At 42.6% G+C, this 107,293-nt stretch overlaps 1 protein-coding gene and 1 long non-coding RNA gene across 5 annotated transcripts; one reads left to right on the forward strand and one right to left on the reverse strand.

The window, feature by feature from the left end:
• Window positions 1-13,455: 13,455 nt before the first annotated feature.
• EVA1C (eva-1 homolog C) lies at window positions 13,456-95,571 on the forward strand. 4 transcript variants are annotated; one of them, XM_006126095.5, is made up of 8 exons: window positions 13,471-14,475; window positions 47,337-47,533; window positions 53,773-53,896; window positions 57,191-57,343; window positions 77,129-77,272; window positions 89,872-89,943; window positions 91,160-91,249; window positions 95,094-95,571. In XM_006126095.5, exons 1-8 carry the CDS (start codon window positions 14,349-14,351, stop codon window positions 95,495-95,497), a joined length of 1,311 nt encoding a protein of 436 aa, XP_006126157.2. In that variant the 5' UTR covers window positions 13,471-14,348; the 3' UTR covers window positions 95,498-95,571. The 4 variants fall into 4 exon arrangements, with proteins under 4 accessions (XP_025041905.2, XP_006126157.2, XP_025041904.2 ...); XM_014575040.4 differs by having other exon boundaries at window positions 13,472-14,475; window positions 89,872-89,952; XM_025186119.3 differs by lacking the exon at window positions 89,872-89,943.
• On the reverse strand, window positions 58,435-84,908 carry LOC112546272 (uncharacterized). The gene is made up of 3 exons (XR_012897952.2): window positions 84,771-84,908; window positions 58,974-59,123; window positions 58,435-58,571 (listed from the first exon to the last, which is right to left on the reverse strand). It is a non-coding gene; the product is annotated as an uncharacterized LOC112546272 (long non-coding RNA).
• Window positions 95,572-107,293: the final 11,722 nt, after the last annotated feature.

The following is a 107,293-nucleotide window of genomic DNA, read 5'->3' on the forward strand; positions in this document are numbered from 1 at the left end:
AAGGCAGGGCTGATAGTACTGCCTTACTCCTCAAGAAATCCTACTAATGTCAATTGGAAAACAAAGCAAGAGTAACAGCAGCAAAAATGGGCCCTAAATCAGGGAGTTGAAACTCCATACTCCCATATGAGAATGAGGAGACATATACCATCAATCATAACTTTACTGACCTGTCCATATCTATTGGTTCCAACAACCCTCATCACAGTAGTATATGAACTGCTGAAGAAACCCAAAGGAGTCAGGCACTTCCACTCCATATTCCTCCCATCACTATTATTGCACATGGCTGCATTTTTACTAGTCTTACTCCCCTAGGAATTTCCCTCTTTTATAATGCTGTTTCCCTGGGACTCCTCTTCCCCAACCTTTGGGTTTCTCCACCTTTATTATCCCTCTTCTATAGGTTCTCTCAAACCAGTAGTTATCTCAACTTTTCCAGACCATTACATTCTTTTAAGACAGGGGTGGGGAACCTAAAGCCTGTGCTGGTACTGCAGGCCCCCACTGCCCACCCCCATGGGGGTGGAGCACACAAAATCGACTAGCCTGGGCCCCACTAGGCTCTGGTGTACGAGGGGAATGTGGGGAGTGCCTTTCTTCTCAGTTGGGGGCCACGTCAATGAGGATTTGAGTGAGGATTATTTGTTTCTGACTTGAGTGTGGCCCCAGACTGTTTTTTCTGTGGGTTAGCAGCCCCTGACCCAAAAAAAGGTTCCTCACCCCTGTTTTAAGGAATCTGATTTATTTTGTGGCCCCCAAGTTTCACTCATTTAAAAACTACTTGCTTACAAAATCAGACCTAAAAAGAGTGCCATAGCCTACTATTACTGAAAAATTGCTTAATTTCTAATTTTTATCATAAAATTATAAAATACATCAGTTGGCATATAAGTATTGTACTTACATTTCAGTACGCATGTTTTCATTTAGAGTAGTATAAACAAGTCATTGTATGAAATTTTAACTTGTACTGACTTCACCAGTGCTGTCTATGTAGCCTGTTGTAAAACCTGGCAAATATCTAGATAAGTGTTTCTCAACCTTTTTTTTTATAAAGTACCCCTGGCATTCAGTTCGAAACATCAACCATGTAAGTGCCACTTGCACTGATCTCTTTGCATAGTATGCATATCAGTAACCATTATAAAAATGCAAGTGATTACAAATATAAGATCAACGAGTAGTCCTTCTGTGCCTTAAAGACTAACAAAAATATATAGAATCATGAGCTTTCGTGGGTAAAACCCACTTCATCAGATGAATTGTACTGTTGTCTGTTATGAAGGAATACAGGTAAGGATGCACCTTAGGACTTTGTTGCAATTTGCAGGATGTGTTCTAGATTCAGCTATCACTGTTGATCGTGTTGACAAATAATGTCTCATTGTTTCCTTGTACTTCCCTATCTAACTGTCTGTATCAAGCTATTATCTACGGTCTTGTACTGAGACTGTAAACTCTTTGGGACTGGTGGATCACCTTTTTGCTCTGTATTTGTACACCACCAAATATAATGGGTGCTGGCCCATGACTGGGAGTCCTTGTCACTAAGGTAATAATATAGGATGATGTAGGTATAATAGTTAACCATAAATTTAATGTTAATTTAAAAAAATAATCCAGATCCAGTAAAAACACAAAGAAACATTTTTACAGCATGTGTCCTAGATATTTTATAAAAGCAGACACTGTGGCAGAACTACACTGTTCTCAGAATATAACACGACAAGTGCTTGTTGCTTAAGAATAGCCACCATACCACATTAAAAGCTTGGATATTGCATCCAACTTTAGAAACTTGTGCTAAAAAGTATGATTTATAGTCCTGAAAAGTCTGTAAAGGACTATTTGGTTCGTTCACACTGTGACTCAATTAGCAATACCCCTTTTGACATTCCTTCTACATTTAATCTAAAACAATAGGTAATATGTGTTGAAATGCTCTTATAAACTTTATTCTATAAATTATGCTATAAGTATTCCTGTATTCTATTAAGAATCTTAATGCATGTAAAGAACACGTTGTCATATATACAATATATGCCCTTATAGTTTCCTCCACAGTATATCTGCAGGACTAAAATATAATTAAAAGCAATGGATTACTCTAAAAATATATGTAGGAGAGCTTTTTGGCATTTTGGAACAAATTTTTATCTTTTTAATGGCAAACCTGTTTCCTTGAAATTTATTAAGGTTGAAAAGGTTAAATTATCATGCATGCATGCATGGTGTTCAGAACACAAAATTACTTCAAAGGGAGGCTTTGTGAATTCCTACTATGGTCACAGTATTTTAGAATGTAGAAATATAGACTATGGATTTATCTATAAATAAGAGTCACCTCACTTTTTGATTCTCTACTCTGTTTTCCTCACCCTTCTGACTTCGCTATCCATGTATATTTGTTTCAGAAATATCTCAAGAAAAATGACAACATTTTTATTCATTTGTTTCAGACAGATCCCAACCTTGCTCCAACTGAGGTTGATTGAAGTCCCGTTGACTTCAGAGGGCACAGGACTTCAATGGAGATCTTCAGTGGGTGTAAATTACATTGGCTTCAACAAAGCAACAATATTGTGCACTAATCTCTACACATGACTGTTTGAGATGCCAGGATTATGACTAAAGTAACAGTTACCTTTCTTCTTTGGTATAGTTATTGAGAGATGATTAAGAGCCAGATCTTGTTGTGCTAAGGTAGTCAAAACTCCTGTTTAAGGTCCCAACCCTGCAAACCCTTAGGCTTGTGGTTAGCTCCAGTCATGTCAGTGAATCCCACTCATTTTAGTGTGTAAAATTAAGCATATGTTTGTTTGAAGGTTCTGGGGCTTAGTCAATAGGCATAATGAGTATGACCGTGCAAGTAGTAGGAGTAGACCCAAAGAGTGTATTATAGATGCTGGGATGCAGTGTAGTAGGGAAATTTGGGTGACACCTGGGGCACCTGGCATTGGCTACTGTCAGAAAACAGGGATACTGGTCTAGATGGACCTCTGGTCTGACTAAGTATGGCCATTCTTATGTTCTTCTTATTCCTGCATAAAAACAATACAAAAATGTAAGACAGAGCTTCCTATTTCTTCAGCCTTATAGAAGGTGGAAATCATGAGAGTCTGGTGCCTGGAACAAATGGTCTAATTCATGCTTATCTCCTTAGTAACTTAACATAGAGTAGAGATATAGCCAAATGTTGCTTACCTTGTTCAGTCATAGATTTCAGGCGAACTACTTATGCTAGTAAAGCGAGCAAGGTTTATGACTCTATAAAATGGTTGTCAATTAAATATAGTATTGTTTTGTATACGCCATTTGTTTCTGGTCATATCACCTGTAAAGATATATTTCTGTTTCTCTTACATTGACACTCCCTCTTAGTTGCTCTTGCTTCTGCTACGGGAAATATTTTGCTCTCCCATTTTACAAAAAGGTCTGGATAATATACTGTCAATACAAAAAAAAAGAGAGAGCTAACTAAGGGTGAGCTACATAGAAGGCGTGATGTTGCATTATGATTGTACTGAAAACAAAAATTAAGTTACATTTCTGTCCAAATTTGTTTAATACTTAAAAATAACAAATAAAACCCTGAAGTATTAATATTCTTCCATTTCTGTGCCAGTCATGCCATGCATAGATATCCCATAAGAATGAATATTTGGTCATGAAGAGTGCAACATCAACAGCTATTTTAGTGAAATTTAATTTTAGGATGGAGACATGGGTTACTTCCAATAGAAGACAATCTAAAGTAACATTCTGAAAAATTATTGGTAGGGCAAAATACAAAGGGACGAAGAGGAATGATAAAAGAAGAAAAGAAGAGAGAAGGAAAATGGAAAGGTTTGGGAAAGGAAAAGAAAAGGAAATCTGAAGGGTGATGATAAATTAAAACATATTAGTTCTATGTATTTTTAAAAGGAATTTTGAACAAAAAGACTAAGTTGGCATCCTGTAGCTTATAATTACCTTCATTCTCCATTCAAACTGTATTGTCATCAGCAATAATGTCACCAGAAACCCCCCAGTTGCAGCTCTGGAGCTCTTGGGTGCCTTTCTGTCTGTTAATTTTTATAAAATACTAGCGTTATCCGTCCCATTGTGACTGTAAATGTACACGTGGTCTCCTCCCTCCCCACTGCTCCCAGGGCGAGGGAGGCTCGGGCTGGCTCGGGCTACGGGGCCTCCTCCCTCTCTGCTGCTCCCTGGGGGTGGGAGAGGTTGGGGCCATGCGTCCACTTCCTCTCCATTGCTCCGGGGATGCTGGGGCACGCACGTGTTCTTCCCCTCCCCGTGATGGTGGTGGGGGAGGCGCACGTGGCCGGGGAGGCTTGAGCTGGCTCAGGGTATGGGGCCTCCTCCCTCCCCGCTGCTTCTGGAGGCATAGAGGCTGAGGCCATGCAGCCTCTTCCCTCCCTGCTGCTCTGGAGATCCTTGGGGGCGCATGTGTGCGCCCTTCCCCTCCCCATGATAGGGTATGTGTGCGCACACTCTCTTCTGCTCCCCATGAGGAGGAGGTATGCTGCTCCTCCTCCCCTCCCCGTGGCGGGGGCAGGGCTGTAATTGGGGTTGGGGGCCTGCCTCCCCCTAGAAACTTCTCAAGTCTTCTAAAATATTCTCTGTGACAGACGGAATGATGGACACCTCTCCTTTCATAATAGTATAGATTTAGTAGATTTGAAGCAGCAGAGCAAATATTTACTCAAAGGTATATTATTCAGTCCCTCATTAAAACAGCTGGTGCCAATGCTGTCTTTTGGGTGACAACAATCTTCATGTCACCTTCAAGTTTTGTTATAAGTGAATTGAAATTATATTTAAAAAAAATTGAAACTCAAAAAGTTTTAGTGGTATCTAAAGTGAAAAATTATTTAATATTCTTTTAAGGTGGTTTGGATGAGATGAGAGGTACTTTCAACTTTAAGAGAACAGTTTTCTTAGGAGGGCTCAAACCCCACATAATTTCCAAAGGGAAACTCAGCTTATGTCACAGCTATAAACCCTCAACGCCTACCTGCTGGATCACTGCACTATTCTACAAAATTTCTGCTACTAAAAGTGCCATTTTATAAAATTTCTTAATCAACATAGTTTTAAATTCAGCTTATCTTTTCCCTGAGCAGCTGCTGCAGTCATTGACCAAGGGAGCAAGGCAGATCCTATGAACAGTAAAAGTAGTTTTCAGCCCCAACCTCCCCTTCCTTTATTGCTCTTGTTTCTCGATCATAGTCTTTTTCCATTCAAGCCTACACTATCCTCTTTTCCATCATTCCCATCTGTACTTTTGAGTAAGCTCTCTAGTTCTTCTATCTTTGTGGTGAAAATCACTGCTATGAAGAAGCCCTACACAAGCACCAGTTAAGCTCTATGTTAAAGCTGACATTTTAAAAAGTGCCCACTAACCAGTCACGTAGGTGCAGATTTTCAGAGATACTGAGTATCTTCAATTCCAGGAAGAGCTGTGGGTGGTCAGCACTTCTAAGTATAATGCTTGAGATGATTTTAGCCCTGCTTTGCACCCAGTTAAAAATCATTTTTGAAAATATTGGCCTTAACAGTAGGATTAAGTAGTGATACTGGGATAAATGTCACCCTTTGATAGTGCCGGTTTGTGATTACACCTTTAATGTGTCTTCACTGCTGAGCCAGGCTTTTGTGATCTAGGGGTTAGCAGCTGAAACAATTTAAGTATACCACTTCTTGGTTTTTTTTTTAAATAGTCTTTTAGCTGTTTCAAATGGAGCAGCACTTTTCTAAGGAGTTAAAAACCTGCATTTTAAAATATGACTTATGGAGATTTATTTGCCTTGCTGTCACACTTGAGCCAGATCAATATCAAAGCAACCAACCTGACTGTGATGTCAGCAGCAGTGGACATGCATTAATACTATGATTTCAAGCCAGGACTCAGAATGGTTTGAAAATTGGGCTTGCCCAGAAAACACAAACTGGGAAAGAACAGGACAAGAGAGGAAGAGGACAAGGGACCAGCAAACAAAGTGAACAAACATGAAAGAGCAGGGAGAAAATGTAATCACTTATAATTCATACAATAAGCCCCTCTACCTACTGGCATCTTCAGCATAGTACTTGAGTTACAAAGGAAGAGGTGAAAGAGTAGCTTAAACAAATACAGAAATATCACCCATTGTATTTTAACAGAATAATATTAAACCATTAAGCCTTAGCTACTTCGACTTTATCAACTGATTATCTCCTCAAAAATTACCATTGAATTACTGCATTTCAGAGACAAAGAGCATCAATGCATGTCCCAGTAATGACAGTATGAGCCGACTGATTTTCAAATGTGCTGGGTACCAGCAGCTCCTATTGATGTCCTTCCAGAGCTAGTCTGCCAGGCACTCTCCCTGCACTCTGATCCCTCCTGAATACCCACCGCTACTGTGGCAAAAAAAATGTTTTTATTATTATTATTAATAATAATAATAATTAATAATGAATAATGCTTAGACTGAGGAGTAATTGGGGATGGTCCACACCATCAGTACACTGAGTTATCAAGATGTGGACCATCAAAACTTTGGAATAGCTATGTTTTACCCCTTATTTCTATTTTGCTTTTAAGAGTGTAAGGTCTTTGGGACAGTGCATGTGCTTTTTGTGTTTGTATAGTGCTTTGCATGTTATGGGTGCTGTCAGAAAAAAAATCCAATTACAGGAAAGCTGCCAATGACACTGACAGCATGCCATGGGGTAGAGAGGTGAATTTTCTGCCCCCTACAATGAGGAAGTAAAGATGGAATTTAGAGGGGAACCAAAGAGAAGATGGTTGATTTAAATGACTGACATGATGCACATCCTGTTCTGTCTTACTGCTTTCTTACAGAGTGGGCATTGACATTAGGAAGTTATGATTAGCTGTGCAAGAAGCTGATGATGCAGGGAACTGTTTTAACCACAAAGTACAGAACTTTTTATATCAGAGGTTTTCTACCTGTTTTATTTTTCAGACCCCTAAAAGCTTTTGAACAGAGGAGCAGATCCCTTTGAAATTTTAAGAAATACTCTGCAGACTTCCAGCGAGCTGTGGACCACAGGTTGAAAACCAATGTGTTAGATAACTTTGTCTTTTCTCACATCTGATTATTAGTCCTGGGAAGGAGTGGGAGTTGCTAAAATGTTCTCCCTGCTTTTAAATACACTGGGCCAAGATCCACTGAAGTCAATAAGAATTTTTCTTGTGTAGAATATACAGGATTTGGCATGTTGTTTTCACAGTCAAACTATTACAGACTTGAAGGCCTTGTTAGATCTTGCAGTCTTTAGCACTAAATGACAAATAGAACTTGTAGTATTCAAAAGAACAGCTGCAACTGAAATACACAAGAGAGAGTCTCTGTTATTGGTTACCTTTTTATTCTTGTTTCCATAGGAATGAAGGTTGAATCAGCAAAAATGGGGCAAGTTATTTTAAATATAGTAATTATTTTAAAGCATTTACTTTGTTTCAACAAGTCTGACATTCATTGCCATTGAAACCCAACTGAAGATGACAGACCACTTGTTAGAACTCTCTTGTACATTTCATCTGTGTCAGAGTGCAAGAAAATAAAGGGTACGTCTAGACTGCAAAGCTTCTGTCGACAAAGAGTGTCTAGACTACATCCAGTTCTGTTGAAAAGCAAGCTGCTTTGTCGACATGAGAGTGTAGACGCAAAGGACAGTGTAGATGCAATAACGCCTTCTGTCGACATAACTGTGTCGACAAAAGGCATTATTCCTCGTAGAATGAGGTTTATAGCCGTCGACAAAACTGCTGAGTTCTGTCGATGTTATGTTGACAGAACTCAATGGCAGTAGATGCAGGTATAGTTTTGTTGACAAAAGTTCACTTTTATCAACAATACCCTCTAGTCTAGATATACCCAATGGCTACGTCTACACTGGCCCCTTTTCCGGAAGGGGCATGTAAATTTCACTAGTCGTCGTAGGGAAATCGGCGGGGGATTTAAATATCCCCCGCGGCATTTAAATAAAAATGTCCGCCGCTTTTTTCCGGCTTTTAAAAAAGCCGGAAAAGAGCGTCTAGACTGGCCCCGGTCCTCCGGAAAAAGTGCCCTTTTCCGGAGGCTCTTATTCTTACTTTGAAGTAAGAATAAGAGCCTCCGGAAAAGGGCACTTTTTCCGGAGGACCGGGGCCAGTCTAGACGCTCTTTTCCGGCTTTTTTAAAAGCCGGAAAAAAGCGGCGGACATTTTTATTTAAATGCCGCGGGGGATATTTAAATCCCCCGCGGATTTCCCTACGACGACTAGTGAAATTTACATGCCCCTTCCGGAAGAGGGGCCAGTGTAGACGTAGCCAATGTGTTTAAAAATGTCTGAAGTGGTGGCAAAACCTTGGGATTTTTCTTGTTCAGGATTTTCTAAACTAACCAAACATAATTTTACTAACCATTTCAACAATTTCATTTTTGCTGCTGAGAACAAGCACGAAAAGATTCAGCTCCATGAGAATTTTTTGGAGGGGATAAGTGTTGTATGTGTCTGAAAGCAGGGACTTTAGAATTAAGGCAGTGGTTCTCAACTCGTTTCAGTCCATGGATCACCAGGCCAATCAAAAAATGTTCGTGGACCACCTCCAGCATATGTAGCACAGGACGAACGACACAGCAACCACTCAGCATGACAGCGGCAGCTACACTGATGCTCAGAGCCTCAGACGGAAGTTACTGGCAACACAACGCAGTTACGTCCTAGGTGACGCTATGGATGATGTGCCGTGTGCTTTTGAACACAGCGTAAAACAGCCTAATGGTGGCGCCTGCTCATGCCATTTGACTTTGGACAATGTTCCTGTGGACCACCAGTTGAGAACCACAGAATTAAGGTATCACCAGTGCAGTAAGTGTGGTGAAGATTTATGATCCGGAGTTCAATTTAGTGGGTCTAGTATAGACCTGTAAATCAAATGCTGAGGACAGCTTCAGCAGGCATCTGTACTCCTCACATCACAAGGAGTAAGGGAAACCAATAAGAGTATTTGCTCCCATCTGCCTCCTGCAATGGGGATAGCACCAGATCTAGTGTAGACCCAGCCTAACAAACTACAGCCTTGTTTCAGGAAAGACACTTAAATACATGCTTAACTGTAATCATGAATTTAAGTCCCATTGACTTCAAGGTCTTTAAATGTTTTCCAGAATAAGGATTCTTTCCTGAAGAAGGGCTTATGTATGTATCTTAGGGATGTTAAAGACTAGTCGACTATCCGATAAGCATTTGCTTATCGGATAGTCTGTGGACTAATTGACTAGTTGATTCCCTCCCCCCCTTGCTGCCTCTTTGAGATAGAGGCAGCAAAGGGGAGGAGAAAGGGGTACTTCAAAGCGGCAGCACCGCACAGCGGAGCCAGGGATTAGCTGTGTGGCACTGCTGCTTTGAAATCCCAAGGCAGCATTTCAAAGGGGCAGCCGCCACCACTGCACAGCAGATCCCCGCCTCAGCTGTGTGGCACTGCCCCTTTGAAATGCCACTTCCGCGCATTTCAAAGGGGCAGCTGGAGCCCAAAGTCAGTGGGGGACTGTGAGTGGTTTTGAAATGAGGGTCTCCATGGCTTTGAAATGCACAAGAGCCCTCGCTGGGGACTTCCCGCTGGCCCCAGGCTATACAGCAAGTTCCGCATTCCTCCTGGGGCTCTTGTACATTTCAAGGGAGGAATGCGGAAATGCCTATTGAGTAGTTGATGGAAATTCCATCAACTATTTAACTTGTCAATTAATCGCATTTTAACATCCCTAATGTATATGTATATCTGTCTGTCTGTCCAGATAGGTCAATTCCCTCAAATACGTCAAGTGATGAAATCCACATGTTAAATTGCACTGTCATATAACATAGATATGAAATTATACATCTTTAACTACTTCATCTTGCCTTCTGCTACTTGTCCATCTTCCCTGAGGTCACTTATAATATTCCAAACCTCTAAGCAGCTTCAAACAGCTGTCATATTTAAAGTGCAATCTTCCAGAGAAGTGTTTCCTTCTCCCCTCATACATGTGGATTTTCTCCTCAAAATTTCTGCTGCCTGAAGGCTAGGGTTTACCAGATTCACCCTGAAACATTGATGGATTTAAGGTCCTTTTTCTCATAACCTTGTAGGCAGGGCTTAAATTCTCATTGAATATTTCCCAGGCCTTCCTGCACCTCTACCCACAATGTGCTATAAAAACTCCAGAGGGGTTGAAAATATTGACTCGAGCTCCACTCCAGACAGCTCCCACTAACTTTAAGCCCTTCTCCCAGGACTAGAAATTTGAGTTTCAGCTCATAGGAAAGGGAAGATTCACAGCTTCCCAATTGGGCATTTAGCCCTGATAGGCTCCTACATATTAAACCATCAAAAGATGAATTTTAGATGTAGAAGCACTATTTTAGGTCATTTTTGGAGGTTTTTATGTTTCTTTCAGAATCCAGTGTATAGGACTCATGGTCACTGAATCACCTGAACAGGCAGGGGGATAAAAATATATGGTACTTAAAACATGAGTGTCCCCTGGTACCTTGCTTATATTATCACTCATTTCAGTGCTATCACCAACTGTGCTGAACCAGTGCTATCCACTATGTAAAATTTTAGGGGTAAAATCCCAGCATAGACAAGGCTATTGAGTAAGTCAGTCAATAGAGAGAAAAGTAGGGAATCAACCAAATTTCACAATACACTATAACAGGGCTACTCAACTTTGGATGCCCTGGGGGCCACAGTGATACAGCACATGCCGAGGGTGGTTGCATATACATGCAAATATATATGCAAATGGATTTTCACACTGATGGGCATGAATACAAAGATTAAAGCAAGACTACACAACACACAGGCTCCATTTAAGTCAGTTCTGCTGATCCTAATAAAATTTCCACCCATATGGCAGCACTTTTAATGAGCAATGACAGTCCAGGAATGTAACTATTAAAGTGCATATCAACAGAAGACCATTATACTGACTACTTTTTTGTTTTGGCTCCCACCTGTAGGCCACATGTTGAGCCCCGCATAAATCCAAACCACACTATGGACCACCTGCAGTCCACGGTCCACATGTTGAGGAGCCCTGCACTATAAGGAATAGCTAAGTTACGTGTCGTTGCTTCAGAACTAACCATCATTGATGGCTGTCATGCACTGCCAGAGTAGCAGTAACATTTTTATCTATTTATCTGAATTCAATAAAAATTAATGGAGTGTTCACAACCTTAGGCAGGCTAGTGTGAAATTTTATTTTATCTGCCCAAGACCAGGGAAGCATGATTATAATGTATATCATAAATCAACTGTACTCTGTATAAGAAAGAAAGAATTTGTTTGTCAGTGATGGGCCTGCAGTGTGAAATTAGGATATGTACAGGCAGTCCCCAGGTTACGTACAAGATAGGGACTGTAGGTTTGTTCTTAAGTTGAATCTGTATGTAAGTCAGAACTGGCGTCCAGATTCAGCCACTGCTGAAACTGATCAGTTTCAACAGCGGCTGAATCTGGACGCCAGTTCTGACTTACATACAGATTCAACTTAAGAACCCCAGGCATCCCCAAGTCAGCTGCTGCTGAAACTGATCAGCGGCTGATTCCAGGAAGCCCGGGGCAGGGGCTTCCTGTAGTCAGCCACTGGTCAGTTTCAGCAGCGGCTGACTTGGGGACGCCTGGGGCAGAGCAGCTGGGGTGCTGCTGGGTTGGTCCAGTAGCGCCGCCGCTCCTCGGCGCTACTGGACCAACCCAGCAGCACCCAAGCTGCTCTGCCCCAGGCGTCCTGATTCAGCCGCTGCTGAAACTGACAAGCAGTGGCTGAATCAGGACGCCTGGGGCAGAGCAGCTGGGGTGCTGCCGGGTTGGTCCAGTAGCGCCCAGAGCGGCGCTACGGGACCAACCGGCAGCGCCCCAGCTGCTGTACCACAGGAGTCCGGAGCAAAGCCGTGGAGCATGGGGGCAGCGGGACAGCCCAGACGTGCCTGGTCTGCAGACCAGAGGGACGGGGAGCAAAGCAGAGCAAAGCCGTGGAGCACGCGGGCAGCGGACAGCCCTGTCCGCTGCCCGCGTGTTCCGCCGCTTTGCTTCCTCTTCCTGGTCTGCTGGAGACCAGGGAGAGGGAGGGCCCCGTTCGTAACTGCGGATCCGACATAAGTCGGATCCGCGTAACTCGGGGACTGCCTGTATTCAAAGCCAAATACAAACTCTTACCAGCTTGACCCACTTTAGAGGTATGTAAGAGGTAGGAAATTCAGATCTGGATTTGATCCAAACTCCTCCAGGTATAGCATTGGAACATAATCTACAACATCTGTTTGGTCCTATCTCCTATTTCTGTTGCCCTAGATTTGAGGGGTATATATACCCCAGAATATGATCAAGCTAATTGCAAACATATTATGAATTAATGAAATAGCCAATATGAATTAATGGAACAGAACACCACAAAGTCCAGTGTTACTTTGGAGACAGGCTTTCAGAAGCAAGGTCATAACATATTGGCAGTTTTGCTAATCAGAATGGGAAGAGGGGAGGAAAGAGTAAAGAACTGAGAATGAAAGAAGATATGTGGATGGATATCCTTGAGTTTAGACACCTCTGATATTAAAAGTTTATTGAAAATTAGGAAAAGTAATGATCCAGTAGGGATCATTATGATCTATGGGTTTTGTGGAGATTGTTATAAAAGGTTAATTAATAGCGTGTACTTGGGAGCAGTCCTTGGGAACTATCCTGGGAGAGACATTTTTCCTCCCATCTTTACTCCTTCGCAGGGTTGCATTTGGCCAACACTGGCCTGTCATTGATTACTCAAAACTACCTCAGAATACTAGGTAAATATTTGGGATGTTCTAACTGTATGGCTTATGTCTGTGTATGCTTAAATCTATTAAAGTCTAGTGATAGACAAAGGTATGCTGACTTGCATCTAATCCTTAATCAGACAGAATCGCTAAATTCCTATCGATTTATTCCTAACACCTCCTGGAGTGAAATAGTTAAGTTGCCCTGTTGGAAATTTTGAAAACTCCCAGTTTACATTACATACTCACCAGAGCCATCTAACGAATAAGGTGTAAAGTATGACTGTGCCTAACAAGCTACAAACTATTAGAAGCTCATGTCTTCCCACTTCCACATTTATCTCTGAACAAAACTGCAGTGCAGAGAATTGTAGATGCTTCCTGGCCATATTTCCAATATTGCTTTTATTTTCCTTCGTGGTTGCAATTCTTAAAGTGGCTGGGAAATTAGTGCCTAACTTAATTCTTACTTAATTAGTCCCAGTAATGTCAGGAGAAGATCAGAAAGGTCAAGCGATTTTCAGCAATTTCTTATTGATGAGCTTAAAAGAACTGGAAAGAAACATTTGAAGGTAGGCTAGAACCTTGCAAGGGCAGTTTTTGGATCCCTGACTTTCCACTAGTTTTTTATTCTTGCAAAAGAGTCTGCAGTCCCTAATATTTCCCCAAGGGGCTTTTAAGACTTTAACAGGACAAAATGGAGGGTGGGGAATAAAACTCTACTTGAGAAACTGGCCGTTAAATGAAACTATACGATATTTGGGAAGAGAACATGTTTGGGGACCTAAATTCGGAGAGAAAGCAGGGAAACACCATGACTTTATTACAATTGCTTCTTCAAACAGGTGCACTTCGGCTGAAACCCTCCCATCCCGAATTTTGATCCCGGGAGGCAACCTGAAGGTTTGGTTGGGATTTCCTCGGAAGACCCATTGCACAGGTTAAAAAAACAAGGCAGCGAGCAGCAGGCTCCGGGCAAGGGACTTGCTTTGCTCGCTGTCCTGTCCCGAATTCTGGCGCAGGGAAGCGCGGGGCTCGCCTGGGTGCCACGGGGCGGCTGTGGGAAGGCGGAGTGAAGGCGCAAGGGGCACACGCACCACCCGAGGGCGCGCGGGGGCGTGTGAGGGAAGGGGCTCGCCTCGCAGAAAGCCGGGGCGCCGGGAAGACGCGGCGTGTGCCCGTCCGGAGGGAGGCGCCGGGCTCTAGAAATGCGCGGCCGGGGGTGGAGAGCGGGAGGGGAGGCCCTTGGGGACTGACTCCCGCTGGCGCTCCGGTGCCCGCAGCCGAGCCTGGGGAAAGGCGCGCACAAGCGCAGGCAAAGCTCGGTCCGCGCCAGGCACCAGCAATTGCTGGGACTTCCTCTTGGGGGAAGCTGCGCCGAGGCGCGGGCTCGGTCACGGCGGCTGCCTCCTCCCCGCGGGCGCTGTAGGCAGCGCGCTCCAGTCCCGGGGAGGACGGGGCGCTTGGTGGGGAGGATGCGCTGCCCGCTGCGGGCCGGATTCATCATGTGACTCGCCCGGGCTGCGAAGACCCCTCCTCTCCCCGCACCATGAGTGAAGTGGATGCTGGGCAGCCTCCCAGCCGGAGACAGGTAGAGCCCGGGCTGCTTCTCAACCTCCTCTACTGCGTGTTCCTAGTGGGGACCAAGGAAATCGAGGCTCTGACAGACTTCTCAGGTAAGGCAGCATGGCCATGCCCTGCCCCGGCGCGGGCAGAGCCCCCCTGGCGCTGGGAGGAGGCAGGGACGCGCAGCAACAGGTGGGCACCTTTTAGAAGGGTGGAGGTGGGGGGGAGTTTAGCTTCCCGCCTGCCCAGCAAGCAGGGTGCATGGCCAGGATCAGGGTGCGTACCTAGGAGGGACTCTTCAATACAGGGTGTGCCCAGCACTGGCTCATCAGCAGGGTGCATGGCCAGGATTAGGGTGCCCAGTTTTCAGCAGGGTGTGTGCCCAGGGGGCTAGGGCAGGGTGTGTGCCCAGCAAGGGTTCCTCTTGCGGGAGGGGAGTGTGCCTAGGATTAGGGTAGGTGCCTAGGAGGATGTAGGTGAATGTCAGGGAGGGGCCTCGCCAGTAGAACATGTGCCCAGGGTGATGGTGCCTCCTGGAGTAGTTCCTCACTAGGGTGCATGCTGGGGGTTAGGGTGCCCGCTTTGGTATAAAGGTAGATACATAGATGAAAAGACTAGGACACTTTATTTTGGCTAAATTGTCTGGTTTACATTTTCAATTTTGGCTAATGAGGACTTTGGAATCAGTGAAACTTCGAACTGTTACAGTTGCTTTGGAAATCACTTTTCAAGAGTCAGTTTTAGCCTTTGGGCCTGAATTGGGCACAGAGATTAGCTGTGCAAAGCCCAAATTTAGATAAAGGGCAAAGATTAGTCAAAGGGAGAGCACTGGCTAGCTACATCTCTACCATAGATGAGATAATAGGAAAGACCCATAACGCTGTAGAATAGAGCAAGATCATGCCCATCCTGACAGGCTGTTAGGCCTACACCACAAAAGTTAATACAAACACAATTCAGACCTCCTAGTGCTGTAGAACTAAAGAAGAGGACATAGAAAGAGAGTGTTGGCACGGATGTGATATGGGAAGCAGTGTGGTGACTTTAGCCATTCAGAACCATCAATCTCTTTTCAAATAAAACTCTGAGAACACAATTTGCTAGTGAGCAAGGACCTATGCCAAAGTCCATGGGAGTCAATTAAAAACTCCCACTGATTTCTATGCATATTGGAGCAGGCCCTGAGCCACCAGAGCATTCAAGGCCAGTTCTGAGACCAGTGGACACATCAAAATAACGTGTCTGACAATGCAAGGGAACTATTTCATAATGTAAAATTTAAATAGCTTTGGAAAATGTACTGATGCTGCTGCCTATTTTATGCAGAAAGAAGGGACATTTCTGTTAAAAATTACAATTTCTGTTCCATGACATAGAACATTTCATTGTTGTTATGAAAATACTTAGATCAGCTGCTTGCCTTGCCATACTAATAATATGCTTAGTATTTGCCTTATAGTTGCAACCCTAGCAAACTGTAAGCCAGTGCTTTCCCCTCTGGCAAGGCAAAAGATAAACCTCACAATTAAGAAGCAGAGTGTAACTTTCTGAAAGCTAATCAGATGCACATGGATAAAGTTAATACATCATAAATAATATTAATATATTATTATACAGATTAATATAGTTAATGCTAACACTGTTTAAAATGCTGATGGATGGTTGTGCAGAGGCTGGTCGTGTTTATTTTCTCAAATGTAGGAAAAATAGTTTATACTATTGTTTCAAATTGAATAAATGTGAAAATCCTATTCCTAAACTGTAGAGAATAAAAATACAGATGTATATGTTATATTACTACCCTTTGCTGCCTTTCGCATGTAAAATATTTTTAAAATACTTGTTATCTTACTCTTAAGTGTTTTGTGGCTTGACTCCCAGTTGTTGGTAGTTGTACGGAAGTTATTATGTAACTGTCTATAATGAGGAAGAAAAGTAATAGAGGTCACACTATAGCAACTAAATTAAAAAATATCCCTAGATCCTCTCACGAAAAGACTATTCATACTTGAAAGTTATTTTGACAAGGAAAACCGAGGTGCATTTTAAAAGTACTTATGTGTTCAGTATTTCATTGTTCTTAGAACAATCTAAATAAATAAAATGAACAAAGGCAATTCCCAACCTAAACCCAGAATCTAACATTAAAAATATGCCTTACATAGAAGTATGTAAGTAAAAGGTAGAAGAATCTCTTAAATTCCAACCTATGGCAGCAGAACTGGTAAAATGTCTAGGCATTGATATCTGCCCACATTTTTTCTAATGTAGAGATGTAATCCTCAGTGACAAAGAAAAAAATAAAAATGTTACTGATCCTTTTAAGGGAAAAAATAATGCTTCCCAGAACAATCCAAGCAGATTTTTCACCAGTTCTGAATTAATGAAATTTATAACAGGTAGTGCAGGCCAAAAGCTGTCAGAAAATCCTCAAGAAGTAAGACGAAACTTTTAAATGGCATCCTGAGTCTGCTTAAAACTAATATACCTGTTAAGAAGTTTAGGCTATGCAACAAAATACAAAAGCACTGAGCTTCTAAAGTTGCTGACTTTCCTTATACTTTCCCTTCCTTCCTCAACAAAAGCACACGGTTGATTTTCATAAGCCTTGTTGAGTTTATGTGAAAACAAGTCTGTCTCTTTTAAAGAGACAGAAAACTATTGCCACAAAGGCTCCTAATAAAACAATCTCTCTCAGGGACAGCTGTTAAAAGAAGTTGTGCTGATTTATATCAGATGAGGACCTGGCTGAATGTTTATAATCCACATGCATGTTCACTTTTTGGAGAAGGGACAATTCCCAATGTGAATCTAACAGCAAAATCTCTGTGCGGCCCAGTGAGGATTTCCTTTTGAAATCCATGTCACAGCAAAAGAAACTGAAAGAGTCAAGGAGTCATTTAAGTGTTCTGTACAGTAGGATCCAGTAGTGAGAGATTAGTGATGCTCACAGAGTTGGAAGGAAAGTAGCTTAAGCTTTTTCTCCTCATCACAGATCTTAAGCTTTTCTACTAAGATTATCAGGTGACATACTTTCTTGGTTCACTGATTTTTTCGCTCTATGATTCTAGAATCAGATCTTTAACTCAGCAGCCCTAAACTGGCCTGCCTCTCTCCTCCTTCTCCTGGCATTCTGATGGCTTCCTCTAATCACTTCCCAGCCTGCTGTGAGAGCCTGCATGAAACAACAGTACATTTACCCTTTCTTGTTCCCTTTTTAAATACATTAAATTGTCCTGTCAGTACTAACCTGGAAATTGTTCAGTCATTTGTTAGTCACAGGACCTAATTCTCCCCTAATTTGCAAACATTTAGAGCATATACAATAAAAAGATATTCCAAAGAACAATGACATTTTAAGCAAAATGAGGGTAGGGGTTTACTTAAAAAAAAAGTCCACATGTTTGACTTTTAATCAGCTTTCCCTTATGACAAGGTATATAACTCCCTCACTGAACAGCAAAGGGTTAAAGAGCTGTTATGGACTCAGGAGGCCAGACTCCTCTTACCTAGCTAAGCGTGCTCCACTTGGGAGGTAGTATTTACAAAGAACTGGTCAGCTCCCTGGGAAGTGGACAAGGCAAAGAGAAGGTCTTACTTGGATAGCTCCAAAAGAGTACACAACCAGATCCAGACTGGGAGAAGGCATGGTGGTGAGTGGCAGCTCTTATGGGTCAAAGACAGGTAGGCACCTTGAAGGGACAAACTTGCAACATCCTGAGAAAGAGGGAAGTAGGAAGTGGCCAAGGAAGGCTGACCTGAAGCACCCAAGATGAAAGATGCTGGACAGGCCTTATAGGGCCCTGGGTTACCTCCCCCTCCTGCTGCAACCACTATAAGGTGGTAGACAGCATTCCTGTTGACACCTGGTGGAGAATGTGGGCAACGTGACAGAGGTCTGCATTAAGACCAAAATAGAGAGAGGAAAAGTAAAATGGAGATTGACAAACTGCCAAAATGGCTGGTGGACAACAAGCAAAAGAGGCAACTCCACAGGATCTGCAGCAGCAGACCAAGCTAGTCCACCAATACCAAAAAGTAGCCTAACAACAACTATAGCTTATCCAGGAACTGGCGACCCAACAACAAGAGCAGCAGGTTGTCCAGAAAGTTGTTACCTCTTGCCACCCAAAGGGGCCAGCGGGAACCCTAGGGGGCAGGGACCCCAAATCTTGTGATAACTGCCTCCCAGTGAAGCTCTCAAAGATGTACCAAGGTATGACCCAGAAGCATTCCTGTTCACTTTCAAGAGGGTCACTTCAGTAGTTCAATGTCCCTCAGGACACTGAGCTACCCTGATAGCTCCATACCTGACAGGGCTAGCCCAAGCTGCTTACCACATCCTTGATGTGACGAGGGCCTAAGGTCAAGGCAGTCATCTCAGAAGTTTCTGATATCACCACGGAAATCCACTGGTAACGTTTATACCAGGAAGGATTTCCACAGACTGCCTGGCTAGAGCAATGGCCCAGGACCTTAAGTGATGCTGCTGGAGATAGCTTCAAACCAAAAAGCAAACTGGGGAATAGACAAGTCTCAAAGGGCTAGCTGTGTTAGTCTGTAACTGAAAAAAACTTTAAAAAAACCCCAAACAACCTGAATGGTCTTGCAGCACCTTAGAGACTAACAAAAATATAGATTGTGTCATGAGTTTTCTTGGGCACAACCCACTTCTTCAGATGAAAGCTCATGAACAAGAAGAGTTGGAGCAACTTACACAGATTGTCCCCACTGCCAGCTGACCTGCAACCCAGTCACATCTAGGATGAGACCCTCAGGGTCTGGGCCCATGGTGATGAGCACCCCAAGGAGAAACTTAGCCCTGAAGGGGGAACTCATGGGGACACCATGCTGTCAGTGCAGAAAAGGAATAGAAGAGCTGCTTCTCCTGCGAGTGGCCAGGCCATTTATGTCAGGAGTGCACCTACACAGTCTGTTCCTATGGGCAGGTCTGGATGGCAGATAGCTAGGTCAGAAAGAAAATACCAGGCAAAATGGTAATTCCTGTGCAGGCTAATGGGGTGACTGTGCTGGGGTTGATAGATTCTGGGTACAGCCATACAATGGGTAGAGCCAGACATCTAGCCAAGCAGGGAGACAATGTAGATACCATCTATCTGCTGTATGTTCATGGATATATATGCCCATATCCCTCCAGGGAGACGCAGTTCATGATAAGTGAACACTCAAGAAAAGTGTAGGTCAGGGTAGCCTCTGCGTTGGCTTACCTAGTGATTCTGGGTCAAAACCTTGAGGATTTCAAGGAGATTATAAAATCCTGGGGTAATGAATTGCTAAGGAAAAAATACTTCCAGAGATGGACCCCCCCAAGTCCTTGACGGCAAGAAGCGTAGCCTGAGTCACGGATGAAGAGAACCCCAAAGAGTGCCTGTCCCAAAAGAAACTGCTACTAAGGAAGCAGAAGCCTATCCCCCTCCCCCCCAGCCTCAACTCCAGGATTTGCTGATGCCAAGAGATATTTTGTAAGTGTGTAGAGGAAGACCCAACTCTTAGCCAGGCATATGAAGACCTCACAGAAGTGAACAGGGAAGTGGCAGACCCACACACAGTTGCTGCATCTATGGCCCCACTTTGAGCTATGGAGGAGAGGCTGTACTGGATGGCCAACAATGTCCAAACAAGAGAAACTTGTGCCCAACTCCTGGTCCCAGAGAAGTTCCAACAGCAGGTGCTGCAGCTGGCACATATGTGGGAGGCACATTGGATCAGAGAAAATCCTCAGCCAGGTAGCTCTTAGGTTTTACTGTCTGGGGATACATGGAGAAAACAAGGATTATGTGTCATGCCCTGTGGCACCTGCCCAGGTTCACAATAACCCTGAAAATCCTATTTATCTTGCTCCCCGAGGGGCCACTCAAAAAGATGACAACTCGGTACCAGTTCATTCTAGCAATAGTAGACTATGCCATCCAGTATCCGAAGGCCATCCCCCTTCGATCCAGCATAGCCACTTACATCATCCCTGAGCTGCTGAAGCTATAGACCCGGTTTGGGGTACCAAAGGAGAGAGCTTAACCAGTTAGGGGACCAACATGATGTCAAAATTGATGAAGGAACTGTGTGATCTTTTAAAGATTAAAATTGTAAAGATGTGAGTCTGTCACCCTCAGACAGACAGTCTAGTGGAGAGCTTTAATAAAGCCCTTAAAGAGATATTGAGGAAGTTCATTGCCCAGTACCCACGGCACTAGGATCGATTGCTCCCACCCCTTCTTTTTATTATACATGAAATGCTTCAAATTCCATCATTTGAGCTTCTGTGAGAGACAACCCCATGGGGTGCTTGACCTGCTTCAGGAGAAGTGGGAAGAGCAGCCACCACTTAAACTCAATGTGGTCCACTCCATAAACTACCTGCCAAAGGATTTGGAGAGGTTAATGACATGTTCCCTGGGAAAACTTGCTGCAGGCCCACAAATAAATCTACAACAGAGGGGCTCAGATGAGAGAGGTCAGGCTTATGGATAGGACCCTTCTGCTTCTTCTGATCGCAGAATCAAAACTGCTGGCTGGATGGCAAGGCCCATTTGAGACACTAAGGAAGGTAGGGGCAGTTAATTATGACATACGTCTGCCCAGCAAATGATGGAAGACGCAAATGTATCGTGTCAACCTGCTAAAGCCTGTTGTGAGTGGGAGGCCTTCTCATAACACCATCTCTGCCTGAGCTGGAACTCCGCTCACACATGCCCCCTGGACAAGACCCCGGGCTGATTCCACTGGTTGAAGACTTTCAACTGGAACAAGAGCACCCACTGCAACATTTGTGAAAGCCTTCCCCTAGGTCAGGGTGGCAACCTATGTGACTCAAGCCAAATATGGCTCAGTACGGAGCCAAATATAGCTCACAGCTCAAGCTCAGTCCCTCCCTCCCCTGCAATGGGAAGCCGGTGCTGGTGCTCCAGCCTCATACCTACCTCCCGCCCCCGGCAAGATTGGAGCACCAGTGCCGGCTTTCTGTGAGAGGGGGAAGAAAGCTTCAAGACTTGTGCGATTGGGGAAGAAGTGGAGCCAAAAGCGGCTCTGCATACTGTCACTCCCCCTCCCCCAGCTAAAGGAACAGCAGTGTACAAACACTGACGGAATCTGGTTGTTAGAAGCAGCAGGAGGCCATGCCTGGGAGCAGCATGGGGTGCAAAAGCAAGTAAGTGCCCCCATCAAGCCCAGACCCTGTACCCTCACCCCTCCTGTACTTATCCCCTTCATCAAGACCACACACTCCCAGTCTGCTCCTGCACCCTTTCCCCTGGCCACATACGTACCCCCACCCTGCTCCTGCACCCTACTTCCCACCCAGACCTCACCACCTCAGCCCCCCCTGCACCCACTTCCCGCCCAGATCCTGTACCCTCATCCCTCTCACTGGCAGCTCTGTCCAGCACACTGAACCACTCATTTTTGGCCCCACAAAATCCACTAACCCTGGAACCCCAGAAGAGTAAATCTGATCTGAAGCCTTGAACCTCAGTCCTCCCTGCCCCTCTTGTCCCTATGGGGCTGGAGCACCAGAAGAATGAGGTGTTTCAGTTGGGGGCCAGTAGGGGTTGGGGTTTTTTTGGAGTTTTTTTGTTTGTTTGTTTGCTTCTCGACCCAAAGAAGTTCCTCACACCTGCCATAAATAAAGACAATCTTGAAACCTTTTGTGCTGGACATAATATTTTACTTTATTTAAAATGAAGTTAATGAAAACTAATATGAAACAGTTACAGTGCTTAATCTGTTTAATTTTGATTAATATTTCCTTTCTTACTGGCTAAATTAAACTGTTCTCCCTCGCTGCAGCACTAGCAAAATGTCTTGGGCATAATTCTATAATTAATGGTGAGTTTTCATTAGGAGCTGGTGATCTGTGGAAAGGTTTGCATTGAGCCGGGTGAGCCACAGGCTAAAAAGTCTAAGAACCATTGCTTTTTTATTATTCCCAAAATACATGCAACTTTTCAAATTAAAATGAAAAATTAATTCAGAAATTTAAAAAAGCATAAAATGGGCCAGCTGGGGCACTCTGCTCATTTAAAGGGCCAGCTGAGGGCATGGGGTAGAGCAGTGGTCCCTGGGGGGGCGGGGCCACTCACGTGCCGGGCGCCCGGGGGGCGGGGCCATTCATGCGCCTGGCACCCGGGGGGCGGGGCCGCGCGTCCGGGGCCATGCAAGGGACGGGGATGCCCTTGCACCCGGTGCCGGCATGTGCCCCAGGGCCGGGGCTGGGGCCGTCCGAGCGCCTTGTGCCGTGGGCCCGGGGCCGGCACCGGCGCTGCTCGCGCGCCGCGCGCCTGAGCGCCGTGCGCCCGAGCGCCCGCATGTGCCCTGGGGCTGGGGCCGCCCGAGCGCCGTGCACCTGGCGCCGGTGCGTGTCGCACGCCTGGTGCTGGCACCTCCCGTGTGCAGCATGCCGGGGGCAGGGCCGGCCCAGGTTGTCGGCGGGCACGCACAAATGCCCCGGCGGGCGCCATGGCGACCGCGGGCACCGCGTTGGGGACCACTGGTGTAGGGGATAAGTGCGTGCTCCCAGCTGGGACAGTGAGAGGGGCAGGCGGTGGCAGATGTCTCTATCTGACCACGGCAGCCTGGCTCTAGCCCCCATCTTACTACCACAGTCTGTCCCTAGCTGTCGTGCTCCTGGGGCAGACGCCACGGCCCCGCCATGGCAGCCCTGCAACTGCTGCAACAGCCTAGCTGCAGCAGCCTGGCTGGGGATTGCCATCCTGACCAACAAGGCCCCAGTCAGGGCCCAGCCCCCATCTGGCTATAGTGTCCTGGCTCTGGCCCCAATCCTGGGGCAAGCCCCACAGTCCTGCCCTCATCTAGCTGCAGGAAGGGCTGGTGGTGGCCCTCTCCTGTTGCGGCACAGGTAGGAGGGGAGGACATACTATGGCTGCAGTGATCCTGGCCCGGCCCCTCATGCAGCCTCTGCTGCTCAGGTACAGCAGCCCAGCCTCAGCCAAGTAAGGTAATCTGACCCCAGGGATCCCCCCACATACTGTACTTCCCACCCCCAGCATCCTGCCTTGCCTCCTGCACTTCTCATACACCCTAATCCTCTGCCCTGAGCCCCTCATACACACCAACCTTGGCTCCTGCACCCCCCCACATCCACAAACTCCCCCCTCAGCAGTAGCAGAAGTTCCATTAAATAAAGTCTATGAGTACAGTGTTTAATGTATGCTATTATTAATCATTATGTCAATTATCAACAATGTTACATTGTATATTTTCAGTCGTGCAAATGGGCATTCTTATATGGCTCTTTGTTGACCACTTGTTCTAAATTTTGATGTAGTTTGGTTCTTTGGTTTGAAAAGAGCCAACCACTCTTGGTTTGGTTTGCCAACTGCTGCTCTAGGTGTTTGCAGGGAAAAAAGTCTGGGCTAAACCTCGGTTCCTGCCAAGGAAGATGTGGGACGTTGCAAAAATTGCTGCAGTGTTAGGGGTAGAGAAGACTGGGTATCAAAAAAGTAATGTCATCTTTTAGAAACAGGACATATCTCATGTAGAAATTTTCCACATGGAGATGTAAGATTATATTGACTCAAAGATCTACAAAGTTGATACTTCTTTAACAGTTGTTCGATGGAAACATGCTGCATCCTGTACGTATCATGAACTACATCATAGAGAATATTTATTCTTACGTCTGCTATCCTATTCTAATGGGTGTGTCTACACTGTACCATAGCTCACAAATTGTATATCTTTTTTTGATCTTATTTCAAAATAGCTTATTTCAGAATTTGGAAATAACCCGCTATTCCAAAACATCCCTTACTCCTTGTGGAATGAGGTTTACATGGATGTTGGAATAGAGAGCCTGTTATATTTCAAAATAAGAAGTTTGTTGTGAAGACGCAGGATAGCTATTTCGGGATACTCTGAAATATCCCGAAATAGTGTTGCAGTGTAGACGTAGCCAATGCTAATTTTTTAATGAAATCTCAGCCATATATTTAAACACTGAGAATGCCATGGGCTTGAAAAACAAATATAGGGCCTGATCCAAGAGACCAGACTGGGCCTGTAGCTAGAGAGCTCTCTTCTTCCCTGTTGGGTATTCACCAGAGGAATTCTAAGGCCCCTCAAAGCATTTAAGCACATACACAAATTTATCCATATTCAGACTGAGTTTATCTTTAAATCCATGCGTAATGCTTTGTTGAATTGGGATGGTTTGCTGAATCAGAACCTAAATCAGAAGTCCTCAAATTGTGGTGCACTCTCCCCTAGGAGGACAAGAAGTGTTCAGAGATAGGACGGGGCCCAGGCCAGCCCCCATGAGAAGTGGGGAGGGAGTGCCATCCAGCTCCATTACCCCCAGCCCTAGTCTTAACCCCCAGCTTATGGTGGGGGGGACGGGACATGCATAGACAGAAGTAAGAAAGAGCCACAACCATGAAGAGTTTGGGGGCCATTGGCCTAACTGCATATTATTTCATCAATGGTAACTTGCAACTTCCATATCTGAGAACGACTCAATATCCACCCAGAAAAGTGAAGATTTTGTATTTTGCTAAGTTATCCCATTTTTTAAATCCACCATAACAAATACTTAGTTCTTTGCTCATTGGAGAATGCTGGGATTGTGATGGCTTACAAGGGTTTTAAGGAGGTTGTGGTCATCTGTATAACTTAGTATAAAACAGAAAGACAGGATGAAATCCTGGCTCTGAAGTCAATAGCAAAATTCCCAGTGATTTCACTAAGGCCAGAAGTTTACCCACACACTGTGCATCTGACAGGATAACTTAGCCCAAATAAAAGACATGATTGATATAGTCATAGCAAATGTATTGGTTATAATTTTAGTTAGAACTATATAGTGATACCCCTCAATACTCATGGTTTCTATAATGGTGAGTGAGATAGTCATAGATTCTAAGGCAGGGCAGGACCACTATGATCATTTAATCTGATCTCCTGTCTGACACATGCCACAGAACTTCCCAAAAATAGGTTCTGGATCAAATAGGAATTGATATGATTCTAAGTCTCTGATCTGACGCCTTATATTCTAAGACTTAATATTTTAATCTTTGCTATTTTCCTCATATCCCCAGCTACCATATATTACAAAAGTTCTGATTTCTGGATACCTTGACTGATTTTTAAACCTTTATCTCTTCTATAATATCAAGTGAATACACACAGTACATTTGTGTCATTTGTAAGGTAACATGTTTCCTAAAACATAGAATCATAAGGTGCGTCTACACCACAGAGGCACTGTAACTTGAGCTATGCAAATTATTAAAGTATTTCGAAATAGAGCTCTATTCTGAAACATCCCTTAATCCTCGTGGAAGAAGCTTTAGTTATTTCGAAATAACAGGGCTGTTTAAAGGATGTGGAATTCCTATTTTGGGATACCAGAAATATCACAAAATAATGCCTAGACATACCCATAATAATTAATATTCAAAACTCAGGTGTGTCTACACTGCAGGACTTAACTCTAAATAAGCTTTGCAAATTGAGCTACATCAATTGCATAACTTATTTCTAAATAGGGAGCATCAACACAGCACTTATTTTGAAATAGATGTCGGAATAGTGGGACCATTATATTTCGAAATAACAGGCTTGCTGTGAAGACGTGGGATAGCTATTTCAGGATACTTCGGTATCCCAAAATGGTGTTGCAGTGTTGACATAGCCAATGCTGTTTTTTCATGAAATCTTATCCACATATTTAAACACTGAGAACTGAATGCCATGGGCTTGAAAAACAAATATAGGACCTGAGCCAAGACACCAGACTGGGCCTGTAGCTAAAGAGCTCTCTTCTCCCCTGTTGGGTATTCACCAGAGGACTTCTAAGGCCCCTTAATGCATTTAAGCACATACACTAATTTGTCCATATTCATCAAGACCCTTATTCCCTTCCCTTATTCCTTGTACAACGAGGATTACAGGTGTTGGAGTAAGAAGTCCTCCAGCTTGACAGTATTGTGACACTATTTAGAAATAACTGCCTGCTGTGTAGACGCAGACTAAGTTATTTCGGAATCGCGCTAGTTATTTTGAAATAGTGTTGCTGTGTAGATGTACGCTCAGTCTTACAAGTCTAAAATATCTCTGCATATTGTCTGACTCCATGTTTGCCTGTGGTGCCCAGTGAATACCATTCATCTCTTCTGAAGGTGAGGAAGAAACATAAGAATGATCTCCAGAACAAATCCTGGACTTGGATGGGCATAATAGAACATAATCCCATTTCAAGTCTTTCAGCATTCTTTGGCTGATTACAAATACCTGGTGTGGTTTTGGTTTTTTTAGTATAGTGGTTGAATAATCTGAGTAAAATAACACTCTTGATTTTCTAGCCAAAATGCTATCCAAAACTCGGATTATTACTTCATCACTTGAAAGAAGGAAAGATAGAACTGTTTCAGTTCTTCTTCTTCCCTTTGTTTTCTTTTCAGGTATGCTTCTCTTTCTGTTACAAATGACTTAAAATATTTCTGAAAGCCAAATTTATGGATAAAATTGGCCTATAAGGTTCAAATGAATGTTTGAAACCTCAAATCTTTATTATTTTTATTATTTTGAGTAGCAGTAATAACATAAGTTTTTACAAATAATAACAGGTGGATTTTGACTTTCAGAGAAATTACCAATAATCAAAAGGGGGTTAAAAAACCAACATTATAAGAAATCAGAGATGGATAACAGGTTCCTGGAAGGCCTTTTCTTTGTTTCTTTTCAGCTTTAATGCTCAGATTTTTCCTCCAGTAGCTCCTTTTCTACGTCATCTTCCAAGATGACCCTTAAATATGCAATGACTTCTTTATCCCAGTTCATCAATCAACCAGCCTCTCTTCAGCCAGATCTCTTCTGAAAACCCATTTCTTCTGCGCTGCCTCCAAGAAGTGTCTCTCTCTCTCTCTCTCTCTCTCTCTCTTTCTCTCTAAAAAAACTTTTCCTTCAGGACAACTGAGTGACATCATGTGTCACTCTGGATATGTCTAGACTACATGCCTCTGCCGACAGAGGCATGTAAATTAGATATACCGACATAGTCAATGAAGCGGGGATTTAAATATCCCCTGCTTCATTAAAATAAAAATGACTGTCCCATTGTGCTGGCTCAGCTGATTGTGAAACGAGGCATAAGGGATCGGTTGATAATGGCTTTCCCTGTCGACCGATCTGCGTCTTGACTGCCACGTTGTACTGACAATCAGCTGAGCCGGCACAATGGGGCGGCCATTTTTATTTTAATGAAGCGGGGGATATTTAAATCTCCGCTTCATTGACTATGTCAGGTAGTCTAATTTACATGCCTCTGTCGGCAGAGGCATGTAGTCTAGACATACCCTCTGTGTCCTGCTGCCCCTTACTCTGCCCTCCGCCAGGTGGCCTGCTTCCCCCCTCCGCCCTACTCCAGAGACATGCAAGCCACATGGCCTTCCTCCTCCCTTGTGCCTGGAGGTGTGTGCATGGCTCCCAAGGTTCTAGGCCTTCCCCCTCCCCGGTGTTCCAGGAGCTTCACAACCTCTCACTTCCCCCCTTGCCAGGCCCCTGAACCGCACGACCCCCCACTTCCCCAGTGCTCAGGACATGCACCTCTCCCAACAACCCCAGTGGTACTCCATGCTGCATCTTTTGGGGTGTGGGTGAGGTGCTCAGGGGCCCAGCTGCAGCACTGCTTCTCCAGCATGTGTGTGTAGGGAGAGAGAAAAGGGGACAAGGGTTTATGTGGGGATGGTAAGGAGGGTGAGGGGGATATAGGAATGGAGGCAGGGGGATGGGCAGTTTGGGAGTGCAGAGGGGGAGGAGTTAGGGAAGGATGGGGGTGTAGGGAAAGGCAGTGTGGGGTGGTGAAGGGGAGGGGTTATGGTGGAGGTGGGTGTAGGAATTGAGACATGAGGTTTGGGGTGTAGAGATGGAGGTGGGGGTAGGGATGGAAGGAGGGGGGTTGACTGTGGGCCATGGAGTTCCAGGATAAGGACTAGTGACTCAGATTACCCCACCAGGCTCTCTTCCCTCATGACACAAATCTGGTTCTCAGTAGGGCATGGGCATGTAAAGCTGGGTGTTCCCCCGTGGTTCCATGTCTCTCCATTGAGCTCTGTCTGCACGGAGCATGTCCCAGCCCCACAGCAGAAGCTCTCTTGCCAGCTGGAAGGGCACATCTGGAGCACTGCCACCCTGCAAAGACAGACAGTAACCGGGTATGGGGAATTTTCTCCCTACCTAGCTGCTCACACATAACCCAGCCCCTGCCCCTTGCTAGTGAGCCGGGTGCTGAGGAGCACCCAGAAAGAAGGGGACTCATTTGGAGTTGGGAGCCATTTTACTGATTGTGTTTGGTTTTCAGGCCCACAAGGCCTCAGAGCATAGCCCTTCTGTGCACTAGGTGCCAGGAGAGGTTCAGGAACTCTGAACAAACTATTTTATTGGTGGGTGGGCAGGAGCGGGAAGAGTGGGGGAGGGCTGGCCGGCTGGCGATGGAAGGGCACAAGCGGGCAGGATGGCCCAAGAGAGTTCAGATGGAGAGGCCTGTCCAGGGCAGTGGTGGAGGTGAAAGGAAAAGAGTGTGAATGACTTGAGGCCATGGAGAGCACAGCCAGGCTCAGTTCAAATTAACAGGCTCTCTGGCCGCAAAAGCAGCCAGTGAGAGAGAGGGTTGGTGAGTGTAGTGAGCAGGGGGCGTAGCCCCCTAGTAAGTCGTAATAGAAAGACAAAAGAATGTTAATGGAGCCTCAAGATGCCCAATATCAAACGAGTGTAATCATAGGATCTTATACCTGGGTTGGAGAATTATGTCAGGGTAGGGAGAGCAAAAGAAGTGGTCTGTAGTTTTGATAGCTCCAGTCCTTTTTGTCATAGTCTACTCACAGAGATCTTTGTTTTTTCAAGAACAGCTCAGGCAGAAACAACTACTGCTTTAACAAATCAGGCTGGCCGCCTACTCCAGCAGTAAAGGGCAAATAGAGTCAATAAAAAGTAAATAAAAACACTCAAGAAACATCCGCTGACCATGCAATCTTCCTGCACAATAAGTTTCCATTAATTTCTATTAATTAACACAATCCTGATTCTCCTAAACACAGAGAAAGCAAGTGAATACCATTTTATCTGTGGCTTTTCCTAAAGGAATTTTGGCCATAATGGTGCAGCATTTGTTTTGTTGACTTACCGGGTTAGCAGGATATACAGTCCTGTATAAATCCTCCGAGTAAATTCTGTTGACTCATCATGATACGTGATGCTTGGAACTCAATCAAAATATGAAGAGAGATAAGAGATGTAATTTCTTGATATTGTTTGAAAAGGTTAAGTGCAAATGTTGGTTACTATATTTAAAAGAAAATATTTGTTACATGTCAATAAGAAAGGGACAGAGCTTCAAAGTGCTGGTCTAAATTGCTCCGAGGTTTGTGGGATCTGGGATTTGATTCTATGAAATAGAGGTATTCGCCCAATATGCGTGTTTAGTTGTAGGTGTTTTGTGTCAGGCTCATCTCTATATTTTTTTGAGTCTGTCTTTTACACTGTGAACTCCTTGAGGGAGGAACTTGCGTTATTTTGTGACTTCTATTGTGTTGAGCATATTATTAATACATAACAAACTATATATTCTTTAAGTCAAAGGAGAAACAAATTTCATAAAACAAATCTGTTGATTATCCACCCCAGCTTTATATTACAGTTCAAGCTGATAGACTTCTCAGTGGGATAGGACCTTCAGGTGACCTGAGCTTTTTTTTAAGGAAAGTGGGTAGTAATTCCAAAGAAATACTAATCCCCTTTCTTATGCAATATATTTCACATTTCTTAGTAATGTTCTCTGGGTTTATACCCAACCATTGCCCAAGACAGAAAAGGTGCTTTAATCATTCACTAACTATCCAACTTTTTTCATCTTCCAGCCAAACAACAACTATAATTAAAATATTTTTCTTTTCACCATACATAGAGAAAATATTGTGTTGTCTTAGACAGAGCTAGAAGGGTACAGTAGGCATGGTTGTGCCTTATTCATTCAGCATTGTGAGTCACTTCATCTGAATTTCTGTGCATTTTAAGGGACTTGTTTAAAAGATCCATTGTGTAACTTCTGGCAATGAAAAGAATACCAGCACTGTTTGGCCACTAATTTACAATTAATTTTAAAACGTAAGTTGTAACATAAAGACTGATGTAAAACCCATTGAAGTCTCAAGGACTTCAGTGGGCTTTGGATCAGGGCCCTAAAGAACTGAGGAGTATTTATTTTTTGATTTATCTTTATTTTCTTTGTTCACATGTTAGAAGACATGAGTTAGATTTTCAAAATCACTTTGCATTTTTGGACCACAGTAGAATTTTTGATCTTTTAGTTTATCCAATCTAAAGTTGGATTGAGGAAAAAATGTGAAGCCAATTGCTGTGCTAATAAAAAATAATCTAGCCATGAAGATAGTTTTTGGGCTTGATCTAGTATAGTGTTAACTGATATTTCCTCTACTGGGGGACTGCAGGCTGCCCCTTGCAAGGGGATGGGGTTGAAGATCCTCATCTCTAAGGGTATGTCTACACTACAGCGCTATTTCAAATTAATTTAATTTGAAATAGTTAATTCAAATTAAGCTAATTTGAAATAACGCATCTATACACAAAAACTATTTCAAAATAGCATTTTGCTATTTCGAAATAGCACGTCCACACTCAGTGGACCCTGAACCGAAGTTAAAGCTGGCCGGAACCAGTGCCGGCAGGGCAGCAGGTTAGGACTTTCTGTGTGGGGCTGCTGCCTGAGGCTAACTGTCCCCCACCCTGGACAGACAGTTCTCAGGGTTCCCCGCTTGCTTGTCTACCTCGATGAGGGATAGCAAAGCAGTCCTGACTTGGAGTTCTCGGAGTGCCCGAACTCGGGACACCACAGCACTCGGCCACATGGAGCCAGAGTTGCCCCTGGGCACGCTGGTGCGTCTCGTGGGGTCGTTGCCATCAGCCCGGCTGCACTTGCTGCAGGCTGCCATCCGGGGGTCCATCGGGGGGCTGTCAGGATCCAGGGGGCCCTGAGGGAGAGCGTCCACCCCAAGGAGCCCTCAGAGCCTCCCTTGTCCTTCCCACTGGGGGCTCGTGCCCCATTCCTCCCTCACGTCCTTCCACTTACCCCTCCCTAGCCCCCCTTCCTGATGTCAAATAAAAGATACGTATGTTCAAAAACAGAAACTGGGTTTTTGAACAAAACGGGGGGCGGAGGGGAATGAACCTCTGGGAAGACTGGGAAAAGGAGGTGGGAGAGGGGAAGAGAGAGGGTGGGAGAGGGGAGGGAGAAACCTGGGAAGAGGGAGCTGGAAGGGGGAAGGAAGGGGCAGAAGAAGGAGGGGAAGCTCAGAGCTCAGGGTTGCGGGTCTTGCCAGACCAACTTGACTTTCATGTTAACCTGCTCCTGGGTTCGCATGTGGTCTTTGGTAGCCATGCTGGCAGCTATCCTGCCATAGCCGGCTGCATTACTCCGTCTAGTGCGAAGATCATGGACGTTGGGGGCATCCCCCCCAAACCTGAATAAGGTCCATGATCTCCACCCTGGACCAGGAAGGCGCCCACCTTCTCTAGCCCCTGTTAGGCTCCTGGGAGCTGGCAGATTGCTCCTGGGGAGCAGTGAAGGGCTGGCTGCCAGTGGCTTGCTGGCTCATGTTTTGGGGCCATTGGGTCAGGGGCCCCGGTGGCCACTGCTGGCTCTGGGCTGGCTGGCTTGGAGCTGGCACAGGCACTGTGGCCAGGGTGTACCCCTTTAATGGCTCTGGGGCTGGGAGAGAGGAGGGTAAGTTTTCCTGGTTGTGGCCACCAGGGCTCCCTGGGAAGGGTTGGAGGCTGCCTATTTCAAATTAAGTGTCTACACAGCACTTAGTTCGAAATAGCTATTTCAAATTTGGCATTATTCCTCATAGAATGAGGTTTACCAAATTCGAATTAAGGGGTCTGCTATTTCAAATTAAATTTGAAATAGCGGTTTGCATGTATAGACGCTATTAAAGTTAATTCGAAATAACGACTGTTATTTCGAATTAACGTTGCAGTGTAGACATACCCTAACAGAAGTGATCTTGTCCTGGGAATTTTAGAGGGCCAGATATAAACTAGGACTGTTCAAACGCCACATGGTTTGGTTCACAACAGTGTTTGCAACCCTGCATTGCTTTTCTTGAGAAATTGACTTGCACCAAACTGCATGAGATTCAAGTTCACAAACCCAAATTTTCAAAGAAATATTTGACTCTAGTCCAGAGGGTCCACCTGCTTTAAACCTTTGGGTATAGTTGTTTCCTGCTATCTATTGGGCATGATTGCCTTCTTCCTCAATCTTCAAAAGATGAAATCAACAACTCTGCCTTTCTCTGATCTTTCATTTACCACGGTTCTAGCTAGAGCTATTCTTGAGGATAACACTGAAGTCTTGAGGCAAATTCATTCCTGGTGTAACTCCATTGGATCCTCTATTTTGACTTCAGCAGAGTCACATCCATGAAGAATTTGGCCATTGATGTTTGACATGTAATCAGGGTTATGATGTGTCCGATAATTATGACCCTCAAGATATGTTCATGAACTAAAGGAAAAGAAGTGTTTTCCTTTCAGAAAATGCACATTGATAAATATTTTAGGGTATGTCTAGACTACATGGCTCCGTCAATGGAGCCATGTAGTTTAGGTTTCTAGACATAGGAAAATGAAGCAGCGATTTAAATAATCGCCGCTTCATTTACATCAAAATGGCTGCTGCACTGTGCCGATCAGCTGTTTGGCGGCACAGTGCGGTAGTCTGGACATTCTGCGGTCAACAAGAGAAACCCTTGTCAACCGCCCCATTATGCCTCGTGGAATGAGGTTTACCGGGGCGGTCAACAAGGGCTTCCCTTGTCGACCACGGAGCGTCCAGACTACCGCACTGTGCTGCCAAACAGCTGATCGGCACAGCGCAGCAGCCATTTTGATGTAAATGAAGAGGCGATTATTTAAATCACTGCTTCATTTTCCTATGTCTAGTAAACTAATCTACATGGCTCCGTCGACAGAGCCATGTAGTCTAGACATACCCTTACTGTAGCTAGTGACTATTTTCTTCATCTCTCTAGTCTACCTCGATTGCTGCACTCTATGGTAAGACACATATTTTTTAAATTGGCTTCTGAAGATCCTGCTTCTCCAGCTCTCATTGAGGTTGTAATTCTGCTGAGCTCTGGACTAGACATCTTAGAACTGTTTACCATTGGGTTGTCAAAGTGAACATCTGCCCATTAGAAAGAGTTAAAATAATGCCAACTGCTGGCACTATGCCTAAAATTAAAAATAAGATGATTGTACAAGCATTCTTTCCCTTGTGTGACACCACCACCTCTCACACAACCACTGTGGGAATGGGAATCTCCAACCCACACTGTTCTGGGGGACTCCCTGCAGATTCCAGAAATGTTTACAATCCACAGTGAAAACAAAATTATATGAGTTGTGCAGAGGAGGGAGAAGAGTCACATCTGAAAAACTAAGGAAATGGGAAAACTTAAGTAAAGCTAGTAAGCATATGAAAATATAAAAACTAGCAAAAGGAACACTCTTGTATTTATTGTTAAGCACTGGCATTATGCCCAATGTTTTACAGAGTGTAGAATAGGCAAGGCCCCTTTTCAAATTGGGTTTTGCCTACGAAAGCTCATGATACACTATATATAATATATATATTTGTTAGTCTCTAAGGTGCTACAGGACTACTCATTGTCATTGAATAAAACATTAGGCCAAGACTTTTTAGGGTGACTTGAACTACATATTCTGGAAATTTGCTTTTGGGAACTTGCGGGGAGGAGCGGGGCGGGGAGAGAACTGAATTATCAAACAGACAAACCGGATTTCTCAGAATTCCTGGAAGTAATTATTTTCCCAGAGGACTCCTCTTTCCTAAGCATTAATACTGAAGAGAACCCTCTATACCAGGGTTGGGAATGTAAGCCCTGTGGGGCGGTTGCAGCCCGTGGCTTGCCTGGATCAGGGCTCCCTTCCCCCACAGAACTGGGGAGCCTGCGCTGGTGTCCCAGTTCCTGTCCCCGTGGGGCTGGTACACACAAATTCTACTAGCCTGATTTTTTTCTGTGGGTCAGCGGCCCCTGACCCAAAAAAGGTTCCAAACCCCTGCTCTATACTTATGGAAAGAGCTTAAAGAACACCTGGGTGATAAATAAGAGTTACATTGATTCTTTGCTAGTTGAGAGGCCCCTTTGTAAAGAATATTAGCTAACCTGTAGGCAATGGGAAGGAAGGTCCCTCACTGCATATATCACAACCAAAAGAGTTAATGTACAGCTATAGATCCTGATTCTCCTCTCACCTTCCCACCTGTACCAGCGTAAAACTGATCTACTCTCTTCACTGGCATAAGTGAGAGATGAATCAGGCCCTTTATGTTTGCTACAGGTAATTTTTTTCCCTGGAAACAGAGCTGATGAGAGGAGCATTCCCATTTTACCTGCCAAACCTGTACTAGACAAAGCTTTCTTTTATCTCTAGATACTTTGCTGCCATCTCCAGCATCTCTTGCATAAAGCCTAGTCCTACAACTGGTTCTTTTTCATTCAGGGGGAGGGGGTGAGGTTTTACATTGCACACTGAATTCCTCTATGTGTCAGACAGTTATCATTCTTTATTGTTATTAATATTTATTATTTGTATGGTAGCAATGCCTACAACATCATAGGCTCTATCTAGATATGCACAAAGACATCACTGTCCTTAGCCAGAACCTTAACTTTGCTTTGGTGGGCAGAAATTTTGAAGCCATCTGTTACTCAAATTTTCTTTCCCTCTTAATTTTCAGACCAAGAGCACCTGTCAGTTTCAGCTTGCTCATTTGCCACCTAATTTCCGTATATATGACGAGCATGTGCATGCCCCAAAACAGGGATTTTCATGGTCATAGAACTAAATGTCAACTCTCCATATAGCTATCCAGTGCACATGCTCAGGTCTTTGACTTATACATGCAAACGTGATAGTGTCTGCAGTAAGCTGTCACGCTCTTGAACACATAATCTCAGTCTGAAAATCAGCCCTCTAATGTCTTGAATATAATATTTCCTTCTTTTGCATTCTTCCTAAATGCTTCTTCTTCAAAATTCCAGTGTCCAGAACTCTGCAGCCAAATGACTTTCTCACTACAAGAAGCAATAACCTCATCTCATAATATTTTTAAAATAATTCATTTTGGCTCTCAATGGGCATGTTTCATGCTACCTGTCTATGTTTGCTTGTTTCCCTCATCTCCTCTGCTATTGTCTTCCTCTTTTTTTCCTCCATTGATAGGGAATCATTCACTTGTGCTACCCTTTATTTGGCTTTCCCTCTCATTCACTCCTTTGAATAATTTCCCCACTCATAATTTCACCTTAAATCCTTTGCTTTATGGTAATTCAGATTAACTTTCTCTGAAAACTGTTTTGTGAGCACAAAAGTAGATGTATGCTACAATAGGACTGAATTGTAGCACCATGAAACTGACCCAAGTAAATGCTGGCCACATTCATTTCAGCACTGCAAAGGGATGGAGCCACAGTATATAGCCTGTGGTGTTGGTTGGATAGAGCCACCAAAAATGGTCAAGCAGCCTGTACAGGCATTATGAATAGTAACAGAGAGGTAGCCGTGTTAGTCTGATCTTGGTAAAACAAAAAAAGCAGTCATGTAGCACTTTAAAGACTAACAAGATAGTTTATTAGGTGATGAGCTTTCACGGGGCAGACCCACTTCTTCAGATCATATTCTGAAAGCGAACTGGCATGACCATTATATAACAGAGGGATACAATGAAAAAAGTGAAAAAATTACAAACTGACAAATCAGATACATAGAACAGAAGATGGGGGTGGGTGGTGGTGGGTGGGGAGAAGGGACAAGGAAAGAGGAAATTGCTTACTGTAAGAGTCAATTAAGTGGCTAATTTGAGGTCACCACAAATCTCAAAAAGTGGGGAGGCTGTCTTTGTAATGTGTAAGATAATTATCATCTCGATTAAGGCCCATTTTGAGCCTCAACTTTTATTTATGCTAAAATTCGACATGTAATTTTTTCACTTTTTTCATTGTAAACCTCTGTTACATAATGGTCATGCCAGTTCGCTTTCAGAATATGATCTGAAGAAGTGGGTCTGCCCCACAAAAACTCATCACCTAATAAACTATCTTGTTAGTCTTTAAAGTGCTACATGACTGCTTTTTTTGCTTGTACAGGCATTATAATTCTTGGAGCAATATTAATTGATTATCTAACTTTATGCAGGGCTATTCAGCAGTGCCCATGTGGGGCAGTGGTTGCCACTGCAGACCAAATGGGAATCAGTCGCTTTCTGGTAGCTTAGTGGGAGAAATCCTGACACCTCTGAAGTCAATGCGAGTTTTGCCATTAACTTCCAATGGGGGCCAAGATTTCATCCTGTGACTCTACGTATCAGTAAAAGAAATATTGCTAGGCAACTATTGCTGCTTAAAAAATCACACAAGGAATTGCAAGTGATCAGAGCTAGTTCTTTGAGAACTGATTGACATCACAGCTGCAGTAAAGTTTATCAACAGTGTAGTCGTCACGGAGAGAATTCTCCTATTCTGAGTCTGTCAATCTTGCCCATACAATTTTTATTGGCTGTTGGCAAAATTCTTGAAAAAACTGCAGGGGTTGATGGAGAATAATAAAATGGATTAGCTTTTTGGGACTCCAGCAATAAAATGTGTATGTCTATTTTGATCTGAAATGAATTAGCATGTCTTAAAAATGGAGAACAAATTACCATGCTAATCAAGCTAAATTGAACTATTTGAACAATAACCAGTATAATTGAACATATATAAAGTCCTGATGAAAAGGACTGCTATATGCTGTAGACCTTTCATACTCAGGTTTTAAAAATAAATATTTGCAGAATGTATTCTTGATAAAGAAAATACTGCTAGTAAAAAGTTAGACTGCTTTTAATATGTGCAAGGTACAGGTTGAAACTCTCTTAACTGGGACTCTCTGGTCTGGCAATATCCATGGTCCGGCATGACCACAAATGTTCAGGGCCAGAGAGTCCCACTGGACGGTTAGCGCTCAGTAGCAGGAGAATACAGGACATCCATACGTGAAAGCAGAGCTTTCTTGAAGGACTGCAGGAGCCCCATGTGTGGCAGCGGGAGCCCAGCTCAGAGGCTGTGGGGCTGCCTGGAGCCAGGCTCTGCAGCGGGAACCCGGTGTGCAGAGACAGCAGGGCTGCCAGGCACTGGAGCAGGATCCCGGAGATCAGAGGTGGCGGGGCTGCCTGGTAGGGCAGCAGGGGCTTATAGGGCAGTGGGGCCAGTCAGCTGGGAGTTGGCAGCTGGGGGGGACCATAAATGACCACTCCTGGTCTGGCAAAATCCCTAATTCGGGTCCGGTCAGGTCCTGAGGGTGCCAGACTAGGTAGGTACAACCTGTATTATCCTCAGAACTCATGATTTTGTTCTCACAGTGCTTCTTCCCTAAAAGTGACATGCAGAGCTTATGCATCCTTTTACCTTATTTTGAGAGAGATAAGTGGTGCACAGACTTATGCTAGCCACCTATGTAAGGGTGAATTTATCCCAAATGAAACTCTATTGTTCAGAATAAGAACAAACTGATGAATTCCAATGCTTTGTATTGTCAGTTACAGTATGTGTGCTATTTTATGATGCACTAGAATCTTAACTGAGTATTTTCAGACTTGCTGATGTTTTCATTTGTAAATTACAACAGACTTTCAAACTTAAAAATTAATTCTCCCTGAATTTCCTGACTTTCAGAGGTTTTTTTTCTACAGCATTTTAAGAATGTTATGTTAACTTAAGAGATCTATTTATAATCTTAACTCTATTTAAGAAAGGTTGGGGATTTTTTGATGGGATTGTCTTTATGGTTGATTGATGCCATGTCCCCTTTGCAATAAGAAGTGACAGTGAGAGGCCAACTTGCCAAATCTCCAAGGCTCAGACCAAAGTACCCCACCTTCATTCTCCTCTTTGATATAATCAACTTCTTGATACTCCTTCTTGATATCTTGTTCCCTTGGCTTGTTTAACTCTGTCCTTTCCTCCTTCTGCTGGCCAATACTATGTCATTGTTTATTGGTACTCCCTCATCTGTCTGCATCCAGCTGTTGACTGTATTCATGTAGTTAGAATGTAAACTCTATGGGGCCAGGGATCATCTTGTTATTCTGTTTGTACAGTGCCTAGCATGATGGGGTCATGGTTCATGACTAGAGCTCCTAGGCACTATGGTAATAATAATTATTAATAGTAATATAATAATAATAATACTAATAATTAATAATGACAACAAAATACTGTAGCTCGGTATGCATGTGTTTCATGCTCTATCTGTGCAGTAAATTTTAGTCTGTGTTGTCACTGTAACTAAATTGGTTAAATCTGAAAGAAAGGATTCAGTTTGGATTTCAAGTGTCTCTTTAAGACCTAGTAAAAAAGTTGCATTGAGTTACTGACTTGTGTTACAAGAGACTAGATGAACACAATGTTTCCTTCTGATCTATACAGTCTTTGACTCTATAAATCAATGTATAATGCTGTAATACAGGCTTAACTTCTGAGTAGATTTGTACAGGTTGTTAGGTTACTTTGTATATAGTGTAATCTGTATGATGCCTATAACTGTATGCTTTGAGCCTCTGCAAAAAGTTTGGTTTATATTTCTGTATGATGACATACAGGTGTCCACAGGCCACTTCAGTGTTGCCAATTCTCATTAATGTATCCAAAGTCTTGCAGTATTTGGCATTTTCCTTAAAGCCCCAGCTGCTGTCATCATATTACTACTACAGTAAACTTCCGATAATCCGGCACCTTTAGGACCCTGGGGGTGCCGGATAATCAGATATGCCGGACTATCAGAAGGGGGGGCTATGAGGGGTCTGGAGTGGGGTGGGAGGGGATACCACCCCAGACCCCTCATAGCCCCCCCTTACGATAGTCAGGCTCTGCCCCAGGAGTCCCTGATTCAGCCGCTGCTGGTCAGTTTCAGCTGCGGCTGAATCCTGACGCCTGGGGCAAAGCAGCTGGGGTGCTGCCGGGTTGGTCCCGCATCGCCGTCCTTTGGCGCTGCGGGACCAACCCGGCAGCACCCCAGCTGCTCTGCCCCAGCCGTCCCCAAGAGCAGCTGGGGTGCTGCCGGGTTGGTCCCGCAGCCCCGAGGGGCAGCGCTACCAGACCAACCCGGCAGCACCCCAGCTGCTCTGCTCTCGGCTTCCCTGATTCAGCTGCTGGTCAGTTTCAGCAGCAGCTGAATGGGGGAAGCCTGTCCGGCTGCCCCAGCACTTCCGGGTTCCTGATGGTGCCGGACCATCAGGAGTCCTGGAGCATTGGATGCCGGACTAATGGAGTTTTACTGTACATGGAAATCTCTACTTTAATTTGTGGGGGAAACCAGGAAGTTTCAAGACCTCACGTTTCAGAGCAAACCTTGAAAAAATGAACCCTGGCAGTTCAAAAACCAGAAGGCAAATAAACATTTGCTAACATTTATTATTTTTTAAAATCTGTATTTTTTTTATCGCATGATTTTGGGGATACTCCTGACTTATGAGTTTTTATATGCTTTGGATTTGCAACACAGTTCATGTGAGGTCAACAATGGCTCCCTGTTTAGATTTGTTTATAAAATATATAATTTATAGAACATACAGCCAATAGAAATATTTCCATCCTATTAAACAAAAAATAACAGAGGCATCTTATAATGCAAATAAACATTCCACTGTAATGTTTATAATAATGCAGACAACACTGCAAAGCCTGTACTAAAACTCAAAGTGAAATATGACTATAAAGCAACATGAAACTGACCAGTAGCCTACCTTTAATGTCCCAGTTCAGAGAGCTACAGAAAAGTAAATAGACATAATAAAAATTGGCAAATGCTAAAATGCTTGCTCTCTTTCTTGCTTGCTTGCTTGACATTGCAGTTTTGCTGGAGTAGCTGCCTTTAGGAAAACTGATCTCTGAACAGGATTATATAAACACGTTGTATCATTAAGGCACAGCCTGTGTTAGAGGTGTTATGGAGGCAAACTTCCTGGGGAAGTTGAAGGAAGTAATTGGAAACTGCTACTGTCTGTATGGCCCACCTGGATCACCATTCTGGGCACAGGGTAGGAGACAGCAGCTTTCATGGGAATGTTATTCCTCTGTATAAGCAAATGAATGGAAAGTGCGCAGAGCCATGCTCACCCGCCCACCAGGCACAAATCAGAGTCAGCAGGAGAGGGAGGTATACTACATTTTGTAAAGGACTGCAGTGACTTATTTCCTCTTGGAGCTAAGGAAAAGCAGGAAGGTAACTGTGGCTCTCTGAGTCACCATCCCTTTCCAGATCGGCGGTGTACCACCCCTTATGTGAGGCGAGACATTCAGTCTCAATATAGCCCTTTAAGAGGTGCAAGGCTGTGTTTGTAGTACTCTGTGTAATAGTAAAAATGCACGTCTACATAGTCTCTCATGTGAGCAAAGCAATCCAGATACCAGTACGTCACCACTTTTCTTATCAAAGATTAGCAGCCAATTTCCATGACTATTTTTATCCTTTATTGTGTGCAAATATATAAGCATTTTAAATGCCACTTGGAAGGCTAGAGAGCATGATTTCTTTTTTATGTTCATCCCTCAAACATTATTTTCTGAGAGAAATGCCCCTGCTTATATACAATCAGAGCAGATTTTTAAAACAGCATTTTTAGAACTGAATAGTTGTGGTTGTTGCAGAAAGGTGCTTAGATACTGGATTAGGAGTTTGCAGGATCAAAGTCACAGTTAAGATGCCAGGGAACTCATCCAAATCACATCATCACTGATATTCTTTAGGGAATACTGGGCTGTTTTGTACCCAGCACATTTGGTTCCAAGTAACTTAAAACCTAAAGAATTGAAATGATTACAGCAGCGGGACCAAATCTTTTGTGGTGTCAAGCACTCACAACACATGTTGGGCCAGATACTCATTTACACTTTGGCTCCTTTACACCATTTTGGTAGTTTAAAAAGTCCCTAAAGTAGCAATAAATTACATTTAAGACTCCTTTACAATATTCGAATAGTGTGAAGAAGATTCACTGTAAATGTGAATTGGGCCTATCCTCAGTAGAAGCCCAGTACTTCTCAGGAGGCATCAGGACTTTCTGGCATGGGACCCACCAAGAAGTGTCTCTGGCAGGGAAGCTGCTTTATTTTTGTATGGTTTGAGTAGAGGAAAGCTCTTGTTTAAAAATAATGTTTTAAAAGAGAATGTAGAGCCTGATCCTAAAAACAGTTTTTCATGTGGGCAGTCTCGCTGATCTCAAAAGAACATGAGTGAAGAACTGCAAAGTGGTGTGAAATCCTAAGCTTTCTGAAGAAAATGCCTAAGCGTCCACTGACTTCAATAGGGTCAGGATTTTATCCCATGTCTCTGATGCTATGGGAGATGCCAGCCAGAGACTCGTGTTCTCTGTTTCCTTATAGAAAAGTCAGTGCAAACTTCCCCTTCCTTCTCCCCCATGCCTCAGGGGCTCTCTATTAGCCTCATTTAACATGGACACTAATTGACAATGTTTTTTCTCCATTTTTTCCCTTCTCTTGCCCTTCCTATCCCCTCTTTCTCTGCTATTTATTTGGACCCTGGACCGCTTAACTCCATTCATCTGAAGAAGTGGGTTGTGCCCATGATAGCTCATGATACTATCTACATTTTTTTATTCGTCTCTAAGGGTACAGCTACACTGTGGCACTATTTCAGGATACTTCCGGTATCCTGCAATAGCCATTCCATGTCTTGACAGCATGCCCATTATTTTGAAAAATCTTTCAAAATAATGGGCATTATATTCTGACGTACCTGTAAACCTCATTTCAGGAGAATTAAGGGACATTTCGGAATAGTAGTTTATTTAGAAATGTGGCGCCAAATTACAAAATAAGCTACAGTATTTTGAAATATACTTGAAATAAGTTACACAATTTGCACAGTGCAAATTGTGTAGCTTATTTCGAGCTAAGAGTGCTGTGTAGATGCACCTTAAGGTGCTGCAGGACTATTTGCTGTTTTAAAAACTATTTCTTTATGAAACTTATACCTAGGGCAATTAAATATAGAAGTGTGATTTGTTTCTAGCCATGGGTTTTCTACTGTAAGATCTGATTCTGGTCTCACAGAAATGAATGAGTTTTCAATGAAAGCAAATTTTGGGGAAAATACTCATGGAAATTCAAAATGTTGATGAAATTTTGACATTAAAAAGAAGGGGGAGTCAGAATTGGTTGAAAAATACACCAAAAATAATAAAAAATGTCCCCCCTTCCTCATTTTTCTATTTTCAAAGTTTGATGAAAAATTGCAGCATTACATTTTGGTAAATATTGTCCAGCTCTTTCTAATGTAAAAGTAGAGCTCAGGTGGAATCAATGATGCTGTAGACCTAATGATTCTAAGATTTTTAAAAATAGGAACCTACAATTAGGCTCCTATGGCCCAGATTCTCAAAGGCACATAAGCAGCCATTGAAATCATTAGAATGTAGGCATCTAAATACCTTTGACAATCTGGGCCATAGGAGCCCCATTCTATGTTCCTATTTTTAAAAAGCCTAGAATCATTAAGTTTACAGCATCATTGACTCCACCTGGTCAACAATCACAGTGGAAGTTTCTCCTATGGCATGCTACTGGACCAGTGGTTAACACACTCATGTCATCAGTACTTCATTGGACTTATCAGAAAAAATACCTTCAAATATTCAAACCCAGTTTGACTGTGACATTGTGAGTCCATGCAATGTCTCAGAAAAATGTAGCAACCATTCCAAAGATTAGTTAAACACAATTCAAGTTGTAAAAAATCCCACAGGTTGCCTATTATGGGGTATGTCTCCATGGCAAAAAAAGAAAAGCCATGACGGCAAGTCTCAGAACCCAGGACTTGGGTTCGTGGAATGAGACTAAAAATGGTTGGATCAACACCCTTACTTCTTCTGGAGCCCTGGCTCTGAACCCCAGGAAGAGGCGCAGGTGTGGGGAGTCTCGGAGCCCAAACACCAGCCTTATGGTGCCAACCTGAGTCAGTTGACATAGGCTATGAGATTCACTTTGATGGGCCCTTTATTGCAATATAGATGTACAGTGTACAGAAAATGCAACATGGCTTTAGAGTTCTCAGCTCTTCAGAATATTTTTCCAAAGAAACTGATTGGTGAGAGTGGATATGTTAAGTAACTACATCTTCCATGTGTCCTCTAGATAATCTACCAGATAAAAACTCATTAGCTGTCCTCAGTATCCTAGAACTATTTGTGTATTTCTAGTGAATGGGCATGTGATAGACAGATGATAGCAGTGGCTAGGATTTTCATCGGTCCTCAGGGAGTTCAGCATTGAATTCCTATTGAAAATCAAGGAGAGTTATGAATATTTTAGGCTTCTTCGAAAATCCCAGCATGTGTGCACATAGTATCATTCTGCTATGTTTATTTCACTGTAATATTTTGACATTAAACTGTTAATTAAATAATAACAACAAAACCCCACACCAAGTCTCTTTTGTTTCTTGTTCCTTCTAGCCACTTTGTGCCTCTTCTTTACTATATCTCGTGGTGTATTGTTTTCCCTCTGATTGTTAGTTCTTTCCTTGTTTCCCCCTTCCTCTTTTTCCTTGCACTGTGTTCTTTCTCTCTTTGTCCTATATTCATTCTCTCTTTCCTTTCTCAATATTCTCCCACACTTCAATACACAAGTGCATCAACCCTTTCTCTACGCAAATGTTCTATTCCCCAAATCTTCTCATTATATTAACAAGTAGATACACCCCCAAATTCATCCCTCTGTATAATCTCCTTGAAGAAGTGTGAATAGTTGACTTAATGCTGGTGTGTCTGGCTTATAAAACTATGTCTACCCTACAAGCGCTACAATGTTATAGTGCTGCAGTGTATGCAGACATTTACTACAGCAATGGAAAAATTATTCCATTGATCTAGATGCTTCTAAAGCCAGGTTAAATTGACCTAATTACATCACCCAGGGCATTAAATTTTTCAAAGATCTGCGTGAGATAGCTGAATCGACCTAAGTTTTAGGCATAGACCAAGCCTGAGCGCAGTGGCGCTGGAATTATTTTTAGGGTGAGAGTGCTGAGATGCACCTTTCTTACCTTGTCTGCACCCCTCACTGCCCCAGGCTGGATTGACACGTAGTGTTGCCAAATCTCCTAGACTGGAAGGGCTGGATGCCATTGCTGTCAATGAAGTCTGGTACATCCAGTCCAGGAGAACTGGTAACCTAGCCATAGCTGGAGGAAGCTGCGAAGCCCTGGTATGGTGGTGGGACTCCAAGTGGCAGCAGAGCCTCTGGGGCTGGAACCCAAAGATGGTGGGCTGCAGAACATTCATGTACAATGGGTGAAGGGTTCCCAAGGGTGATGAAGCTGATTGGGCCAGCGGGAACGCAGGGGGGCTGCCAAGAAGCCAGGACCTGGGGCTGGCAAAGCCGATGGTGGGTCGGCAGCAGGGACAGCCTAAGAGCACAAGGAAACAAGGTGCAAAACTTGGTTGTGCAGAAGCACTCCCGTGTCCATACTTCCCATGCCTATGCCTGAGACTCTGTTCCCCCAGTTCCCTCTAGGGAACGGAGAGGACACAGAAGCAGATGATGTTTTTCTTCCATTTCCTCTAGAGGGATGGGGAATATTCTTTCCATCTTCTCTGGTGCTTCATCTCTTTTTCTCCTTCCTTGAAGGGCAGGTCTAGTAGAGCTCTTTTTTCTTTTCTTTTCTGCACAGGCGAAAATGAAGAGGCCTCCAGAAGTTATGGACTCTTGAATGGAATTTTCAGTTGAGCTTTAATGTTGGAAATTTAAAATTTCTCACACTCTTTTTACTCCACTCTGGAGCATAAAGCCTTGGAGCATGTGATCTTTGAACTGAGGGTTTTTCTATGTGGGAAATTGCCTGAAATAGCTTTTGAGGAATAACTATTCTGCAATAGCTGCTTCTCTGACCACGCTTATTTACACTAGAAGTTCCTTTTTATAGTTTACCTTAATCCACTTCCAAGTCTGTTCTGGAAGTAGGTGAAGCCAATCACAAAAGGCTGCTTTTTGTGCAAAATAAATGTGTCCACATGGGCAGTTAGTACTAAGTAGCTGTTGAGATTTAAGTTCATACCCTTGCTTACTTTGCTAGAATTTCCCCTATGTAGACAAGTGCTTGCATACAGATCAACAAAATTAAGGACAAGGAGAAATATTAATAAATGTCAGATTTATAAGTATGTAAAAAATGGACATTTCCTTCTCATTCCAAATTTAGTGCTTCAAGTGGAGTTTTACAAAGGCTTAATCCCAAATTCACTGAAGTCGGTGACAAAGCTCCCACTAATTTTTAATGCTGCAGATTCAGAATTGTAGTCATTTTTTGTAATGGTTACTTTCTGTTATTTTAAAATTTCCTAAGTATGCCAAAAGATAAAAAGTGAGGTTAGCAACAGCAAAAAATCTAAATGTGGAAAGAAATGATCAGATTGTACTGACGTGCAGAGGTCGACAGTTATTGTGATAAGGGGTTTCCATTTTTTCCCTGAAATTTCTTAAAAGTTGTTGTAGAGAATTGTGTATTGAAGAATTAAATTGACTCTGTTGTGCTAGTTAGCTTGATTTTTAAAATTCTGTTTCTCACAGTTTATAACAAATAATTCACTGGAGGCACTCACTAATTAAAATTGTTGCAGATTGTTTTTCAAGAATATCTACAACTTGGTTTCTGTTGAGTTGTATGTTTTGATTTTTTGGGGGATGAGGGAGCAAATTTGTAGAATTTCATCTTCCAAGTTCTCCTTTATGTGTTTTGTGTACACATTGACATAAGGCTGAGTTAAGACTGGATAATTAAAATAGAAAATAATTAGAGATAATTTTTAAATGTAGCAAAGTGGACATTAGTTAAACAACTCTTTAAAAACAACAACAATTGTTGTTCTAATTTCTTGGGCATTTCATTGAATTAGTCTCCTAATTTTCTATGACATGTTCTTTGTTCAAATGTAAAAGTGAGGATTGAAATATGTAAGAGTGCTGAGTACTGAACGTAAATTAACTTTCAAATATGTGATAGGGAATGTTTATAAATACAGGCATGCTCAGCAGGGAACATGATCATACATATTACCTGCAATCACATGGTAAATGCAGCGGTTATAGTAGCAGTATATGAATTTCCACCTCTTTGTCTGTGGTGGTTACATGCTAAGAAACCTTAGAGAAGGTAGGTGAGCAAGATAACATCTTTTACTAGCCCAAGTTCTGTTGGTGGAAGGACCTGACGAGCTCTGTGTTGAAGAGCTTGAAAGTTTGTACCTTCCACTAATAGGAGTTGGTCCACTAACAGATATTACCTCACCCATCCATGTCTCTTTTATATCTTGGGACCAACACAGCTACAACACTGCAAACTATAACATCTAACAGTTAAACAGCATCTCTTATTAGGAAGGACCCTGAACTACTTTAGACTCTGATATGCAAATTATATAGAGAGAATCACTTTATTCATCACTTGGAACACAGCTCCCATTAACAGCACAGTAAGATGACACCTCAGTTTAGGACAGGAAATAAAGAATACTTTATCCAGTTGAGAATTCAGGGGAAAATAGATCAGAAATCTGAAGAATAACACCTTGAACTTTTTGAGAAAGTGCGTTGGGATCTCTAATGACCACAAATTGCTATACTGTAGCTTCAGGCCTCATCTAAAAACCCAGCACCCAGATATTTTTGAGGTCTGATACTGACTAGGTTGAAACACTGATAAGCTCACAATCTTATGTGGTATGGCCATGTTCACAATCCTGATTTTATGTCCTTTCCATGGGATGATACAGTTTTCATATTATCTGAAGAGTTTGTCATTGCCTGTATTAAAAGTAACATAGTTGAATATTTTCTAGGTTACCTAACCAAACTTCTGCAAAACCACACAGTGTATGCTTGTGATGGCGACCGTTTGAGCCTACAGTGTCCTCGACATTCAACAATAAGTGTCCAGTCAGCATTTTACGGGCAAGATTCCCAAATGTGTAGTACACAGCAGCCTGAAACTACGATGAAAAATCCCTTAAACTGTGTGGCATCTACCACTTTGCAGGTATCACATATTGTATAAGGTTTTTAAAATTGAGAATGTTTTTAGATCAGATTTCAGTTTTGTGACCCATAGTCTATGAAAATGCCAAGTGTTCACAATATTAAGTGAATTCCACAAAGTTTCAACTGGTAGGTAACACAAAATGACACACTTCGAAGTACTCATTTCACCAGCAGACATATCAGGTGAATAGATTTTATTATTTCTGTAGGCTTGAAAAAGATTTTCAGGGTTCCTTTTAAACTAACTTTCCTGTTTTTCTACACTTAGCCTTCCATTTTCAAAGCTCTGCAACACCCATCCTTTTAGCCAAGCAGATCTGGTTAGAATAGCCTTAATTGGTCACAAGGGCCTGACAAGTACCCCGTATTCTAGCGCTGAATATACTGAGCCAAATTCATCTTTGTTGTAAAATCCACTTAATTAGATGGCACTACACTGTGAATGAATTTGGCTCATTGCTTGTTCACCGAGAGTACGTCTAAACAGCAGGGCAGAAGTCATAGAATCATAGAATAATAGGACTGGAAGGGACCTCAAGAGCTGAATAGGACTGGAAGGGACCTCAAGAGCTGACTTGCATAGCTGAAGTCGAAATGGCTTAATTCAGCTTTTGGCACTGCCTACATAGCAGGAAGCCGAAGGAAGAACACTCTTCCTTTGACTTCTCTTAGGGTATGTCTACACTACCCTCCTAGTTCGAACTAGGAGGGTAATGTATGCATACCGCACTTGCTAATGAAGCCCGGGATTTGAATTTCCCGGGCTTCATTAGCATAAGCGGGGAGCCGCCATTTTTAAATCCCCGCTGCTTCGAACCCCGTGTAGCGCGGCTACACGGGGCTCGAACTAGGTAGTTCGGACTAGGGTGCCTATTCCGAACTACCGGTACACCTCGTTTCACGAGGAGTACCGGTAGTTCGGAATAGGACCCTAGTCCGAACTACCTAGTTCGAGCCCCGTGTAGCCGCGCTACACGGGGTTCGAAGCAGCGGGGATTTAAAAATGGCGGCTCCCCGCTTATGCTAATGAAGCCCGGGAAATTCAAATCCCGGGCTTCATTAGCAAGTCGGTATGCATACATTACCCTCCTAGTTCGAACTAGGAGGGTAGTGTAGACATACCCTTACTCCTTGCGAAATGAGGGTTACCATGAGTTGAAGTAAAAAGTCCTTCACACTTGACATTTTGAATAAAGGCTTGCTGTGTAAACGTGCTCTTTGTTATTTTGGAATAACGTCAATTATTCTGAAATAATGCTGCTGTGTAGACATGCCCCTAGAGTGTCAGAAAACAGGACGTGAACCTGGATCACCAGTATGGCAAGGCTGAGCGAAACCCTCTGGCCACAACAACCTACTTCATTATTACATTTGAAATGAATATCCAGGTTCACCAGTAATATCCTAAAGGTTGCTTCACGTATATAGTAGAATATGGATGACACTGCTGTTCATAAATTATTACTTGATGGCATGGGAATTTCTTTACAAAAGTTGAGGAAGTCCACCCTTTGAGTACTGTGATGAAGGAAGCTCTTGACTGTAAAGAGGTCTAGAATTCCTCTGTTAGGTTATGCTTCAGCAAAGCATTGACAAGGGGAACTCAATGAGATTTAAAGATGGGTTGAAGAGCTCTACAGAACAGGGTGTTTTTGAAGAATCAAGGCCCTCAGTGCTTATTGCTATTGCTTCAAGCCAGCAGGGAATCTCCATTCCATCCATTAATAATAGTATTAAGTTATCTTGTGTAACATCCTTTTATCAGAAACAGCGTTGTGACAGAGTTTTAATAACGTGGCTTGTACATGCTGTACTGCAACTAACGTCTAAAGATATTCTATGAATGACCTTTGGGCCATGTGAAAGTACAGCTGTCCACTTAAAAAAATGTGAGGCCAAATGCATCCTTGGTGTCATTTCATTGACTTTAGTGGAGTGTCACCCATAGTTAATTTGAGTTCTTGAGTCATGAGAGTCTCTGTGAGGTTTCCATGGACAATTTTTCTTGAATACACTGGCAACTAACTGCATTGTAAAATAATATAAACTTTTACAGATATTTTCTTTTTCACTGTTCAGAACTATAGCTATAAAAGATGAATGTCTGGCTCTGTATCCCCGAAAGCTCTGAGTCTGTCAAATAGAAAAGACTCATACTGTAAACTGAATTCCTGGAAAAAACCCATGATGATCTCATTCTATCCTTCTTTGTGGAACGAAGTTTGAGATCTGCATAATCAAGCACAGTATTAGCTTACAGAGAGGAGAAAGAATAGCTGGCATTTTATACAGTAAACTCCTATGCCAGTGGTTCTCAAACTTTTTGGCCCACAGCCCACCCCGCATAATACAGATTTTTCTGTGGACTACCAGCCCACTACTCATGTTGACAAAATGCGTGCAAGAGGGGGTGGAGTTGCAGGGTCTGGCTGTGAGGTTGGGTGCAGGAGTGGGCTGAGGGTCTGGGGTCTGGGTGGTGGAGGATAGGGTACAGGAGCAGGTTGAAGGTGGGGAGTTTGGGTGGGAGGTTGGGTGTATGAGCAAACTGAGGGTGAGGGTGGGGAGTTTGGCTTGGAGGTTGGGTGCAGGAGTGAGTTGAGAGTAGAGAGGTTTGGCTGGGAAGTTGGATGCAGGAATGGTCTGAGGGTGAGAGGAGCCAGGATGGAAGGGAGGATGCAGGTGCAGGGTGGGGGGGGGGGTCTCAGGAGGAGGGAGGTGCGTGATGGGGATAGAGGTGTGGGGGACTAGCCATGAGGATGATGGGGGGTGCTTACCTGATTCCATTCCTCCTGCCACTCCTAGACACTGCCCCCCACCTGCTCCTGCACCCATGATTCTGGCCAATGGGAGCAATGGGGAAAGCCTCCAGATGAGCAGTTTCCTGGGCTGCCTTCCTCCAGTCAGGGAGAGAGGGAGTGGCAGAGCACAGAGCAGCTTCCTTCCCCTGCAAGCCAGATCCAGCCCATAAGGCTTCCCTCTCCTTCCCCTGCAGTGGGAAACCGGCTGTGGCACTCCAATCTTGTGGGGTCCATGGGAATGGAGCACCAATGCAAGTTCCCCTATACAGGGGGAGCAAGCCCCAAGTCAATGGCCCACTTTCAAGATCATTGTGGATCACTACTGGTCTGTGGACCACACTTTAAGAACCACTGTATTAGTGAAAAGGATGAAGTTAATAACCTGACTGATAATACTGTCTTATTATGATAATATAAGTAGCTTGATGTTTTTGCACAGCTGAGTCAGTGCAAAATGTGAGCACTCTTTGTATAAAGGGATACCATTATAAAGAGCATTACGGATTATTAGAGCCCTGCCCAGACACAAAATTTTTGTATCTGCATCCACAAAAATGAGTGGCACATTTCTACATTCACATCCTCCGAGGTGGATACCCGCAGATATAAAGTAGATATCTGCAGATTTGCAAGGCTCTGTGGATGATGGTTCAGCTCTGATGTAAATACCTGCAATGTTCATTGAACTCAATAGGAGTCAGTTCACTGTCCACTTGTTCAAGAGCTAAAGTTTTCCTGATTTTATTTAACTGACTCTTTTCTGAACAATTCCAATGTAGGGGCGCCAGGGTGATAATGATTATTGATTTGACTTGAAATCCCTCTATATATTCTAGAAATGTCTGTCTGTTCATCTGTAGTCTGTTTATTCAAGAACTCTTCCTAAACCGTAAGAGCTAGGGCACCAAATTTGGGAGGCAGCTTCCTCTTCTCCTAACTCAAAGCAAAGTCAGGGTTTGGTTGCGCCAGGAAAACGGGATGTGCCTGGAATTCTATTGTTTTCTGTAACATGAAAAGGGAGGAGGAAGAGAGAGGAGGGACATGAAAGGGAGGGGCACAATGAGGAGGGACGCTATACTGAGAGTGGCCACTGGGGACAGTGAGCCCTAGGGGAGAGCTATATGCAGAGTGGCTACTGGAGGCAGCTGCATCACCAAGAAAGTGGGGAGCAGGGCTGGGGCTCCACGTCTTGCCTGTCACCAGACTGGATAAGCAGCCCACCTGCCCCAAACCTTTTCCCTGGCCCTTGGCCGCAGAGCTGGAGGGGTCGGAAAACCCCTGGCGGCCAGTGGAGGAAGAAAAAAGGCCCTGCCGGCTGGGTGGATGCAGAGGGCAAGTCCCACTGGATGGGACTCCCCACTCTGAGCCCCTCCTCACCCCCAACCTTCACTCTCGCAACCCCTCCACTCACTCACAGCCTCCTGCTGTGTCATTTCTCCCCCCACATGCCTAAGATCTTGCCCTGACTCCTGTACCCTGCCTCAGTGCCAGCCCTCTGCTCTGAAGGACCAAGGCAATGCCGGGTAAGTCTGCTAATGTTTTCAAAGAAGAACTGGGAGACCAAACTAAGTTCTCAGTCCTTTTTCCTCCTTTTTCAACAGTGTAACAGCACTGTAATGTGCTTGAGAAGTGTTAGATTTAAATCTTTTATCTCCACAAAAGAGGAGCAAAGGAGCCCAGAACTTCTTAGGATCACTCTGATGTGCTGTACTGTGCATCGTTCCTATTCTGGAGTGACTGTGTCCAAGGCTGATGCTTATTCAGATATTGGTGTCTTGTCTGAAAGTGGAAACAAGAGTGTCAATGAGTATGATTGTTATGATTTAAACATCTAGATTAAATTCATTCCTAGTGTAAGTCCACTGAAATTAGTAGAGCTCTGCCAGTGATAAATTTAGCTCCTTCTGACTAGAAACTAGACAGTAAAGGCCAACACATTTTGCATTGGCACCTACATCTATCAGACAATAATGTCTGAAAAGCACTTGGACTGAATAAATATTGATGAACTAACTAGAATATACTCAGTATCACAATTTGATGTTTTTAAGCATAAGAAAGCATGGAGATGACTCAGAAATAATGTTTGTAGGAAGAAATTCTTTCTTTTGTTTGTTTCAAATAAACTGCCTATTAAAGTTGGCTTAACTTGGTTTAATCACAGTTACACCCAAACTGTCTTTCAGACATGATTCTGCTTGGCAGAATTGTATTAAAAGTGGGGTCAAACTGATCTTTGACGTGTTTACACTATACTTTTCTTTAAGATTTCCCATCATTGCTGCCACTGGTACAGTTCCAGCAGCAGTAGCAACAAAGTTTTAAACAAGCTTTTGGCTTGCCAGCCACCCTGTTCTCTCACTCTGCTTAGAAAAGGTCTGGTTAATGTGGTTATACATTGCAAGCCTTTTTACGCTACTCCTCTCATGCTTGCAATTACCAATTACTTAATAGAGCAGCACAGTAGGAAAAGCAGGATATTATTAGGACATTGGTGTAGATAAAGGCCTGAGGGTTTTTTTAAGAGATTTAAAGTAGTTTGATCACATCTATACTGACTAATCAGATTATGTCTGAAATGGATTTAGGCCTCTAGTGAAGAAGATATTTCAGCGTGTGCCTAACCAGAGGCAACTGCTGAGGAGGAACATAGGAGACCACCAGTCACGTCACCCACTACCCAGCCTAGGGAAGGGCCAATACAACCCCTTTCCACTCCAGGCCCTGCGTGTCTCTGCCCATTCTGCCCTCTCCCCTTCTCTTTCCCGCCTTTGCTCTGCCCCCACACCATCTCTTCCCCCAGACTCTGAACCTGAATGATGCAGCCCAGGGGATTAGTGGGGCCAGGAGGCCATCACCAGCAGTAGGGATCTAGCCCCTCCGCACTCATAGGCAGTGGTGCGGGGAAGCAGAGTGACATGGCTGGAGAAGCAGCATGAGCTGTGGCCTTGTTGCTGTGTTTCTCCTGTTGCTGCTGCTGACTGCAGGGACCCTTGTTGTAGGCACCAGATCCCAGAGACACCAGCCCCACAGGCTGCTTGCCCCTCCCACCCATAGTGTTTGGGGGCATGTGACCCCCCCAATATGAGTTTCCTCCTTTGCCTGTTTCTAAGGTCACAGGTCGTCTCCCTACTGAGTCTACTCCTGTGATTAAAAGTCCTTACGTGCTTAAGTATCTTGCTGCATTAAATCCTTAGTTTGAACTGAACTTGTATTTAAAATGATGAACTGAATCAAAACTTTCTGCCACTGGTCAAAGACCAGCACAGACATTATTTTATTCCTGTTATACATCTTTTTTTTAAATACACCTGTGATAATGTCCCAGTGCCAGTGAATAGTTTTTCTCATGTAAAGAGCAAAATATAGCTAAGAGTTTTGGTTGCTATATAGCTTTATATCTTGTTTTCAAGACTATCCTTTTTGCCCATTGTTCTAGAAAGTACTGGATGAATGCCAGAACCAGAGAGCCTGCCAACTCCTTGTCAATAGTCGGGTTTTTGGACCTGATCTATGTCCAGGAACCACTAAATACCTCCTTGTCTCCTTTAAATGCAAACCTAGTAAGTAATTTCTACAACAGGCGAATTCATTTTTGTGTGTTTCATTTGTTTTGGTTATTATGCCAGTGCAGAAAGCTTTGCATAAATCCACATGAAGTTTTCAGATTTTAAGATAAATAGCAAATTGTATTTCTACTTTTTCTGAGCATTCCATCTTGTTTGCAAAATGTACATGCTTGCTACCAATGTAACTGCTAGTATAATTTGTCAGAATCTAAGACATGATGTTAAAAAAGAAGATGGAAACGTTTATACTTTAGAGAGGAAAATTATGACATTTTTGACAAAAAGAGGTTTGTATTAAGCCTACAGATGTCAAAAGGCTAGATACCATGGTGATGAGTGTGGGGAAAAAATGCCTAGATAGCTGGAAAGAAACCCTCAGAATCTTTTGAAGTTCAGCCATCACCAGCATTTGGGCTAATAGTGATTTGTTGTCAGAGGAAATGTAAGAATAAATACATGATAAACTATTTATATTTCAGTAGTACCTCAAAATGCGAGTAGGTTCTGACAAAGTTAAAGGGACAGTAATTGCCTCAAAGGGCATACACTGTACAAACATGAGAGAAAAATGGGAAGGGTAGAGAACAGGGAAACAACAATCTGACTGTTGGTTGTTTTGGTTTTTTTTTTTTTTTTTAAGTTTTGTCTTATTAAATATAAAAGTGAATTCCAACTCCCTTGTATGCAGCCATTATTTGCTGACTAGATTTTTGTATCTTAGAAATGGGTCTTCAAGAGCATTTGCATTTTAAGAGGATTGTGACTTTGCCACTCAGGCTATGTCTAGACTACAAGCACGTTCTTTCGACAGTATATCAAAAGAACAGAGGCCTTTTTGTGCAATTGGTAATCTTCATTCTATGAGGAAGAAGCCTTTTTGCAAAAGAGCTCTTTTGCAAAAAGGTATGTGTGGATGGGGAAAAGGGAATTTTTTCGGAAGAAGAGGGAAGAGGAAAAAGCACAGGTGCCTTGGTGGCCATTCTGTCCATAGCAATCACTGCTTACATGCGAGAGAGCGTGCAGGCAGTCTGGACGCTCTTTCAAAAAAGCGCATTGCTTTTTTGATGCGCTTTTGCAGTGTGGATGCTCTTTTGCACAAGAAGTTTTTTTCGGAAGATCTCTTCCAAAAAAAGCTTCTTGCCCAAGAAGCCTGGAATCTAGACATAGCCTCAGAAAAGATATTCCATGAATAGGGAGAGTATCATTGAACACAATGGGTATTGTGGAAGGAACAAAGAAACAGGGCAACGTGACTGACATTAAGGAACAGGTGGGGATGGAGGTACAACACAACAAAATACAGGTGAAGAGAAATTGAAGTTGGGGGGGGGGGGGACTTAAAAGTCAAAGACAGGAATCTCTTGATAAGGAATCACTTACTTGGAAAAAGCACACCAACATACTAACTCCTGTCACCAATATTAATAGGTGGGCCTGTCTTTAGAAAAATAAATATATGGCTGCTTCCTTCCTCCCTAGGATTTCTGTTATATTTGTATGTATCCTGGATATTATATTTAGGTCATTGTTATTAAAAAGGTCTTTCATTTTATGGATATCAATTGATTGGGATTTTCTTTGTTTTTTTTAAGCCACTTGATAATTTTCATCCACTGTAGTGCAGATATTTTACATATATGATGGACTTTGTGATTTGACTTTTACATGAGCTACCTAAAAGTATATTTAATGGAGTTCCCTGTCTGTAGAATTACTTTAAATAATAGGTTTCAAGGTGAGTGGAAACAGTCTCTCACAACATAAGATTTATATTTCTCAATATTATATTAACAAGTTTACATAGGCCTGATTTTGGAAAATATCCCTATGTTCAGAAAATTTCTTATGCATATGAATAACTTCAAGCAAATTGTTAAGTCCCTTTGGGTATGTCTACACAGGGATAAAACACCTGTGTCTAATCCAGGTCAGCTGACTTAGGTACTAGGGCTGAAAAATTGCTGGGTAGCTGTTTGGGCTCAGGCTGAAACCTGAGCTCTGAATTGTTGCAAAAAGGGAAGGTCCTAGACTTCAGACTCCAGCTTGAGCCCAGATGTCTACACTGTACCCTCTAGCCTCTCAGCCCAACCCCTTCTAGCCTAGGTTAGCTGACCTGGGCCAATGATAGCCACGAATCTTTTATCTCTGAGTAGATGGACCCATTGACTTCACATGTGTGCAACTACTTTCCCAAATTCTTTAATTTTTAGCATGATGTAGTTTTTAGTCTCATTAGGAACGTTATTTTTTCTTTATTAATATGTTATAGATACAAGTCTTCATTATATTCTTACCATAGGCAACTGGCTTGGCTCGTCCTGTAGGAAAACAGCTTTCTTTATAGTTTGTATTGTGGTAGAATCTAGGAACCTCATAGACCAGGATCCCATTGTGCTAGGTGATGGTTGTAGACTCCCCAGGTCAGAACATTTTTTGTTTGCTTCACACAGCTTTCCTGTTGTGCAGTACCATTTGCACATCCACATAACTAAAAGTCAGTAAGCCAGTGCAAAGAATGTTGGAAGTGACTACTTTCTGTCTGCTCTTGTGTGGGGAATGGGATTATTCCCAAGGAAAACAAAGCCATTTTGTGTCCCTTGCATTTGCGATGGAATAATTAAGTTTGTCTTATGAATGGATATGAAGTTTTCCTCTCTCCAGTCTGATCTTAGTACTTTACATTAATATCCCTGATAACAAAAACGTTTCCCTTCACCCCTTTTCAGCTGTGTAAACTCCCTTTTCCTGTTTTCATGACCCATTTTGAAAGATGTTGAACAGAATGGGCTAACCTCTGCTTTCAGTCATGCCTTTGCAAACTTATTGCCTTCCTTGGAGTTAAATTGCTATGGCTGAGACCAACATTTGAAATAAAGCCATTCTTATACCACAGTATCTAGCATTATTTGGTGATTACTTCAGTTGTGTGCTGTGGCACCAAGTAATGCAGACCATCTATACCATTAATGTGTGGGCTAAGCTACTCAGCAATGAAGCAAGCATTGAAACCAGTAAAGAATGTGGCAGTATCCTATGAGGAAGAGAAATTAGACTGATTGTCATGGTGATTTTAGAAAGCAGGCCATAGAGGCTGAGCCATTGGAAGAAGAAATTGGAAAAGTTAATTCATTTAAAAAGAGGGAACAATCCAGGAGGAGTTAACTTTCCCCTCTGCTGATGGTGGAGTTCCTCTTTGTAGATATGCCACATTTCATTAATTAAGTATTAAGATTCCAACTGAGTCCAGTGGTCCATAATATATAACATTGTTGTTGGTTTCTATTTTAGCTGAACACAAAACAAAATCAGCATGTGAAAATGAAGAACTGAAACTCCACTGCAAAGAGTCAAAGTTTCTAAACATTTATTCTGCCACATATGGTAGATCAGCACATGAGAAGGATGTCTGCTCTACAGAAGTGGGCTATACCCCTCAGTTTGGTAAGTTTTATACAGACTTCTTTAAAGAACTATGGAAATTAAGAAAACAGATAGAAAAGTTGATATACAAGAGCCACTGTTCTTTAAAATCACATCTGATTCAGCTGTTAATGAGAACTTGCATTTTTAAAATGCAAAGTGTCCAGGCTGAAGAATAAAAATTAGATCAGAAGTGTAGCTGAGTTATAACGCTTGCAGTCTAAACAATGGTCCAGCAAGAGTTTTAAAAATTTTTCTGCTGATGTCTGCTGTGAATCTAATTAACTTGTAGTAAATATCTCTTTTGATTTTCCCTTTCCTTTAACCTCTGCCTGCTTTTGACAGTGGTTAGGCAGCCAGTGTGCTGTGACAGCTGCTTATCATGCTTGTCTTATCCTTGTGCTGTTCTCTAGCAGAGTCTGTCTCTTTGTCCTGTATTTGTAGAGCTCCTAGCAAAGCTGGGTCCTGGCCCATAGATAATAAGGGTCCATAGATGCTACTATAATACCAGTAAATAATAATATTTGTTTCCTTTGACTGGGAACTCTTTCAGGCAGGGACTGTACCCTTTTCAAATGTATACAAAGAAGGCAAGCTGTGGGTACTACTAAAAATAATTGATAATAACCAGTCAATAACAAACTTCGATGATGTATGGTAAGAAACAGATCATTTAAAGAGTATTACTGGAGATATCTTTTAAATTAGATAACCTTAAATGGTTGCTATGTGAGTGCTTAAGGCTAGTACAAATCACCGAATAAATGAAAGATATTCAGTGGGTGCCATTCAAGATGTTTAGTCATAATTTCACTCTGAGAACCAGCATATTATCTGTACACCCAATGAATACCTTTGAGGGGTTCATTGGCATTTAATGAATGCATAGAATTGGTGGTTGGCCCTCTACACAGAGGTGAATTTCATCCACTAATGAGAAATATGATACAACATTAACAGAGGATCAATAATTATTCTACAAAACCATTTGTCTGCAAGCCAATATTTCTGTTTAGCTTTATATATACACACTACTAACAAGTATATTAACGGAAAATTATATTTAGTGCTTATACAAAAACTCCATAAAAAGATCAATACCAATAATGCAGATAAAAGCTTGTGATTATTTTTATGCAAATGGTTTAAATCCTCTAGTGGTAAAAATTGGCAGCACATATGAGGTCATGTATGAATGGAAGATGACATTTTGCTCTTCAAAAGAGGGTCTTCCATGCTGTCTGAGATTCTGGGAGGAAAGAATTAATTAAAATAATGTCAAGAAAGCAAAAAGCCTGGGGTGCTCTGGTCTACATGCAAACTTGTACCATGTAATGAGATTGATTTCCTAAAACTGATTTTGTTCTGTCAGTGCAAATGGTAGAACAGCAATTGACTACAGTCAATGTAATTAAAAACAATAACAAAATGATTTTAGCTCAATTAATTGTTGCTATTTTTATTCCAAAATTAGAGTGCCTGCACATTGACTTGCATCACAACAATTAAATCAGTTGTAATTCACACCTGTTGTTATCGCTGTGTGAGTTTGTGCGCTAATCAGCACTAGACCTTTGAATATTATAATTACATTCTTTACCTAATAATGAAGACACAGGAACTTTTTAGTTTACATCAAGGAATAGATTACCTGAGGTGAAATGCTGGTCTTACTGAAGTCAATGGCAACACTTCAGTTGATTCCATTGGAGCCAGGATTTCACCCTGTGCAGTTGTTCAGTAATGGGACAAAGCACCAGTGGTGTTGAATTAACTGGAATCTTTTCTAGGTTTTGGTGACCTTGTAAACACATGGAGTAGAGTTGATAAGTAACTCATTACAAGAAGCAGCTTAGAATCGAGCCTGATGTATTCTACATTCTCCCTTTTTGATGAACAGTTTGGTAAAGCCAATTGACTGATTTTTAGAGACTCGATTCTAATGCAACCCAGATAAAGAACATAACTTTTAAAATTAAAAACAGAAGCAAAAAGTATACTCTCTCATACATAAATACAAGCCACAAATCCTCTAGGCCATGCTGAATGTTCTGTTATTAAATTCCCCAGCCCTGAAGAATGAAAATAATATGAAAAGCTGTTCTTATCCTAAAGTCTGAGATGTGATTGTCCTGATTATTTGAGTTGAGCCCTTTTATTGATTCTGCCTTGCCTTTCCTGCTTCTTGGAACTAGCCCCACTGAGAGCCAGCTCCAAAGGCACTGCTTAAGCAGGCATGGCAGGTGGTAAAAATCTGAGGATTTGGTCCCAGTTGACTTTATGGAAATGCTCAAAGTCATGCTTAGTTTCCTATGCCTTTAACAAGGGAACATAGGAACTGCTATATTGGATCATATCAGTGGTCCTTCTTGTCCTGGTATACTGTCTCCAACATTGGCTAGCACTAATTACTTTAAAGGAAGGTGTAAGAAACCCAGCAGAAGACTATTATGGAATAAAAGGAAAAGTTTCTTGAATCCTGAGTGTTTATATATCAATATATCCCATACATCTTCAGCGGGACATCACAAGTATTGGTCTCACTCTACATTGTGAAGGTCATGGTTCCACTTGACTTCAACAGGAGCAGAGTGAAGCTAACACAGGGTGCTCTTGAAAATCCTCCCCTACCTGTGTTCCAAGAATACAGTCAGGTCAAATAAGAGGGAGGAAAGCAGTGTGTCATTTGTAATGAAAGAAGTGCTAAGGCTCAAGCGATTTTCTTACATTCATAACTGATGCAACAAGCCAGAACTGCCAAGCCTCGAGGTCTGAGGTTCAGCCCTGGCAAGCCCTAGCACAAATTAACCATTGGCAAAAAGGACAAAAACTCCAGATATATTTGTACATTTTATTAAAAAAATAAATAAAAAGAAAGATTTGTTTCAAACTCCACATTGACTGATCTACTTAACTTGGATACCAAGGGACCAGAGTTCTCTGTAAGTTGAGCACTTGCATGCCCCTTTCCCTCTCATTAATAGAGTGCCTGCAACTACTCACAGATGGTAGTATGTGTTTCTATATCTGCACATGCCTTGGTACACATAATAAAATGTATTGTGTATGGATGGAAAATATTGGAGGGAACATTGCCAGGGATCATGGTGAGATGTATGGTGTAAAATCCAGACAGATATTTTGATTTAGAAGTGGTTGTGAATGTCTGTATCTACAGATTATATCTGTTGTATTACCATATATATCAAAACACCTGTACTAACAGAAGAAACTAAAATCCTATTTTGTGAAGGGGTGGGCAGCAAAAGTGTATAAATGGACAGAATTAAAATTATGCTGGATCAAAGAGACTTGTAAGTGAATGCCCTGAAAAGATGAAAGAGAAAATGTTGTGCCTTTGGTACTGTTCTTCCATTTTGCATACAGACTCCAGAGAACATGGGGACACTGGCTAACATGGTCACACAGCTATATTTACAAAACTGTTACTGCTAATTTCAGACCTTCTCCCATTGAAATCAGAGTCCTGTCCTGGATCTTGGGTGGAGCAATATCAGAATTTTATTTTTGTTTAGAAATAATGGCAAGTCAAAAAATATATAAGAAAATACTTAGCCTCTGTAGGCCCAATCCCGCATTCCTGGAAACCCAACATTTTCATTGATTTCGGTAGGAGCTGTTGGGGCACAAGGAACAAGAAATAGGCCCTATATATGATGCATGTAACAGTGGGGAGGAAGGATGGTCTAATAGGTAAATGGAATGGGGGAGATGTGTATTCAGTTCCTGCCTCAGATATTCTTTCTGTGTGACCTTGGCAAATCAATAAATCTATCCTGTTCCTCAGTTCCCCATCTGTAAACTTAAGCTAATACTTCTCTATATTACAGTTGTGTTATGACAAGACAATCCATTTGTGATTGTGAGGAGATTGGATACTACGATGCATGTCACAGTGGTTCCCCCTCTAGCACTCTGGGGGCCCACAAAAAAAAAAACCTTAAATACCTTACCTCTATACGCTTCTGCTTACAAAAACTCCCCAAGTTTACAGATTCATGGCCACCATCAAGTGAATTAAAACCCTGAAAACCAGGAAGAAACACTTGAACTTCTTCTCAAGGGGGGGAACCCCAAGCTCTTTTACCCCAACAGAGCTTGAAAAAGGAAGAAGCCACAGAAAACAAACTGTAATCTCTGATAGCTGACCTCTCTGTCTAGACTGGAACACACATAGACCTCCTGTTACCTTTCAGGACACAAGAATCAAGTCATCACCTTAAAAAGGTGATTTTATTAACTATACAAAAAGATATACCTGATAAAGCATACCTAGATGTTACAGAGCAACTGAGAAAAGAACAGAGTAAAATACAAAGAAACGTTGTCTCTTTGGGCTGCAGCTTAGATATGGTGAATGGGAAAGGGAAGGCATCTGAATCTCACACAGAGAAGCTTAACTAAACCACAAAACCAAGAAAATAACCTCTCAACTAAATATACATTTACCCCTACTTACTCACAATCCCCTCACAGTCTAGTCTATTTCCATGCCCAGTATTCCTTGGAGGCATGGTAGTCCTGCCTGGATTTAAATCATCCTCTCTCTCCCCCAACTCCTGATTTAAAAAACACACACAAAATGGCAAGCAAGTAATCTTTACCATTCAAATTTCAGCACTGTACTCCATTGGTTCTTCTGGCTCCCTGCCAACACCTCCTGGCTACCTGAGTTTAGTCACCGAGTGTTGGCCAGCACTCCTCCTTTCCATCACAGATGACATAAGTAACTAGAGAGGAAAAAAATGTCTGTACAAATGCATTTTAATGATCTTTAGCATATATATGGCAAATATATATAGAAAGTGACATGACAAATGAGAACATGAGAAGCTCAATTTAATGAGGCACAATTTTGCTTAAAAATTCATGGTGCCAGATATTTTTAAGTTACTAACTGGTCTCAGCCAATCCAGGAGTCTGTAGCAGTTTTGTTTCTGTGTACAGCATTGTATTTTCTAACCTTTATTTTTCATTCCTAGTAACATGAATGGGAACAAGATGTAATAGAGAAAATTTATTAGCTAAAGGAAAATAAGGCATTATGCCAAAGCATAGGTTACCATAGAGAGTGCAAGGAAGATTCAGGTCAACAAACACTCCTAAATTAATAAATTACTCTTATTAACACATGAAAGTACTTGAAAGAAAGGCTGTTGGATAATAGATAGCCCCTAGCTGAAATGATCAAGATACTAAATCATACTTTTACACAGACTACATCTGTTCTCCCTTATTGATCATGTGCATACATTTCTTGAAGCACTAATGTCCTTAGATATGTGTGCTCAGTTCCCACTGTGGTAAGTGGGAATTGTGTGCATGTTCCTAAGGGAAGAACATGGTCCTAAATCATTTATTCATTAATAATTGCCAAAAAGCTTGTGGCTTACTTCTTACTATGTATGTTGTCCTCTTAGTGTGAGGGATTTATACATGTAGCCCTTTGTGCACGGAGATGAGAACATACTCTAAAGAAGTAAAAGTACAAATCACTGCAGGCAACTCGAGTACACACACCCAGTTACAATTATATACTTTTAATTTCCATAAATTATGAACAGTTAAATGCAACCAGAATCTAGGAAGTTGCTAAACATTTAAATGCCAGCAATTAAGGGATAATTCAGTGCATTAAAGGAAACTTGTAACCATTTTGCTGCAAATTCAAAAGATAAGAAAGGCCTTTTTTGTCAAGAGCTGATGTACAGAGATATGTAAAGGAAAACAATTTACAATATACAAGCCTCATTACTCCTACAAAACTCAGGAACTGTGCTACCTATTTTTGAAGGTCATCCACTGGTAATTTATTAATTAATTATTTACATATATAAAGACATGGAGCACTTTTGTAGCATTTCTTATTGTGAATAAACTCAGAAAAATACTTCATTTTCAGGGCCTAGTATAAAGACTGCAGGAATTGCTGTATACCTACCAGATTGTTTCATGGATAAACTGTAGAAGGGGAAACCTGGGACCTCTGGATCTTAGTACATGAGCCTTTATACCAGGGGTGAGGAAGATGCATCCAATGGGCCGGATCAAGCCTGCAACTGCCTCAGCAAGACTCTTACCATAAAGCAGCTCATGCCGCTTTAAACAGCTGGCTGCTCTCTGCTCTGAAGACTGGAGCTGGAGCTGGAGCTTCGTGTGCTGCCCCCACCACCCAGCAAAATCTCGCAGCTCAATTTCTGGCCAATAGGTGCAGAGAAATTTTGCTAGGGGCAGGCTGTGAAGCCGCCGCCCTTTCCCCCTTCCAGAGCAGAAACACATGGAGCAGCCAGCCATTTTGACTTGCCTGGGACTGCAGCAGATAGGCAGGGAGCCTGCCTCAGGTTCCTGCAGGGATGCTGTCTGGGAGTCGCCTAGCTAAGTGCCTCCCAGCCAAAGCCTGCCTCTGGCACCTCACCCCATCTCCCCCCCCAACTTCCACCCCAGGCCACCAAACCCTCGGTAGCAGGGCTGCCAAAATTTATTTTGTAATACAGGCAGTCCCCGGGTTACGTACAAGATAGGGACTGTAGGTTTGTTCTTAAGTTGAATCTGTATGTAAGTCGGAACTGGAACATATTGTAAGGGAAACTCTAACCAAACATTTCTCCAGAGCTCAGTTTTATTCTCCCACACCTCACTTCCCTCAGTCCTTTATTCTCAAGCTGAGGTGTCTGCTGAGAAAAGCCGCTCCGCGTCTCCCTGGTCTGCTGGGGGGAGCGCTAGCTTCGCGTCTCCCTTGTCTGCTGGGGGGAAGCAGCTAGTGCGGGGTTGCCTCACCCCGTTTGTAAGTAGGGATCTGATGTAAGTCGGATCCATGTAACCCGGGGACTGCCTGTAGTACCAAACTTTTCACTAAAAGGTACCAAAACACACAAAAACGTACCAAATTTTAAACAATATATAAACCCTATAAAACATCTTAAACAGGAAAAAATACATTTAACTTACATTACATCTTACTAAAACATTGAAATGGAGGAAATACCTTATATTTTGTTAAAAGAGAACTTTTTCATCAACTGCTTCATTACTATACCATCTTTTGTTGCATTCTATCACAAAGCTCTTTTGGAAGATTCCACGTCGTGCAGTTAATGTCTTCAAGTAAAGATTTAGATCTTATTAACGCATTTAAGGTGGACATTTTCAGAGATGCGTGATTTTTAACTTTAATGTTGTTGAGTAAGGAGAAAACTCTTTCAGCAGCTGCTGAAGAATGAGGCAAAGAAAGAAGATTGATCATAAATTTTGACAACAGAGAGAAGCGATATTCATCACCGCATTTTTCTTGAGATATGTTAAACCAAAAATTCAGGCATTTTTTCAGCATTAGGAGGTTGATCTTGCATTGTCAGCTCCCTCCATTCTTTATTTATTTGTTCATAATGTTCTTCATCAACTAGGTTAGAAAATTTCATAACTAGTGGGATAATAGTGGCCTTTCCTCAATAACATTAGGTGGGTCCAATGCCTCAAGCAACTCCAATTTTGCAAACAATTCACAAGATAAAAAGCGCTGAAACATCTGCTTTGTAAGGCAAACATAGAAATTTAAAATTTTTACTTGAAATTCTTGCAATTCTTTCTGGGAAATTTTTGTAATGGGATTTTGTAATCCCTCTAGAATTCTTGAAGCCATAGGAATGCCATCTTCTAATGCAGCAGATGTAAAGAACAATAAAAGTGCAGGCCTTTGTTCTAAACTTCTTTTCACCACTTGCTCAAGGGAAAGTCATCTTGTGCAGCTAATGTGGAGAATTTTTTGAGGATTGGTGTTTGTAAATGTTTGAAATTCTTTATATTCATTTAGGCGCTTAGGACTATTGCTCAAATATGAAAAAATATTTCTGGCTAACTCTTCTAAATAATGTGGCAGTGCAGTGCAGACTTTAGAAGCACACAAGTGCAATGAATGGCAAACACAAGGTTGTATGAAGATATGAGGATTTTTCTGTTTTAAGAGATGCTGGACTCCTCCTTTGCTTCCCATCATAACACTAGCATTATCGCTGGCAAATCCTATTAGGTTTCCAAAGGGGATTTCATTACGGTTAATGAAATTTTAAGAGCAGTTGTGTCTTTAATTTCTAAAAGTGTTAGAAATTTGTCCACTGTTTTTTGAACTTCAGTATCATAATGTCTAGCTATCAGAACAAGTTGCTTGATAGTAGAAATATCTGTCTCATCAATAATAAGAGAAAATTTTGTCACCTTCAACTTAGATACTAGGTTACTGAAGTCATATTCACCGATCACATTAGAAAAAATGTATGTTCCTTTGGTTCTAGCACACTTGATATCCTTTGCTATTTTTGAATCTGGACAAACGTTTGTAATGAGGCCAGGCAAATGATCCAAAAGGGCTATAGGTAAATTGTGTTCTGCAATAAATCCACACAGTTTAAGCTCAGCAGCTGCTATCTGTGCTGAGTGAATAGAGGATGGACCAGGTTTCATAAAGTCAGTTACTTTTGAAGTTTGTTTTGTAGATTTTAGGTTTTTTTGATGCTTTTCTGTGTTTTCATGTCTTTCAATTTGACTTAAACTACTAGCAATTTCGCAATTGCATAATTTGCAGAAACCTTTACCTGAGTTGTATTTACTAACTACTAGCCAGCCAGAAAATTTTTCATGTATTAACAATTTTGATGGCAATTTTCTCTCATAAGAAGTGGTACACTTTTGTTTCTTTTTCTTAGGAGTGTTATCCTTATTACTATCTGAACGAATATCCATATTTTTCTCTTCACTCATAATGGGTTCACAAAAAACAACGTGAAAACACAAAATGTTCACAAAGGACTTGTCAAAGTAAGCAAACAATGCCGAGTAACTGGAATACAGCGCTAACTGCGTCACTGCAACTCAAACTGACGCCAGGGCGGCAGGGCCAGTGACGCGGCCACGTGAAGCGGAGGAATACATCACATGATTGCATCACATTACACAATACACACAGCCACAGTCTCCTCTCCCCAATCTTCATTTGCATAATAAACCGAAAAGATATTAATGAATATGTATCAGATGTAAGAAATGTTAACGTTTTAAAAATGAGCGTGGAACATAAAATTATAACTTAGAGGCTTCTGAGCAAAAATTTATAATATTAACACAAAATTCCTAAAACGTACCAAAAATATCAGGCGTCGTACCAAACGTGCAACAGGAGGTAAATAGTACCAATTTTGTAAGAACGTACCAACTTTGGCAGCCCTGCTCTGTAGTCCCTCTTCCCACCTTCTCTAGGTCCCAACACCCTCCCAGACCCTGCATCTCCTTCTACATTCCTCCCCCAGTCCAGACTCCTCTCCTGCACCCATACCCCCTCCAGGGCCCTGCACTCCAAGTCCCTGTCCTAGATCACAACTCCCTCCTTTATCCAAACTCCCTCTTAGACTCCACACCCTCTCCTGCACTCCAGTCCCTTACCCCAAGGTCCTTTCTGCACCCAACCTCCATCCAAGACCCTGCACTCCCTCCATAGAAGAGCGGCCTTTGACCACTTGACAAAATGTTGGAGTGGTCCACCTCTGCTTTATAGCCTGAGCTATGAAGCCAGTTGGCTCTTACCTAAGGCTGCAGAGCACACTCATTCTCTCTCTCTGTAAGTGGTTTAAGTGCCACTACATGGGTCAGTGAACCACCCACAGAAGGTGTGTGGGTTACACTTAGATTTCTGAACTACATGAAAATGTATTCTAGGTACCGTTATTTAAAATGAAATAAGTCCCTTTAAACATTCTGTACACTGAACTCTGCAAAGTGCAGTGGTAAGCATTTGAGAAGTCTGCAGCAAACACCACCTACTTATCACTAATGTGTTATCACCCTCCAAAGAATGGGGAACTCCACATTCTGTCCCTCATATATATGCTGGCAAATTTCTGCGTGTGAACTAGAGAGTGTGATTTGATAAAAATTTTGCTAAATACGTAGCAAAATTTTTGCTAGAGTCTGAACTTGGATCCACTTGAACACCGATCCAAAATGTGAGATGATCCTGCCTGAGACTGAGGGTGTCTGCACAAGCATGTAACCTGTTTCTTTGCAAAAGAGAGATCAATCTTTCAGAAAGTTTGAGTGCTGTACTTACATCCAAGGCAAGGTATGGTTTGTCTATTATTGACATTTTTAGCACTGTTTAGAGCTTTTACTCACATACGTGGATCTGAAACAGAAATGTATCAGGAATATATTCATGAATAGAATGCACTCCATGTATTTGCTACAGCTAGCAACATCACTGAATGTCTTCTGATGTACAAGTTGAGCCTCAGGGTACATCTACACTGTGCACTTATTTTGAAATAAACTGTTTTGGAAGAAATACTCTACGCTACAGGAAAGTCTATACTACAGGGAAGCCTCAAATTAGTACGAGGCAGGCTTCCCTATTATAGACGTGCTATCTTGATTTACAGCCCCTGGAGTCACTGGGAATAATTACTTTGAATGACCCTGGAGCAGAGCAGTTTTGAAATAGCAGTGGTGAAACATCCACACTACAGCTATTTTGAAATAGCTATTTCAGGATAGGTATTATGCCTCATGGAAAGAGGTTTACAGAAATTGGAATAAGCCGTCCATTATTTCAAATGTATTGCAAAATAATGGAATTGCTGTGTTGACGCTTGCATTATTTTGAAATAAGGTCAGTTATTTCAAAATAACTGTGCTGTATAGCCGCACCCTCATGTAATATGCTCCTGCATAAATGGCCGTGTTATTATCCATCTTTGAATTTCCAGTATTAACATGCTCCAGAATTGCATTGTTTCCCCCCCATCAATTCCTGTCTCCTGACTCACCTGGTTTGTGCAAAGCATGAGTCATCCTGACTTGACAGTTTGAAATCACTGCTTTCAGTTTATTTAAGATTATAAATCTTGACTAGCTCTTGTTAAGGAAATAGCTTTGAGAACATCAAGTCATGAAAACCAATGACCAGGGCTGAAAGAACCAAGCTGCAGGCCTTTAATTCTGCAATAAGTTGGTGAGGCCTGCCTCCCCCATAAACATGTGTACAGTATTTATTATCATAGCATCTAGCAGCCCCAGTCATGAGACAGAAACCTATTGTACTAGGGGTTATACAAACACAAAAGAAAAGAAAAGAGAAAAGAAAAGAGAAAAGAAAAGAAAGACACGTTCCTACACACAAAAAAGCTTACAGTTTAAGTGAAATGGGTCTATGTTTGAGGTGCAGCCCATGAAATCATTTCATTAACCCTCCCCATAATCATTAGGCTGGCCCCAGGGCTAGCCTTACCATGAAGTGAACTGAGGTGGCCGCCTCAGGTGCCAGACTGGGGGGGGGGATTAAACCCTTTGAGCTTTTTTTGTCCTGTGCAGTTCTGGTGCAGCATCAGCTTCTAGTGATGCTGCTGAATTTTTTTAATGTAATTCAAAGCATCTATATATTTTTCTCTGCATCAACTCATCGATGGCAAATTTTGAAACAACATCTGGGAACATCCTCTCTGACACTGAAACCACTGAGTGCCACACAATGAGAAAGTAGAGTGGAGGCTATGAAGCCTATCAAACACCAAATTGGGAAGATAGATGATGCCATAGTTGCCATTATGGAGGATAATGCTATGACAGGAGCAGTTCGTGGGAGAACAGTGGCAGAGGGAAATGGAATCACCAGAAACATACATAACTTCAAATGTCTGTGTGGCTTAGTGTTGTGGCATGACATACTGTTTTGAAATAAATGTAAGCAAGAGACTCCAAGGTGTTGACTTTGATATATCTGGAGCCATGGAACAATTGGACAAAGGAAAGTCATACCTACAGTCTTACCAGTCAAATGAGGGATTTCAAGACGTTCTGAAGAGTGCATAGAAGTTGGCAGAGGAACTTCACACTGAAGCTATTTTCCCACCCATTCAAGAATACAAGAGTCACCAAAGAAGACGACATTTTAATTACAAGGCACGGGATAATCCCATAAGAGACCCCAAACAATTCAAAGTTGAATTCTTTAACCAGGTGCTACATTGTGCAATACAGTCAGTTCAAGAACGTTTCATGCAGCTCAAGGAACACAGCAGTATATTTGGGATGTTGTATGATATTTCAAATCTACTCATTATACCTGAAGAAGACCTACACTAAGACAGTGTTGACATATAATGACATGCACGATATTGATGCAAGTGATTTAGGTGATGAACTGAAAGCCCTTTCAAGATACATTTCAGCAGGATCAACTCCAAAGGCTGCTCTGGAATATATGTGCACAAATAAGATGATCACCCTCTTTCCAAATGCTTTTGTTGCTCTGAGGATACTTCTAACACTTCCTGTAACAGTTGCCAGTGGAGAACGCAGCTTCTCCAAGCTGAAGTTAAGAAAAAACACATCTACGCTCCACAATGATACAGGAGAGGCTTGTCGGCCTTGCAACCTTCTCAGTAGAGCATGAACTGGTCCAGACTGTGGACCTTCAGGAAGCAGTTCAAATTTTTGCAACCAAGAAAGCAGGGAAAGCACCACTTTGATTATTCAAACAGATAAAAATGCCAGTGTTTACTATGCAGACAAGAAAAGTTATATTTGTTGTTCAGGCATTTGAAATCTAAGTGTTACTTAAAATTTTTGAAGAAGGCATTTTAAGTAGCTAGTTCTCCTTTATTGGGGTAGGTAGCAGAGCAGTGCCATGAGAGGAGCAGAACAGGAAGAAGTTTTGGCCCAAGTGAGAGGGTATGGGGCATCATTTGAGCTCCCCGCCTCAGGTGCCAAAATGTTGTGGGCCGACCAGGGCCCTGAGCATAGCGGTGGGGTAGTACTGGACAGCAGTGGATAAGGAGTGAAGAACATTCTTTCACAGGCTTAGCTCCAAAATTGCTGTTAGAGCCAGCGCTGGTCTTTCCATTGAATTGCAGGTTATGGATGGGAGGGGAAAGAGCATACAGTCTGTAATGTGAGAAGCTTTTAGACATCAGAAGAAGAATTGCTACTAATTAAATCCTGAACAATTTATGGCTACAGTGGCTAGGTATAATTTGCATGCCAAAACATTTCAGACTAAAGCTAATTATGAGCTGAAAGAGCCCTTCTTTCGGAAACAAGGCTTTCTAATCTGTTAAATAACTAAGGTCACTGCTGATTTTACAGCTATATTAAAAATCCTTTTTGAGGTCCCATATTCCAGTTTCACTCAGCTAAATGTCCGCTTCACAAAACCCTATTGGCACCTATCTGGCAATCTCAGCAGAGAGAATTAATTGTCTTCTTTCTCTTGAGAGGGTCCCTTGAGATTGGGATGAAGTAAACTGGCAGCAGGGAGATGATTATACTCCTACTTTCTGTACTGTCCATATTCTGTAGATGGAAGACTTCTGCCTCCAGATCTGCCAATCTGCAATTCATTTCAAACATTTAAGTGCTGTTTCAGCAAGCTATGCAAGCACATACTTATTGAAATATTAAGGCATTCAAGAAAAAATACGTGCTTACGTTCAAACCTTAGTTCATACTTAAATTCAGTTCTGTTCAGGAAAGCTTTTACACATGTGCTTAGCTTTCAGTATACACTTTAGTTCCATTGAATTTGTGGAATTATTCACTCACATGCTTAAATTTAAGCACTTGTTTTAATTCCTTGCTGAGCTGGGTCCTCAAAAAAACACAAACAAACAACTCTTTGAAAAAATGCTTTGTAGCTGGAAAACAGATCATGTTTGCAGAACAGAGTCCGCTTACTCTGTTTAACCCATTGTTGCCAGAAATATCATAAGGTTGCACAATCTTGAATTAATGTCTCATTTGAAGAGTACATTATTCTGCTTTCCATTACTGAAGGCAAGTTGATTTATTTTTCTGATTATTATCCCAGAAGTAGGAATATGATAAATTAAATTTACTATGTATTTTTGACTGACTCGCCTACACTTTTCCCACTAACCCATCTCCTATAGGAATATTCCTCATTCAAAATCTCCTTTAAGCTATGCTTATTTTTCCTCTTTAGTGGTGCTAAATGAGGGGAGGGTGATCCCTGTAGTGTTTATGGCAAGAGACATCCTGCAAAGAGCCCTGTAGCACTAGTGATTCAGGGAAAGAGGCCTTGTTTTCACTCCTTTCAGAAGTGTATTTTTTAACTCAGGATAGCTAACACTGTGACAACTGGGGGTTCAGACAGGCCAGGGAGGGGTTTGGTCACCATTTGCCTTGTAATCCTGGGAGCCTTACGACTGTGCAGCTTTGGTCCAGTTCTCTCACCCCATCAGTCTGCCAGCAGCCCACAAGCCTCACCCAGGCTTTTCCCCAACTTGGTTACTCCTTGAAGGCTGATGGGAGCTCTACATTTGCCCTAGAATTGTTCTGCTGCAGGAACCAGTCCCTCTCAGTGGACCCTCCCAGAGAAAGCTATGGGTTTGCTGCTTTTACACAGGCAGAAAAAACTGTCCAGCCTGCAGGCTCTGGCAGCACACACCTTAGGGAACTTACCCAGCACTGATGATAGACAATGTCAGCAAAACAAGTTTATTAACAGAAGAGCTTGTCTTAAGTGACGCCGAGTACCAGGGCTAGATGTAGCAATGGTTACAAGCAAATAAAAGTAAAAACACACCTCTAGAAGATGAAAACTTTCTAGCAAGGTATTCTTTGCTAACAATGTTTTTTCTGTCAGTCTCCTTTCCAGACATTTACTGGCCACCTTGGCCAGGATCTATTACCGAGATTAAATCCTTTGGTTTCATTGTCTCCTAAGGTAAAGGATCAAGATGGAGACGCTCTCTGTTCTTTATATCCTCCAAAAGATGCCTTTGTCACAGGGCGACATATGGGGAGGAGCCAGCCAGCAGCTGGTGGGGTGACTAGTGGGAGGAAATGCCCACAGCAAGGGTCCAGCCCTCTGTGTCCCCAGCAGCTTTGCTCTCCTGCCCCACACTCACTGGTGGGAAGCGGCATGCTCTGGCCAGGGAAGCAAACCAAGCTACTGGGGGCCGCCTTGCTCCACTTCCCCCACCGCTACTGGTGAGTATGGGGAAGGACCCTCACTGCCAGTGCCCACCAAGGGAAGAGGCAGGGTGGGGATGCAAAGGCAGGGTGGGGATGAGGAGACAATGGAGCAGAGCAGGGGCAGGGAGAGGCAGGGTCTGGGGCAAAGAGGGGAAAACCCGGCCTTTCCTCGGGCTGCGAGTGTCATGTGGCCGTAGCCCCCACGTCTCCTCTTCACCAAAGGCCTCTGCTTTGTCATACTAGAGATTCAGTGTCTGTTTGGGGTGTATGAGCTGTGTGAATTCTCTGTATTTTGAGTTCAAGATCAGGTTAAACCCTGTTGGTTTAGTGCAGTGGCTTTGTTTATTATTAACATGTGTGTTTACCTTAATTCACACTTTCCTTTGTCTAGGACAGACCTGTTTATCACCTTTTACCTAGGCAAGACTGTCTAGTCTTAAACATGTTCTAGTAACATGCAGAAGGAATTCTTAAGTTTACCTATAATGTTAACATATGCATTATAAAATTATATTACTATAATTATATATTACTATTCAGCATATTTTTAGCTTTCATATTGCACCTCACAAGGTATATTTTGCACAAATATTATTGCAGTAGTGTGTAGGGTATGAAATCAAAGGGACACCTAAGGACACAAATGAATGAACTAGCCTGCAGTAGATGCACCGTGAGGACAAAGTACTTCAGATTTACCATGAAGTAAACTAGGTGAGATCATACCCCCACTGGGGATATAGAATTGACCTCATCTGGATTACCTCACGTAAAGCTAAAGTGCCTGGTCTCCCTGTTTTTTACTTCATGATAGCTCATGTATGTTAGCTACCCTGAGGTAAAAAGAGTACTTTTTTAGCAGTGAAACAAGCCCTAAAAGAGAACACATAGCAGTGGCAGCAGAGAGAGGGGAAAGAAATGAAACAAGGAAGTGGAGAAACTTGGAGACAAAAAGAGGACAGAGTGGACTAAAAGGTCTAGCATGAAAAAACAAGGTAAAAGAACAAAAATAAGAATGAAAGACAGAAGGCAAAACTACTATTAGAGACATACAGGGGAAAGAACACTTAGGCTGTGTCTACACTGGGCCACTTATTCCAGAAAAGCAGTCGCTTTTCCGGAATAACTTGCCAGCTGTCTACACTGGCTGCTTGCTTTTCCGGAAAAGCAATGACTATCTACTGTAAAATTGTCAGTGTTTTTCCGGAAAAACTATTCCAGAAAAGGGCCAGTGTAGACAGCACAGTAGTCTTTTCCGCAAAAAAGCCCTGATCGCGAAAATGACGATTGGGGCTTTTTTCCGGAAAAGCGCGTCTATATTGGCCACGGACACTTTTCCGGAAAAAGTGCTTTTCCGGAAAAGCATCCTGCCAATGTAGACGCGCTTTTCCCGGAAATATTTATAACGGAAAACTGTTCCGTTTTAAGCATTTCCGGAAAAGGGTGCCAGTGTAGACGTAGCCCTAGTGTACATCTACACTGCACAACTATTTTGAAATTTGACATTGTGTAGATGTGCCAAATTTCAAAATAAGCTATTTTGAAATAGAATCAAAATAAGATATGCAATTTGCTTAGCGCAAATTGCGTATCTTATTTCAAGATTAGGGTGCTTTATAGACGCACCTTTAGAGAAAAAGGCTCAGAATGGACAGTGGAGAGAAAGAGAGAGGAAATAGGTGAGACAACCAACATACAACATGATAGATGGCAGAAGAAAAATAACTAGGCACCAACTACAAGTTGGCGCAGCAATCAAGAGAAGAATAAAAATTTGGCCCAGATGAATGAGTTCAAAGATACTTCAGTCCAATCTCATAATTTGTACCTGCCATTTGGTGCATTCAAAAACCTGAATTTGAATGTGAGAACAGCAAAAGCATATGTGGTTTGCCTGGTTTGGCATCTCTTTGATTCATCTGTGTAATTTCTGCTTGGGGAGATTTGCATGAGCAAAATTGCAGGAGTGCATTTTGAGGCTGTTCTTGAAAATGTACTCTTTAATATTAATTATACAGAATTTTTCTGAAAGATAACAAGCATACACAAAAAGTATACATGAAGAGGTATAACATTTTGAACTGAATTGTTTAGCTGTTAAACATTGGATAGCCTACAGAGAGCAATTAAATAGTTTTCATGTAAGGCATAGAAAAACTACACCTTCCTGCAAAAGAATAAAGGACAAATAACTAGCATGAGAGGTTGGAATGGATCCACCCAACATGAAATCAAGCAGATTCTGGAATTTCCTCAGTACCATTTAGCTGCCAAGAGCCCTATCCATCTATGTGATGTGCCAAGAATGGCTTAGGTAGAGGAGCCTAACCCAAAGTCAATATGAATATGGATTAAAAGGAGCTATTAACTTGAACAGCAACATGAACCAACACCTAAAAAACCTGAAATTAAACATGTACTCATTATGTTATTGTACTTGAATGAAATAAGCAAACCAATGGCTTGAGCCTCTTATAAAGCACCATTCATACAAATACAATTAAAAACAGAGCAAGAAATGTAGAAAATATAATTAAACATTCAAGAACAATATTATTACCATGAGCAGTTCCTGTATGGGTCATCTGATATCTCTTCTACAATACATTTAGTTGCTTTCTTACTTGCCAAGATGAAATATTTTGCTGCAGAAACAGCCCTAAAAATGTTCACATAATCTAAGTATTCCAAGGTTCAAAAACACCAACATGGAGACTAAAACAGCTGAGTCACTGAATCAAAACTCTGCCTCCTTTTTGTCAGCCCCGAGTTTATAAAATGTCGCTGTGAGAGTGAGACAGACAGACATGTGTATTGTGGTCAGAAGATTTTGCAAATTAAAGTTTAGCCATTTGCAAAAACAAACAAAACAAATGAATGTGATCTTAAGACTGGCTACTCAGGAATTCAGGTTGCTCATAGTTGTTTAAGTCTGGTCTGCATTTAAAAGAATTATATAAGTTACAGATCTTCATTCTCTGGATTTCAAATTTTGATTTTTGTCAAAAACCTCAATATCAAGTCTCCATTTTCTTTTCAAAGGTAACTGATTTATGATTTGTCAAATCTGTTGTAAAACTTATTTAAACTTCTTGTGATCATAAGAATGTTTCTTCCAAAGTAGCACTAACCAACCCAGAGGGAAATAAAGAGGAAAAAGATACTTTGTTTGACATTTGTGATCAAAGGGAGTAAAATATTTCTCACCTCTTCAAAGTGTCCAGCTGGAGATTCCAAAAAGAAAGCACCCATCCTTTATGGAAAGCCAGGCAGAACATGAAATAACATTTGTTGGGAGCAGAGAGCTCCAGAAAACAATGAGCTTCTCTTGACTTCCAATTTTAGAAGGTTTTGTATTTAAAAACCAAGACAAAAATGTACTTTTTCTATTGGTTTTGTTAAAGCTATTGTACATTTTCTGAAGTAGATTAAAGCATGTAGGTATAATATATAAACTTTCCTATTCAGTTTATTTCACCTTCAATGTAGAATCCAGTTGGATGAGTTTATTTTTATAAAATTACTACAGATGGAATGTTATTGATACTGGGAGCATATTTTTGATGTGCAACATGAATACAAATCCCAGGTCCTAATAAATACAAGGAAAATGTAAAAGTTAGCAGGGTAAATTTATATTCAATGAACAAAGCCAATACTTAATTCTGCAGTCCGATTAGGTAAAACATCTTTGAAATTAATGGATATTTTCACTGAATTTGGATGGCAGGTTCAGGTTCATAAGTACAGGCAGTCCCCGAGTTACGCGGATCCGACTTACGAACGGGCCGTTCCTCTCCCTGGTCTCCAGCAGACCAGGGAGAGGAAGCAAAGCGGCGGAACACGTGGGCAGCAGACAGGGCTGTCCGCTGCCCACGCGCTCCGAGGCTTGGCTCCCACGCGCTCCGAGGCTCTGCAGACCAGGAGGATGGGGGGGGGGGCAAAGCAGAGCCAAGCCGTGGAGCACGCGGGCAGCGGACAGCCCAGACGCGTCTGGGCTGTCCGCTGCCCACGTGTTCCACCGCTTTGCTCCCCGTCCCCCTGGTCTGCAGACCAGGGGACGGGGAGCAAAGCAGAGCAAAGCCACGGAGCCCGAGGGCAGCAGGACAGCCACGGCGCGTCTGGGCTGTCCCGCTGCCCCCGTGCTGTCCCGCTGCCCCCGTGCTCCGTGGCTTTGCTCCGGACACCTGTGGTACAGCAGCTGGGGCGCTGCCAGTTGGTACCGTAGCGCCGCTCTGGGCGCTACTGGACCAACCGGGCAGCACCCCAGCTGTTCTGCCCCAGGCGTCCTGATTCAGCCACTGCTGGTCAGATTCAGCAGCGGCTGAATCAGGACGCCTGGGGCAGAGCAGCTTGGGTGCTGCTGGGTTGGTCCAGTAGCGCCGAGGAGCGGCGGCACTACTGGACCAACCCAGCAGCACCCCAGCTGCTCTGCCCCAGGAGTCCCCAAGTCAGCCGCTGCTGAAACTGACCAGTGGCTGACTACAGGAAGCCCCTGTCCCGGGCTTCCTGGAATCAGCCGCTGATCAGTTTCAGCAGCAGCTGACTTGGGGATGCCTGGGGTTCTTAAGTTGAATCTGTATGTAAGTCAGAACTGGCGTCCAGATTCAGCCGCTGTTCAAACTGATCAGTTTCAGCAGCGGCTGAATCTGGACGCCAGTTCCGACTTACATACAAATTCAACTTAAGAACAAACCTACAGTCCCTATCTTGTACGTAACCCGGGGACTGCCTGTATAGCATGCATGTGGTAGATATTGTCTTTGATAAATATATAATCAACATTTCAGATTTTTTTTCTTTCAGACTGTATATCCTATGCAGCTTTAGAAGTATTATCAAGGAGATGTTATGGGAAACAGAGATGTAAAGTTATTGTCAACAACAATGATTTTGGAAGTCCATGCCTGCCTGGAGTGAAAAAATATCTTAATGTCAGCTACGCCTGTGGTAAGAGCAAATTATAATGATCATTATAAATACCTCATTCTACTTGCAGAGCATACTAATGTAAATTTGTGTGTATAAACCCACATACCCAGAGCTGGATTCCTACACGTGGCCTTCCTATTAGCAGCTGTATTTACCTGACTAAGTAGCTAAGATGTAGGCGCAATCACAGAGCTAGAAATCTATAGGACATAAATTGCAATCATTAAAATATGTGCTTGACAAATGCACTAAGTCATTAAATTGTATTCCACATATTTCAGCTACGGCAGAGTAAAGTAAAGAAAATCCAGCCTTTATAAAGCACTTAATCATAATAAAAGAGCTGTATAAAGGCCCTGATCCTGAAATACAATCCATCTGGGCACCTATTACCCTACAGAGGATTTTCTTATTCCTGGGTAAACTCTCAGGCCAGCGCTACACTACAGACTTACATTGGTATAACTACTTTGCTCAAGTAGGTGAAAAAACCCACACATCTCCCCCACGAGGAATGAAGTTACACCAACCTAACCCCCAACGTTGGCAGTGCTACGTCCACAGGAGAGCTTCTCCTGTCAAACTGCCACCATCTCTCTCAGAGGTGAATTAACAAGCCCTCCCATCGGAGTAGCAGCATCTTCACGGAAGTACAACAGGTGTGCACCAGTGCAGCTACCTCTGCAGCCAGAGGTGGAATAAGATTTATTGAGGGCCTGAGCACAAAGAATTTTTGCCCACTTCTCAACCTTCCTTCTGCCATCCCCTGCTCCTTCTCTCTCCTCCCCAAGGTTCCACCCCCTAGCCAGGTCAGAAGCCAGAGCCAAGATATGGTAAGAGACATGTAGGGAGTCCAAGACACCGAGGGGAGCTCTGGACCCTCCTTTTCCCCATGGTGACTAGCCCCAGGGGCAGGAACAGTGGCACTGGAACTATTTTTAGGGTGCGGTGCTGAGCAGTGCCCCCCCCACATCTGTTTGTGCCCCTCACTGCCCCAGGCTGGGGTCACACCTAGGACTGCCAACTCTCATGGACGAGACACCATTGCTGCAAATGGCATCCAGTCTGGGAGAGTTGGCAACTTAGCCTCAGCTGGAGGCAGCTACAAAGCCCCAGGCCAGTAGTGGGACCCCTAGTGGCAGTGGCACCTCCAGAGCCAGTGTTAGCGGGATGGTAGGACCCTGGAGAAGCCACTCAGAGGCTGGGACTTGAGGCTGGTGGAGCTGACGGTGGATTTGCAGCAGAGCCGGCCCCTGGGCGTGGGGAAGGTGGGTGGAAAACCTGGGGGGTACTGCAGCACCTCCCCCTATCACACCACATCTTCATTTCCCACGCCTGAGGGTAGGAACACGTCAGGGACCGTTCACCAGCTTTGTTTCTATTATCTTTCCCCTCCTTCATCATAGTGTGCAGCAGCAATTCTGCGGTAATTGCTGCTTCCTGTTCTGTTGTGGAGGTATAGTTAAATTGTTTAACTGTGTGCCAGATTTTGGGATTAGAAAGGAATTTTTCCCTCAGGGTAAGTTTGACAAAGTTCCTGGAGGGTTATTTCAACTTCCTTAGCAGCATCCTGGAGGCCTCGTTTTAGATAAATAGGAAGCAAAGACAGGATTTGAAAGTTGTAAGTGTATAAATGAGTTTGTAATTGACACCGCTTGCGACTACTGTTCAGCGTGGGTGAGAGGCTTAGAGGGGCCAACTACCAAAGGTGAATGGGGATAAGAGACCTATGAGATAACTGGGGGACATTATTAGGCTGATGATGCTCCCGTGTGTTCTCTCATCCCCCTCACCAAGGAGGGAGCCAGAGGATTGGGAGTAGGGTTGCCAGATGGGTTCAACAAAAATACCGATCATACTTGACATTACATCACAATCTACATTACATCCTATTTAGAAAATACCAGACATTTACATTTTTTCAACTCGTTTCCCAAACAGAAAGATCAAATACTGGACTGTCCGGTTCAAAACCGGACACCTGGCAACCCTAATTGGGAGGGAGGAAGCTAAATCCTAGGAGAGAAGCTGAAGATCCAACCCTGAATAGCAGCTATTTGGCACAGAGGTCAATTAACACTGTTTTAAATCCAGATAAATTTTTTGTATTGGGAGCCGAGGTAGTTAGCTCCCTCCATTACAGTTAATAATTAATAATGTAGTCTACTTCCCCTTTAGTTTCCATCCCCATACCTGTGTTTTCATTCTCTTACATGTCCTGATCAATGCTCTTGCCCTGTAATCAGTTTATTTTGACAGTGCTGCTCCCAAAATATCAGAGGCTACAAAATCCTGCCATTCTGGCAGTCAGCTAAGGATGGTATCTAATCAGAAGGAAAGTACAGGCAGTCCCCGGGTTACGTACAAGATAGGGACTGTAGGTTTGTTCTTAAGTTGAATCTGTATGTAAGTCGGAACTGGCGTCCAGATTCAGCCGCTGCTGAAACTGACCGCCAGTTCTGACTTACATACAGACTCAACTTAAGAACCCCAGGCGTCCCCAAGTCAGCTGCTGCTGAAACTGATCAGCAGCTGATTCCAGGAAGCCCGGGGCAGAGCAACTCTGCCTCGGGCTTCCTGTAGTCAGCGCTGGTCAGTTTCAGCAGAAGCTGACTTGGGGACGCCTGGGGCAGAGCAGTTGGGGTGCTGCTGGGTTGCTCCAGTAGCGCCGCTCCTCGGTGCTACTGGACCAACCCAGCAGCACCCCATCTGCTCTGCCCCAGGCGTCCTGATTCAGCCGCTGCTGAAACTGACCAGCAGCGGCTGAATCAGGACCTGGGGCAGAGCAGCTGGGGTGCTTCTGGGTTGGTCCAGTAGTGCCCAGAGCGGCGCTGCAGGACCAATCAGCAGCGCCCCAGCTGCTCTGCCCCAGGGTCCAAAACAAAAGCCTGGTCTGCTGGGGGGGGGGGCCCCACTAGCTGCGCCTCCCCCCCCCCCCCAGCAGACCAGGGACACGGGGAGCAGAGCCGCAGCTGCTGCGGGGTGCCGCGCCTCTGAGGCTTTGCTCTGGCAAAGTCTCAGAGGCGCGGGACCCCGCCGCGGCTGCCGCTTCAGTCCCGGTGCCTGTGGTCTGCTGGGGACGGTCCCCAGCATACCACAGGCACCGGGACTTAAGCGGCAGCAGCGGCGGTTCCCCGTACTTCTGAGCGCGGGAACCCGCCCGGAGACGGTCTCCAGCAGACCAGGGGCACCGGAGCAGCTTACGAACGGGGCTTTCTCGCCCCGGAGCTCGCGGGTAGCAATCCGCCACCTCGACCTCCGGGGCGAGAAAGCCCCGTTCGTAAGCTGCCTGTAGCTAGCTTCTGTAGGTAGCTTCGGGGACTGCCTGTAGCTAGCTTCTGTAGGTAGCGTGCATATAGCCTTATTTAAGTTAGTGGGTATCTTTCTAATGCAGGCATGTCAAACAGGCCTCTGGTGGGCCGATCAACATTTTTTGCAGCCCGCCACTACATTTTTATTAAAGAATAAACTGCAGCCCGCTAGCCATTCAAGAGTACGTGTGCACGGCACCGCAGTGACTGCTTACGGCTGGCCAGGCTGCTCTGCACTGGGCGCTCCAACACGTGCTCAAAGCCGGCTAGCCGCTCTGCACAGGCATCAAGCACCTGCTCACAGCTGACCGCTGTGCTCATGCTGCCCCAGCGCCTGAGGAAGAAATATGTGGTGGCGGCTCCAGGACCCAGGCATTGGGTTGCAGGGGGGAGCTCTGGGAGTGCCTGGTTCCGGTGGAGGGGGAAGGCATTAGGTTAGGGGGGGCCTGGCTTTGTAGGAGGGGGAAGGTATTAGGTTGGGGGAGAGGGCTGGGAGTGCCTGGCTCTGGGGGAGGAGGGAGGCATTGGGTTAGAGCAGGGAGGGGTGCTCTGGGGGAACGGAAGGGAATTGGGTTATAACGAGGATATAGGAGTGCCTGGCTCTGGGCGAGAGGGGGGGGGATATTTTGTTAATATTTTGTTATTTATTCCCAAATAAAATCACAAAATATATATTAATTTTAGATCAAGAAATGTCATTTTTTTTGCAATTGCATGAATATTATATGTTTATGCAAAATCTCAAACTTACAAAGTATCTGAAATTTTCACAGAAGCCTGTTCTATTTGATTGACCATGGTCTATACTTGTTTTTATTTCAACAAAACAAGCTATGTATCATGTACAAAATTTAAAAGTACCTTATATTTATATTTAAATTAAAAATGATTTTATATGGGCAAATAAGTTTTACATATCAATTATTAAATTATGTTAAAACAAGACCTGAAAAATTATAAAATATACCTAAAACATAATAATAAAAAATTATGACTTTCTGATAGAAGTACATTTTCTTTGGTGGCCCTGAGAGCTATCAGTTTTCGTTTGTGCGGCCCTCAGTAGGCTTCAAGTTTGACATGCCTGTTCTAATGATTTCTTCAGGGAGCTTTGGATTAGGCCCCTATAGCTACACTACAGAAACTACAATAGTATCATTAACTCTCTCCATTTCTGCTCTTTCTTACCCTCGGTCTAAGCACTGAAATAAGACACTGGTATAACAGGCGAAGCCCATAGCAGCAATCTGTGCTGCCAGTGGAAAGGAAGTCTTAACTCTTTGGCAATCACCAAAGATCCCTGGGCTTCATGGGTTTGAAAGCTGTGCTCCCTACCCCTTCCCTTCTGTGCAGCTGCAATCTCCTCCCCTTCCTGTTGGGAATATGTTAAATTAACTCAGTTGGGAAATATTGTGGAGTTTCCTGATTCTACCTCTGGCAGGTCTTCCCATGGGAGATGCCCAAGTAAGCAGTATTCAGAGTTGACTTGCATGGTTGGCAATAAGTAGGCATTTTCGGATGGATTTTTATCATAACTGTACAGTGCCATATTTCTTAAGATCATAGAAACCATGATCATCGATGGATTATCTAGAAGGCAGGTTCCTTGCAGGCATAATAGGGAATTTTTAAAGATATGGTTTAGAGCTTTTAAGAGTCTACCCTCATATGTTGGTCTTCAGGTAGGAGGAATTACTAAGACTGATATTTATTTTTATGAAGAATCTGGAGGCTTGCCATGGAGCTAATACAGAATATGCTTTGACCGTAAATTCTGTATTTACAAAAGTGAGTTATTGGAATTCCCTTTTATTATGCCACCAATAATTATGACACCTTATTCTTTATTTGTTGGCCGAGGGGAGTGTTTATTGTAAGATAATGCACACTATTAATCATTGTAGTGGTTTTGCAAAGACACACCAACCAGGTAGCAGATAACATTCTTCTACGTTGCTGGCACATTTGCAGTTTTTTTCTGCCAAGCACTACTAAACTATGCTATCTGAAGCTTTAGCGAGTGCTTTTCAGCTCTAATTATTTTACAGATCTTCTAGTAGCCATGAGAAAATAAGAGTTTTGGAATTATTGAAATTCCATACACAAGGATGGAAGCTTATTTTTAAAGCAAATCTCTCCCTGGAAATTTCTGATTATTGCAGTAAATCATGTTCTATGTTGCTAAAGCAATTTACCTGTGCAGCCAAAGTGAACTGAATTGGTAGCTGTAAGGGTTCTTGTCAGAGGGAGGCCTCGCTGACTCACTGGGAGCCACTGAAGTTCAGGGCTTCAGGCTTGACTGCAGGTCAAACCACAGTGAAAGAGGTCATGCCCTTGTTCACGAGCATGGCAGCAAATCAACCCTTAGGCAGTACTCTGCACTACAGTGTAGGAGCTAGGGTTGCCAGATGGCTGAAAGAAAAATACCAAGCCCCCTTCTCCCCCCCAAAAAAACACAGGGAAAAAATGTTGTTGAAGAAAAAAAGGGGGGGGAGGAGGACCAAAGTTGTTGAGAAAAAAAAAAAAAAAAAAAACCACACACACAACCTCCAAGAACCTAGCCCTTACCAGGTAATCATTAAAAAAAACCCCGAATATGCTTAATTGGGGGGGAGGGCAGCCAGGAAGGTGGGGGCAGAGGGCTGGAAACAGCTAACGGGGGGGGAAGAGGGCAGCAACGGGGCTGGCCAGAGGAGATGGGGGAGGCCAACGGGAAGCAGAGCTGGTCATGAGGGGGCTGGCCGTGGGATATCGGGGAAGAGGGGACCAGATGGAAGGGGGTGGGGCTGGCTGGGAGTAAGGGCTCTGGAAGCAGAGCTGGCAGGGGGCAGTAGTGGGGGGGGGGCGGGAGGAAGAGGGAGCAGGAGGCACAGCTGGTGGGAGGGGGTGCAACGGCGGGGGGGCCAGGAGGAAGCAGGGAAACAGAGCTGGCAGGGGCAGGGAGAGGAGCATTGGCGCTGGCCGGGGGAGACAAGGAAGAGGAACGGGCCAGCGGGAAGCAGAGCTGGGGGCGGGGCAGTGCAGTACAGGGGGGTTGGCCGGGGAAGATCAGGAGGGGAGGTGGGGGAGAACCGGCCGGCTGGGAAAGGGGTGGGGGGTGAGCAAATTGGCCAGCAGGGAGCAGGACTGACCTGGGCACTTGCTGCCTGTCCCGCGCAGGCTCCCAGCGACGCTGGAGCAAGGAGGAGGCTTCCCCTCCTCCTCACACTCAACCAATTGACGGCTCCCGGCAGCAATAGCAGCCCCGCCTCCCAGCTGGGACTCCCAACCGCTCCCCCAGCCCACGCCAGGCTTCCGTCCAGTGCACAGCTAGAAAAATCAGAAAATACTGGACATTACACATGTCTGGTATTATCTGATTTTTTTTACTGTACAGAGCGTGCAAATACCTGACTGTCTGGTACAATACCGGACACCTGGCAACCCTAGTAGAAGCTCAGGCCCTGGATCAGGGCAGAGCGACAAACAGACAGTTAAACAGTGCATGTACAGCCTGAGCAGCAGTTTTAGAAGGCTGGGCCCGGCGTAAGAGCGGGCCAGCAATCTATTAACAAGTAGTTCAAAAACAGTTAAGTGGTCCAGAGTTCAAAGCCCAGGCCTGTCTGCAGGCTGAGCCAGGGGTCAGGTCTCCTTGTTGGTGGAGAGCCGACAAGCACAGGAGCTTCTTTCCCTACAGGGAGATCCTGCCATGCAATGGAAGGGGCTGGCAGGGGGGGGATGAAGGCCCACCCAATCCACTGCATCCCAGCCCTTCGCCCTAGCAGTGGCAGCACCGCAGCCACTGGGTCAGCGGGGCTCCAAGCCGTAACACGCCATCCGGGTCAGTGGGTTAGCGGGGGTCTGAGCCACAATGCGCTGCCCAGCTGACCTCCATTTGTTCAGCCGCCCCGAGTGCTGTGCTTTTCTTTTAGAACCTTTGGCAGGTAAATTGTAAACTTGTGTAGGGTGGTGTGCACAATTTCGGGCTGGGTGCAAAGGATCTGCGTGTCTGGTGCAATGGTGGTACTGAGTGAAGACACTCAAGGCAGGAAAAGTTCAACTGTCCTATCCAGAAACTCCATTTTGTTTTCAGTTACTGATGGCAGTAACCGCTCCTTTAAGTGTGCACCTTACCCACATCCTATTTACAACAATTACATTATAAACATTATAAACAAATCAGCATTATAACACCACTCTAACACCTGTTCCCCCTGGAGGCCTACCTGGCTCGGCGGCTGCTCCTTGGTGTCGGCTGGGGACAGAGGCACCAGCAGTGTGTCCATAGGTTTGGGGTCCTGCGTGGGTAAGGCTACAGGCAGTCCAGCCCACTTGGCTGCACTTAGCAAGGGTCATGGGGGTCCAGGTAAATCTGTGGGCCCAGGCAACGGCTTCCGCAGCCTTGTCCAATAATCCAGGTCCAACAGCGGCCATGGTGGTCTAGGCCAGTGCTCAGGGCCCGGCAGTGGCCCAGGCAGCCCAACCTAATCCTCCCTCCGCTGGGGAATAGCCTCTGCCCTGCTCTAACTGAGTGTGGAGCTCCTCTTATACCCTCAGCCCTGACTTCCTGTTTCCTGTGGGCGGGGCTGGGTGGTTCTGGCACCGCCCACCAAGGGGTTTCTGTGGGAGTTTCCTCCTCTGGGTCAGTAGGAGGCCACGTTGACTCACTCCAGTAGCACATCACAGTAGTAATGAATGCCTACATTCAGAGAAAGGTGGCTTCTCAATTGTAAGTCCACAAAGGATGGACTTTGAGAGAGGTTCTAGTTTTGCCTCAGAATTTCTTTCTCATCTCCTCCTCTGTGATCTGGTGGTTTCTCCTCTCTCAAGATTCAGATAGATAATATCTGTCCTGGTTATAGGGTTAGCTGCACCTCTGTCCTCTTTCAGATCTCTCTCAGAGCACCCACCTCAGGGTTTAGGCCTGTTCATCTTTCCCTGTCTCAGGGCTGAATCTTGTGATTCTTTCACACACAAAAATCTGTAGCTTGCCTGTCAGAGCTTGAGCAAAGTCTGAAGCTCAGGTGGTAATAGCTTTAGAGCAGGAATGCTGCAGGGGATGCCACAGCCTATATTCCACATCCATCAGCTGTGAATCCAACCATTCTGTGTAGCTCAGGTGTTGTTTGGCAGTGTGCTCACACTCACTCAAGCTAAGCTAGCTCAAGAGGAGTAACTCAAGTGTACTAACTTGAGCCAGGGCCCTGTCTACACTGCAGGGACTATATTGGCTTAGCTACAATGCCATCACTATGTTGGCATAACTCCATAGTGTAGACACCACTCACAGTGACTGGACTATTTCTTCTGCTGCAAGAACACCACCTTCCTGAGTTGTGGAGCAGGGTTGATGGAAGCTATGTATCTAAAGAGTCGTGTAGGCTTGTGCTCAGGTGACTAGCCTGAGTAGCCGGCCATGTTGCCATGGCGACACTATGTCTGTCTGCCCACACTGGGAAGCACCCTCACAGCTGCTGTGTAGACATTCACTAAGACTTTGTCTGCACTGCTGAGTTTAATGCTTTAATGTGGCAGTGTTGTCATGGCACCAGTAAACTACATCCACAAGGGGAGTAGCTAACAGTGTTGGGAGCCTGTTTACCTTGGCGCTTTTCAGCGCTGTAACTTGCTGCGCTTTCGGGGGGGGTGAGGGGAGACGGGTTTTTTTCCCCCCAGTCCTGAGCAAGAAAGTCACAGGGCTGTAAAGTGGCAGTTTAGACAGCTCCTGTGATAGAGACAAATTTACTTTAGGAACAAAAGTAGAGGTGGCAAGGGGGCCCCATTGTCAAAAGAGAAAATTGGATACGAGCCTTTTCAGTAGAAACAACCATTGTTCAGTTTTGTGACAAAGTGAGGTGATTGCCCCAAGGGCAAGGTGAAGGAGAAAAGTGTTTTTCAGAGGGTTTAATGGAGGTTTCATTCAGGTTTGAAGCACCAAACTGAGTTAGCAGGCTGGTTAGAGAAGAGCTGAGGTTTAACGTTGGAAAATGCTTTGTAGAGACAGGAGATATGAGCGAGCTTAACTATAGCAATTCGCCTCTTATCAAGATCCAATGGAGCTAGGATCGAGACCTGACTCAAATAGAAACATTTATGAAACTATCAAAGAGAAACTCTAAAAGTGATTTTCTGGATGCCTGACTAAGCAGTGGAAGCTTGATGGGTTTCTCTATTTTGGGTGCTTCAGTGCAGGCTTTATTGGTATTACTGCAATGATGAAAAGAACTTTTGATGTGTCACGGGTTTTATTGACACTGGTGTGCTTGCATCAGTAGAGAAAGATAGGAAATTAGCTTTTCTTCCAGGTACTTTTTTAGTAGTAATAATTAAATTACATTTTATAGCACCTTTGATCCCAAAACCCTTTAGCCCTGGTCCAAACTAGGGAGTTATTTCAAAGTAACTCCCCTTATTTTGAAATAATAGGCTACGTCTAGACTACGGAGTTTTTCTGGGATACATCTGCTCTTCTAACATTTTTTGCGGATGAGTAGATGCACTCTTTCGGAAGCCCCTGTATTCCTCATTTCAAGAGGAAGATGGGCTCTTCTGAAAGAGGAAGTTTTTCTGAAATTTGGCCCAGTGTAGATGGGCCAAATTTCATAAAAGCCTCTTCCAAAAAAACAATTAGAAAAAGGTATGCAAATTGCGGTCCCATAAAAGTCTGTAGTTTAGACGTAGCCAGAAAGACAGAGGTGGCACTTGGTCAGTGAATTACTTTGCTTATGTTCTTATGCTTATTTCAGAAAGAGAAAGGTTCCCAAACAAGAAGTCAAAGATAGCTCTTGGAGAGATCCTTGACCTGTAGACAAGGCATCTCAGCCCATGATCAAATAGTAGTATATGTTGTACTAGTTTTACACCTCAGTTCTTCCCAGATATTCCAAAAACAGAGACTCAAGATTTACAGAAAAAGTAGATAGCATCCACCCCTCCCCCTGTTTTTGACAACGTGACTAATGAGGAGTGCTCAATGGATGATCTTTGAAATAGAAATGTAACATAGTACATTTTCTATCTGAGCAGTGCTGGGTCTTTCCTTTTAGAATATGTTCTTTATTTTCTTTTTTTTATACACCATCTGACAGTCTCTTTCTAAAAGAAACATATAAAAATACTCCCTAGAAATGCATCCTTTGTGGTAATTGACATCACAGGGCCCTTGGCCCCTTTTATCATGTGTGTTACCCTGAGACTATCTTGCCTGGACTCATTTAAAAATGTGCTTGTACTTTGGAAACTAAACCTATAAAAACAGGATCATGGTGTTCCTTGCTCAGTCTTTTTTTATTATTTCCAGACTAGCTATTACAAATGAACACATAGATTTTTTTTTTACACCTGCCAGCCTACCAAATTCAGACTGCAATCTGAAAATCAGACTGTTACTTTCTGGCTCACACATTAACAATACAGATTCTGCCTCTGGAACTCAAGTTAACAAGTCTGATGCAGCAAGAGCCAAAATAGAGGTCAAATTGCTCTCCCATGTCCATGTTGGCTTTGCCATATTTAAAACTTGCTTTACTTTAATAACTTTTGGTCCTGTACATCCAACACTCTAGTCATCTGAATAAGTGAGCTGTGCCCACGAAAGCTCGTGATACCATCTACATGTTTTGTTAGCCTTTAGAGTGCTACCAGACTTTTTGTTGTTTTTTTAAGTTTAAAAACTTTACTAGGAGAGAGAAAAGCTATGACTCTAAGCCCACACAGGAAGAAAGGCTGGTCAGCAAGAAATGCAATTTTTACAGTTATTTTTCACAGTAAATCTGTCCTTTAACTCCTTGGACTTGACCACCCGCTGTCCCTGTCAATCTTCTTTTATATAGTTTATTGTCAAACATTTGTTTCATACCTGAAATGTCTTCCATTTTCCAAATGTGTGTGAAACTCCACCAGTCTGTCTTTGTACAGTACAGAGAATAGTTGCCAAGGTCAGGATAGTTGAAGGACCCATTCATCTGATTCAGGATTTGTGAGTTCTTAACATGCACACAATGTGCCTTCCTTTTAGATCATTTTAATCCGTGTAAGAAGAGTGTGAAAGCTTCCAAATTAAATCCACTAAAATGCACTAGAAGAAAAAGAAGTTAATTAAAAGGAAACAGTTCTCTGGCCACTCAGACTAAGGCTTTGTCTACACTTCAAATTGTGATCAATCTAGCTGCATCACTCAGGTAAAATATTCGCACCCTAGTGGGCTGTAGTTAAGCTGAAATAACTCCCAGTGTAGGTATGGCTGGGTCAGTGGAAGAATTCTCCCTTTGACATAACTACCACCACTCAGAGAGATGGATTAACTGCAGTGATGAAAAAAAAACTTTTATTGCTCTATGAAGCATCTACAGTACAGCAGCATACTTGCAGCACCATATTGTACATCTGGCATTAGAGCTCTTTCTATATGGAGTACTGTTTGGTTATTTACCTTACAGTAACTAGAGTCCTTCGAATTATGAGGTCCCTATATTCCATTGCGGGTTCTCTGGTACAGGGAGTGCATATGCTTCCACAATGGAACACTCATAGGGTCCACCACTTGAAGAAGAACAAAAGCCTCTATTCAAGAAAGTTACAGAACACATCACAAAGAGGTTCAAACGCTTCTTTGCTGACTATTACAGTCTTCATCAGTTCTCCTCATCAGAAGCAGCAGTTGGCACAATTTAAGGTCTATCTCTCAAAAACATGCTGAGATTGGCCCTTCTGTATAGTCCAGAAAGCTGGATCTAGCTATTAGACTAGTTACGTCTTATGGAAACTATGCCCTGGGAGACAGATCTGTGGCAGCAGTCCAACCCCTTGCTCTCACCTGGAACTAAGGGGTTTAACAATCATGCATTACTTTGGGTTATAAGCAGGAACATCATAGCCACAAAAAAGCAAGAACTTGCCCCTGAAAGAAAACCTCCACTCTCCATCTGATTCATCTCTTGTTGTTAACAAGTGGAATTTAGATTTTCAGGTAACTGAGACTCTGGGAACACAAATTCTGGCCCTAGTCCTTCAGTCCAATCCAGAAGATATGGCACCTTAGTGCAACCACATTGACTGCACTTGAACTGCATTCAGGCACAAGGGTCTGCTTGTGTGAATCCAGTTGCAAGTCTGGAGCCTTTGTCTGAATGTTCTTTAGTAGATGAGACCAGCAGGAAATTACAGCATTAGTCTTTTGTGTTACAGCAATCACAAAGATGTAAATTGTTTGGTTATTATTCTGGGCCATAGTGAATTTTTTCTTATTTTCAGTGTGATTAGATAGCAGTTTAGAGAGTGTGATATTCTTAAAGCTGACAGTGTGCAAATTTTCTTTTTTCGTTTTAGTTCCCCAAATCATACTTACAGCAGTTGATCCAATGATCTCTAATCTAAATCCTTCTCTGAAGCAGAACAATGGTGAATATGGTAATTTTTATGCTTTATTACCATCATTTGTCTATAAGTCAAAATAGAAAATATGTTTAATTACAGATGGACATAGTTGTGTTAGAATTAAGAAGGGGGAAATAGTGAAATCATGTGTTAAAACTGTCTTTCACCACTAAAAGTGGCAAAAAAGGTGTTTTATCATCAACAGGATGAGTTCACACAATTAGAGTTCTGATGATACTGTAACATGGGGACTTCACAATGAGAAATGCATTCAGGAACAAACACAAAGTTCTAGGGACTGCTGTTAAATAAATTATTGTGGGCAAAATCCAGCAGTCCTTTTCTCAGGTCAAATGCCTATAAAACTATATGAGATGTTGGTTCAAGAAAGGATTGCAAGATTTTGTCCTAAATTTGAGAGGTGATGCCACTGAGGGGTGATGGCATGCTTCCTACCCCTGTTCCTCTTGGAGAACCTGTTAAGACTCAATAGATGCTCAGTGGCTCTAGTAAGTGAGGAAAGGGGAAACGGCACATTAAAAAACTGTTATCCACTAACCATCCTCTTACTCTACATTCTATGAGATGTGCTCTTTATTTAACCCATTGAAGTCAAACAGAACTTTAAATATATTGCATGTTGACATTTTTATCACTGGGAAATTGTCACATTAATAGTTATTCATGACTATTATATATCTTTCTTAACTGTGGTCAAGAGATGTGAGCAGTAACAATGAGTAATGATTGTTAACAATGATCCAGTCTAAAACAATAATTGTTTTAGACTGAATAACCAATGCTGAATATATTTCTGTGAACAGTAGAGAAAGTGAATGGTGTAACTGTCACACTTCATTTATCACCACCATTTCTAGGATACTGCAGAGATTGCTTTGAGAAGTTATACACTTAGGATCTGATCGAAAGCTCACTGAAATCCTTGGAAATCTTTCCTTTGCCTTCATTGCGTTTTGGAGGATCAGGCACTAAATGGGATTGGTCATAGCTCCTATTTAATAACAACTTTCTGGTTTTCAAAATAGCCATTATGTTTTATTTGTAGATCACAGGTTTGGTCTAATGTTTTGCAAAGTAACAATGGCTATCCTAAAATTTTCCAGGAGTTCACTTAGATGACTTGTGAGTTTTAAAATTACTTGTAAGAAAATCAGAATGTAGTAGCATTATCAAGCATAATATAATCTAATTGAACCTGTCTTGCATTTTCTCATTGCAGATATAAACATTGACCTCAGGGAATCAAGGCTTTTAAAGAAAGATGGAATTATTATTAGCAACTCTTTGGCTACATTTGCTTACATTAGAGGTAGGAAAATGTTGGGATTTTTTATTCTCCTTGTATTATGTTTGGTGATCCTGTTACTTCTAGTAGCTGTGCTCCTGATAGAGAGTTACCACACTGTGGGGAGGGGAGACAATCAGAACATAGCCACTAACATTTATGTAGTATTTTCCATTCTGAAGGATACTAACCTCTTATTAGAAGTTGCAGCCAAGATTTTTTTAAATGAGTGATTTCAATGAGAGTTGCTAGGTACTCAGCACTTTCAAAAATTAGGCATTTATTTAGGAGCCTATTTTTAGGCTTCCATTTTTGAAATTTTTGGTTTGTGTATGTAAGGATCATTGAAGCACAATTAAAATTCAGTCACCTCTGTGATGCCACATGACAGGAATGGTGACCCATTGTCACTGATGCTACTACCATTTATCCAGGCAAATCGCAGAGACATGTCCTTGCACATTAAGTGCAAGGTGAGAGGTTTTACTTTGATCCAGTTTTATTTATAAAGAATGTACAAAGTCCTGTGTATCTGAATGCAGAAGGGATCAACTATCAAAAAACAGCTTATTTTGCTCCCAAACTAAAAACGCTCTTTTAGCCTGCACCCAGGACCCAAAAACCCAGGTTTTTCCAGAGTGAACCGCCTTCAGCTTGTCTCTCATTCTCAGGGCTGACTTACAATGAAAAGTTAGGTGAAAAATCCACATCCTTGAGTAATATAGTTAAATCTGAGCCATCGTTAAACGTAGCACTGACCTAAACCCCAGTGTACACAGTGCTAGGACTGAAGAATTCCTCCACTGATTTAGCAACTGCCTCTCAAGAAGGTAGATTAAGTTCAGTGCACACTGAAATTAAAACACACACACACATACCATACCAAAATAGTAGTCAGACAAAAACTCCTGAGTGTCTTTGATGGGTTATAAAGATTGAGTCTACAGCAGCTGCTCTCAATGGGCTTTTAATTCAACCCACAACAAGGTATCACCCAATTAATAATATCATTGTTACCAGCTAACTGAAAAATCAGGAAAAATATTAAGTGGATAGACTATAACACCACAAATGAAATTTGGCAGCAGCTGTGGAACCTACATTTCTACTCTTTCAGAAGAGGCCATGGGATCTGCAAATGAGCACAAGCAATTATGGCTTCACCTTTGCATCAGATTTGAATCATGACACTATGTCCCCTAGCACTGTCTTGGGAAAGTCATTAAATAGTGAGTCAGACAGATGAGTGATCCTACTGAGTCACTACCACACATTGCTGTAACACACCTTGACTTTAGAGGTCTTCCACAAAAGCACTGACCTGATGTGATACTCCTCAAGGACACCCAGGTATGACTGGATGCCTCAGGGTTCTGCCATCCCAGAGAGGAGCAAAAGAGAAATCTTCCAAATGGTCGAAAGTGGTTGCAGGGAAGCAGCCAATGAGAGAGGCTGCAAGGAACAGCAGAGGCCATATAAAAGGAACTGTGGAACAGCATTAGTCAGTTGCTGCCTGAAGTTATGGGAGACAGAACTGTGTTCCTGACTGACTGGCTCAAAGAGATGTAAAACCATGGACAGCTAAGTGTGGGCAGAGACTGAGGGAGCAAGAAAGCACTCCTGGCTCACTGCTGGGACTGAATAAGGACTGAGCCCAAGGAGGGCCACAAGAAGACAGTCTCGCCAAGCAAGAAGCCTTAAAGGTACAGACTGTACCAAGTCTGGTGCAAATTAAAGACTGTATTCTTTGGAAGGGGTTTGGTCTGTTTCACATACAGTGTGTATAAGACTTGGCTGGAGGTCTGTCTCATTAATAAAAAATACCAGAGAAACCACTGATGGGTCACCATAAATGGAAAGATTGCAGACACATCTGACCAGAAGAGGGTGCTTCTGAGAGGTGGGTGCTGACCTTGTTATACCAGGGTTGTGAGGAACCTAACTACCACTTGCCCTTTATCATGAAGCCATGTATGTGCCTGCTGTGGATCAGCTCTCCAAAACCAACAGCCTATGGAAGCACACGCATTGCCTTCCAAGCCTCCACAGGCCTTGGTCTTGCTGTATAGGTAGGGTCAGGCACACCCCAGTCCCCTGAGTTCTCAGCATATTCCCTGCAGTGTCCAGCCCTTTAGCCACTGATTGCTCACTGCATTAGTAGACTTGCCATTCCCAAAGAAACAGTGCACATTCAACTTAGTATTTTTTGTAACACCCCAGCACTTAGATGTAGTTACAGTGAAAACAAGAATATGTTTATCAAAGAAACAAGAGATTTGAGTGATAATGAGTAAGACTAGCAGAAACAAATGGTTACATATACAGGAAACCCCTGACATGCAACCACCCGGGTTCTGACCCCCCACACTTACAACCTATTTTTTAAGTGTGGAAGGGGCTGAAAATCCCCGACTTACATCCTTGGCCTGCATTTAAGACAGTGAACAGTGCCTTTTGTAAATGAGGGTTCAAGTTACGACCCCCGACTTGCGGTGCTTCCCCAGGAACCAATCACATTGCAAGTCTGGGGCTGCCTGTACAACAAAATCATAACCTGTTTTCTAGAGATTAAACTTAACCTTTTATCTAAAGAAGCTGATCTCACCCAAAGCTCATTCCAGTGTTTTCAAGCTAGCCTGGTTGAAGCCCCTTTTTTCATAAAGTAAAAGTGCAATCTTCTTCCTCTGGAAAAGGTGTCCTACTGTCTTCTTTCCCTCCCAAATGCAAAGGAGCAAACATTTGATGCATACCAGTAAATGGCATTCTCCCTCATCTCCTCCCCATCCTCTCACTGGTTTTCCTTCCTGCTTAGCTTATTTTTTAAATTTTTGCTTTCTTCATTTGCATTCAGGCCAGACTGGTGACGACTCATTGTGAAACATACAATACTTAATTGACATTAGAATGGTCAGATAGATAAACCTTTCTTGTTGGAGAGAACTGTTCTTCACTTTTGCTGATAGTCTCTAGACACCAACTTAAGAACATATTTTCAGTCTCGATGCATAACTCCTTACATATTAGCTGTACATTCATTTCACAATACTATTGCTCTCCAGTGTGACACCAGCTTTGATTTCAGAGCTCACATGATGTTCTTTGGTGAACCAAAATGTACCTACCAGCGTCAGGCAGTTCAGGTAGCCCCATTACACCCTCTTGTACATTGACAGTAAGAAGTTCTCGACACACCTCTGGCCTTTACTCATGACATTTGACAAGATCACAGCTTAAGTTGGAGGGACTGCACATTATGGCTCAGATCCTCAGGACTTGCCATTTGGCATGTGATTGCTTGGGGGGATGGAAAGGCTGCAGTGGGTGAGCTATCTTTTGTCTCCCTGATACTCAGACTACACATGTTGGTCTGGTCCAGAGTGGCAACTTAGACTTTGTTTACACTTAACAGGTTAAAGCACAGTCAGTGCTAGCTGGGAATCAAACCTCCCATCTCAAATGTAGATTACTCTTGGTCATGAAAGCTGCAATAGCCAGAGGGACTGTTCTAGCAACCGAATTCACCAGACCACAGAAACTCTCTGCCCGCTCCCCCTTTTCCCCAGGCTATGCCCACTATCGCAAGAGGACTAGAAAAGGTGAGATGGCCACCAGGTGGAGGTTAAGAATTCTAGCACACTATTCATACAATAGAGCATAACACATTTTGCACAGTAATTAAAGAAATTGACAAGGCAGGATTTAAATGCCAACTACACAAACTTTCTGTTTCATGGCAGAAAATGCCAAAAAAGTCCCAAACTTACCCAGCATCACATAGGGCTCTTTGGAAATGATCACTGACTTTTGTGTCTGTTCTCTACTTTAGTTTACAGATGGTTTAAGTCTGGATTTTTGTTTTGAATTTTAGATCACCCTGAAAGAGCTGCTCTCCTGTTTGTGTCTAGTGTGTGTGTTGGCTTAGTCTTCACGCTGTGTGCTTTGGTGATACATGTGTCATGCACTAACGACTTCCAAAAACTGCCCAGAATGAAAGACCATGTAGTGCTGGAAAGCAGCAAAGCAGATGACCACAGCAATGATGAGGAAGAGGAAGAGTCTTCAGATTCAGACTTGTCAAATGAGTTGATGGGATTTTGTAGGACTCCATACGCGGGTTATAATTCAACAGAGGCAGCTGAACTGGCAGAAAGGATAGAACGCCGAGACCAGATACTGCAAGAAATTTGGATGAACAGTGGTTTGGATGGGTCTCCTACTCGAAATATCAGTCCATTTTATATGAATGAACAACAAAGTGTTTATTTTGAATGATACAAGCTTTTTGTTTTTAATGTCCCTTCTGTGAAGGGGCATTTGTAACTATATATAATTATTTGTAAAGAAAATATATATATATATAAAATATATAAAATAATAAAAAGACTGCTTCAAACTCTTGACTATGTAACCCAGTGTGGAACAAATTCTGCAAGTATTTACCATTTGTTGTGCTTTTTATTGACTAGCTGAAAATGAATTCCTGTATATAAGTGTAAAGCATGCTCTTGTGCTGAAAGCAAAGTAATGAAGCAGCACACTACAGAATTAGGCATGTGTTCCATAAGGACAGGGCCTTTATTAGTTAACAGGTTAATTCGGTCAGGCTTGTACAGTACTTTGGAACTGACGTGCGGTAGCAGGAGCTCTCAGATGCCATTGCACTGTGACCCCCTGCTGACAACAAAAATGACTTCATAAAACCAGGAGAGGGGACTGATGCCTGAGCCCCACTGCCCCAACAAAGCCCAAGTCCCACCACTCTGGGCAGGGGAGCCAAAGCTGAAGTTCAAAAGGAACTTGATTCCAGTCAAAGGGCTTGTAACCTGAGCCCCTGCCACCCTTGGGCTTTGGCTTCAGCCCTGGCCTCTACGGCTTGGACTTGAAGTTCAGCCCCAGGCTTCAACAAGTCTGAGCCAGCCCTGGTGGTCCCATTCAAAGGGGGCCCCAACCAGCAGTTTGGGAACCACTGTGCTATAGCAATAAAATTTTATATTACAGCCGGTCCCCGAGTTGCGAACGGCCGACTTACGACCATTCGCATTTACGACTGAAGCTGTCGTAAATGGCGGACCCTAGTTACGAACGCGATCCGCACTTACAAACAGCACAGTTGCGTGTAACTCTGTGGGGTCCGACTTACGAACAAACGGAGTTATGACCAATTGCTTGGTCCGTAACCAGTTCGTAAGTCAGGAAGAGGTTGTATTAATGAAGCGGGCAGAGCTAGACAGAGCCATCCAAGGTTCCCAGAAGCTCTTCTGTTATTGCTCCAACCCATCCCAACTCAACCTCTCCACTCCCATCCTCCCACAGTAAACCACTATATGACTGACATTGGTATAGCTGGACCCAAGATCCTGCTAGTGTTAAGTAGGTTAACAGGTTTGTTTATTTAGGGTTGCCTGCCAGAAAGGTAAGAGTGTTTGAGCCCTTCAGATTAAGCCACAGAGACGTAAAATGTTATCTCAAAAGTGTGTTATGTAGCTGCTTGGAACCACAGATAGCTAAACCCCACCTTAATGTTCATGTGGAATGCCTAGAGACCTAGCTTGTGAGTCTCTAGTGTATGCTGATGCTTTACTCCACAACTAGCCCCACTGGTTTCAATAGGACTGCAGCAAGAGTAAGGTGCTATTCAATAGGAGTAGGCGCTTCACAGTTTGGATGTTTTTACTAGAGATAGGCAGCAGGCATCTATGCCCCTCCCTCCACTGAAAAAATCCACTTGCAGGGAAGAGATGCATGAGTAAGACATGTAAACCAGAATCAGGGCCTTCGATATCATGTACTGTTGAGAAAAGGATCAAAATAAAAGTGTCATGAAGCATTTACCTGGGGCATATTCAGTTGTTACATTTGTCTCTCCTTGAGTTAAACAACATTTTAATTGTGTAAGAGCTAAAATATTTCGCCCCCCTCCCTTAGAACTGGAATGTTAGCCAAGTATTTTTGTGATTATTGTGCCATTTTTTTGCCTTCAGTTCATTTTTGCTCAAATTTATGTGAAAGGATATTTTTAGAGTCTGTTGATTGGATTTCAAGGTATTCTACACAAGGCTCTTTGATAACGGTCACAATCTTCATGTCATGATTGTTCATAGACTAATCACGTTTGATGTAGTTCAGTCACACAGAAAATTAAATCAGCTATTTATCTATACTAAAAATGCAGCCTTCCTGCCTTTAAGTAAAATGTCACCAATATTTTAACTGTAGTCTGTAGAGACTTAGCAGAACAAAAGGAGGAAAAGTATCATTTCCTATTGGTAATACTTAAGAGGTCACTGTGTTGTCCCTATTCAGTCCCCATGTACAATGTAGGAGTATGAATCCTTTGAAAGAAAAAATATGACTTGTTTTAAACTCAAAAACTGAGCATGGAGGAAATTTAGAAAAGGAGGGGGACTTGCTCAACTGACAGAGCAGCAATCATATGCTGAACTGGAAAAGCTGAATGCTCGTGACTAGTGTCCTGTTAAGGGAAAGAAGAAAGACTAAGGTGATGGGAAAGAATGACATTAGCCCACTTCATTTATGTGGTAAGCATGCAATGCCATGTAAATTCGAGGTAGCACTAGTATTTCATTAATTGGGACTTGTCCCTGTCCCTAGCAAAATAAGTTGTCATGGTTAATGCATTTTAACATGTTTTGATTTGTAAAAAGATTTAGTGAATTATTTGGCATTCTAAAGCTCAGGGCTTAACCCTTCAATCCAGATGTTTACTTAGTGTTAGCACAGGTTACATTATTTTTAAGGAGCCCTGTTAGCACGTCCAACTGTTGTCCCGTTTATTTCATCCTCAAGCATTTGACTTTTGCCCACACAGTTTTCTATTCAAGGATAGTTTGTATGTTGAACAATAGCGATGCCAGTCTCGCCACAGCTCAACTGGCAGCCATGGTCATTCTTGGCAAGGTACTATCCAAGATGGCAGCAGACAAAGGAAAGTCAAAACCCATGTGAATCTAGCAGTGGTCATTTTAAAGTGGCTAGATGGCAGTTTGGCTAACCAAGCTCTTAGCTTCATCATTGTCATGCTTAGTTAATGCCCTACCAGAAGAAAAAAAAAAAGAGGTGGTTTATTTCTTCTAGCCTGCCAATTCTCTATTCTGTTTTCTCTAGCAAAATGAAGGTTAGTGATTTCTTCTTCCCTTTCCCAAGAGTACTTGTTAATCATGGATTTAGCAGACCTGATTTCTTCCATAATTTCTGGTAAAGAGGTTGAATTTTCAATTTCAGACATTTTTCCCCAACAAGGAACGTGAGAGTTTCGGACATTTCATGTGTAGTTAATGGTATCAATTACTGCTCAAAGTTTAGCCAAAAACCAATCAATGTACATTTCAAGTTACCAGACAAGGTAAACTATCAGGTAAGTTTAAAATAGGTTTATTTAGAAAATCATGGGGCTCATTTCCCAATGGGTTAACAAGTCTTGGAGCACCATGACCCCATTTATTTCACTTTTACATCTGTGTGACTCGACTAGTGAAAAAGAGCAGCATCTCAGGCCATTGGTTTCCTTGGAAGAGTGATACATTCCAAGTGGTACCTTCTAGTAGCCCCCAAGATTACCAGCTCCTCTTATAATTTGTAGTGGCAAGTACAACTTGGAAGGCACTTTCGAAACAAATGATGGCATGATCTTTGCTTTGAGGTACAATATACAAATAGAGTAGAGAGTTGGCCATAACTTGGCAAATATGATGTGCAAATAAAAATGGCTATTATGCCATTTGAAGCCAGGCATATTATTCAGTAAAGGATGCTTTAAAGCCATCGTCTGCGTCTAGAATGGCAAGTTTTTCTGCAAATGCACCTGCTTTTGCGGAAAAACTTGACAGCTGACTACACCGGCCGCTTGAATTTCCACAAGAACACTGACGATCTCATGTAAGATTGTCAGTGTTTTTGCGGAAATACTATGCTGCTCCTGTTTGGGCAAAAGCCCTCTTGCGCAAATGCTTTTGTGCAAGAGGGCCAGTGTAGACAACGTGGTATTGTTTTGTGCAAAAAAGCCCCGATCGCGAAAATGGCGATCGGGGCTTTCTTGCGCAAAACCACATCTAGATTGGCACGGACGCTTTTCCGCAAAAAGTGGTTTTGCGGAAAAGCGCCCGTGCCAATCTAGACGCTCTTTTCTACAAATGCTTTTAACGGAAAAACTTTTCCATTAAAAGCATTTGCGGAAAATCATGCCAGTCTAGATATAGCCATCATGTGCAACCTTAACAGAGAAAGAGCTACTCTGTCAGTCAAACTGCTGTATCCTCCTTATGGTAACCACCACACATCACCGTCAGGACACTGCGAGGATCCACAAACCTAGGAACATTGCTGAATGCAGGACTTAGGGAAAGCTATGTGACTTAGGAGCCAAAAAGGGAGCATTGGTGCTTTAAATTCTGAACTTGTTCATGGGTACAGTTTGGTCAATGGTGTATACAAACATAAATTTCAACAAACCTATTGCATATGTAAGGGAACAATATAGGATCTAGTATTTCCTTAGCAATAGGTCTGGTGCTATTAGAGGGACTAGAAGAACTGCCCAGTTGTTCTGACTGTAGCTTTGAGCTTGAAAGGGTTCAGTTCAATTCCTTGCACTGTCACATACGTCCTGAGGGACATGGACAACTTGCAGTGTCTCTGTGTCCTGGGTTACCGTCATCAAAATGAGAATAATAGCACTCCAAGTCACACAGGGAGGCTGTGAGGTGGCTCAGACAAGATGGTGTTTGGGGCCTTATCAGATTCTTAGATCAGCTGTGAACATTTAAATTATAACACCCAAAGGTCCCAAGAGTAAAAGCTCTTCTGTGGATCTGAAATGGCAACTGTTCCGCAATCCTGTCTCTGTAGAGCTGCACCCTGAAAAAGTGATTCCATACAAGTATGTATTGAAATGGAATGTTAGAGGAACACCTTTATGACAGTGTGGCAAGGGATAATGAGAGGAGGAAAATCAGCATTGCCTGATGAGAAGGGGAAGGGTTTTTCTTGTCCTCCCCCCCCCCCTTTTTTGTTTAAGACTGGAAACCACGACTCACTCCTGACTTGAGGGACACTTCCCTTTCTCGTTCAAAACTGTTACTTTTTTTTTAAATCCAAATCTTCACAGCTAGGGGATTGGGTGAAGCATCCGTAAGGCTCTCCTTGGCTTCCCAGTACCATAAATCATTTGTGTTTCCCAGTGCTGTTTATTGTTTAGCTACACAACAGAAGGTTAATCAGCTTTGAGCTCATGGCTTTTTCCTGATTGGCTTTGATAGCATCAAGATGCAAGTGAGCAGAGCATTTCCGCTTCTCTCATGCTAAAAACGTTTGGTGTAAGAAACAGACAATAAATGAAGAACAAGTGTAACGGATGCTACAACTCATGACTTAAAATTGTTATAGCGATTAACAACGTAGGCTAATTAAACATAAAATGGTCTGCACCCAGAGAGCCTATTCTGTTTTACCATTGCAGGAGTAATGTGGGAAAAAATGGACTCTTACTAGCCATCAGTGGGTTGCATTAGCTGAAATCTATTTTGTTTGCAGGCTAAAGGCAAACAATTAATCTGTGTGGCACAGGTCATCAGCATCACCCCAGGAGGGATCTTCCAGAATTAATAACAAGATCAAGTCTGAGCTATACAATCCATGCTGCTCTTCACTGGAGTCGCATCAGAAGAAAATATTACAAAGGAAAGCTTGCAAGTGACTTGGCTGACTTTGTGTGTCTTGACAATACAAATTAGGCAATACATATTAGGTTTATAGTACATGCCTATGTGAATGACATTTGCATTTGAAAACACTGCATTCAATTGCAACAAACATGAAATATTGAGTTAGTTGGGAGGTTTTGTTCAAAGTTTGCCCAGATCTGTTTTAAATGCCCTTTTGAAATAACCAGGCCACCCAGAAACCAAAAGTTTATTATCAGAGATCCCTGGGCCAAGCTTGAAGGGGGGGGGGGGGGGGGGGGGGGGGGGGGGAAGAAATGAATCCTTTTGAAACCCAGGCCTTTCATCAAAATTCATTCAGCTGGTGCATGTAAAACCATTGTCTGACACCAAAGCCAAAAGCATGAAGCTGCACTGCAGTGGTTTTGCAGGATGATGTTGTTGTGATCAGCCAAGCCGTGCAATGCTGCATGAAAGGTGTCATGAAGAAGAAAACAATACAGAAGGTGTGGTGCAGCATTAAAATAGTTTAGAGCTTTTCCTTATTCTCAAGTGGGAACTTGAAGCACTTGAGAAAGAATAAGAATGTGAGTGAGAGGTGGGGACTGAAAACAGAAAGGTTCAGAAACCATTCAACTGACTTGACTTCAGTATAAACATTGTGAAGCTTAAAATATCAAACAGGTCCAAGCCTTGTGTAATCTCTCACAGTCACAGGGCTGAGCACATGCTTGGAAGTGATCAGTTAAACCACGCACAAAGAAAACAAATTTGCAGCAGTCATAATGCAGCTGTCTTGTAGCATAGATTTCCTAGGGCTCTCACGGGCCCTCCTCCAAAGGCACTCCCACAGATGTCCAGGAGAATCTGCCCACTGACTTGGGTGAATTTTCGATTAAGGTTCTTTGTGGAGTAAAAGTCACATGTCTGCTGGTTTTCAACACTGAACACTGCAGGTTTCAATAGCACAACTGCCATAAAGCTGAAATGTTAACTCAGGGGCAAAATACTTTTTAGGCTGTGCAAATATTAGCAGCCTAAAGTTAATGCATTAAAACACTGCATAAACCTTAAATCAAAATAGCTTAGTTCGGCTTTTGGCTCTGTCTACACAGCAGGAAGGCGAAGGAAGAACACTCTTCCTTCGACTTCCCGTATGCCTTGTGAGAGTTACAGGAGTCAGAGTAAGAAGTCCTCCAGCTCAACATTATTTCAGAATAATGGCTTGCTGTGTGGATGTTGTGGCCAGACAGCCCGCCTCCATCACATCCATCTTATTTGCCTCTCTGAAGCATACAGGGCAGAGAAGGAGCAGTAAAATCAGCATAGTCTATGCTGGCTCATCTGATCCTGAGAAGCTGAAACATAGATATGAGAAGAGAGCGATTAAGGCAATAAGCTGGCCTTGAGGCTGCGAGAACTGCCACCGGCTGGCACCTATGTTGATTCGAACACACACACACAGTCCCTGGAAGAGGAATTTCCCACTGAGAAAAGAATCCCCAGTAATTCTAATTTAGTTATCTCTCTTACAAGTGTAAATTAAGTTCACAACTCCCTTGTAAGAACTGGTCTCACAGCAGACAGACCAGCATCAATTGGCATTACAGATAAGAAAGAGAAATACGTGACCCCATGAGTATAAAAGATGGGCCCAGCACACACTCACTTTGAGTATCATTCTACCCTCTACCTGCTGGTTGGGTTAGGTGTTTGACCTCCCGAGGTTCTATGGGGACGCCCACCTCGTATTTTCGTCTTTCCTAGGAATTGAGGGACCGGCCCTGGCCTGACATGCTGGAGTCGAGAGGCACAGAAGGGGGTAAAAATGGTACCTGGATGTGGTCCTCTGTCTTAAGTGTACACATAGAAAGAGTAAGCTGTTACTTGGTACCATTTTTTCTATTTTTCTATCTTTATCTTTTTGTAACCATTTTTAAGATCTATATTTTGCTAGTAGTTAAGAAATAGAGCAATAGCCATTGCAACCATGATTTATAAGCTTCCTCAATAAACCTGTAACTGTTTAAGCTTTAACTGACTCCTTCAGTTGCTGTAACAGAACCAGGCACAATTTAAAAGAACTTCAGCCGGTCTTAGGGACAGATATAGGGAGCCCTGACCGTCGGCTGACAGACGTGCACTGTTATTGCAGAATAACATCTTTTGTTCCAGAATAATGCTGCTGTGTAGATGTAGCCTGAGGTACCAAAATGCTCATCCAAAGAGACAAAGCCCTAGAAAACATTTTAAACTAGGAACATGAGTAGCATTTCTGTTTTCAAGAAAACTCATAAATCCCACAAAAACTAGGAATTTTATAAATGTTTAATTATACTTGGCTTTTATTACTTGTCCTCTGTTGAAAAATCACTCATGAGCCTTGGAATATATAAAAAAAATTGCTGCAGTTTTTTAAGGAAGTGCCAAATTTCCTATGTTTGCTATAAACTTCCTCTAATTCCAAAACATTGAAACTACTGTACAGTATGTACTTGTTTCAGTACAATGTGAGAACATGTCAAGTCCTTGAAAGAGATAGGTAGGGGTTTTGTGGTCAAAATATAGGAACCTCCCCCCATACAAAATAATTTTCTATAATTGTACTGATGAAAGGATTTTTTAAAATTATGTTTTAGCACATGTATTATATCCTGCAGCATCCTGATGGGGACAGGACGTGGGAACTTCAAGAATACAACTCTTCATTTTTACTCTTGGAGATCCACAGAGAGATATATGGCTATTTACATCTTCTGAAAATATTTCACAGAGGTCATAAAAGCTGCATGCTCAGAGACTTTGTGCCTAGCTCTCTCACATCACTACAGACTAGTATAAGATGAGACTTGACCTCTGTTTTCACCCAGCTTCTTACTGATTGAATGGGAATTACCCATCAGCCAATAAAGTGGCAAGTTAAACTGATCCTGATAGTCTATTAACACTTGCATTTTGATTCTTCAAGCCCCTCATTCCCTTGTAAGAATCCTGAAGATCTGCTCATTTCTTACCAACCTTCAAGGTCTAGCATCATATCAACAATTTTCTGGAGAAGTAGAACTTGTCAGGGTTCCCTTCAGAGCTTGCCAGCCCCACTCAGTAGAAAGCAGAGCCTCTGCTCACTGGTTGCATTTGTCGTCTTTGCCATGCTTCTAATCCTTGCTGGCGCAGAAGCAAGAGACTGGGAATAATCAAATCCAGGTCTCCCAAATGGCAGTGCAGAGTATATTTCCATTAGGTCACTAAGCAAACCCACAATTAAATTCAAGTATGTGAGAGGGAGAATAGTTAGAGAAAGCAGTTAAAGCAGAAAAGAAACCTAATTTATTTTAATGCACAGTTTGGATTGAATTTATTTTTACCAAAGCTGACTATGTGGCCTGCCGTTGTGCCAACTATCAATTTCCCATGTTATTTTTGAGGGTTTCTCACGCAGCAACAAAGAAAGATCAGGCAAACTAACATGACAAAAGCAAAAATCTGTTTGTAAAAATCACAAACATTAGCAAGGGGATGCAAGGACAAGTATATTGCCTAAAATCACTTACCTCATTTGAAAAACATCATTAGATTTCAAGTTGATGGTCACTCTTTAAACCCCAAAATTTATACTTTTATTCCATAAACTCAATGACTATTTAATTTTTCTGAAAAACCCATCATATATAACAAACAACATAATCAAAGGCACCATTCCAAGTGTTCCTTTAGTGCCTAGCATACAATGGTAATTAAAAAGACTCTTTTAGAGTTCCACTAATGTGACAGCTCATAATGACATACAGAACTATAGCAGAACTTCTTAGATTTCCTTGATAAGTATGCCAACTGTATTGGGGTGTTGTTCTTAGGATAAAAAAAGAAGCTAGCAGCACTAATGAAAAACTGCAATCATAAGTAGCCAAAGTAGTTGTACAAGCTCAAGTTTAAATGCAGAAATGTGTTGATCGCAGATACCATTTTATTGTGTGATTATTCATATTTTGACTTTTTTGGGTGATGTTTCCTCTTCCTCTGTTATACTTTCATAGTGTCATAGAAAATTAGTGAAATGGCAATAAGCCAACAATGACTTCACTTACTTATAGGCCTGGAAACTTACAGCACAAACCATTCAAAATAATGTTAATCTAAGATGAAAGCTCTATTTGTAAGGATAGCTATTTTCAGGCATCCATTCAGACTGATCCAAAACATCTGTGAAACATCTTGCCAGGAATACTGATCTCAATGCAATTATGACAATAAAACTAACAAAAGTGCCTTTTAAACCACAAAGCATAGACAATCCCTCTGAGAAATTATTGTAGAGTAGATCAGTACTCCCTAGCATTGCCTTTGTGTTATAGTGTTCTTTTGGATACATGAACATTGTGCTTAAAGCCTTACAGAACTCTCAAATTATAACATACTGTCCACGGGATTACAATTCATTTGTTTTTCCTAACTAAAAAAACCAAAATGATAATTTTAATACATACAGTGCATATATCTAAAATAGTCAGAAAAAAATAAAAAAAATATTTACAATGATGGTGAAATATTTATTTGCAAATTCAGTTATCTTTTAAGAAAACATACTTTAAGTTAAAATGATGAAAACAAGGAAAATAATCTCATGGAAGAATTGATGATATGAAATATGACTATTCCAAACCATTGTGGCTTGTAATCCTATTGGAACTAAGGAATCAAATATGGCTACAACTTTTGAACTTCTAGCTTTCCAGCACTATACTTTTGCAAGTTCCACCTATGTAGCCTATGTTTTTAGTATGCAGACATTTTACGATCTATGTGAATGGGTCCTCTCATGTCACAGATTTGAAAAAAAAAAAAAAAAAAAAAAAGATCAAGAACTTTTATAACCAACTTCATTTTTGGAAAGTACTAAAAGAATTCCTAAAAACAATTAAAAAGACAATATATTTTTAATTCTGAGATTTAAAGGCCATAGAGTACAGTGTCTCCTTGAGGAAAACAACTTCCATTAACGTTTAGAGACTGAAGAACTATTTTTTAAAATGCAACTACTGACTGTATAATACAAAAACCTTTAAGTACTATGTTGTTTTCCAGCTATGTAAGCTCAGTCATCGTGTTGATGCAGCTTCATCAGTGTTTTCTCCAAAGATAATATGTAATGGAATATTAAATAAATAAATAAATGATATTATAGTAAGGTCTATGGAAAATCCCTTCTGTCATACTGCAAGTATTCAATCAGGTGAGACACCTTACGCTGACAGATTGGCATGTCTGGGCTGTGGTAGTTAGACCTTTTTTGTAGGGAGTTACTGAACCTGGAATTCATTTCCTCCTTGCTGCAATAGATCTCAGATATGTTGACTTCTAAACATGTTGCAAAGCCAAATAGCTGGCTGAATGGGTAGGGTTTTGCAGGTCATAACTTACCTGATTTTGTCTCTGATGTTTTTATTATAGTATCCATGTATGTAAACCAGTGGCATGCACATATTTTGTTTTTGTGTGTGAGTGAGAGAGAAAAAAATGTGGCATCAGATAGTAGTAACAATTGTGGATTGAAAACCAATGTGTCAAAACTGGGAGCACAGAAGCCTAAATAAAACTGATCTTCAAAGGTGCTGATTAAAATTGGATCCCTTTAAGACAATAATTATGTACACAGTAGACTTAAATCAAAAGTTACAACAGTTTAAAGATGTGGTTTTGTATTCATTGAAAACTAGTCCAACTGTGTGTGTGACCACTCCTGTATTTTTAAATTTGTCTTACAGTGATTTAGATTGCCTTGGTGAATGTAAACATGAAAACTAAACTGATAAGGGCCCATGCACAAGGAAGTTACACTGGTTTAACTAACCCAAATTAAATTACTTTGGTGAATTTTTTGTGTGAAGACACTCCCTTAGTAGTGAAGGCCTCTTTTCCAGAAACCCTGATAGCTGCAAAATCACAGAAACACACTCCCTGAAAACTTAGGTAGTACATATTGCAACAGGGCTCCACCCAAGTAAATTCAGCATTCACTTAAAAAATTAGTAGTCCTTACTGCTTTTGCAATCTGTAAATTATATAGACAACCTCAAAGGTTTTGGAATTATTCCTGAAAGGATGCAGACTCCAACTACTGCAAGCCTTAGGAGACTAGTTAGCCTTCAACAAGCTAAAATGGATGATCAGACACACAAGCATGTGCAGTCCTGTTTATCTCCCAGTGCCCCTATTTAGGCTTGTAAAGGGGATGCTGGGTTATTATAAGGCTCCAAACTACATCAAGTAAAGAAGACTTTAATTTCCTCTAGTGTTAAATAGTCTGAATAAGATAAACATCAGGCCATGGTGAAAAGTTCATCCTTCTTCCCAGGCATTTGAAATAAATGGAAGAATTGATAGAGGGGGGGAA

Source organism: Pelodiscus sinensis, chromosome 1, assembly GCF_052426305.1.
Source record: "Pelodiscus sinensis isolate ZL-2025 chromosome 1, ASM5242630v1, whole genome shotgun sequence".
NCBI classification, from domain to species: Eukaryota; Metazoa; Chordata; order Testudines; family Trionychidae; genus Pelodiscus; species Pelodiscus sinensis.

Excerpts from the sequence above, each read along its gene's own strand:
- EVA1C (XM_014575040.4), top strand. The coding sequence starts at position 14,349 with ATGAGTGAAGTGGATGCTGGGCAGCCTCCCAGCCGGAGACAGGTAGAG. Across the intron at positions 57,344-77,128 it reads GGGCTATACCCCTCAGTTTG|ACTGTATATCCTATGCAGCT; the intron begins GTAAGTTTTATA and ends TTTTTCTTTCAG. Across the intron at positions 91,250-95,093 it reads TACATTTGCTTACATTAGAG|ATCACCCTGAAAGAGCTGCT; the intron begins GTAGGAAAATGT and ends TTTGAATTTTAG.